The 141,011-nt window shown below is 37.1% G+C and overlaps 4 protein-coding genes across 5 annotated transcripts; 2 read left to right on the top strand and 2 right to left on the bottom strand.

Annotated features, from left to right (window-relative positions):
* Positions 1-39,997: 39,997 nt before the first annotated feature.
* Positions 39,998-49,080, bottom strand: LOC107770262 (uncharacterized). The gene is made up of 3 exons (XM_016589551.2): positions 48,727-49,080; positions 43,908-44,013; positions 39,998-40,239 (listed from the first exon to the last, which is right to left on the bottom strand). Exons 1-3 carry the CDS (start codon positions 48,940-48,942, stop codon positions 40,157-40,159), a joined length of 405 nt encoding a protein of 134 aa, XP_016445037.1. The 5' UTR covers positions 48,943-49,080; the 3' UTR covers positions 39,998-40,156.
* Positions 49,081-59,333: 10,253 nt separating this feature from the next.
* LOC107770264 (uncharacterized) lies at positions 59,334-60,047 on the top strand. The gene has a single exon (XM_016589555.1). The coding sequence runs from the start codon at positions 59,334-59,336 to the stop codon at positions 60,045-60,047; it is 714 nt and encodes a 237-aa protein (XP_016445041.1).
* A 4,460-nt stretch (positions 60,048-64,507) lies between these two features.
* LOC107770263 (uncharacterized) lies at positions 64,508-65,281 on the top strand. The gene has a single exon (XM_016589553.1). The coding sequence runs from the start codon at positions 64,508-64,510 to the stop codon at positions 65,279-65,281; it is 774 nt and encodes a 257-aa protein (XP_016445039.1).
* A 1,301-nt stretch (positions 65,282-66,582) lies between these two features.
* Positions 66,583-72,323, bottom strand: LOC107770261 (eukaryotic translation initiation factor 2 subunit gamma-like). 2 transcript variants are annotated; one of them, XM_016589550.2, is made up of 10 exons: positions 72,226-72,323; positions 70,892-71,008; positions 70,558-70,703; positions 70,374-70,435; positions 69,615-69,727; positions 69,436-69,538; positions 68,362-68,589; positions 68,045-68,263; positions 67,442-67,702; positions 66,583-67,180 (listed from the first exon to the last, which is right to left on the bottom strand). In XM_016589550.2, the coding sequence occupies exons 3-10, from the start codon at positions 70,661-70,663 to the stop codon at positions 66,878-66,880; spliced, it is 1,395 nt and encodes a 464-aa protein (XP_016445036.1). In that variant the 5' UTR covers positions 70,664-70,703; positions 70,892-71,008; positions 72,226-72,323; the 3' UTR covers positions 66,583-66,877. The 2 variants fall into 2 exon arrangements, with proteins under 2 accessions (XP_016445036.1, XP_016445035.1); XM_016589549.2 differs by lacking the exon at positions 70,892-71,008.
* Positions 72,324-141,011: the final 68,688 nt, after the last annotated feature.

Here is a 141,011-nt window from a genome sequence, read left to right on the forward strand (position 1 = left end):
GAAGAAGAAGACACCAGATGATAGCTGAAGCCAAAAACACCATATTTTCCTAAGTCCAAACCTCTCGTAGCCTGTCTGAAACTCACCTGAGCCCTCGAGGCTCCAAACCAACAATGCACACAAGTACTTAAACATCATACGAACTTGCTCGCGTGATCAAATCGCCAAAATAACACCTAGAACTACGAATTTAGCAAGAATTGAATGAAATTTCCAAGAAAGTTTTAAAACTTCTAACTTCACAACCGGACGTTTGAATCACGTCAAACCAACACCGTTTCTCACCAAATTTCACAGATAAGTCTTAAATATAATAATGAACCTGTATCAGGCTCCCGAATCAAAATACGGACTCAATACCAACAAAATCAAACATTAACCAAATTCTTAAAACCATTTAATTTTCAAACTTTCAATTTTCATCAAAAACTCATATCTTGATCTAGGGACCTCGGCATGCGATTTCGGGCATACGGCCAGGTCCCATATTTCAATACGGACCCACCGGAACTGCCAAAATACGAGTCCGGATCCGTTAGCCAAAAATATTGACCGATGTCAACCAAATTAACTTTTTAGGCAAAAATTATTATTTTCATCAACTTTCAATATAAAAGCTTTCCGGAAATACGTCTGGATTGTGCACACAAATTGAGGAGGGATAAAAATAAGATTTTGAAGGCCTCAAAACACAGAATTTAGTTTTAAATCATAAGATGGCCTTTTGGATCATCACACTATGCCTGCAACAATAACATCTCACTCTCAAATAAGCTGGAGTTGAGTGTATGAATCATCAAAGACCACTTTACTGAAATATTTAAAATAGGAACAACAGTTAAACACTTAAAAAGGACATCCGATAAAAATATTCTTCAGCAATCGTTCAAAAAGGAATGATATATTTTTGTTTCAAAATAATTTAGATTTAAACTTCTTACTTTATACTTAGTGATATATTTTTATGGCCACAAAAATTAGTTGCGTAGCCACCCTATACCAAGAGTGGTCAAATGTGCATCATTCGCCGAAAATTATATTGCCTACATAAGTTAAAACGCTACTTTATATGATTATATATTATATTTTGAACGCTCTTAACAAGTTGAGTGAAGCAGTCCAGCGATTTAGGGTGTTCAAAGTAACGTGTTGTTCACGAGTTCAAAGTTCTGCCTATTTTATTTGCCAAAACTAAATGGAGACCACCAGGTGATTTGTTTGATTCTTTTTCAATCTAAAATATTTTTGAATAAATTAACTCTTAAAACTTAAATTTCTATAGAAATAAACAATTAATCTTAAAAGTACTTTTTATCTAACAGTTATTTTTTAATAAATTCTATAATTTAAATTCAATCTCTTCAATTAAAGCTCTCTACAAACTACAAATCCTCTCGGCTCTCTTTTTTCTTTGGTTTTATGCTTGCTTTTATTAGTAAAATTTCTAATGTTGTCTTTTTGTAATTTTAATTTTGATTTATAAATTATAGTTCTATTAAAAAAAATTATTGCTTAGTTAAATGTAGAGTAGTTTGATCTAAAAAAATTGGTACACCATTTGTTGACAAAAAATAATTATTGACATGTTTAAAGTTTGAACACCCTTGACGAAATTTCTAGCAACGCCACTGACAAAAATCTTATGTCATGTTAATATTACAACTTCTAAAAAAATTTAAATTTTTCTGTATTCAGTCAAATTTACATCACATAAATTATATCGAAGGTAGTAGTTCTTACTCCTACTAACTTGATGAAATGACTAGCTTTAGTTACGTTTTCTCAAGGTCGAAAAAGTGCTTATCCTCATTAAAAACTGCAATAAAATTCATTAACTGATGGTGAAAGTATATCTACTAATCTACTAATTAATGAAAGATGTTGATAGTAAACACCTGGTCGTATTAATCTAATCATCAACTAAACTTGTTTTTGACATGATCTTTATCCTCTAGTTTTCTTGGACGGATTAAGATGAGCTGTCATTTCTTACATTAATTTGATTAACCTAACCTTTTTTTCAACATTAATTAACCTACCTAATATAGGAAACTCAAGTTTCGGATAATGCTTATCTTTTCCCTTTAGGGTGTGTTTGGTATGAAGGAAAATGTTTTCTATGAGTTTTCCTAGAAAATATTTTCATGGTAAATGAGTGGTTTAATCACTTCTTTTCTCTTGTTTGGGTGATAAGTGGAAAACTTTTTACGGAAAATATTTTTTAGTGTTTGGTTAGAGAGTAAAAAATATTTTTTAGGAAAATATATTTTTATGTTACTCTCTTCATCCCCCCCCCCCCCCCCAAAAAAAAATACCCAATGTTTTCAAGATTCTATTTTCTTCAAGAATTTAATCATTCTTTTAAAAAATTCACACAAGCCCAAAAGAACTAATGTGTTGCTTTACTTTTTTTACACAAAAACAACGTTGAAATTCGCTCCATAACTAAAAAGAAAATACTCTTTTTTGGTTGAAAAAGAAAGTACTCTCGCTACAACATGAAAATAAAGTACCCATTTTATTGAAATAAAAGAAAATATATTTTCTATTTCATAAAAATAAAATACTCATTTTGTTGAAATGAAAAAAAAAACTTTTTTTACATCATGAAAAAAAATACACATTTTGTTGAAATGAAAGAATATTTTTTCTACATCATGAAACGAAAAAACTCTTTTTGTTGAAACAAAAAAAAATATTTTTCTACGTCATGAAACGAAAGTACTTTTTTATTAAAATAAAAAAGAATACTTTTTTATCATAAAAAAAATACTCATTTGTTGAAATGAAAAAAAATCTATCTATAACATGAAAAGAAATGCTATTAATAATATTTTTATTTAGGATGGGGTGAGGGGGTGGGGCAAGGGTGAGGGATGGGGGTGGGGGTTGGGGTATGGGTAGGGTGGATGGGGTGGGTTGGTGGGGATGGAAAATAAGGTGGTGAATGTTGGAAAAGAGTTTTGAAAAATGTTTTTCCTTCTCTTAATAAGAAAAATATTTAAGCCAACCAAAAATAAAAAAATTAGAAAACATTTTCCTTCATACCAAACACACCCTTAATATCTATTTTCCTAAGGGGTAATTTTAGAAGGAACTTTTTTTTTTCTGTTTATCATGAGAACTTAACTTTTTTGTTTTCAAAATTTTAAAAAGCTAGTATTGAAATTCCAAATTTACAATTGTTATTGTTTGGATTCGTATCAAAATTGAAAAAATGATGAAGAAAAAATAACTCTTCCGTACTTTCTTATTAGAGTTGCTCGTAGGGGTGTACATAGGGTGGGTAGGTTCGGATTTTTCTATTACTAAACTAAATTAATGGTATCGAATTTTTAAATCTATAAACCAAATCAAACCAATAAAGTCGGGTTTTTCAATCTCGAATTTTTCGATTTTTTCGAGTTTTCGAATTTTTTTCCAGTAAAATCTTCATAGCACAAAATATGTAACTTGTGCTCCAAATATTTCTTTAGTCCTAGTAAGATACAAGTATATAATATATTTTCCAAGAAAATAACACAATAATATGTGATAAGTCATAGCATTATACTAACATATTCAATAACAAGGATAATAAAATCGCATAGAGTAAATATTGCTAATTAATAAGCCGTAAAAAAATTAACATAATCTAAAAATACTATATAGGTCATGCAAAATAAATATAATTAATAAGTACTATTAATTATATAACTAAGCATAAAAGAAAAAGATAAACTAAGTGATGCATTTTTATTATAAATCGATGTAAAACTAAAAGATAAATATCCAACACAATCATCAACTCATTGCCAGGAAAATCAAGTATCGGATTATGCTGATCTTTTCCCTTTAGTATCTATTTTCCTAAGGGTAATTTTAGAAGGAACATTTTTTTTTCTGTTTATCACGAGAACTTAAATTTTTTGTTTTCAAAATTTGAAAAAGCTAGTGTTGAAATTCCAAATTTACAATTGTTATATGTTCGGATTTGTATCAAAACTAGTAATTCAAAATTGAAAAATGATGATGAAAAAACAACTCTTGCGTACTTTCTTATTAGAGTTGCTTGCATGCTAGTGTCTAGAAAAAGGTGAAAGTTCGTTAGGCCTTAAATGCAAGTGGTTTTAATTAATAGGATCATCTATAGAAATTAAATGGATAGTTTACTCACTATTTATAGATTGTAGCTCATTCATTCTTTCAACTAGGATTGGATATGTATTCTCGGGCGGAACCACAGTGTCGGTTGCGGATTCGGTCGAACTCAGTTGCTTTTGTTTAAATTCTATATTCATATTAAAAATTTAATGAATATTGTACAAATTATTGAGTTACAACCCAATACCTTAAAAAGATTATAATTCCGAACCTATAAAATTCAAATCCTAGCTCCGCCTATATTTATTCTAATAATATAAGATTATATTGACTTATTTTATATAATAATACAATGCGTGTTTTAAGGGTCTATAATTATTTCATGTTGTAGGGGGAAAAAATAAAAAAGAACAGGGCAAACAGAGAACACAGGACGTTTTGACTTATCAAACGAATTAAATTTATCACCTAGTTATTTGTCCAGGTGAAATTGTGCCAAAAAAAATAAATAAATAAATAAATAAATAAATAATAATAATAATAATAATAATAATAATAATAATAATAATAATAATAATAATAATAATAATAATAATAATGACCCGGAATTCTCACCCTCGAAACCGTGTTGGCTTCTAACATCAAACTTGCTAGGCAAGCCAACGTTAGAGCATTATTAACCAATTTCCTTTACGTTTCACTGATAAAAAAATAAACAAGCTAAAACAAGTAGAAATTAATGAGGAAGTAAGTAAATAGCCTATTTATTTATATACTATTGCTACTACTACCCAGAATCTGGTGTCACAATCCACGAACACACTAAGATTTGCTACAAACATTTGTTCGAAAGAAGATACAACTGTTTGTGAAGAGAAGTAAAAATAATAAATGTAGGAGCATAGAAGGGGACGCTAGGGCATGCGGACGCCAACAAGACTATCTTGGGTCTCCTAGCTGAAAATATATGCACCCGACCTCTCGATCAGCCACTACCTGCTCCAAAATCTGCACAGAAAGTGCAGAGTGCAGTATCAGTACAACCGACCCCATATACTGGTAAGTGCCGAGCCTAACCTCGACGAGGTAGTGACGTGTCTACGGCGGGGCAATTATAATATAGCCTACATACAATGCATAATAAAAGCAGAAAGAAGGACATGACAAAATAAAGCAGTAACTTGCAAGAAATGAACACAGAACTCAAGTGTCTCATCAGTATCCAGCTATAACCAATCCTTAAGTGAAATGCAAAACTACAGAATAACTTACACAGTAAAAGAAAGATGCATAGGCACATAAACTAATGTGGCGCGCATCTCGATCCCACCATATACCAATATCAATATGAATATTCACCCTTATTACTCCATATCAATCCACCCTTATTCCTCCTATTGCGGCGTGCAACCCGATCCCGCTATATAATAGCATTCTACTCTTATTCTTGCTCAATATATCACCCTTATTCCTCCTGTTGCACAGCGCAAACCCGATCCCACCATATTAGCATCAAATACTCAATAAGTACAGAAATTTCACAATTTTAACTCAAAACTCTTCACAAAATTTAAACCTCAAACCAAAGCAAATGGAAAGTTTGTACATTATGAAACTTCACACAAAGAATACTACTCAGCGAAACCAATCCAAAATATACCATAAAACACCGATAAACCAGCTTAAGCCAATAACATGAGACAATGAAACTACGGGGTGGCTAATACCTTCAACAATGAAAAACAATATCTGACAGGTAGCAATTAAGCATGGAAATACCAGTAAGGCATGTAGCAGTTAAGGCAAGGAAGACAATACAATAAGGACGGGAAGAAAACAGATAAATTGGCGGTGCATAGGTACTCATGACCTCACCTATGCTCCACTCACATGGATTTTCACATAGTAAGTAAGTCAAGGAGCCTTAATTCCTTGAGTCAAAGTTAGATACAATACTTACCTCGATCCACAGGCCACTCACTGCTCAATTATCGCTTTTTCCTCTAGATTCCACCTCCAACCCATTTGTATCTAGCCATAATTAACTTAATAACATCAAATATTGCTAAAGAAATCTATTTCAATACATAAATTTAGGTTTCCAACATTTCCCCCTAAAAAGTCAAAAAGCGACCCCGGGCTCGCTTGGTCAAAACTCGAGGTTCGGACAAAAATTCATTCACCCCCGATCCCGAATATGTAATTAGTTTCGAAATCCGACCTCAAATCGAAGTCTAAATTCCAATTATACAAAAATTCTTAATTCTACCCAAACCCCCAATTTCCACCATGAAAACCCTAGATTTTAGGTCGAATATTCATGAAATGTAATGGGTAATTGAAAGAAAGTAGTTTAGAATTATTTACCAATACTTTGGGAAAGAAATTGTCGCTTGAAAATCGCCGCTAGGTCTTTTAGTTTTGAAAATTTTGAAATAATGGCCAATTCCCGTTTTTGCTTCTATTTTAAGTGTTGGGCGACAGTGTTCATCGCGATCGTGTGAACACTGTCGCATTCGCACAGAGCAGCCTCATAAGGACTTATGCGATTGCGGGAAACACTACGTGTTTGCAAAGGTTTAGCCCGCCCTACCTTCGCGTTTGTGATATAGGGCTCACGTTCGCATAGGGTTTTCCCAGATCCCCTAACCAGCCTTCCTAAAGCTACATGTTTGCGGTCGACCGGTCGCATTCGCGTAGAGCAACTCCCCCCAATGCTCCGCGTTCGCGATCCTGGTCTCGCATTCGCGTAGAGTGAAGTCCTTCCCCAGCCCAGTTTCCCCTTCGCAGTCGCAAGAATGGCTTCGCGATCGAAAAGTACAAAGCATCAGAATACCAGCTACAGCAAAACGCACCAGATTTCTAAGCCTAAAACATCCCGTAACCTATCTGAAACTCACCCGAGCTCTCGGGCTCTAAACCAAACATGCACACAAGTCTAACGCCATCATATAGACTTGGTCGTGTGATCAAATCACCAAAATAACACCTAGAACTACGAATTTAGCACAAAATCACATGAAATTCTTAAGAACACTTTAAAATTCCTATTTTTGCACAACCGGACGTCTGAATCATGTCAAATCAGTTCCGTTTCTCACCATATTTCTTAGATAAGATATAAATATTATTTTGGACCTATAACGGGCTCCGTAACTAAAATACGGTCCCAATACTAACAAGATCAAACATTAACCAAATTTTTAAAACCATTTAATTTTCACTCATTCAATTTTCATTAAAAACTCATATCTCGAGCTAGGGACCTCGGAATTTGATTTCGGGCATACGCCCAGGTCCCATATTTCGATACAGACCCGTCGGGACTATCAAAAATACAAGTCCGGATCCATTACCCAAAACATTGACCGAAGTCAACTAAATTAACTTTTAAAAGCAAAAATTATTATTTTTATTAACTTTCAACATAAAAGCTTTTCGAAAACACGCCCTGACTGTGCACGTAAATCGAAGAGGAATAAAATAAGATTTTGAAAGCCCTGAAATACAGAATCGAGTTCTAAAATATAAGATGACATTTTGGGCCATCACATTCTCCACCTCTAGAACAACCCTTTTGTCCTCGAATAGATATAGAAAAGTACCTGAGCTAGTGAAAAGGTGGGGATATCTACTCCGCATATTGGACTCGAACTCCCAGGCAGCTTCCTTAACAGGCTGACCTCTCCACTGCACTCGTACCGAAGGATAATTTTTCGATGTCAACTAACACGTGTCTAGAATAGCTACCGCTTCCTCCTCGTAGGTCAAATCCTTGGCCAACTGGACAGTGTTGAAATCTAACACGTGGGATGGATCACCGTGATACTTCCAAAGCATGGACACATGGAATACTTGATGTACCGCTGATAAGCCTGGTGGCAATGCAAGTCTGTAGGCCACCTCTCCCACTCGCTAAAGGATCTTCAAAGGCCCGATATACCTAGGGCTTAACTTTCCCTTCTTTCCAAACCTCATTACACCCTTCATGGGCGATACCCGAAGCAACACTCTTTCTCCGACCATGAATACCATATCACGAACCTTACGGTTGGTATAACTCTTCTGCCTAGACTGAGCTGTACGAATTCTATCCTGAATGATCTTAACCTTATCCAAGGCATCCTGTACCAAATCTGTACTCAATAACCGAGCCTCCCCCGGCTCAAACCATTCAACCGGCAATCGACACCGTCTACCATATAATGCCTCATAGGGAGCTATCTGGATGCTCGACTAATAGCTGTTGTTGTAGGCAAACTCCGCAAGCAGCAAGACATGATCCCAAGAACCTCCAAAGTCAATAACACAGGCACGGAGCATATCCTCCAAGACTTGAATAGTACGCTCGGATTGTCCGTCTGTCTGAGGATGAAATGTTGTTCTCAGCTCGACCACGTACCCAACTCACATTGTACTGTCGTCCAGAAGTGCGAGGTAAGCTGCGTACCTCGATCAAAAATGATAGACACGGTCATACCGTGAAGATGAACGATCTCACGGATATAAATCGCTGCCAACCACTCCGAAGAATATGAAATTGCCACAGGAATGCAATGTGTTGACTTGGTCAGTCTAGCCACAATAACCCAAACTGCAGCAATCTTCCTCTGAGTCTGTGGGAGTCTAACAACGAAATCCATAGTGATACTCTCCCACTTCCACTCAGGAATCTCTATCTTCTGAAGCAAACCACGAGGTCTCTGATGCTCGTACGTTACTTGCTGACAATTTAGACACCAAGCTACATATGTTATAATATCCTTCTTCATTCTCCTCCACCAATAATGCTGCCTCAAGTCCTGATACATCTTGGCGGTGCCTGGATGAATAGAATATCGGGAACTCTGATCCTCCTCTAGAGTCAACTCACGAAGTCCATCCACATTAGGCACACAAACACGACCCTACATCCTCCAAACTCCATCATCTCAAACTGTAACCTGCTTGGCATTACTGTGTCGCATTGTGTCCCTAAGAATAATCAAATGAGGGTCATCATACTGCCGCTCCCTGATACGCTCAAACAAAGAAGATCGAGCGACTGTGCAAGCTAAAACACGACTGGGCTCAGAAACATCCAACCTCACGAGCTGATTGGCTAAAGCCTGAACATCTAATTTAAGCGGTCTCTCATCGACTAGAATGTACGCAAGGCTGTCCATACTAGCTGACTTCCTACTCAAAGCTTCAACCACCACATTGGCCTTCCCGAGATGATACAAGATGGTGATATCATAGTCTTTCAATAGCTCCAAACACCTCATCTGCCTCAAATTGAGCTCCTTCTGCTTGAACAAATATTGCAAACTCTTATGATCCATGAACACTTCACATGACACACCATATAAATAGTGCCTCCAAATCTTCAGCACGTGAACAATGGTTGCCAGCTCCAAGTCATGAACATGATAATTTTTCTCATGAACCTTTAGCTGCCGTGAAGCATATGCATTAACTTTGCCACCCTGAACCAATACCGCACCAAGTCCAATACGAGATTTGTCACAATATATTATATAGGGCCCTGAACTTGTGGGCAATACCAACACTGGCGCCGTAGTCAAAGCTGTCTTGAGCTTCTGAAAGCTCGCCTCAAACTCGTCTGACCATCTGAACGGGGCACCTTTCTGGGTTAACCTGGTCAACGAGGTTGTTATAGATGAGAATCCCTCTACAAATCGATGGTAATAACTCGCCAATCCCAAGAAACTACGGATCTCTATGGCTGAAGTAGGTCTAGGCCAATTCTGAACGGCCTTATTCTTCTAAGGATCCACCTGAATACCCTTTGCTGATACAACGTGACCCAAGAAGGCAACTGAACTCAACCAAAACTCGCATTTTGAAAAATTAGCATATAACTGGATGTCTCTCACAGTCTGAAGAATAGTCCAAAGATGTTGCTCGTGATCCTATCGACTACGGCAGTAGATCAAGATATCATCAATAAAAACAATCACAATTGAATCCAGATAGGGTTTGAACACCCGGTTCATCAAATCCATAAATAATGCTGGGGTATTTGTCATCTCGAATGACATCACTAGAAACTTATAATGCCCATACCGAGTCCAAAAAGTTGTCATAGGGACATCGGATGCCCTAATCCTCAATTGATGGTAGTCAGATCTAAAATCGATCTTTGAAAACACCTTGGCACCCAGAAGCTGATCAAATAAGTCATCAATCATCGGCAATGGGTACTTGTTCTTGATGGTGACTTTGTTCAACTGCCGATAATCTATGCACACCCTCATCGATCCATCCTTCTTCTTTACAAACAATACGGGTGTACCCTAAGGCGAAATATTGGGTCTAATAAAGCCGTTATCAAGCAAATCTTGCAACTTCTCCTTTAATACTATCAATTTTGGCGGGGCCATGTGGTATGGCGGAATAAACATGGGCTGAGTACCCAGAAACAAATCAATACAGAAGTCAATATCCCTGTCGGGTGGCATTCCCGGCAGGTCTGCAGGAAATGCCTTTGGAAACTCCCGAACAACTGGAACAAAATCCATGGAAGGAACCTCCACACTAGAATCACGAATATAAGCCAAATAAGCCAAACACCTTTTCTCGGCCATACGTTGAGCCTTTATATAAGAGATAACCCTACTGGTAGAATGACTATGAGTCCCTCTCTACTCTAATTAAGGCAACCTCAGCAAGGCTAAGGTCATGATCTTGACGTGACAGTCCAATATAGCATGATAAGGTGATAGCCAATCCATCCCCAAAATGACATCAAACTCGACCATATCAAGAAGTAGGAGATCTACGCTAGGCTCAAGACCCCAAAGAATAATCACACACGAGCGATAGACATGATCTACAACAATAGAATCACCCACCGGCGTGGACACATATACGGGAGCACTCAAAGAATCACGAGGCACAACCAAGTATGAAGCAAAATAAGAAGACATGTAGGAATAAGTAGAACCCGGATCAAATAGAACTGAAGCATTTCTACTGCAAACTGAAACAGTACCTGTGATAACAGCGTCAGATGGCCTAGCCTCAGGCCTGGATGGGAAAGCATAACATCTGGGCTGGGACCCATCACTTTGAACCATATCTTAGGGATGACCTCTTACTAGCTGGTCTGCACCTCTAGCGGCCTGGCCTCTACCTCTAACGGCCTGACCTCCACCTTTAGCGACCTGACTTCTACCTCTGGATCCTTGATCCCTACCTCTAGCTTGCTAAGCAGGCGGTGACACACCGGGTGTCAGAATCATGGCACGAGAACCCTGCTGCTATGGCAGAATGCCCACTAAGCTCGAGTAGGTCCTCTGGATATGCCCATAATCACCACACTCGAAACATCCATCCTGATACTTTGGTTGTGAAAACTAAGAATGACCCGGACGAGCTGACTGACCGCAATAATAACTATGAAGAGGAGGTGCTCTGATAGGAACTGGTGGTGCACTATAAGTTGGTTGCCATAAAGAAGGTACATAAGGACCACAACTCCCTGAAGCTCCATGGGATGTCTGAAGTGCTGAATGAAATAGCCTGGGAGGATGGCTCCTACCAAAAGTACCTCGACCTCCATATGAGTCCCCGCTAAATCCACCGAAGTGACGCGGCCTTTTGTCATACCCCTGACAACTCCCCTAAGCTAGAACCATCTCAACTCGTCTGGTAACATTGGTTGCATCCTGGAAAGAAATCTCACTCCTAATCTCCTTAGCCATTTGCAATCTGATAGGCTAAGTAAGTCCCTCAATAAACCTCATCACCCTCTCTCTCTCTCTTGATAGGAAGTATAAGAAGAGCACGATGGGCTAAATCAATAAAGCGGGTCTCGTACTAAGTGACAGACATATTGCCCTGCTGGAGACGCTCGAACTGCCTGCGATAGTCCTCTCTTAGTGTAACAGGAAGGAACAAGAACTAGTCTAAGAGAACTGGTCCCAAGTCAAAGTAGGAGACCCAGCTGGTCTAGTCAACACAAAATCATTCCACTATCTCTTGGCGGACCCTATCATTTGAAACGCAGCAAAATCGACCCCATTGGTCTCTACTACCCCATGTTCCGCAACACCTTATGGCAACAGTCAAGACAATCCTATGGGTCCTCAGAAGCTTCCCCATTGTAATGAACTGGAAAGAGCTTGGTGAACTTGTCAATCTCAACAAGGCCTCAAACACATAGTTGATCTGTCACCGGTCTGTGCTGCAACAACCGATGGAACTACCCCAACTGGATGTGCTACTAGAGTCTGAAACTGGGGAGCCATTTGCTCCGGAGTGTGAGTTGCGGGAGTCTGAACTCCTCCCCCAGCCCGAGAGATGGCTGGTGCTACAGGAAGTATTGCCGGTCTGAGCAACACTCTCCATAAGGCCTACTAGACGGACCAAAGCATCCTAAAGTATCGTGGTAGCGATGAACCCCTCTGGAACCTGAGCTGGCCCTGCTGGAATGGTCTGGGTTGGAACCTCATCATCAAACTACACCTGAGGCTCAGCTACTGGTGCTTCAGCTCGAGCTCTCGGCTAATCCCGGCCTCTAGCACGGCCTCGGCCTCGTCCTTTACCCATCGTAGGAGCTGCCACTAATGGCTCTGGTTACTGCTCAACTGATGAAGCAGTATGTGTTCTCGCTATCTACGAAGAACAAGAGTAGAGAGTTCAATTAGCATTGAGAGATCAAATCGCACGACAAAGAAGAGTAGAAGTGAAATTTCTCCTAAACTCTGTAGCCTCTGGGGATAAGCACAAACGTCTTCGTACCGATCCCTCAGACTCTACTAAGCTTGTTCGTGAATTGTGATACCTAGGCAACCTAGTGCTCTGATACCAACTTGTCACGACCCGGAATTCCCACCATCAGGTTTGTGATGGCGCCTAACATCACACTTGCTAGGCAAGCCAACGTTAGAGCATTATTAGCCAATTTCCTTTACGTTTCAGTGATAAGAAATTAAACAAGCGAAAACAAGTAGAAATAAATATGGAAGTAAGTAAATACCCTCTTTGTTTATATACAATTACCAATACTATTGCTACTACTACCCAGAATCCGGTGTCACAATCCACGAACACACTAAGATTTGCTACAAACATTTATTCGAAAGAAGATACAACTGATTATGAAGAGAAGTAAAAACAGTAAATGTAGGAGCATAAAAGGGGACGCTAGGGCCTGCGGACACAAGCAGGACTACCTTGGGTCTCCTTGCTGAAAATATTTGCACCCGACCTCTCAATCAGCCACTACCTGCTCTAAAATCTGCACAGAAAGTTCAGATTGCAGTATCAATACAACCGACCCCATGTACTGGTAAGTGTCAAGCATAATCTTGACGAGGTAGTGATGAGGCTACGGTAGGGCATTTACAATATAACCTGCATATAGTGCTTAATAAAAGCAGAAAGAAGGACAAGACAAAATAAAGCAGTAACTTGCAAGGAATGAATACAGAACTCAAATGTCTCATCAGTATCCAACTATAACCGATCCTTAAGTGAAATTCAAAACTACAGAATAACTTACACAGTAAAAGAAAGATAGATAAACACATAAACTGATGCGGCGCAACCCGATCCCACCATATCCCAATATCAATATGAATATTCACCATTATTACTCCATATCAATCCACCCTTATTTCTCCTGTTATGGCGTGCATCACGATCTCACCGTATAATAGTATTTCACCCTTATTCCTCCTTAATATATCACCCTTATTTATCCTGTTGCGTTGTGCAACCCGATCCCACCATATCAGCATCAATTACTCAATAAGTACAGAAATTTCACAATTTTTAACTCAAAACTCTTCACAATATTTAAACCTCAAACCAAAGCAAACGGAAAGCTTGTACATTATGAAACTTCACACAAATAATACTACTCAGCGAAACCAATCCGAAATATACCATAAAACACTGATAAACCAGCTTACGATAATAATATGAGACAATGAAACTACGGGGTGGCTAATACCTTCAACAATGAAAAACAATGTCTGACAAGTAGCAACTAAGCATGGAAACCAGTAAGGCATGTAGCAGTTAAGGTAGGGAAGACAGTACAATAACGACGAGAAGAAAACAGATAAATTGGCGGTGCATATGTACTCGTCACCTCACATATGCGTCACTTACATAGATTTTCACATAGCAATTAAGTCAAGGATCCCTAATCCCTCAGGTCAAAGTTAGACACAACACTTACCTCGATCCACAAGCCACTCACTGCTCAATTACCGATATTCCTCTAGATTCTACCTCGAAACCCCTCGTATCTAGCCATAATTAACTTAATAACATCAAATATTGCTAAAGGGATGAATTTCAATACATAAATTTAGGTTTTCCAACATTTCCCCCAAAAGGTCAAAAACTGACCTCAGGCCCGCTTGGTCAAAACTCGAGGTTCTGATCAAAATCCACTCACCTCCGAGCCCGAATATGTAATAAGTTTTGAAATCTGACCTCAAATTGAGGTCTCAATTCCAATTATACAAAAATTCCTAATTCTACCCATACCCCTAATTTCCACTATGAAAACTCTAGATTTTAGGTTGAAAATTCATGAAATGTAATGGACAATTAAAAGAAAGTAGTTTAGAATCATTTACCAACACTTTGGGGAAGAAATTGTCTCTTGAAAATCGCCTCTAGGTCTTCTAGTTTTGAAATTTTTGAAATAATGGCCAATTCCCGTTTTTGCTTCTATTTTAAGTGCTAGGCGACAGTGTTCATCGCGATCGCATGAACATTGTCGCGTTCGCGAAGAGCAACCTCATAAGGACTTACACGATCGCGGGAAACATTATGCGTTCACGAAGGTTTAGCCTGCCCACCTTCGTGTTCACGATATAGGGCTCGCGTTCGCATAGGGTTTTTACCAGGTCCCCTGACTAGCCTTCCTAAAGTTATGCGTTTGTGGTCGACCGGTCGCGTTCGCGCAGAGCAACTCCCCTCAGTGCACCGCATTCGCGACCTTGGTCTCGCATTTGCGTAGAGTGAAGTCCTCCCCCAACCCAGTTTCCCCTTCGCGGTCGCGAGAATGGCTTCGCGATCGCGAGAATGGCTTCGCGATCGCGAAGCACAAAGCATTAGAATACCAGCCGCAGCAAAACACACCAGATTTATAAGCCTAAAACATCATGTAACCTATCCGAAACTCACCCGAGCTCCCGGGGCTCCAAACCAAACATGCACACAAGTCTAAAGCCATCATACGGACTTGGTCGTGCGATCTAATCGCCAAAATAACACCTAGAACTACGAATTTAGCACAAAATCACATGAAATTCTTGAGAACACTTTGAAACTCCTATTTTCACAACCGGACGTCTGAATCACGTCAAATCAGTTTTGTTTCTCACCAAATTTCACAGATAAGGTATAAATATTATTTTAGATCTGTATCGGGCTCCTAAACCAAAATACGGGTCTGATATTAACAAGATCAAACATTAACCAAATTCTTAAAACCTTTTAATTTTTAGTCTTTCAATTTCATCAAAAATTCATATCTCGAGATAGGGACCTCAGAATTCGATTTCAGGCATACGCCTAGGTCCCAAATTTTGATACGGCCCTGCTGGGACTGTTAAAATAAAAGTCCGGGTCTGTTTACCTAAAACGTTGACTGGAGTCAACTAAATCTACTTTTAAAAGTAAAATTCATTATTTTTATTAACTTTCAACATAAAAGCTTTCCGGAAACATGCCCATACTGCGCACGCAAATCGTGGAGGAATAAAATGACGTTTTGAAGGCGTCTGTAATATTTTTAAGTTCTGAAATATAAAAAGGTCACTTGGCCACAAATTATTATTATTATTATTATTGTTATTATTATTATTATTATTATTATTATTATTATTATTATTATTAAAATCATAAGCTCTGTGAAGCAAACGTTGCTAAGCCAATAATAGACTATTATTTTGAATTTAACCTAGCTTTCCATTCAACGTAGTTGCTGTCTTATACCCACCTAATTCAAAGTTTTCAACTTTTGAGCTTTGTGATTTTTGACTTTGAGGTTCCCAGATCTCCCTCTTTAGTCTCGGGTTCCCATATCTGTTTTTTCTTTTATTTTATTTTTAGTATTTTTTTTTCACCGGAGTTGTTCGATTTAGTCGCAGGGTTCATGAAATTAAGCTTTTCTCTATCTTAATTTTGTTGTTATCCCTTCATTCCCCTCGCCTTTTACTACTTATCGCTTTTTGCTATGCGTGGGGGCTCACCAGTGGTAGCGGTGACAACCCCTCCCTCCTTTGTTTGGATCTGTGGTGTTTTGTGTATATTTCAGGTTAGGACTTGTGGTTGTTAGCGGCGAACAGGACATGCGTGTGCAAACATTAAAGAACAACCCGAGCGCGGGACAGTAAGGGGCAGCAGGAGTTGGACGCGAACACGCTAGGTGGCAACATCATCGTCGTATATAACAAGACAATTCCCAGGTTCTACTCGCAGGAATTGGTACCTCCCATTTTCCTATTTCCCGTTGTTGTGTTAGTTAAATTACTGCTATCTTAGTTTGTATTAGTATATTCAACGTATTAGTGTGCCTACAGTTGCAACTTATATTCTTCTATTTTGGTCTGTTGCCTTGTGTCTATTAGTGGTTCCCCTTAGTCTGCCGTAGGTATTTGTGGTTGTGGTCTGGGATGGTCGACTGAGGTCATATCCTCGGGGGGAACGGGGGATGGGGCAGGAAGTAGGGCAGGGTTTAGGGGGTGGGTGGGGAAGCAAGGAAGATAAAGGGAACAAGGGTGTCTATAGGTTGAGAATTGGGTCATGGAACGTAGGTACATTGACGGGTAAGTCTATAGAACTGGCAAAGATCCTCCAAAAGAGGAGGTTCAATATAGTATGTCTCCAGGAGACAAGGTGGGTAGGGTCGAGGGCGAAGGACGCGGATGGGTATAAGCTTTGGTACTCAGGAGTCCAAAGAGGTAAGAATGGAGTGGGTATCTTGGTGGATAGGGAACTTAGAGAGTCTGTGGTTGAGGTTAGATGAGTGAATGATAGATTAATGAGTATTAAGTTGGTGGTCAGAGAGTGCACCATAAACATTGTTAGCGCCTATGCGCCTCATGCGGGCCTAGATGAGGAGGTTAAACGCCACTTTTGGGAGGGGTTAGATGAGATTGTGTGCCACATTTTGCCTGCTGAGCAGCTATTCATAGGAGGGGATTTCAATGGTCATATTGGGTCGACCGTAGGTGGTTATGGCATGGTTCATGGAGGCTTCAGTTATGGGGAGAGGAATGGATGAGGTACCTAATTTTGAACTTCGCTAAGGCTTTTAGGTTGGTGATTGCGAACTCTAGCTTCCCGAAGAGAGAGGCGCATTTGGTTACTTTTCAAAATACAGTGGCAAAGACTCAGATTGACTATCTCCTCCTCAGGAGGTGTGACAGAGGATTGTGCAAAGATTGCAAGGTGATTCCGGATGAGATACTCGTGACACCGCATAGGTTATTGGTGATGGACATTGGTATTATGTTAAAGAGGAGAAAAAGGTTTGCTCGAGGAAGACCGAGGATCAGGTGGGGAGCCTTAACTAAGGATAAAGCCCAAGAGTTGGAGAGGCAGTTGTCGGCTATGAGAGCTTGGGGGAGAAGTGGTGACGCAAGCACTATGTGGTCAAAGACATCCAAATGTATAAAGGAGGCTGCGAGAGAGGTGTTAGGGGTCTCGACGGGCATCTCTGGTGGGCACAAAGGAGACTGGTGGTGGAATGAAGTGGTTCAAGGTAAAGTGAAAGCGAAGAAGGTGGTGTACCTAAAGTTAGTGGGGAGCATAGGTGAGGAAGAAAGGCGAGCGTGCGTAGAAAGGTATAAGGTAGCTAGGAAGGAAGCTAAGCTGGAGGTTACGAAGGCTAAAACTGCAGCTTATGGTCGTATGTATGAGGAACTAGGGAAAAAAGGCAGGGAGAAAAAGTTATTCCGGTTGGCCAAGCTGAGAGAGAGGAAGGCTCGGGATTTGGACCAAGTGAGATGCATCAAGGATGAAGATGGTAGAGTTTTGACGGAGGATGTGCATATTAAGAGAAGATGGCAGACTTATTTTCATAAACTTCTAAATGAAGAAGGGGATCGGGATATTGTACTAGACGAATTGGAACGTTCCGAGAGTCCCCGTGACTCTGGGTACTGCGGGTGTATCAAGGTCGATAAGCTCGTAGAAGATATACGTAAGATGAGTAGGGATAGAGCGACCGGGACAGATGAGATTCCGATGGAATTTTGGAAGAGCGTGGGAATAGCAGGTTTGGAGTGGTTGACTGGGTTGTTCAATGTTATTTTTAAGGCAAAGAGGATGCCAGAGGAGTGAAGGTGGAGTACGGTAGTTCCATTGTATAAGAACAAAGGTGATATCGAGAGTTGTAACAACTATAGGGGTATCAAATTACTGAGTCATACCATGAAAGTGTGGGAGAGGGTGGTTAAAGCAAGGGTGAGGATGGCAATGTCTATATCCGACAACCAGTTTGGATTCATGCCAGGTCGTTCGACTATAGAAGCTATACACCTTGTTCGGAGGTTGGTGGAAATGTATAGAGAGAGGAAAAAGGATCTGCACATGGTTTTTATTGACCTGGAGAAAGCATATGACAATGTTCCTAGAGAAGTTCTCTGGAGATGCTTGGAGGCAAAAGGTGTGTCGGTACCGTCCATTATGGCAATCAAGGACATGTATGATGGGTCTAAAACTCGGGTTAGGACAGTAGGAGGAGACTCTGAACATTTTTCGGTTCTAATGGGGTTACACCAAGGTTCTGCACTTAGTCCATTCTTATTCGCCTTGGTTATGGACACGTTAACGCACCATATTCAAAGGGAGGTGCCATGTTGCATGCTATTCGCCGATGACATAGTTCTGATTGATGAGTCGCGAGCCGGTCTTAACGATAGGCTAGAGGTTTGGAGATATGCTCTTGAGTCTAAGGGTTTCAAGCTGAGCAGGACGAAGACGGAATACCTGGAGTGTAAGTTCAGCACTGAGCCGGGGGAAGTGGGCGTGGATGTGAGGCTTGAATCACAGATCATCCCAAGTAGAGGAAGCTTCAAGTACCTTGGGTCGATTATCCAGGGGGAGGGGAGATCGATGAGGATGTCACACATCGTATTGGGGTAGGATGGATAAAGTGGAGGTTAGCATCTAGAGTCTTGTGTGACAAGAGAGTGCCACCAATTTTCAAAGGTAAGTTCTATAAAGCGGTGGTTAGACCGGCAATGATGTATGGGGCTAAGTGTTGACCTGTTAAGAACTCATATACCCAGAATATGAGAGTAGCAGAAATAAGATTGTTGAGGTGGATGTGTGGGCACACTAGGATGGATAAGATTAGGAATGATGATATTCAGGAGAAGGTGCAAGTGGCTCCCATTGAGGACAAGATGCGAGAAGCGAGGCTCAGATGGTTCGGGCATGTTCAGAGGAGAAGTCCAGATGCTCTGATAAGGAGGTGCGAGCGGCTAGATGTGGAGGGAATGAGAAGAGGTACAGGGCGGCCTAAGAAGCATTGGGGTGAGGTGATCAGACAAGATATGGCAAGGCTTCAAATTTCCGAGGACATGACACTTGATAGGAAGTTGTGGAGGTCGAGTATTAAGGTTGTAGGTTAGGAGGTAGTTGAGTCTTGCCTTACTTATACCTTTGCGGGACTAGTCTAGTAGGGTTTTTACCTAAGATAGCTAGTGTCATTGTTGTGTCTTACTATTTCAGTGCATGACATATTTAATAGTTATCGCTTTACTTTGCATCTTTCTTCTTATGTTCATATTTTTTTTGTATTATTTCTGTGGTGATACTAATATTCTCTACTTTTGTCCTTTTGTTCTATTGAGACGAGGGTCATTCGGAAACAGCCTCTCTATCCCTTTGGGATAGGGGTAAGGTCTGTGTACACATTACCCTCCCCAGACCCCATATTTCACTGGGTTGTTGTTGTTGTTGTATTACTATTATTATTATTATTATTATTATTATCAATATTTTTTGAAAATACTAAGATATCATCAATGTAAACAATTATGAAATCCGTATAAGGAAGGAAAATATCATTCATAATTTTTTGAAATTCGGAAGGTGCATTTTTCAAACCAAAAGGCATAACATTCCATTCATATTGGCCCATTGGTACATTAAAAGCAGTTTTATACTTATCTGATTCAGATATCTGAATTTGCCAATAACCTGATTTTAAATCAAATTTTGAAAATATAATGGCATCATGAAGTCTATCTAATAAATCCTTTTTATTAGGAATAGGGTATTTGATCCATTTTACCACCTTATTAAGGGGCTTAGTATTCAAGGGTCTTTTATTAAGCATGTTTTTGTAGCTAAGAGTTTAATGTATCACCTCGATAAGGTTATAGGTTAAGAACTGTATAGACCAGGCAGTTACTGATCTCGACAGTAAACCTTGGTTAGGCCAACCTAACCGGTGGTGCTCAGTTGGACCCGTTTAGGCAGAGTGGTCGTTGAAAGGGTGTTAGGAGCACCGTGGTTTAAGGTTTACCTAGAGATTAGTAGCTAGCTAGGGCTGAAGTTCTTGTAATTCATTTCATGAGCCTCATTCGGAAGCGATCTCGTACCCCCCTTGTAATTCATTCCTTGCATCTAGATTTGTTTAGAAAAATTATTATTCAAAATGGTTTAGTCATATCCAAACCAAAAATGAAGATTTTTCAAAATACTATTAGATTTTTGGGTCATAATATTGAAAATGGTAGGATTATTCCTATTAATAGAAGCATAGAATTTGCTTCTAAATTTTTTGATGTTATCATTGATAAGACCCAGCTTTAACGATTTCTAGGAAGTTTGAATTATCACCCAAAATTTTTTAATAAAAATAACTCTTTCAATTGATTACAATTTCAAAAAAGAGTTTGTTGCTTTATTTGATAGTGGTGCAAATTTAAGCTGTGTAAAAGAAGGAGTTATACCTTCCAGATATTTTCATAAAACTACTCACCGTTTAAAGAATACTAGTGGTGGTCCAATGGGTATTTCATATAAATTACCTAAAACTTATATTTGTCAACAAAACATTTGTATACCAGAAAGTTTTGTTTTGGTAAAAGATATTGACCGTGATGTAATACTAGGTGTCCCATTTTTCCACAAATTGATGCCTTTTTCACATTAGGATACAAAAAGTTTTACTGGTATCTGTAATGGTAATAATATTACTTTTGAGTTTATAAATCAACCAATCCAAAGATTTCTAATTGAAATTATTTCTGATAAAATTTCTTCAAAAGTCAATCAAATTGAATTTTTGAAAAATGAGATTTGTTCCATTACTATTGAACAGAATTTAAAAAAATCCTAAATTGATAGAAAAAATTAACTTTCTTAAAAACCACTTTAGTGCTTCTATCTGTGGTGATCATCCAAATCAATTTTGGAGTAGGAAAAAGCATATCATAAGTCTTCCTTATCAGAACCATGTTTGTAAAAAATCCTAGAAGCTAAGTTTAATACTATTTTCTTAATGAATATCATTAGGAAGAAGACTACTATTAAAAACAATAGGAAAGAGAAATATGAATTGTCCCAACAATTAGACCTGCTTAATAAAATGGACTATACCATTAGTCAAGCCTAAGGTAATATACCAATTAGGTACCTTTGAAAGAATAGGTTTAAAACAAGTAGTTAAAACTATTGAAGAGACTATCACTGTAGACAGTGACCATGCTACGTTCAGATTATTATCTGAAAGTGATTTATCCCCATATAGGGATTCACATAGATTTATACATATAGGCTTAATACAAGTCTCCTTTAAGACACTTACTTTAAGAGGCTTACCTGAAAGCTTTATAGCAGCTCTCAGAGATGGCAGAAATCAGAACTGGAAAAAGTCTCTTATAGGGACTGTGCAAACCAGTTTGGCCTATGGCCCGGTTTATTTTAATGCCTATCCTAATCTGCAGATTTCTCTTAATGATAAGAACTCTTTAAATGCTTTGATACTTAGCATAAAATTACATGGTTATGATTATTTACCTGGTACAGAAGTCATATGTATCTGTTACAGGATTTATTACAAACCTTTATATACTCCGAATCCCATGTGTAAAATTATGGATTTAAAAAATGAAACCATTCTTATAGAAACCAACTTTGGTAAATCCAAAGTAACTACCAGAAGACCTATCAAATGGGATGAAATTGATTTCCCTAAAGAATGGGTCATAGAGGAAGTTGTTGCCCCTCGAAACACTGGTAATACTGAGGTTACAGAAATAGAACAAACATCAGATGGCACAGTTAGAATCAGGTTCAATGAACCCGTACAAACTGATAATATTAGTTTATCATCTAGATTAACCAGATCAAATTCTTCATATATTTCTCCAATTGATTATGTGGTAGATTTTCCATCTAGAGCCTCTACATCTCAAATTAGAGAAAGTAATAGAATTAATGACATCAGCATCAGTAGTGATTATATTGTCAAGGTCAGTTCAGATCTTGAACCTACTGCATTCGAAATGGCTTTCTCAAATGGTGTTAACAATGGTTAAAAACCAAATAGATTTTAGTCCGGGTTCACCGGCAAGAAAAATGATTTTAGAGGAATTTTTAAAACCCAGATAGGTTGTTTTTAGAAAATGGTTTCATGAAAACATGACTAGTGAATTAATACAATTTTTTAGAAAGGATTTTTATGAGGATATTATCAAGAAAAATAAAATTATTGCTTTTGTTCCTTGGTTTATGTCTAAACATGTTTATAACTATGTTTCTGTGCTAGAAAGAGACTATACGCTCACTAACGGAAATATTGTTAATTCTATTTTTCCACTTCAACAATCTTTTCACATAGGGAAAAAAGATAAAATTATTTACTGCACTGTTTTTCAAAAATATTTAAAAATAGTTTAACACTTACCTATTTAGCCTATCATTTAGGCTAACAGTACTACAAATATTAAAAAGGGAGGGAGTAGAACAGTACCAGAGACCACCTGATTTTGTGGCCAGTGACCTTTTGACTTTATTTCAGAATTCAAAATATTACAAGGGAGAGGGTTTTGTACAAGAGAGAGAAACTAGAGAGAAGTCAGAGCGTTGGCTAATGCCCCCTTCTCATAAACTAAAATGATCCTTATATAACGGATCAGCTAACAAACAAACAAAATTAAAACAGTAAGACGGCCGATAAAATAGTTACAAGTATGGCCGACAAGATAAAAAGAAAAACCTACATTATCAAAACCGGACAAACTACTTTATAAAAGTAGATTCCCTTCAATAATGGAGGGGCTCGTCACTTTATTAAAGTTGTCCTTATTTCCCCAATAATTCATCTTATGGGGCCTTCTCGTCCTTCATGCCTTATCTTTTCCTTTGTCGTTTTTCTTTGCAGAAGATTCTTCTGTAACTTCCTTCAACTTTGCAAGAAAGTCTTCAATTTCTTCCATATTTATTTCTGTGTTAGAAGTGCTTTGTGCTTCTCCTGCTACACAGACTTCTTCATCTGAAGTGGTTGCTAGGGAGGTCATAGATATATCATCTCCAATTCTTGCTTCAAAATTTTTCGCAAGATCTTTCTTTATTTTCTCGAAATATGAAGCGAGGATTTCTTTTTTGGATATAGCTCCATTTTTCATTTGGAGCTTTCTGGTAACCTGTTGGAAGGGGCTGATTTCTCCTTCATTAATATCTGTTTTTTCTTGTTTGACGTAGATATCAATTTTATCCTTAATTTGTTGAATTAATTCTTCGCCAAATAATTTTCCTTGCTGGTGTGTCTGAACTAATTTGGTCCAGAACTTGTTATAAACAATTCTTTGAAGGAAAGAAATTCCTTCACTGGTATAACCAATTTCTACGTCCCATTTCATTATCCAAGGGATAGAGAATTCTATGAAAAAATACATAGCAGCAATACCGTCGTAAAAGATATTATCTTTTTGTAAGGAAATAATTTTGGGAGATATGTCTACTCATTGAGTATATAAGCTCTTAAATAAAGGAGGAAGTATTTCTAATGATGGACCATATAATTTCCACCATTTGATAAATCAATTTGGAATTTGTTGACTGTTCATATTAGAACAGAGTTTAATAAACCATGAGTACCTCCTATTAGGATTCTCATAAAGAAAAGTTTTATTAAAACTTTCAACCTAGTCCCAATAATTAAATTTGACTGAGACCTTTTGTTCAGGATGAGTATATTCTCGATCCTTAAGGGTACTAATACCCCATTCATCCGAAGGTATTACCTTCTTAATAATAATTTTTGAAAAACTATAAGTTTTTCTAGTGTTCGCAGGATAAAAGTGTTGAATTTCATCTGACCCTGTTGTTGAGAGTATAATCTCATAGTACATCTTGTATTTATAAGTAGGAGTAGCGTATGATGCTGTATCAAAGTATCTAGCCATTAATTTTCATGGGTTAGACCGTAGCCATCCTTTTAGGCTGAGACTTATCTTTCACCATTTTTCTGATTTCAGACATGGTAAGGTCCTTTTTGAGATGGAATTTCTTCCACCTCTGTTCCTACTTCAGAATTCATAGGAAGTTTATCAATAATTTGGGACCTTAATTCAGCGTCCTTAATAACCCTTAATAGCTCTATCATGCTATCATTGGTTAAGACATTGATCTTTAAATCTGAAAATTGGGAGTAAATATCAAAAAGATCATCGTCAGTATTACAACAATGATTTGAGCATTATCCCTTATCACAGAACTCTTGCTCATCTTCAGAAGATGAAATATAATGCTCTTCTTGAAGGACTCGTAAGTCTTCACTTGTTGATGAATTTTCTTCATCAGTGTCAGATATATCTGGTGAAGAATTTAAAAGAATCTTATATAACGATTCTTTGATACTATCATCTAAATCAAGGTCTTTGATTTTATCTTTGACCTTGCAATCTTTTGCATAATGGCCTACTCTTCCACATTTATAACAGGCCTGAGGGTTCTTTGATTTAATATAACCCTTTTTGGATTTATGAAAAGCCTTTCTTTTCTGGGTTCGTTCATAACGTTTCAAACATTTTTCAGGCGAACCCTTTTTTCTCTTGAAATCCTGTTTCTTATGGGATTTCTTCTTATTAGAAGGTATGTCAATGGTGAATTGTTCACAGAATTCGCCCAATTGTTGTCTCTCAGTGAGACGATGTTTCTTAATTTGCTGGTTTAGTTTAATCTCATTACACAGAGCTAAACCTTCCTGAGTGCATACACTAAAAAAGTTTACCATATGAGTAAGTATCATAATTGATACTCATATCGGTGCCTCTAAGGACCTTTCGAATCCTTTTAGCAAATAAGGGAGGGAGTCCATCTATGAATTTAGACTTCCAATGAGTATTATTACTCTCTGGTAGTTCCATCACTCTGGATAAGAAAATATCTTTATACCATCTAAAAAATGTGAGGGTTTTACACCTCAGATTTTGGAGCATCGTTCTAATGGTCTCACTATTATCAGACCATCTTCTAGAGAAGTGCTCGATGATATTCATGACTAAGGAATAGATTAAGTTTTGAACAGTCCTATCTTCTTCAGTCTTGGTCGCATTCATTATTTGAAAGCGCTGGTCATGGGTGAGATAATTATCCCACCAGCCTTTTAGCTGACCAGTTAATCCAGCAATAATCATTTCTGCAATTGCCCTATCTGTATTTTTATTAACTTTAGAGATAGTACTGTACATAAGCATTCTATGTACTATTGTATAGATCTATCTTTCCGCAAGACCATCTATGTTCCATTCATAGATATCTGACCCACTATAACCCTGGTGGTAGTGGTCATTGTCCTGTTCTTCTATTAGGACATCTTGGGGGGTTGGTCTAGGATAGTAAAATATTCTTTAGTATGGTTTGCGAGCATATTTTTCAGAGATTTTATTAATCTCATCATCTACCTTTAGATCACTAGTAGACGTATGCTCTAGACTTAGAGGGTTAGCTCTAAATTCACCCAACTTCTGAACTAGAAGTTCCTCAATGTCATCAAGACTTCTCAATTTAAAGTCTTTTACCTCATGAGGTGGTTGGATACTTGTAGTAGCGATTTGTTCTTTACTTTTAGTATCCTTCTGTTGAATTTTTTGGACTTCAGCTATAAGCTTATCCAATTTTTCATAAATTTTAATAACTTGTTCACCCAAAATACTAACATATATATTGGTATAATTGTTTTGAGTGAGCATGGTATTCAAATTCTTGGTTGTTATGGCAGTAACATCCTTTGAGGTTTATAACCGAAAGGACACAAAAGAGTTAATAATTCTTTTGGAACAATCCGACCTTAAATGGAAGGATAACCCATGGCAATTAATGGCCAGATACTTGCCTTATTAAGGGGCTTGTAATTAATCACTAATCTAGGAACTCCTCGTTCCTGTTCAGCATGTTTATTAATATAAAAAGCAGTACAAGACCATTTGGACTTTGAGGGTCTAATTAAACACTTCTGCTGTAAGAAATCAATTTCCTTTTTGCATAACTCCAAATAGTCGGAGTTCATCTGACATTAAAGAAGAACCCAAAGACTTGGACTAACAGTCATACTGAATCAGTCAAGAGAATAAAGCAGAAGGTTAATAACCTTCCCTGTTTGACTTTCGCTAATCCCACTTGGGCAAAGGTTGTAGAAACTGATGCCTCTGATATGGTTATGGTGGGATATTAAAACAATGTTCTCCAATAGATAAACAAGAATATCTTGTTCAGTTTTATTCTGGAAAATGGAATGATTCCCAGAAAAACTATGCAACTGTAGCTAAAGAAATTCTTGATATTGTTAAATGTGTTATGAAATTTCAAACTGATTTATACAATCAAATTTTTTTAATTAAAACTGATTTTTAAGCTGCAAAGTTTATCTTTGATAAAGATTTTAAACATGATATTTCCAAACAAATGTTTGCAATGTGGCAAGATTTATTAGCCCTTTTTGATTTTGAAATAATATACAAAAAAGGGTCTAATAATACCCTTCCTGATTTTCTTACAAGAGAATATTTGAACTAATAGTTTTCTCTTTTGTTCTACAGATTATGAAGCCTACATACAGACCTCCTCGACAAAGAGGAAAAGGAAGGGCATCTACCGATGATAGAGGGAATAATATTCTCGCCCAAATGAAAAACCAAAAACTAGTTGTTGTTAATATAGCAGGAGGTAATACCGATCATTCCTTATATAAGGAATTCATGGATTTTATTATTTTATACAATCCAGGAAAGATGAAGGTACATCATCTAATGTACCAACCTATTCCTCAGTCATAACAGAGGATAGTAATAATAATAATAATAATAATAATAATAATAATAATAATAATAATAATAATAATAATAATAATAATAATAATAATAAGGAAAATTAAAGAAAACGACAAAACAAGAGATAAAAGAACAGGATAAATGGATAATTATTGATTTTACTGTACCGGTGCAGAGTAAAAGAAAATGGGGTAACGTGGCAACACCAAGTTTGATCCTGTTAGTGATAATCATGTTCGTAAAGACATGTATTATATACTAATTTAGTGATAATTATGTTCGTGAAGCAATATATTATATATTTATTTAACGTAAATATCCGAGATAAGATTTTACCCGACCTCCATTCTTCCCTTTCACTTCTAGTCATATTTAGGAGCTTTTTTCCATATATCATCAGTCACCATACCAGATCCCCTCTTCAACCATATATAGGGTTATTTCAGAAAATACATAAAAGGCCATGAGATGGTAGGACTAAGTGTAGTACTCGAAGGCAATGAAAATATAACTGGGACGAAAACAAATGTGGCTATTACTGCAACTGCAACTTGTGCTACATCTTCTTTTTCAAATATAGTCAACAAAGCCAGTACTGTGACAATCAAACCTTTTTCGCCTAACATTACAATATCCTCTCCTTTTTGCACTCAAAACTCTTTTGCAGCCATAGCCATGGCCACTACTAATTGTGGATTTCTTGATTCTTGTTTTCTTTGTAAGCAGAAGCTCTTACCTGGCCAAGACATCTACATGTACAAGTAAGCAGCTTTATATTTCCTTTTTTTTTCCTTCATTAGTTAAAAAAGATTTCCTTTTGGTGATTTGATTGGAGAAGATTGTTATTTTTTAACATTATTAACGTGATTTTAACTATTTATAATATGTTGTTAAACCCCTTCCTATGATTTTTATTGATGGTACTTACATATTATCTCTTTTCTTCGTCTTTTTTGTTTTCTTAAGCCGAGTGTCTTTCGGAAACAACCTCTCTACCCTCGGATAGAGATAAAGTCTGCATACATTGATAATAAATAAAAAATACACTATAAATTTATTTTAATTGATTATAACATGTCATTTAATTTATTATATTTTTGAGTTACTAAATTAGGATAACTCTAGATGGTTACAACTTACATGTAAAATTGTTGGCCTTCTTAATCTGATAGTGTGAAAAATTATATGCTGCCACAAAAGTAATCTCTTTAATTATTGTCAAAACCAGGTTTAGACGAATTCTCAAATAATTTGATTGTGTAAATATTTTTTATCAGGTTAATACATGCATTTAGTTAAAGTTTAACATGAAAAGGTTTCTTGTTCTGAATATACTTGCGCATGAACAGGGGTGATCGGGCATTTTGCAGCGTGGAGTGCAGGTGCAGCCATATTTTCAAGGATGAAGAAGAAACTACAAAGACAAAACCAAAAGATAACTGTTCATTAGCCTCCATTAAACCTCAAGCTTCTTCTTCGACATCTACGTGCTGAGATTTTCTTTTAACAATACCAGATTTAATTCTCACCACATTTTGTTTTGACTATAGACTATAGGTCACGAGTTTAAACCGTGGAGCAGTCATTAATACTTACATTAGGATAGACCGTCTACATCACACTCCTCAATGTACGGCCTTTTCCCGAGCTCTATGTGAATATGCGATATTTTGTGCATCGGGTTGCCCTTTATATTTTGTTTTGATTAGTGTGTCCTTTGTTCCCCCTTGAATATCTAGAAGTGGTATGAAAATTGAAAGCTTAACAAATAGTTTCCATTATCAGCCCATGGTTTTGGTTTTCTTTTGCTATAAACTGATGGCGTTAAATGGCAATCAATGAGCATGCATCTTTAATATTATATTATGCCTGGAAATTAATTCGAACATAAAGAAATTCTGGATTTAGTGGATTCAAAATGAGAGTGTTATTTTGTAATGTATACATTTTATATATTTTTTGTCTATGCATACAATTAAAGCGAGTTCAAGTGAACCTCACACCTTCCCAAAGATTTATGTACGTTCAGGCAAACGCGTATATATTGGATTGTAAAGATATGGGAAAACATTCTAAAATTTAGTACAATTTCTATTAAATTCTGAAGTTTACAATGATATTCGAAATCTGCTCTCTCCTTTTCTATCCTTTTTCTAGGAAAGGAGGCATTTTTGAGTATTTTTTATCACAAAGAGTGGTAAAATAACTAACCTTATTTACTTTCCTGGCCTCTAAGTGATAGGAGAGTCAATGTTGCTAGGGGCGGATTCTTAGGGTAAATTATGTGGCAAGTGAACCTATGATTTCTCCGTCAAAATAGGTATTTTATGTATGTATTTTTTTAGAATTAGTCTAATATTATCTGATAGCACTCATGTTCTACGATGGTTTGAATGATGCAATTGATTAAATAATGAATTAGCCAAAAAAAAATTAAACATAGATTATTTTCCACGTAATGATTACTTTTTTTTGTCCTTTCTTTAATGGTACATTCATGTTTAAAAATTTCTAGATCAGCCTCTCATTATTTATGTTGCTATCTGTTTTGGTAAAGATATATTCCATCCGTACACTTTTATTTGTCCAGTATTTTAAAAATAGATTTTCACTTTTATTTGTCTTTTTTAGCATATCAAGAGAAGACAATTTCTTTTTTTATTTTATTATACCCACAACATTAATTATTCATTTCAAATCATTTTCTCAAATCCGTTAAAAATATGCATCAATTAATATGGATATCATGATAAATTATGTACTTTATTTATTACTAGTATTAGTACCCGCGCGGATGCGCTGACATTAATCATGTCAAATATTTAAGTTATTTGGATTGTATTTTAGTAATCTTAAAATTTACACTTTCTCAGTAAATATAGATAATCATTGGATATTAACTACATAAAAAAATTAACCATTTTTTTATACCATTCTTGCTGGTGTCACTGGATCCTAAAAATAGTCAGGAAGCAAAATAATAACTCATATTTATGGCAAACAATCAAATGTTGAGACAATGAATGACTCTTTGGATAAGACTTAACTCTTTTACTACTACTTGAACTCTTATTTGGTGTGTTGTATCTCTTAAAAAATATTTCTTTCTTAAAATTTCTGTTACTAAAACATTATTTTTCAATCATAATTATTTTTATAATAATGTAATTGAAAATATTATTCTTAATTCAAAACTCATTTTAGTTGGTTATCTAAAAATATAAAACATTCTTTAGCTGCTGAATTTTTTTTACTCCATTTTGATAGTTGACATTAACCATGTTAAATATCTGAGTTATTTGAATTATATGTAAATAACCTTAACATTTAAACCTTCTAAATAATTATAGATAATCGTCATATATTAGTTAAGAAACACTACATGAAAAAAGACTAACATTTTTGTCAATTCTCGTAGTGATAATTTTATTTTTGCACTATTCTCATAGGTATCATTGGAACCTAAAAATAACCACAAAGTGAAATAATAACTCATGTTTATGGCAACGCACAAAGGTTGACACGATATAAACGATTCTTTGATTACGACGTGACTCTTATAATACGATTTGAACTCTTATTTGGTATGATTTTATCTTTCAAAAAATATTTCTATTTTGAATTTTCAATTTCTAAAACTTCATATATATTATAATAATGATTATCTTTATAATGATGCAAGTGAAGATATTATCATTAGTTTAAAATTTACTTTAATCAACTATCTAAAATTTAAATGATTCTTTGGCCGGATTTATTTCAATATGACTCCACTTTAAGTTTATCGTTATCTCTAGCCCCAGAATTTAAATTTTTAATACCCTATATATACAAAAAAAAATTGTTCTTTGAATCATTAGATGTTAAATTAGTTGATTATTATTATAAAACATTGCATATATTGTCTTAAAATTGTCAAGTAGGTTATTTTGCGATACCATACTTGCTTAACCTCAATGCAAACTACTCAAATTGCATTTCAATTCAAATTCGAATATCATATCAGTTTGTTAGTAATAGTGATTTTTAAAAACGATATATAATATAAATTAAAAAAATATTCTAAGATATCCTTATCTTATAATCTATGTATTTGAGTTGGAAAAAAAAATATTTGAAATCGATGAGATTAACTTTCAAATTTTTTATATTCAACAAAGATGAAACATAAGAAGAAATGTGTTGTCATCTTTTATTTCTCGTTTTTAGATCTTTCTAACATTTTTTTTCAATATTTATTGTCTTTTATCTTATTTTTTATGTCATTATATTTTTTGTTACAAAAAATTAATTTATTTCACTATAAAAGGATGAGTTTTAATAAAATATTATCTACATATGAACTTTAATTATATTTTTACTCTTTGGTTGAAATTGTTTCATATTTTTCTTTTGGCTTTATCTAATTAGCCTAAATAGGTGCTCACTCGACCACTTAAATTAAAAAATTGAATGATGTGTAATTTATATATAATCAATATATAATATGTGTATAATCGTGTGTTATCGGTATATATCTATTTATATTAGTTATAAAAAGTAAAGAATATATATGGCCGTATATTATGTAAATATTCCATAAGATTTCGGTTTTTTGAATTTATCCATGATATAACTTCTATTATAAATAATTATAAAACTATCTACTAATGTTCAAAAATATTTTTGTTATTTAGATAAACATAGATGTGTACCCTATATATTAAATTTATTTTAAAAGAATTTTGTTTTATTCAAATCTAGCTACAGTGTTTCAAAGAACTATACTTATAGGATTTTAAATGTGAAAGAGTTTTATAGTTATATGGAGTAGTTTTTTTTTTGCTAGAGGCGAAGTAGTATTTAAATAATTAGAAAAAATAACAAAAGTTCCTAACATGATTGCATATGATAACATGATAACAAAAGATAAATTTTATTTTTAATTTAAATTTGAATTTTAGAACTTTATATATAAATTCAAAATTATCTTTTAATTCAAATATATATATTTGTATTTAACTAAAATAGTCAAATATAGAATAAAGTCACCATATACTATTGACATTTATTAGCTTGCCACTTGGCTTAACCATAATGTCAATTATATATGGTAACTTTCTTGCTTTAATATATAGATAGATATAGATATATAGATTCTTCCATATTTTTCTTTTGGCCTTATCTAATCAACCTAAATAAGTGCTCGCCTTACCACTTAAATTAAAAAATTGAAGATTTTGTAATTTATATATAATCCACATATAATATATGTATAATCGTGTGTTGCCAGTATATCATCTATGGATATACAACAACAACAACAACAACAACAACAACAACAACAACAACAACAACAACAACAACAACAACAACAACAACAACAACAACAACAACAACAACAACAACAACAACAACAACAACAACAACCCAGTGTAATCCCACAAGTGGGGTATGGGGAGGGTAATATGTACGCAGACCTTACCTCTAGCCCGAGGGGCAGAGAGGCTGTTTCCAGGAGACCCTCGGCTCAAAGAGGCAACAAGAGACACTATATTAGCACTATCAATAGACTCATAATAAAACACCATAAAATACCATAAAATCCATAACATAACATAAATAGCATAAAAACTCAGTAACAGCAATATAAGAGATATAGGAAATACGAGAATATGTAGGGTATTAATACATAGAAGATAAAGCCCATCATCAGTAGTTGATCAATAACATCCTAAGACTAATTCCTAACTAGCTAGTCTCACTCTAGTGCGCTGTAAAAAAGACATCACAATTTTTCCTAACCTACAACCTTAATGCTCGATCTCCACAATTCCCTGTTTAGGGCCATGTCCTCAGTAACCCTAAGTCGCGCCATATCCTGCCTGATCACCTCTCCCCAATACTTCTTAGGTCTCCCTCTACCTCTCCTCGTACCCACCACCGCCAGTCATTCACACCTTCTCACCGGTGCATCAGTGTTCCTCCTTTGAATGTTCCCGAACCATCTGAGTCTTGCTTCCCGCATCTTGTCCTCCATGGGGGCTACACCCACCTTATCTCGAATATCTTCATTTCTAATCTTATCCTTCCTTGTATGCCCGCACATCCACCTCAACATCCTCATCTCTGCAACTTTCATCCTTTGGATGTGTGAGATCTTCACCGGCCAACACTCGGTCCCATACAACATAGCAGGCCTAACCACTGCCCTATAAAATTTACCTTTCAGTAACAGAGGCACTTTCTTGTCACACAGGACTCCCGTCGCTAACCTCCATTTCATCCACCCTACCCCTATACGGTGTGTGACATCCTCGTCGATCTCCCCGGACCCCTGAATAAACGACCCCAGGTACTTGAAACTACCCCTCTTAGGGATGACTTGAGAATCAAGCCTCACTTCCACTCCCGCTTCCGTCGGCTCTGCCCCAAATTTGCACTCAAGGTATTCTGTCTTCGTCCTGCTCAACCTGAAACCTTTGGACTCAAGGGTATGTCTCCAAACCTCTAACCTCTCGCTGATGCCGCGTCGTGTCTCGTCGATTAGGACTATGTTATCAGCAAATAGCATGCACCATGGCACCTCCTCCTGAATATGATGCGTCATAGCATCCATCACCAGGGCAAATAGGAAAGGGTTGAACGCAGACCTTGGTGCAACCCCGTAATAACCGGAAAATAATCTGAATCGCCTCCTGCTGTCCTAACCCGAGTCTTAGCTCCATCATACATGTCCTTAATCGCCCTAATGTAGGCAACCGGGACCCCTTTAGCCTCTAAGCATATCCATAAGACCTCCCTAGGAACCCTGTCGTACGCTTTCTCTATATCGATAAACACCATGTGGAGATCCTTCTTCTTATCCCTGTATTGTTCCACCATCCTCCTAATAAGGTGGATAGCTTCTGTGGTAGATCGCCCCGGCATGAACCCGAACTGGTTGTCTGAAATAGACACCGACCTTCGCACTCTCATTTCTACCACTCTCTCCCAGACTTTCATGGTATGACTTAGTAATTTAATACCCCTATAGTTATTACAGATCTGGATATCGCCTTTGTTCTTATACAACAGGACCATTGTACTCCACCTCCACTCTTCGGGCATCCTATTAGTCTTGGATATAACATTAAGCAACTTAGTAAGTCATTCCAAGCCTGCTCTACCCACACACCTCCAAAGCTCAACCGGAATTTCATCTGGTCCGGTAGCTCTGCCCCTTCTCATCTTACGCATTGCCTCCATGACCTCATCGACCTCAATGTCCCGACAATCACTTATTTCATGGGGGCTGTCGGCGTTCCTCAATTCACCTAGTACAATATCCTGATCCCCTTCCTCATTTAGAAGTTTATGAAAGTAGGTCTGCCATCTCCTCTTTATCTGGTCATCCCCCAACAAAACTTTGTCGTCCTCATCTTTTATGCACCTCACTTGGTCCAAATCCCGAGCCGTCCTCTCTCTCGCCTTAGCGAGTCGGAGTAACTTCTTCTCCCCGCCTTTGTTCCCTAGTTCCTATACAAACGAGCAAAAGTTGCCGTCTTTGCCTCCGTCACTGCCATCTTTGCCTCTTTCCTAGCTACCTTATATCTCGCAATGTTCGCTCTCTTCTCCTCCTCTCCAGTGCTCCCCACTAACCGCAGGTAAGCCACCTTCTTCGCTTCCACTTTACCTTATACAACTGCATTCCACCACCAGTCTCCTTTGTGGCCACCGGTGCGGCCTGAAAATACCCCTAACACCTCTCTCGCCGCCTTCCTTATATAGTCCGCCGTCGTCGACCACATAGTGTTTGCGTCCCCACTACTTCTCCAAGCTCCCATTGCCGACAACCTTCCTTCCAACTCCTGGGCTTTAACCTTAGTCAAGGCGTCCCACCTAATCCTCGGGCGGCCTCGTACTGACCTCTGTTTCCTTCTTATCCTAATACTAACGTCCATCACCAAGAGCCTATGTTGCGTTGCAAGGGTCTCACCTGGGATAACTTTGCAATCCTCGCACAACCTTCTGTCAAAAGTAAATAATAAATCTGGCCAGATATTTATGTAATATTCCATAAGATTTCGGTTTCTTGATTTTATCCATGACATGACTTCTATTATAATAATTTAAAAACTCTACAAAATTCAAAAATATCTTATCCATTTAATTTTAAAATTACATTATATTAAAATATAATCCTATTTTGAAATATTTGTTTACATTTTTAAAAAAAATATTTCATGTCATACCAGTTTTTTTTTTAAAATATATTTTTTGTTACACTTGAAAATTGCTATAGAAACTATCAATTAGAAACCAATGTCCCTCTTGTTGAATTCGAGAAAAATAATTTTTCACATAATCTAGTGATTCGAAACTAATATTCTTCAACAAAAAAATATTAAACCCTTGCAGTGATGGCTTGATTGCAGCTAAATGAAGAGGTTTCAGCTTATACCCATCAATTCCTAGTAGGTGCTAAATTAAAATTAATGATAGCAAATATATAGGCAAAATTTTGTTATTTATTTAATGTCCATTTATACCAATTGACTCTTCAAACAAATATTTTTTCAAAAAGGAAAAAAATAAGTTTTTTGAATATTGACTGATTTTTGTGATGTTTCTTTCTCCAGCATGTAGGTTTACTTCATTATATATGTAAGTAAACTTTTATTCGATTTTTAAGCTCTTTTTTGTTATCTGGATAACCATAGACGTGTACCCTATATGTTACATTTATTTTAAAAGAAATTTGATTTATTCAAATCTAGATATATTGTATTAAAGAACTTAATTATAGAGTTTTAAATGTGAAAGAGCTTTATAGTTATATGGAATAGTTTTTTTTACCACAGGCGCAATAGTATTTAAATAATCAGAAAAGATAATAAAAGTTCCTAGCATGATTGCATATGATCATTAACCAAATTAAGTATGATAACTTGACAAAAAAAAAAAGAAGATAAATTTCTTTTTTAATTTAATTCAAATTTAAAAACTTTATCTATAATTTCAAAATTATTCTATATATATATATATATATATATATATATATATATATATATATATATATATATATATATATATATATATATATAGAGAGAGAGAGAGAGAGAGAGAGAGAGAGAGAGAGAGAGAGAGAGAGAGAGAGTATTTGCATTTATTAGCTCGTCACTTGGCTTAATCACAATGCAATTATATATGATAACTTTCTTGCTTTAATATATATATATAGATTTCGTAAGAGGTGTGCAAAGTCCATAGTGGATAACTAAAGGTGAACGGAAGGAGTATGTTGCATTGTTATTGGTTGTGACGACCCAACTCGTCGTCTCATGAGAACCGCTTCGTTTTTTCCATTTTATGCTTCTTCATATTTCGTTATCGGTATTCGGTGTATTAGAGTTAAATCGGATTGGTTTTGATAGGAAATGAGACACTTAGTCTCTTTAAGGAAGGCTTATTTTGGAAAAGTCAACCGGATGTTGACTATTGAGTTAGAGGGCTCGGATGTGATTTCCGGTGATTCGGTTAGCTTCGGGGGATGATTTGTGACTTAGGAGTGTGACCGGAAGTAATTTTGGAGGTCCGGTGTAGAATTAGGCTTGAATTGGCGAAGTTAATATTTTGGCGACTTCCGGTTGATAGGTGAGATTTTGATCCGAGGGTCGGAATGGAATTCCGAGAGTTGTTGTAGCTCCATTAAGTGATTTGGGATATGTGTGCAAAATTTCAGGTCATTCGGACGTGATTTGGTTGGGGGTTTTATCGAATGCGTGTTTTGGAAGTTTTAGAAGAATTAGGCTCGAATTTGAGGTAATTTGATGGTTTTTGGCGTTGTTGAAGTGTTTTGATGATTGGAACGAGGTTGAAAAATATTTTAGGATGCGTTGGTGCTTTTGGTTGAGGTCCCGTGGGCCTCGGGTGTGTTTCGGGTGAGTTTTGAGCGAGTACGGACATCCCGGAACTTAGAAAATGGATGGGGCAGTCATTGGTGCGCGGGGCGCGGCCATTTTTGCGCTGGGCACGGGGGCGCGGTCAAGTGCGCGGTCCGCGCGAAATGAAGACCTACAGGTCGTCGGTCCAACTTCGGAAGCTCATATCTTTTGATTTACAAGGAATTTTGAGGTGATTCAAAAACGAAAGTTGTAGCCTTCATGTCGAGTTTCCAGAAAGGTAAAGATATCGTAATTTGGACATCCGTAGCGAAAGTTATGGCCAAAATACTAAAGCTTGTCCCTGCAGAGCAAGGCCTGCGCGGCCGCGGACGTTTCTGCGCGGACCCCGCTGATTTTGCGCGGACCGCGGTCATTTTTGTGCGGTCAGCGGTGTCGGAATCCGAGGGGTACTCTATAAATACGAGGTTTTAGGTTTTATTTGATATTTTGACCTAGAAAGCTCGAATTTTGGCGATTTTTCGAAGGTTTTTCAAGAAATTGGTCGGGATAAGTGATTCTAACTCAGATTTGGTTAGAGTACATGAATCTATCACTGAATTCATCATTTAATTCATGATTTGAGATGGAATTTGGGAAGAAAATTGTGGAGCCTTTCAAAAATGTAAAATGATGATTTGAAGGACCAAATGGTATCGCAATTGGATAATTTTGGTATGGTTAGACTCACGAGAGTACGAGGATTCTGAAAATGTAAATTTTACCCGATTTCGAGACGTGGGCCCGGGGCTCAGGTTTTGCTAATTTCGAGATTTTTGATATTTTTCGAATGTTTTCGCTTGGGCTTTGTTCCCTTAGCATATTGTGACGTATTCGTTCTGATTTTGGATAGATTCGACGCGTGTGGAGGCCAATTCAAGGGGCAAAGGCGTCGTGAGCGAGAGAATTAGCCAGTTCGAGGTGAGTAATGATTTTAAATGATGTCCTGAGGGTTTGAAACCCCGGATTTGCACAACGTAGTGCTATACTAAGTTGAGATACACGCTGTGTGACGAGCGTGAGGTTCAATGCTATGGGGATTGGGACTTGGTCCATCCCGAATGATATTTTACTACATTTTTGATTGAGACATATACTTTATTGTTGTGAATTGGGCTTGTTGCCATGCTTGGGGCCTTGTGCCGACCTGTAGATACCTTAGGGGATTTTTGACTAGTTTTCCTCACTTACTTTGTTAAAGAATTTATATCCTTAGTCATGTTTCCAATTGTTTAAAAATGATATGAACCAAATTTTTGAAATGTTAATCATAAATAGGAAGAGATATGAGGGCCGAGATCCCGACCGTACATTATGCCCGAGAGGTTGTGATTTTAAATGACTGAGAGGGGTCGAGGACTCACTAGTGAGGATATTTTATATGATATGGATCGGGCTGCGCGCCGCAGCAGATATATATATTATACATATTATGGATCGGGTTGCACGCCGCAGCAACTACTTATATGGATCGGGCTGCACGCCGCAACAATTATATAGCGCTTGGGCTGAAGGAGCCCCTCCGGAGTCTGCACACCCCCAGTGAGCGCAGTCGACTATTATTATTATGGATCGGGTTGTACGCCACAGCGATATGCGGATCGGGCTGCACGCCGCAGCGGTATATATATATATATATTGATTCGGTTATCGTGAGAAGTATATGAATTGACAACTGAGGATAAGAACGAATAAATGATCTGAACTGCTTGAGGAGCTGATTTATACTGATTATATCTGTTTTACCTGGTTTAAAGAATTTCACATGATTTCCTTATCCACAGAGGTTTAAATGATTTTACTGTTTTGATATAGAACTGCTTAGTGCCTTTACGTGATTTCATACTGTCAGCCATTATTTATTGTTATTATTCACTGAGTCGGAGTACTCACATTACTCCATGCACCATGTGTGCAGATTCAGGTATAGCAGAGTTCGCACCTGAGCGATGATTCCTTCCAGGCTAGGCAGTGATTTGGAGTTACGAGGTAGTTGTTGACGTCCGCAGCCCCTTGTCTCTCTTATCCTCTATCATTTATGTTTTCTTCAGATTGTTGTATCGGATTCCGTACTTTGTAGACCTATAGCAGATTCTGTAGTAACTCATGACTTGTGACACCCCAGTTTGGGCTGTGTCGGGATAGTTCCTGCTGTTATTATCGTTAAATTCCGCAATTTATGAGCATTATATTATATGCTACCACTGTTTATGATGGTTAACTGTTTAAAAGAGGTGTTCTGTTTTGGTCTGGCTGGCCTTGTCTTCACGAGAGGCGCCATCACGACCGGGTTCGGGGATTTGGGTCGTGACATTGGTCTTGTATTTATTCCAGTTCACAGATCACGATCAGCCTTTGAGCTTTAAATGAAGTACTAACATTCAAGTAAGCCTGAGCCAATTAGCTAGTTCATCTTATACATGAAATTAGAGTTAATTAACAAGTCCATGTATTTTGCTCAAATATTTGATCTTGCTTCGAGTTAGCATCCTTGAATTTTAACATATAAAATCAAATTTCATAACAAGTTTTTTCAACAAATTTTAGATAACTACAATGATTCTCAAAAAAAAAACGCTACCCAATTTGAGAAACCTAGAAATCCTCCGGGCTTAATTTCAACCCAACACCTCTCTTAACACTTTTTTTGTTTTCTTTTTATGATAAGGACGTTTTTCATATCATTATATGCATAGTTAAATGATTTTTTGTTACAAAAGAAATAAAGATGACTTTACTGGATAATTTCGAATAATTGAGTGACCATATCAATAATAATTCGGTTATACAGGTACATGAATTTCCCACTAGATCTTTGTAGCTGGGTATTTTCAATACATACATGGGCAGACTATAACATCACTGTCGTCGTCACCCTTTTCTCTATCATTGTCACCAGCGAGTTCAACCAGATTTGAATAGAAGTATAGCTTTTGAATCCAAATAGAAGTATACAAAGTGGTTCGTCTCATGAGTCACATAAGAACCTACGTGGGAAGAGGCAAAACACAAAAATGCCATGAGTTGTTGATGCATAATAAGTCTGTGGATCAAAGCAGTCAATCTTTCGTTTAAAACGAACAAATTATTCAAAAAAGCATCATAATGCAGACAAGACTTCCCATCCTCACCAAACTCTACAATCTGTTGGTATACGGAGGAAGAAAAAAGGAATAAAAACAAATGACCAACACAGCAGAATTGGTTCTCATCCGAATTGGGAATGACTTTAGCAGCCTTCATCACAGTTAAATTGAGCGACCATTTTCTTTGCTACACGTACCATCTATAATCCTCAACCAAGGCAAACAACCAACAAAACTGAAATTGATAATGGGGCAAACAAAATCTTGGCTATGCAGAAGTTCAGCAGAGCACAATTTGAGATTAGCAACCAAGATATTGTGGAAAACTAATTCCATCAACATCAAACTCAGGCAAAGGACAGCTATTCCAAATTACGAACTCCCCTAATATTTCACCGCACGAGGACAAATACTCTACCAGAGCCGAAGACGCTAAAATTATATTCACAAACCTCTTACACCTAAAGCAAAATGACAAATGTAGCCTCAAGCATGATATGTTAGAGGCATCAAGTAATTTCTTTTGATGTACACTTCAGACAAAATTCATGGTCAAACCAATTAATCTCTAAGAAACTTTTACCAAAGCAAAGAAATAAAAATACAATACTCTGGCACTGCAAATATTCCACCTCTAGTTTTATGGCGCTAGAGAAAGGAAAAAGAAAAGGATACTAGGGGAGCAACAAAAGAATTTAGTGACAGTAAAATATAACCATATTAAATTGTGTACTATATAACTCAGGCAAAGATATCTGAAAAGGTTTAACAATTTCCTGTCTGAACAAGAGAAAGTAAAAGTCCTACGTGGTTTCAAGAAGCACCAGATGAGATACGTCCACCAGATGAGATAATACTATCTACAGATGTTAACAGAGCTTCAGCTGTGAAAAGACCATTCAAGCTAAGTAATTGAAAAATCTATAGGTCTGCGTGAATCAATTTAATAAGTATCGACACTGGTGATCAAGTTTTCTGCTACCTTTCTACACAATATTAGCTAGTCTTTAGACATAAATTTGGTTGAAACTTAAAAAACGAGTTTTTGAAGTTATGTTGGAAAATAATTTTTGGAAGTTGAAGTTGTGTTTGGACATGCATTTTATTTGAAAAAAACTTGTTTTGTGAGTGCAAGAAAAAATTTCACCCAAAGACTACCTAAACTAGATTTTGGGAAATTGAAAAAAAACATCAAATGTTTTTCAAAAACTGATCATATTCTATGAACAAACAATGTTTTCAAAAAAAAATTAAAAAAAAGTTGCCAAAATCTGTGGTTAAACGAGAGCTTAGTTACTGTAGTCCTTTGTTACTTTTCTACACATATTACTTTTGTATTTTGTACTTATTTTTTTATTGTGGGTGGGGGTGGGGATAAAGCCCATTTATCATGGCGCCTCTAGGTTAATTTTCTCTTTTGAGTTCCAATGTATAGTCCAGGGGTGGGGATAAAATCCACTTTATCATGGTGCTTCTAGGCTAATTTTGCCTTTAAGTTCAAACATATACTCCAAAATTCTTCAAATTATCAAATGTAGTAGATGAGGTTGGCGTCCTCTAGCTTTTGGCTGAACGTCAGTCGCTACTTTCGAACTGCTGTTAAACCGAAACTAGCTATTGCAACTAGCGTCAGCCTTCAAATTATTTGACACCAAGGGTAAGTGGTCAGTATAGCTGTGTTCTTAACCGAAACTGGCTATTGCAACTAGCGTCAGCCTTCAAATTATTTGATACCAAGGGTAAGTGGTCAGTATAGCTGTATTAAAGAACAGTATAATCTCCATTGCGAACCAAGAAGGAAAACCTTTTCTTTCTATAGGTACCCAAAAATGTGATAATTCTATTACACTGCTCTGAACAAGTACCACAAGTTACACAATGAAAAGTACAGATGCTTCACTAAAGTAACGGAAAGAAGCTTAAGTATAGTTTGACAACTGAAGCCTTAGCACTTACAAAGAATGAATACCCTGTCAAACTATTACAGGATTCGTCCTACGTAAAGATAAATAAAGGACTATTGTTAGTAGCAAACTGCTGAAAGTTGGTAGATTTGATGTATTACACTTCTACTCTCAAATGGATCACTAAAACAGAGCGTTCTCGTTTAGTCATGATCAACCTCTAACCTATTTCATTTTAATCTAGACATGATCAACTTCTAACCCACTTCATCACTCATTGATTTTCTTCACAAGCACAGGAAAGTCATGTATGACCACTTGCGCATACAAATAATACTCTATGCATAATCCATTTATTCGCATCTCACAGGACCGGAGGTAATCACAAAAACCATTCATCACCTAAAAGACTAGACTAACACAAAGTAGAATTTCATAGCGAGAAACTTATGATTCATCTTTATAAATGACAATGCTGGCATTAGCATATAATAATTTTACCTACCAGATTATGACATTTAGGAGAAAGAGTTATAAAACAGACGAAAGAAAAATAAGTAAATTAACGTGGGACATCTGAAGAATTAAGTTTGCGATAACACCAAAAATGTAAAACTGTGTGCATGCATAAGCACAATATCTCTCAGCGATTGTGTATTAATAGAGAAAACATTGCCTTATTTACTACCACAATTTCTAATCTCACACAAACATGACAAATGGGTAAACATGCCACCAAGCTGAGAGTTTGGCCGCTCATGTGGGCGCATGACAACAATCTTAGCAATGAAAGTTTCACCATCCTACATGTGAACACAAGAGGAATCTCTGATGTCATCAATTGCGGTTTAATAACTGGGTGTATGTGTTTGTCAAGAAAACAAGCACATAACAAGGTAGACAATGTTGTAGAAACCCTAACAAGATTGAAGGACATGTTGATACCTTTAAGATCCTAAAGGATACCAAAGGTTCTTTTACCATAATGGGGCCGGCTAAGCCAGATGCTGGCCAACCAATAAATTATCTTTTGAGAAGTGTTAGAAATGATGATATCCATTACCCTTTGACCCGTTGTTAGAAAAAAGGGTCATTCTCACCAAGTTTTGTGATTACTGATATTTTGTTGCAGGAAAAACCAAAAGTGTAATGAGATTGTGTTCGAACACGATCTGCCAAATTATGTTACAAGTAGTTGCATAATTCTAATTAAGTAGTTACCGAACCACCTAATACTATTGAACCTAGATATATTCTACCAAGAGTGGTGAAAACCTCAACACAGAAATTTTAACCAAACCCCCTTCCCAGGTAAGCTTTTCCTTTGACCTTCAAAGATCAAAAAGTTAGACGAAAATAAGATCCTTTGACAAGTCATTTAAAATGCACAAATACTAATCCACCCTGACATTCAAGACAAAGCCTGAAGGAAGGCCAGATCCGCACATTTCCAACATATATTGCATGTCATTGCAATAGGCCGCAAGAAGAAAACAATTTAACATTAGCTTTGTTACCATGTTACCTTCCAAGCATAAACTTCTAATTAGATAAACGGAAATTTGATTTCTTGTAGAAATGTTTATCAATATAACCAATGCAGCACCTATGAACTTGAAAAAGGAAAAAACAAGCTGGAAGATAAGAAGAGCCAAGCATGTTTACCGAAGTTTTTTCCGACAATGCAATGCCAAGAAGGGCCATACTTCTTGTCGAACTCCTTCTTAATCTGTTCTGCTACATCCTTCTCAACATTACACTTCTCAAGTGCCTAAAATATACACAGAGACAAAATGTATAAACATTCAGAAGTTGTATAGTCATGTCATATTCTGATCAGCGTAGACACTTAAAATTCTGGACTCTTCCTGACAATCAAGCAGAGAGTCCGGAACCAAAGTGAATTTTTTTTTTTGGATTCAAAGCACAAAAATAGGTGAAAAAAACAACCTTTGACCATTTTATCTATAGCGCATGGATTGCATGCGCTATACCTTAACGGCACATTTGTCCGTTAAGGCATAACGCATGCAATCCATGCGCTATACCTGATTTTCAAATGTCTGTCAAAGTACAGGTATAGCGCAAATATTAGATGCGCTATACCTAAAGTTGAAAAGACAGATAGGTATAGCGCATCTAATATATGCGATATACCTGTATTAAAAAACGGTCAATCCTTCTTCGCGACAGACCCCCATCTAATATATTGGTATGCCGTGTAAAACATAAAAGTTAACAAACAAATCGTTACTAATGAAATAAATTGAATATTATTTAGTATTTTTTTATATGAATAATTATTAAATATATCGTGATTAGTTATGAAATTAAATTTTCTTATAACCCAAAAATATCTGAAAAAAGATGACACATCAAATAAAACCCTGCCGAATTATAATCAAAAAATGTAAGAAAATAACATATCAAATATATCAACCTAAGTAATAATATAGAAAATTTATCGATTAAATATTAATATAAAAATATCACAATATATTGAAAGATGTTAAACGATTAAAGAAAAAAATACGTTAATTAATATTATTCAATTTACAGACATCGTCATAGAGCTTCCCCCTATGCATCGTGGACCTGCTGTTCGAGAGCTACTGTTGCTCCAGGTGGCCATAGGTCTTCACACATCTGGGATGGATAGTTGTCACAGACCTTCCACCCAGACGTATAGACGATATTTGAGAGTTCATTAGGGATCACCCACTTCATCCCCGTATAGTTACACGCCTTGAGCAGACGGAACGGCTATGATAGAGCGGTGGCAACCGGAAACGCACACATTTCATCTACTTATCGGCGAGACTACCATCACGCTACAGGACATGGAGGTTCTATTCGGGTTGCCCGTTGATGGTATGGTTGTCAGCTACCCGCAGGCTCTTAGGGACTATACGAGAGAGGACTATCTACATATGTTGTAGAGGCTCACCGGTTTTCAGCCTGCGAACCAACTGCTTTGAGTGGTGCCAGTCGATAGCATTTGTCGCCCGTTAGGCAACATCAGGTGGCGCTGCACGCGGAGATTACTGATTACTCACCGGCAGAGGCTATCGAGCGACAGACGAAGCTATTGCTCTTGATGATGTTTGGTGGTATTCTGTTCCCGAACACTTCAGGAAACCTAGTTAGCTTGCGATTTCTGCATCATCTGGAGCGGCAAGATGAGTTACCTACTTACAGTTGGGGTGGAGCAGTTCTAGGCTACCTTTATAGGCAGTTGTGTCGGTCGTCCATGAGCACCGTAAGAGACGTCGCCGGTTTTATTCTGCTGCTGTAGGTGATAACATTATCAATTCTTTTTATGATTATAACATAGATAGTACAAAATCACTTAAATTTTACGTCCACAATCAATATTAGTTTTGGGCCTGGGAGCGGTTCGTGCCACCTCTCCCACCGATAGCTCCAGATGCACCACCTCCACCGTTTCTACCACGTGCTAGGAGGTGGGTAGATAGGCGAGGTCGCCCCCGCGAGGTCGAGGCTCGACATCATCTCCCTTATTACAGAGATCTATTGGATTTACTTGAAGACGCTCAGGTAAATATATGACAGTTTGTTTGATAATGCTTAATCTGTCTTGCGTTTACTCACGATTCTTTTGTTTTTAATAAATAGTTCATAGGGAGGCCATACAGTGATGAGCTCATCACTGGATTGCCAGACTATTGCTCGCACGATCGAGCTATGTGGATGTCTTCAGTCCCACTTATATGTCTCGATATAGTCGAGCATTATGCCACCGAGAGACATCAAGACATATATTTTTGGGTGGCATGATGCTCGACTATATCGAGACATATAAGTGGGACTGAAGACATCCACATAGCTCCACCGCGGGGGCAATAGTCTAGCAATCTAGCGATGAGCCCGTCGCTATATGGCCTCCATATGAACTATTTATTAATCAAAAGAATCGATAGTAAATGCAAGACAGATCAAGCATTACCAAACAAACTTAGTCATACATTTACCTGAGCGTCTTCAAGTAAATCCAACAGATCCCTGTAATAAGGGAGATGATGTTGAGCCTTGACCTCACGGACGCGCCCTCACCTATCTACCCACCTCCTAGCAAGTGGTAGAGACGGTAGAGGTGGTAAATCTGGAGCTATCGGTGGGAGAGGTGGCTGGATCTGCACAAACCACTCCCAGGCCCAAACTTAATATTGATTGGGGACGTAAAATTTAAGTCATTTTGTATTATCTCTGTTATAATCATAAAAAGAATTGATAATGTTATCACCGGCAGCAGCGGAATAAAACCGGCGACGTCTCTCAAGGTGCCCATGGACGACCAGCACAGCTGCCTATAAAGGTAGGCTAGAACAGCTCCACCCCAGATGTAAGCAGGTAACTCATCTAGCCATTCCAGATGATGAAGAAATCGCAAGCTAACTACGTTTCTCGAAGTGTTCGGGGAATAGAATATCACCAAACATCAGCAGCAACAACAACCTTGTCTGCCGCTTGATAGACTCTGTCGGGTGAGTCATCGTAATCTCCGCGTGCAGCGACACCAGATGCTGCCTAACGGGCGACAGCTGCAATCAACTGGCACCACTCAAAGCAGTCGGCTCCGCAGGCTGGAAACTTGTGAGCCTCTGCAACATATGTAGATAATCCTCTCTCGTATAGTCTCTAAGGACCTGCGGGTAGCTGACAGCCATACCATCAACAAGCAACTCGAATAGAACCTCCACGTCCTCTAGCATGATAGTAGCCTCGTCGATAGGTAGATAAAATGTGTGTGTCTCCGGTCGCCACCATCTATCATAGCCATGATCATAGACCAGTCGAAATGCAATCGGCCGATCTCTATAATCCGGTAAAAACCCCTCCACTCAAGGCGTGTAACTGTACGGGGATGAAGTGGTGGTCCCTAGTGAACCCCCAAAGATCGTCTACACGTATGGGGTGGAAGGTCTGGGACACCAATTGTCCATCTCATATGTGTAAAGATCTATGGCCACCCTGGAGCAACAGTAGCTCTCGAATAGCAGGTCCAAGATGCACATGGAAAAGTTCCATGACAATGTCTGTAAATTGAATAATATCAATTAAAGTATTTTTCTCTTTAATCGTTTAACATCTTCAAATATATTGCGATAGTTTTTATATTAATATTTAATCGATAAATTTTCTATATTATTACTTAAGCTGATAAATTTTCTATATTAATATTTTATATGTTAGTTTCTTATATTTTTTGACTAAAATTCGGCTGGGTTTTATTTTAACTGTCATCTTTTTTTCAAATACTTTTGGGCTATAAGAGAATTAAATATTTAATTTTCATAACTAATTACGATATATTTAATAATTATTCATATAAAAAATACTAAAAACTTAATTCTAAATAATATTCAACTTATTTCATTCATAATGATTTGTTTGTTAACTTTTATATTTTACACAAAAATCCGGCATAGCGCATATATTAGATGGGGTTCTGTCGCAAAGAAGGACTGGCCGTTTTTTAATACAGGTATAGCGCATATATTAGATGCGCTATACCTATCTGTCTTTTCAACTTCAGGTATAGCGCATCTAATATATGCGATATAGTTGTATAGCGCATGTAACAAATGCGCTATACCTTAACGGACAAATGTGCCGTTAAGGTATAGCGCATTGCATAAATGCGCTATAAATAAAATGGTCACAGGTTATTTTTTTCACCTATTTTTGTGTTTTGAGTCCAAAATAACCACAAGCAAAGATCCATCTCACTTTTTGTCTGAGAAATACACTTTTTGTCTCTTGAATCAAAGATAATAACTTAGAAAATAAATAGAGAAACATTCAATATTGGACTCAAAAATTTATTACGTAATTAAAGAGTTTAAATTCTACGCATTGACGGTGTAAAAGATATTGTATTTACACAATAAGGTCTTTATTAGGTAATTAGAGATGAATCTCTTGGTAAGTATTATAATAGGTAATCTGGTAAAAATGATATCGGACCAATATCACGGGTTAAAATATTTTTTACAGTATCAGTGTATATAACTTAAATCCTTAATTAAATTGTTTTACTCAAACAAAAGATCCTTTGTTCAGGAAATATACTCATTTGGCCTCTAATTAAAGAAAATAACTTAGACGCTATAATCACGAGATGTTCAAAGTCTACTCACACTTTATAAATTAAATAATTTAAACGATTTAAAGTCATATGCACAGACATTTTAACATGTGAAAGCTGGTCAGTTACCATATTTATCAGTACCAATTAATTTGTATCAAGAGATTTCCCCAGTAATTGCCAAATGACCTAATTGTGTACAAACTTTAATGACCTGATTGTGTAAATATTTTTTGCACCGGCAGTGAGTAGAACTGAAATTTATTCACGATTTCAGTTACTAGTAATTATTTTCTCACTCCGAAAATTTGTTCGTGAATAATTAACAAATTCGTGTGTGTATGTGTGTGTGAGAGAGAGAGAGAGAGTATATACAGCAATAGCAATGTCGACAGCCTCATTTTGGAGGTCAGGTTTCATATCGGCACTTTTTATGATTACTGTCTTCTTCCCAACAGTAGTAGAAGTAGCTGAACTCGAAGAGGATTTGCGATCATCGGAGGAGGCTGATAACGACTTGCGATCGTCCGACGAAGACTTCACCACCACAGCTCCGGCTCCGATACCATTTCTCTTCGTGTCTTCGCTCATTTCTTCTTCTTTTCTTCTTCTCTTTCCGTTTTGAAGTTGAAGGCTGACACGCCGGGGCCGGTGCAAAAAAGTGCAAGAAAGAGAGTTTGCGTTTGTGTGCGCGCGCGTGAGAGAGAGATGGTCTTTCTGATTTGTTTGCCGCTTCGGAATGGATTCGGGTGTAATTGAGTATAATTACATTTTGGCATGTTTGTTTATTTAGTCATGGAATTAAGTGTAATTGGAGGGTGTAATTACATTCGTGTAATTGGAGGGTGTAATTACATTCGTGTAATTGGAGGGTGTAATTACATTCTTTAATTCTGAGGGGTGAGAATTAGTTATAATTTCACTGTATAATTACAAGGTTGTCTTTTAGTTTCTTTCCTTTTTGTTTTATTTTAATTTATTCTCTTTATAACTTTTTATTTCTATTATTTTAATTTTTAACTTTATTTTACTTTTAATTTCTTTTAAAATTTTAAAATATATTTTTCTTTATACATTATTTATCTTTTGTTTCTCTATCTTTGCTTCTTGTGATTACATGTAATTACTTATATTTTATTTTTTATTTTTTATTTTTTGAAACTACACCTCCTAATATTAAAAATATTAATGAGTCATTAACAAACTTGGCATATAATGAGTGATGAAATTAAAGTGGAATTTTATTGTTGAATGTGGTTATAAACTTGTCATGTTTCCTAATCTTAAGTTGCAGCGGAACTTACTATATTATGTCGGAATTTGACATATATGTTAAACTATTTTATTTATTTTTTGAATTTTGAAATTGTGTTATATTCATGGTTCTAATTTACTTGTTTTAGTAGTATTGGCTCACATTGCATGTTGTTCATTTTTTAGTTAGAATTAATAGATGAGTTTTGTGAAATATTTGACTAATGCTATGACATATATTTATAAATTAATTTATTTTATCAAACATGAATTTCATGATGAACAAATAAAACGTATATTTTTAATTTTTGTAACTATCTAAACTAAATATTATTAATTTTAAAAATATATATATAAATTATTTTTACAATATTAGTTATAAATATATGATTACTAAATTAATGTATATTCACGAAAAAATATACATCTTAAATACCAAATATAATATTATTTATACTTATAAAAATTTATAGGCATATATTTATTATATTAACTTTTAAGTTTTGATAATTACTTAATTTAAAATTTAATTTAACTATGTAATTACACTTGTGCAACCAAACAGTAAACATATAATTACACTGTAATAACACTATGACAAACAAACAGGTCGTCGTAATTACACAACTGTGTAATTACTACCCTTGTAATTACACCAATTCCAATTACAGGGTGGCTTTCCAAACAGACTCTAAAGAAAATGTTTTTACGATTCTAAATTCTGCATATTTTGAAACTTAATTTTCTTTAAAAAAAACTTTGGAAAAATATTTTTAGTGAGAAGTAATTTATATTTAACTAATTAATTTAAACTGTACTTTTGATTAGTAATTAATAGAAAAATTATCAGTTATGCCAGACCATCAGTAAGTTAGTATGAAAATTAACCAATTCATAAAATATTATCAATATTAGCTAATTAGCTATTTGTGGTAAAAAAAAGTCAAATTTTTGAATTTTGTTTTCTTTTGAGTGAGTGTTATTGGAATAGATTGGATATATCTTAAGGAGTTTAAATCCAATTTTTGGATGATTTGGTAGAGTTTTGATATGGTTTGAATTGAAAATTCGAAGTAGAAGATGAACATAGAAAAAAGATGATATGTGTATCACACTCTGTATCATTTGTATATCACATCTATATCATATTTGTATCAAATGTGTATCGTATGGATATCTATGTACACCTGTGTGTGAGATATATGTGCGATACATGTTTGATACATGTGTCGCAAACGAATTTTTTGAACTCGATTTTAACTACGAATTTTGATGCCAAATCAGATCAAATCACCTCTAATCTTCCTAAATATTGTATTTGACTCATTTATATATTTTCAATAAATTTCAACCATATCTGTTGAAAAATAACCATTATTATATATATGTCACACCTCGGATTTTCCACCCTCGGGAGTCGTGATGGCGCATACTACTATGAGCTAGGCAAGCCAATTACGTGAACAATTTGTCTTTTTACCCATTTTATATCCATTAACAATTTCGAAGTAATAACATTTAGACAACGAAATTTAACATAAGCGGAAGAAAAACAATAAGCTATCTGAACATGAATATCTAATACAACTGTTTGAGTCTCGACTACCCAGAACTGGTGTCACAGTTTCACATACGATCTAAGAATACTACAAATAAAGAGTCTGAAAGAATTAAATACAACACTGTCTCTAGAAATTCATGAAAGAAATAGGAATAGTAGATAGAAGGAGACGGCAAGGCCTGCGGACGCCTGCAGGACTACCTCGGATCGCCTGATGAGCAAGAATCAGCAATCCCTCTGCGGTCCGAAGTCTACAACACTGGGGTCTACACAAAAGAGTGCAGAGTGTAGTATCAGCACAACCGACCTCATGTGTTGGTAAGTGCCTAGCCTAACCTCGGCGAAGTAGTGACGAGGCTAGGACCAGACTATCAAATAAACGTGTGCAATTTAACTATATATGGCGAGAAAAGAAGTACAAAAAGAAACAGTCATATACAGTCAAGTATGGGAGGGGGCAAACGTGCTGCGGGGAAATATCGAATAGTAACAGAAGGGCAACAAATAAGTATGAGGTTCACCACAGTTCAATTAAAAATAGGAAGGGAAAATCATGTTGCGGGGTACAACAAGTATCAACAGGAAACCAGCAATTTAGTGTAGAGAAACTGTAACACAATTATCAATAAAAATTAGGAAATCAAAGACAAGTGCACGACATTACCCTTCGTGCTTTACTCTCTCTCACCAAAACAATACGCGGCATTACCCTTCGTGTTTTAACACTCTCTCACCAAAACAATACACGGCATCACCCTTCGTGCTTTACGTTCTTCCTCACCCAAACAACAATCACAAGGCAAATAGGGTAAGGGAATCTATAACCTCGAAATAAAATCAAGTAACATCAGAAAATCAGTAAATAAATGTAAAGGACAACATAACTCAATTATCAGCAAGAATCAGGGAAAATCAAGGACAAGTGCACGACATCACCCTTCGTGCTTTTACTCTCGTCCTCACCATAAGAATCAATACAATAGGCACGGAATGGTACATCGTGTGGCACGGCATCACCCTTCGTGCTTTACACTCTTTCCTCACCATGAAATCAATATAATAGGCAAGGAATGGTACATCGTGCGGCACGACATCACCCTTCGTGCTTTACACTCTTTCTTCACAAAACAAACAATGCACGGCATCACCCTTCGTGCTTTAACTCTCTTCCTCACCCAAATAACAATCACAAACAATAGGGCAAGAAAATAAAGGAAATTGCAATAAGAATTCCAGCAAGGGAGCAACAAGTCAACAATTAAATCCCGGCAAGGGAACAACATCAACATCCCGGCAAGGGAGATAACAATTAAATCAACAATAGCCCGGCAAGGGTGACAACATAATAATCTCTTCTCTTTTTCATTTTTACTTCACGATTCACTTCACAACTCGAGCCAATGCTCTAGAGGTTCAATTATCACTTATACCTTCACAACTCATTTCACAACTCGAGCCAATGCTCTAAAAGTTCAATTGTCACTTATACTTTCACAATTTGTCATACAACTTGGGCCAACGCTCCTCAATGTTCATAGGTCACAATTCTTTCCACAAACTTTATACAACAAATAAAAACCATCGCCAAGGCATAAAAGATACAACGAAGTCATGATAATCACAATATAAAGACTTACGGGCATGTTAGACACCAACGTATAGATATTTGTCACCATGCCTATACGTCGTACTCAACAATTACTACATAGCAAATAGGACTCAATTCCTAATCTCTCAAGCTAAGGTTAGACCAAACACTTATCTCGAACTTCCACGGCCAACTCAAGCATCAATCACCGCCTTTCCTTTCGAATTCGGCTCCAAATCAATTGTATCTATACATAATCGACTTCATAACATCAATAAATGTTAAACAATCCAATTCCAATGCTTAATGATAGCTTTCTAATCATTCTCCCAAAAAGTCAAAGATTGACCCCGGGTCCACTTGGTCAAAACACAAGGTTCGAACCAAAACCCGATCACCCATTCACTCACGAGCCCGAATATGTAATTTATTTTCAAATCCGACCCCAAAACGAAGTCTAAATCAAATATATCAAAAAGCCCTAACTCTACCCAAATCCCTAATTTTCTACCCTTAATTACATTATTTAAGCCTAGAAATCTAATGGGTGTTAATGGAAATTTAAGAAAATGAGTCTAAGATTACATACCTATGAATTGGTGGTGGAATCCCCTTTCAAAAATCGCCTAATTTGGAGTTGAAATGAAGAAGTTATGAAATTTTGGTGTAATCCCGTAATGGCTACTGATTTGGTCTTTTAAAATAACTGGGCGAATTTACCCATCACGTTCGCGATAGGCTCATCGCATTCGCGATGGGTTAGGTCTGACAGACCTTCGCATTCGCAGGATAAGGCTCGTGTTCACGGAGCTTTGGCTCCTCAAGTTTACGCGTTCGCGGAGCTTTGGCTCCTCAAGCTTACGCGTTCGCGGGCTAGTGGCCGCATTCGCAATGAACAAATTGATGACCCCTCCCCAGGACCTTATGCGTTCGCGAGTGCAGGGACGCGTTCGCGAAGGGTTTCCCCCCTCAGCTTCGCGTTTGCATCTCGAGCTTCGCTTTCGCAAAGAAGAAATTGGGCACCTGAGAGATTTTTCTTAAACGTTCGCGAGTGGGACACGCGAAGGGTAAAATCCCTGGGTACTGAACAACAAAAACCTATAACCTTTCCTAAGTCCAAATCCTTCCGAAACACATCCGAAACACAGCCGAGCCCTCGTGGCTCCTAACCAAACATACGTACTAACTCAACAATATCATACGAACTTATCTGTGTGATCAAATCGCCTAAATAACATCATTAACAACGAATTAAACCTCAAATCAAAGAATTTTCTCAAACTTCTTAAAACATCAATTTTAGTAATTTAGGTCTGAATCACGTCAAATGACATCCGTTTTTCACCAAATTCCACAGAAACATCTTAAATCATATATAAGACCTGTACCGGGCTCCGGAATCAAAATACGGGCCCGATAGCATTATGTTCTAATCAAATTTTATTTCAAGTTCCTTTAAACAATTTCAGAAAATAATTTTCCTTAAAAAATTCATTTCTTGGGCTTGGGACCTCGGAATTCGATTTCGGGCATATGCCCAAGTCCCATATTTTCCTATGGACCCTCCGGGACCATCAAATTATAGGTCCGGATTTGTTTACCTAAAACGCTGACCGAAGTCAAATTAACTCACTTTATAGCCAAATTTTATCATTTTTCATAGATTTTCATATCTAAGCTTTCCAGCTACACGCCCGGACTGCGCACGTAAATCGAGGTGACTCTAAATGAGTTTTCAAGGCCTCGAAAACACAGAATTTAATTTAAAAGCAAGTGATGACCTTTTGGGTCATCACACCTACAAAGTTATATATATATATAATCACCTTTTTTCTACCTCATTCATGAAATTTTCTTTCCATCTTTTCATCACGTTTAAAAATATGGAAGGAGATATTTACGTGTGATTCTTGGATAGAATTTGGAATCCTTATTTATTTTGGTTAATTTTGGTAAGTTTATAATTAATGGTTAGAGGTTGGTAAGTTAGGACTTATTTGGGACATTTCATTTCCAATCTTAGTATTTGGTGAAGTTTTTAATAAATATTTCTGAGTATAGTTGTTAATATGCGTTTGGCCCACTAGGTTGGCCCAACTTAGCTCGCAATTTAGGCCCCGTTTGGCCATGAGTTTTGCCAAAATAAATTTGGGATTTATTTTCAAAACTCATGTTTGGCCATAAATTTTGCCCACATTTTGGCAAAATCCCAAATCCCAAATCTTAGAATCACCCCAATTAGGGGTGGGCATCAGTCGTTTCAGTTATAAATAGTATCGGTTTAGCATATCGGTTATTGGTTTACAAATATGAGAAACCGATAATCAAACCGATAAGATATTAGTTATCGGTTAATCAGTTAGATCATTATCAGTTCGGTTATCGGTTTACCCGATAAGATAACTCAATCTAGAGTTAAGCAAAAAAGAGAAGACAATTCACTCGAGTTAAGCAAAAAAGAGAAGAATTAACATATAGTATACTACCTAATTCTGCGTTCTAGCCACAACTAATATTTGAAGAATGTTTCATTTTGACAAATTCATGACATGTGCAATCTCAAAAATTGATACTACAACTCCACAAGCATTCCATATCCATTTCACTGGAAATATTAGTTAATAGGAACATAAATTACAATTTTTTGGGTTCCTACCAAACTATAATCAAGAGATCAATCATTTTCCAGAGTTCAATGGTATCAAGAGCAATACGAGTACTAGTAATTCAAAAGTTGTCCAAATACAACTGAAATAGTGTTAATTCTTCAACAATCCAACTACATTAATAACAATACAAAGTAGTAGCAATTTCACCTTAAAATTTAAAAGTACAAACATAGTACTAAACATGAGCACAAAATAAAGAATTGAAAACAATCAAAAATTCTATATTTTTATTATCGAACTTTACTGTAAAACTCAAAAGAAAGGAATGAAATTTGTTCTTAACAAAGAAGTAATTTTGGAATACAAATTTACGCTAAGATTCTAAGAATGTGGTTGTACATTGAAATTTGAAGAAGAACTATTCAAAAATTGAATTAGAGTCTGAAGAGTGAACATTGAAACTGCAATCTTGAATGTGGCTGGGAAAATTAGGAGAAAAAGAGAGAATGAAGCCCTAGAAATTGGGTAAAATCCTAATTTTATTAAATCTTATTAGGTTATCGGTTAACCCGTTAAGAAATTGGGCAACCCGTGGCCCGAACCGATAACCCAATAGTGAAAAAATACAAAATGTTACCGAACCATTAAACCGATTACCCGATATCGATACCCCAATAAGCTTTTATCGGTTCGGGCTATCGGTTATACCCGATATATGCCCAGCCCTAACCCCAATTGCTGATTTTGTGCCAAAATCCCAAAACTTGGGAATCATATACATGTTTTTCCTAAATGAAGTTAGGAAATATATTTTGAAAATGTATGTCCAAACACATTTTCATCTTCAAACCAAACTTCATCCAAATCAGATTTTTTAAAACAAATTTGGAATCTATGGCCAAATGCTAGCTTAGTAGCTTGGGCTAAGATTTTTGAAACCTATTAAAAAGAGAAATTTTCAGAAACCACTATGTTTTAGTGATTATTAGATTGCTATAGCCATCATTTACTAAATTGCTTCATATAGCTATGTTTTTCAATTGTTATAGACTGTATTTGATATATTTTTCCTACTGTATTCATGAATACAGTAGCAAAACTCGGTAGAAAATAGGGGAGTCCAGCTAAGCAGAGAATGTATTCGACTGTATTCACAAGCTATATTCGTGAATACAATAACAAAATTTGCGAAAAAAGGTCTTCAACTGTTTAAAAACGGTAAGTGAATCAATTAACGCGATAGACTCCTAATATAACTCAACAAACTCAATTATAACACACAAAATTTGTATTTTCGGTTATAAAAAGATTCTCAATGGAAAAACACCTAAAAAACAGAGCAATCTTAAGAGATTCAATCCATCCTTTCTTTTTTTAGTGGTATCTTTACTAAAATATTTTCTTGTGGTGTCTTTACAAATAGATTTATATATTGAAATTATACAATTCATTGAATACAATTAAATGCATAAAAATACATTGAATACATGAAGTATAACAGGTTATCTATAGTGCAAAAACATATGAATATATACTCCAAATACATTTGAATACATATATACATCTGCATACATCAATTATATTAACTAAAAAAAATATATGAATACATTCGTGGAATATAGCGAGACAGTGAATACAATGAAATACATGGAATACAGCGAGATACATTGAAATGCAATGAAAAAAAGACAATGAATACAATGAAATACATAGAATACAGCGAGATACATTGAAATACAATTGAAAAAAAGGTAACAGACTCTTCAAGTTGCTCAGCCCCAAACTTTGTCGTCTTTATTCAAGAACAACCCTAATGCCGTATCGTCGATAGGGCCACGATTCTGACTCGAAACTCTCAAAATTTGGTGCAAAAACGAAAGAAATTCCCCAAATATTTCACTATAATTTCATTTGCAAATCCCTCCAATTCATATTTCAAATATACAACCCCTCAAAAATTTCCATCAATTCACCTTTCAATGGCAGATTTCGAACCTCCATCTTTCTCTCTATGGCTTGATTTCGACATTGATTTAGAACCCCAACCTACTGACAATGAAAATTTGGCGAGACAATGGAGATGAATCAATGGAGAATCGTGATTGTATTCATGGAGAAAGATTGGCGTTGAGAGAGAGAGAGTGGTGGAGAAAAATCTAAAAAAATAAGAAAGAAAAATAATACAAAACGTATTTTATGGATTAAGGGTAGGAGGTGACCATAAATAGATATTTGGCTATAAAAATCAAAAAGTAGCTATGGAATATAATTTTTTAAAAAGGTGTTTATTTAAAATAAATAAGGTATCAACCTTTAATACATGAGGTAAAAACTTCATTTAAAAATGAGGTTTTTAAGTTCGGTCCAAGTAAATTCGTTGCCCGTGAGGTTTGATTGAGATTAGGTTGAGTTTGCTCGTGGACTTAATAAATATATTTAATTATAAATTGCTGACAAAAATATTTTTCAAATTAATTAATCAAACATAAATTATTTTTTATTATAAGTATTTAAACAAAATACTTTTAAAATAATATTTTTTAAAATAAACTAATTTTAGAAGCTTGACTAATAAAGAAGCTATGAGTGAAGACTGAAGACTCTCGACAAAGAAGTGAAAGCTGTAGGTACATATAGCAGGGCTAAAAGATGAAAGTTGTGAAGAATACTTGCTTACATCTACTGCTATCAGAAACTTTTCCCACATTCTTTATGGAAAACAACCCCATAAAAAGTAAACCCATATCTCCGTTGTCTTCTTCCCTTTGCTGCAGCAGTGTCACCTTGGACTTTGCACAAATCCTTTGCAAATACAGAGATTCCTTTCTTTTCTTTCTGTAAAGGCTGGCTGTTTCACGGATAAATAGGTCTGCATTGAAAATTGTACTACTTATATTGACATTGATTTACTGGTTAATTACGCTAATTCCTCTTTAATTTATCTAAATTATGCAAATACCCCTTATGCATACTCCATTGTTTCAATTCAGTATTTCTTTCCATTTTAACAAGAATGATAGCTTTTTAAAAATAATTTAAATGTGAAGTTTTTATTTCATTACCACATAATTATTATATATGTTTAAGATTATAATTTTTAAATCTTTCTTTTCTTTTAAATTTTGTACATAATTAAATTATATCACATAAATTAAAATGGAGGGAATATACATCTGCTACATACATATAGTGCATTTATATTTACAATAATATACAAACATATAAGTACTCGCTTCGTCCCATTTTAAATGTCATTTTAGCTTAAAAATATTGTCCCAAAATAATTATCATTTTAGGAATATAAAACTACATTTATTACTCCCTTTGTTTCAAATTAGATGAGATACTTTTAGTTTGTTCCAAAATAAATGACACATTTCTAAATTTTGAAATAATTCAACTTTAAACTCCTCATTTTACCCTTAATGAGAAGCTTTTATAACCACACAAATATCATGGTTGTAGAGGAGTTTGTAACATGCACTATTGTGCCTTAGTGCCTTAGTTGACAGCTGTCCGTTAACTTAAATATAGCAGCTAGAGTTAGTATATAATATAGTAATATACTTGTATAGCTTACTGATTAGGCATTCTATTCATTTTGATAATGAGAGAAAACAGTTTGGCACTCTCTCCTTCTTCCTTGTTTGCTTATTCTCTTATCAATTTCAACTGATTGGGATGAATTTGAACATGGTATCAGAGCGGGAGCGAAAACTGAGTGAATCTAGGGTTCTTTCATCGATTATTTGACTGAAATTTCGAGAGATTCATCGGCAATTCATAGCTGAGTGAATCTAGGGTTTTTTTCGTCGATTACTTGACTGAAATTTCGAGAGATTCGTCGGCAATTCCTGTTTTTGTTTTGTATTTCGCTTTTTGAGCTTCGATTATGGGGAGTCCTGGCGGTACTACTTCTTTGACTACGGGAAATTCTTCTCCTATAATTGATCATCATCATCCATTATAAATGTATCCGTCCAATACACCTGGTTCACTATCAGTTGGGATTGAGCTTGTCGGTATGGAAAATTACATGATTTGGAGCCGAGCTATGAAGGTAGCTCTTCTAGGACGCAACAAATTATGTTTTATTGATGGCTCTATTGTTCGAGCTGATTATTCTGGCGATCTCGCAAAGGATTGGGACCGTTGCAATGCTATTGTGCTTTCATGGCTAATGGGGAACGTGCATCGAAATCTACTGTCTGGGATCTTATTTCGTTCCAGTACAGCACTCGTTTGGAAGGACCTGGAGGAACGCTTTGATAAGGTGAATGATTCGCGAGCTTACTACTTGCATAGGGAAATTGCTACATTAACTCAGGGGCTCTCATCTATCTCAGAGTATTTTTCCAGAATGAAAGATTTATGGGATGAGTATGACTCGCTGGTACCTCCTTCTTGTGATTGTGCAAAGTCTAGGGACTCTCTTGTAAATTTTGAGAGGCAGCGTCTTTATCAATTTCTAATGGGATTGAATGACCATTATGGTCATGCTCGCAGTCAAATTTTAATGATGAAACCTATGCCAAACATCAACCAAGTCTATGTTATATTAATGCAAGATGAAAGCCAAAAACAACTTGCAGGAGGCACTTATATTTTGATGGACAAAGTCGATCCCACAACATTGCTTGCTGCTAGAAATGGAGGACAGAATCAGAAAAAACCTATATTGTGACCAGTGCAATATGAAAGGTCACATAAGAACAAGCTGCTTTAAGTTGATGGTTTGTGAGCACTGTCGCATGAAAAGGCACTTGAAAGAAAAATGTTACAAAATTATGAGGTATCCAGCTGATTTCAAAGGGAAGAAGAAGGAGAATTTAGTGACTACATGTCTCACTCCATTAGAAGGAGGTGACAATGTGCTGAGAGGTCTTAATGTGCAACAAAGACTTAACTTGAATGCAACTCCAGTCATCACACAAGAGCAATACAATCAAATTTTGAGCATGTTGGGTAAATCTTCCATTAGCGAGGCTATTGCTAACATGGCAGGTAAACCACTTTCTTCCTCTGTAGATGTTTCTAAATGGATAGTTGATTCCGGAGCGACAAATCACATGATACATGATGCATCTTTATTGAATAGTGATGGATTAGTAGGGAATTCAGGAAAGGTATAACTTCCAAATGGAGATTCAACTGAGATAACACAAGTTGGTAATTGTGAGTTGCTTGGAGGTGATCTGATAAGTCGTGTGTTATATGTACCGAACTTTAGATTTAATCTTTTGTCAGTATCAAAGCTGACTAAGGAACTGAGTTGTTATGCCACATTTTTCCTCATTTCTTTCTCTTTCAGGATCTCTTCACTGGGAAGGTGAAGGGGATTGGTAGAGAGGAGGATGGCTTGTACGTGTTGAAGTCACAAAGGAAACGACAAGATGCCAGGAGCCTTATGAAGTCTTTGGCTGCAACAACTGAAGTATCTGCAGAACTATGGCATAAGAGATTAGGTCATGTACATATGCCAGTTCTTAGGAAGATTTCCATGCTTGGGAATAAGTCTAGCTTTATATCACACCATTGTGCTATTTGCCCACTAGCTAGACAAACTAGAGCACCATTTCCGGTTAGTCGTAGTCGAACAACTGACTCTTTTCAATTGTTGCACATGGATGTTTGGGGTCCTTACAAGCTCCCACTTATAATGGAATGCGATATTTTCTTATGGTAGTAGATGATTTTTCCAGATAAACTTGGGTTTTCTTGTTGAATCTAAAATCTGATGTTGTTACTGTGCTTAAGAATTTTATTGTCATGGTTTTCACTCAATTTGGCAAAGCTGTTAAGTCATTTATATCGGACAATGGGACAGAGTTTTTTAATAGCCATTGCACTAAGTTGTTCAACAGATTTGGTATCGTACATCAGAGTTCTTATCCATATACTCTACAATAAAATAGAGCAGTGGAGAGGAGGCATAGACATATTTTAGAAACTGCCAGGGCTGTTAGGTTTCAGAGTCATTTACCTATCAGGTTTTGGGGTATTTGTACCGAAGCTGCCTTTATGTGATTAACAGGATACCTTCCACAGTTCTGGGAAATATTTCACCATATGAGGCCTTATTCAGGAAGCCACCTAATCTTTCGCATATGAGGGTTATTGGTTGTCTATGTTATGCTACTAGCTTGACTAGAAGAGACAAATTTGCTCCAAGGGCCATTAAGGCTGTTATGCTGGGTTATGTGGCTGCTCAAAAGGGGTACACGTTGTTAGATTTGGTGAACAAAACTATATCTGTAAGTAGGGATGTTGTGTTTTATGAAGATATGTATCCTTTTCAAATGATGCCGGGTATTCAACAAATGCAATGTCCTGTTTAGAAGATGCAATATTCTGTTCAGAAGCATTTATCTGATGTTCAACCACTTAACTTACTTCCAGTTCAGAACACCCAAGATGTTCAGGAAGTGCTGCCGGCTATAGTTACAACAGCAGAAGAACCTCCACAGTCTCGAGAGGTGATGTCAGATACAATCTTGATAGCAGGTGAACCACCACCATCTTCTAATGCCGATCAGGGAGCTATTGTACCAGCTTACGAAGACATACCATTTCCTGGTTTGAGAAGATCAGACAGAACTAGTAGAACCCCTATTTGGCTCAAGGATTTCGTCAGACCAGATAATGGTCGTCCTACTGCTAATACTTGTCTCTACCCTATTTCCTCTGTGCTATACTACACTGGTTTGTCTACCTCTTATCAAAGCTATATTGCCAAATCTTACATTGAAGTGGAACCCTGAAATTATCATAAAGCTGCTAAAGATAGTAGATGGAAAGATTTCATGAAAGCTGAAATAGGGTATAAAAGGGTGCCTCTTCCCAAAGGTAAGAAGGCCATAGGGTGTAAAAGGGTGTATACAATTAAGTATCAAGCCTCTAGTGAAATTGAGAGGTTCAAGGCACGATTAGTGGCAAAGGGATACAACCAAAAGGAGGGTATTGATTATCAAGAGACATTCTCACCCGTGGCGAAGATGGTTACTGTGAGATCCGTGATTTCCTTGGCTGCCTCTAAGGGATGGATCATACATCATATGGATGTTTTAATGCTTTCTTACAGTGCGACCTACATGAAGAAGTTTATATGGAGCTCCTTCAAGGTTTTGTTCCCTTAGGGAAACACTCTGTTTGTAGGCTGCATAGGTCGCTATATGGCCTTAAGCAAGCCTCTAGACAATGGAACATTAAGTTGACTACTACATTGATTTCTTCAGGGTTTTCTCAAAGTCATTTGGATTATTCCTTGCTTACTAAGAAGGTTGCTGGCAAGATGGTGGTTGTTTTGATCTATGTCGATGATCTCCTTATAACTGGAGATGATGCTCAGCTAATTCAAGAGACCAAGGATGCTTTGCAGCAACATTTCAAGATTAAAGATCTAGGGGAACTCAAATACTTCTTAGGTATTGAGTTCGCTAGAAACAAGACTGGTATTGTGATACATCAGAGGAAATATGCTTTAGAGCTTATTTCAGACATGGGGCTGGCTGGTTCTAAGCCTCTTGGTGCACCCATAGAATTAAATCTCAAGCTTACTTCTGCTGAATACGATCAACACTTTGGTCAATCAGCTGACTGTCTCCTGACCGATCCTTCCAGTTATTAGAGGTTAATTGGCAGGCTTCTCTACTTGACCATTACTCGACCAAACATTGCTTTTGCTGTGCAATGTCTGAGTCAATTCATGCAGGCTCCTAAGGTGTCTCACATGGAGGCAACTCGTAGAGTTGTGAGATATGTCAAACAAGAGCCTGGTCTTGGTATTTTCTTGTCTGCGACTGGTTCTAATAAGTTGGCTGCATATTGCGATGCTGATTGGGCCTCTTGTCCCAACACAAGGAGGTCTGTCACTGGTTACCTTGTGAAGTTTGGTGACTCCCTGATTTCCTGGAAGTCCAAGAAATAGACAACTATTTCTCGAAGCTCTGCTGAAGTAGAGTATAAGAGTCTCGCTTCTACGGTGGCTGAGATTGTTTGGATCATTGGCTTGTTCAAGGAACTGTCGGTTTATTTTCAACTCTCTGTGTCTCTATTTTGTGACAACAAATCTGCCATTCAAATAACTGCTAATCCTGTCTTCCATGAGCGTACTAAGCATATCGACATTGATTGTCACTTTATTCGGGAGAAGGTGCAGCAAGGTTTGGTGGCTACTCTTTACCTTTCCTCTGCTGAGCAACAAACCGATGTGCTTACTAAAGGTCTTACTAAGGCGCAACATTCTTACTTGGTGTCCAAGCTAGGAATGGAAAACATCTTCATTTCACCTAGCTTGAGGGAGGGTGTAGATGAGTTAGTAACATGCACTACTGTGCCTTAGTGCCTTAGTTGACAACTGGTATTAGTTAGTTGACAGCTGTCCGTTAACTTAAATATAGCAGCTAGAGTTAGTATATAATATACTTGTATAGCTTACTGATTAGGCATTCTATTCATTTTGATAATGAGAGAAAACAGTTCGACACTTTCTCCTTCCTTATTCTCTTATCAATTTCAACTGATTGGGATGAATTTGAACAATGCCCCACAAATCTTTTACCCCTTAAGCTTTTAAGATCACAAATTTCAAAAGTATTTTTTTCCTTAAACTTCTTGCCGAATCAAACTATCAATATCTAAATTGAAACGGATGAAATAATAAGAATGCATAGCGTTTAAGAGGAAAAAATCAATCTACTTTCATTAAATAAGGAAAACTTAATAAACAATATATTGTATTTATTATTTTTTTTAATAAATTAAAAAAAGCGCTAAAACAACAGTTAAAATGAGACCTAATATGCATATTAGTAGCTCCTAGGGGTTTATTGTCTTGTTTATCAGCTCCTTTAATTACTACTACTCCATCTAAGTTAGTCAGGATTCCACATGCTCCTCGGGAATACCATCTCTCCTACTTCAATGCCATAATATTTTTTCCTTTATTTCCATTCCTTCATTTTTACTCCCCATTCTCGCCATTTTCCCTTCTTCTTCTTCTCCTCCCTTTTCTCTCCATCTTTCCATTTCATAACTATCTTAATTTTCTTTCTTTTTCATCAGCTCTTTAAGTTAAGCTCTAGTTAGCTGTTCTCAAGAAGAAGAGAAGCTATTACTAGTTACTATATAGTAGTGAAAATAGTGATGGAAGGGGTTCAAGAAAACATAGGTGAAGGTATTTTCCAATGTACAAATCATCCTTACAAAAATAATACAACCCCAGGTGGGATTTGTCCTTTTTGCCTTCAAGAAAAACTTGGAAACCTTGTTTCTTCCTCTGCTGTTTTTCCTTCTTATTCTTCTTCCTCTTCAACTTCTTCTTTTAAATCTGATTTTGGTAACACTTCCATTACTTCTTCATCTCTTTCACTCCAAACCAACATCAAGAATACCACTAACTTTACAAAATCAAGAAAGTCTGAAGGTGAAAATTTTGTCCATCAGAAAAAAGGGTTATGGTCATTTCTTTACAACTCATCTTCTAAACATTTTTCCACAGTTAAGAAATCTGAAAACCCTACAAAAGACATTAACTTTCCTTCATCTTCAGCTTTGAGTGGTGGTTCTATAGTGGTAGAGGAAAATGAGATCAGTCCTATTCAGGTTTATTCAAGATCCAGATCTATTGGCTGTGGAAGCAGAAACGTTTCAGGTGATTGTATTTTGCGCAGAGTTGAGTCTCAAAGAGAAGGTAAACATAGAGTTTCCTCAAGAAAAGAATGCATTAAAGAAAGAGTAAGATGTAGAGGGATTTTTAGTGGTTTTATGATTACTAATTCTTCTTCATCTTATTGGGGATGGGTATTAGCAAGTCCAATGAGAGCTTTTAGTAAACCATTATCAAGTAAGAAAAGAGAAGCCTCAAACAAGAATGCTACTCCAAATTTGGCTGCCATTCCTTCTTTATTGACAAATTAGAGGCTAGGAAGGTTTTTCTAGTTCACAAAGTAAATGACACTATACAAATTTACATTTTTATTGTTTAGACTATGTTCATTTATGAGGTTTTGTTCATCTTTGTTTTATGTATCATCACTGTTTAGGAGAATCAAAGAGAGCCTTAGAGCGACGATTATAAAGTTGTTTTCCTATGATATATAAGTCACACGCTTGTACTGATTAATGTTTGTATTATGGAAGACTTTGCACGTCATACTTCTTGGGTGAACAACTCTTAAAGTTATCTTCCTATTATCTATAGGTTACAGAGTTTGTTGCGTGAAAGTACTACTAATGCTTGCATAGGCTGTCTATTTCATAATTCTTGGGTTGAGGACTTCCTCCGAATCCTGTTTGTGCATGAGACGGCCTTTTTTATTGTTTAATTTCCTCTTTTGGTTGTAGGGGTTATAGTGTGTCAGAAGCACAGTTTTGGTTGGTAAAAGATCTTTTGTTGGAATCTGATTTGTGATTGAACACATAATATTACTTATCTTACTCACTCTTTGACACATTTAAGTGTACTATACTTTATTTCTCTGCTATTTTGAGTATTTCACACAATATCTCGTCCAGCATTTGAAATGTACATAATATTACATCATCTTTCTATTGCTCTGACAATTTATGCCTAATTACAACTCTTGATTGAGGAAATTAGGATGAGTACTAAATGGGTGATAATCAGGGGCAGAAGCTCGGTGGTAGGTTCAGCCGAATCTAATAGCTTTTGCTCCGACAATATACTTGTATTAAAATTTAAATTCAATTATTAGCACTTGAGATCGTTGTTGAAATCGTAGCTCTATCTTCGGTGATAACTACTAATCATCGACACGATTGCAATGACGACCCCATGTCATAATAACACTTAAGTCTGTTTCGGCTAAGTAGTAATGAGTGAAATCTTATGAACTTTACTATTAAAGGACATACTACTATTTTAGCACCCACCAGAAATATATACAAATACAATCAATCACTTGGTTAGGTATTTAGGTCCCTAATTAAGTTCTAGGGGTTGGTAGGGTAGGGAAACTTCTTAAAAAGCATTAAAAGGAAAAATCTTTCTACCTTCTTTCCCTTAACAGTAGTGCAAATGGTATTAACTTTTTAAATCCTAGTCCCAATAACTATACCTGCGATAGTTTCTTGATTTGCTTAGTATGATCCACTCTATACCCTAAGGTTTTGACTTGTAAAATCACGCACATTTGTTGGGATTTTGACAACAAGCATTAGTTTTAGGTTTGTGCAACTTCAGTAGAAAGCATACAAAATTGAGTAGATAATATTACATCAATGGTTGGTTCGTAAATCTGCTGCAAGATGAATGGAACTCATTCTAGTAACCACCTAAACTAATGAAATACAAGATGCAACCACTTGGACAAAGAAACAAGTGGAAAATAAATGTAGGACTATAGAATATCTGGAATTTCAAATAATCTTTTCTACTCTACCTGGAAAAAATAGTTACCCGCAACTACTCGCCTTTCCACATCTAAATCCAACTTTTTGTGTTGTTTTTAACAGTTTTTCTAGCTGTTCAGTAACTAGTCGTGTAAAATTTACTCAGATGGGGCAGGGTGGAATATCAATAGTAATACCAGCTTGGATTTGGCCCCAACCAATAAGTCGCCAGTGCTTCTCAATTCTCCGGCTAAGAGCAATTTTCTCACCTTTACTGGTACACACAGGTGATGTCAATTGCAATTTCGCGAATACATTCTTCACAGCGACAACACGAGCCCCTGTTGACATAGACCCTATATTTAACATGAGGATTTCTCCCTTTGCCAACTTTGAGACTTTACCCTGCCTCTCCGAGTCCTTTGTCCTCACACCCAAAAGACGTCGGAGCAAAAAGAAATTCACCTGCATTTCAAAGGTAAAGAAATAAGGAAAGGATACATAAGAGCACTCTAGAAGAACTCAGTGGGAAGGAGGATAAAGAGTGAGCCTATTAATTTGATAACACAGTCCATCAAAAACAGTAGACTCATAGAAAAGTAGTTCCTTCACAACAGACTTAACTATTTCAAAGCTTAAAAGAGAAAAGGGTTATTTAAGAAGAGACATATAGTCTTGTTTTAGCTGGTTAAAAAGTTCCTGAAATGTTTCAAGGAAGTCATTTACCTCTAGTTCGACGAAAACTTCAGGAAGTGACCCAACCTCCCCAAGAACCTGTCCCACCAATCGATCAGCACGTGTTAATGTTGGATCCATAGTGGTTCCAACTCCAATGAGTCCTCCAGGCACAGCAAATTGTAATTCATTTTGCTCGGCAAACAATGATACTATTCTTGAATATATTGGAGTACATTTGATGTTTCCACTCTCATCTTTGACAACAATTCCAGGGCGAACCTCAATAAGTTGATTTACCTTCAATACACCCTGCGCAAAGAATCTAATTAATCATTATGAAGGTCTTCCTTTTGCTATAAAGGTGCAAGTCAATTAATTGAAAAGGTCGTTTTTATATAAATTCAATAATATGTGGATAATTCAATGATGCATTTAAAATTGTAGGACTTCCATGAGGGTAATATTTCTTCCTTTGTTGAGTTATTTAAATATCATTAACCTTCATCATTTCCAGGGCATGAATTTTTTTCTTTGCTTGTTATTCTACGATTCAAATACATTATTTAATAAAATTTATGTGATTAAAAAATAAATAAATTAAACCCACTGTCAAAGACTAGTATCATTAATTGCTGGAAAAGAGAAAGATACCTTCAAAATACTGCCACCAGCAACACCACCTCTGATATCATCAACTTCAAAACCAGGTTTATTGACATCAAATGACCGGATAACAATCATATTTGGTGGTGAAATGAAATTCCTTTCGGGAATGGGAATTTTTTTCACAATATATTCAGCAACGACATCAATATTGTACTTCAGTTGTGCAGATATTGGTACAACTGGGGCACCATCTGCAACAGTTCCCTGAATAAGATTTTGAAATTATGGTATGATAAGACTGACTATCCTCACAAATGAAGCACAGAATGTGAGTGGTGAAAGAAAAGCAGTATTCCACTAACTTGAATAAATTTCTGAATTGCCTCGTGCTGGTTGATGGCAACATTTTCCTGGACTAGATCAACCTTATTTTGAAGAATTATGATATGTTGGAGGCGCATAATTTCAACCGCTGCTAAATGTTCGGAAGTTTGAGGTTGGGGACAGCTCTCATTGGCAGCAATCAGAAGTAAGGCTCCATCCATAATTGCAGCTCCATTAAGCATCGTAGCCATGAGAATATCATGACCCTGCAGAAAACAATGTTATAGGCAGCATTGGTATAATAGAAAGTTATGCGGCAGAGATCACAAGGATGCAAAGTACAGCATGAATTAGTTTGTCAGTGTTATGACTGCAATTTATTAAACAAACTAATCTCCCCCAGTAAGGAGAATTATCTACTGACAGAGTAACATAAGTGTACGTTAATGACAACACAACTAAAGAGAAAAATCTCTTAAAATTATGTATTCCAAAGTGCATGCCGCAAGTTCAAATATCCAATATCCAAAACCGTTAAAAAAGGTGCAGTAATTTTCAGCAAAAGGGACAATTACATAGTAGTTTATTATAATAAACGGTTCAAAGATGCAAAGTTGAGGGTCACCAGCGATTGTTTAGATAACGATACTAAAGCTGGATATATCTTTCTAAAATAGGCCTATACTTCTGAAACAAAAATAAATAAATAAAATAGAAACACACATAAAACACGGGGAAGAAAAATACTTATCTTCCAAGACTTCTTTCAATCTTATAGAAAGCTAATAGGTACTGCAAATTAAATGGGTACACTAAAGCTTAAATATAATGTTGAGCATTCAGTACAAAGAAAGCAGAAATAATTCATTTTTTTTTTGATAAGGAAAAGGTGTATCAATTTGGATTCGAATTCAGCAGAAATAATTTATTGGAACCTTTTCTTTAACACTTTTCTATTGCTTCAATACCAAAGCAACAATCCTTAATATTTCTCTGGTATGGTAATATCTAAGCACAGTCAAACTAAAGGTTAATCATCTCGTACAGAAACAGAATGCACAGGCAAAATGGCAGTAATACATACTGTAGAGAGTGGCATGCGAGGAACTTACTGGGCAATCAACAAAAGATACATGCCTCAGTAATTTCATCCTGCAGTTCTCAAAACCAGGGACATCACACATGGGACTGTCTTCTTTTCCACTACCATATGCCCTGGAAATGATTGTTGTTACAGCACAGGCTACCAAATGAAGCACAACAATGTTTCTGTTTCAAATCAAGGACTCACTTGTAGCACATGGGTCTAGGACAGCGCTCTTCTTCACATTTGTATATCTTAGCATTTGCATATCCAAGCTTAATTGTAATATTACGTTCTAGCTCATTTTTAAAACGAACAGTCTGCACAATAAGTGGGTATAATTATTCGCAGTCTGAGTACTTGCAGTGAACACAGTACGAGTAAAATAAGTAAGAGTAAACAAAGATCAGATCAAAACAAGGACTTAATAATCAACATCTAAGAAATATCAATTGATATAGCCCACAACAGATTAAAAAACATTAATTTCCGTAAAAGCTGATTAATCCAGCATAAGTTTCCCAAACAACTAACATAGGCTCCATATCTTGTTGGTTAATATAATAGTGATAACTTTGTTCATTATCACCAAACTAAATAGGAGTGCGTGACATTACTTTATCTTTTCTCCAAAACAAAAGGAAAAAGATAGAACTCAGAAATGCTTTCTAGTAAATGAACTACACACAGAAAAAAGAATAATAGCAACTAAGCCTTAGATATCAATAATTCACTCTAAGAATAGTTGTTAAATAAAAAGGTAAATAAGAACCTGTATTTACTGTTTACTAGAATCAAAATATCACTCGATAGTAACTAAACAACAGGACTGACACGTCAGACCAGAGTTTTATGAACTAGCGGGATAAAATATCAAGACTCAGAAATTTAACTCCATTGATAAAGGTACAGATTTCTTTTTCTCAGAAATGGATAATATTGATAAAGGTATTAAACACGACATACCTGCACACCAGATATAGCTTTTACAACTGTTGACTTCCCATGAGCCACATGGCCAATAGTACCTAGATGATGAAATTACATTTCAGTAGTTCAGTGTGACTAATGTAAAGTGTAAAAGCGCTTGTATGGAGAGAGAAGGAAAAGAAAGAGAAAAAAAATATAGAGTTATAAGTAACTAATTTACCAATGTTTATAGTAGCCTGACGAGAAATAACTTCAGGCGAAAGTGGATGTAACTTTGTCACATCCAATTTGCTTAGGTCCTGCTCCATCAATCCTTTCCGAGACATTTTTGGCTGCTGTTGAATACTTCAGTAGCAAGTTTCAACGCTGAAATTAGGAACAAATACAAAAAGCCCATGCTCAGAACTATAGATGACTTATCATAGAAAGTCGAGCAACACATCAAAAATCCCAATGCATAGGCTTACAGACAACACAGCTTAATCACCAAGGTTGTTACCATAAGCAACGAACAAATTCAGAAAACCTCATTAACTTTCTTTTACTGTCCTTACCCTCCCAAAGCAATGGAACATTGCTGATCAAAGACCAATCTCCACCTGGCCCACCACCGACGACCAGTGTTGTCACGAGCGAAAAGCGTTAAAAAGCACTCCACATCTCTCAAAGCTCTAAGCGCAAAGCGCAATTAAAGTGCGGGCTTTAGTTTAAAAAGGCGCAACGAAGAAAATATATATATAATGCAAGAAAAAAGTGACAATTTAATACATAATGATTTCCATAACAATTAATATATCTTTTTGCTAATTATATTTATTGTTTTTTATTGCTCTATTAACATAGAACTTATGGGCAATGAAGCGCGCGCCTTAGTGTTTTGCCTCCATTGAAGCGCAACATAAGTGAAGCGAAGCGCATACCCTGAGCTCTTTTGAGCTTCAGGGCTTAAGCGCGCAAATGAGCCTTTGAAACACTGCCGATGACAGAGGGATTCATCAAATACATTCTAACATCCTAGCGTCTCGAATTGCCAATCATTCTTTTTTTCACAAAAAGAAAAAAAACAACTTTGCCTCAGTCCAAAATAAGTTAGGGTAGGCTATGAATCCTCACTGACCGCGTTACTACATTTAAAGCATCTATGACAGTATTCTGCAAATTGAAATAAATAAATAAAAATGCACCACCAATTCACATTATTAGTGACTATTTTTTTAAATAGCAGTAATATCCCTGTTAGCTTGCATGCATAGTTGATATATCCAACCAACACAGGTACTGGGTAACTCTATCCACCAAAACTTATGTCATAAAGCCAATGAAGTTCTAGAATTCGGGTTTTGACAAATATGCTCAATCTTATAGGTTATATATAGCAATGGCAAACACAGCCATCTTGCAATTGCAATTGGTAAGTCTTCACCAAAATATTTCCAAAAAAAAGGCACCGTGAACATCAATATGTACTTATTTTATGGAAATGCAATACTATTAACATTTGAGTTTAAGTTCTATGCACGGTGTAAATAGTATTTATGCCATCAAGTCACTTAAAAAGCTACTAACCTACTATAACAGGTTAAATTACACTAATAGTATTACTTGCATCAATATAATGATTCTCAAATGCAAGTAACTTACTATAACAGGTTAAATTATGCTAATGGTGTAAAATTCTTTTGTAATGTCATTGCATATAACTTAAATCCTATTTTATGAAAATGCAATACTATTGATATATTACACAGGAATTTGAAGCTTTATTCAAATGGAAGCAAACACGTCATTTTAATCCAATTCACTAAGCATTTGCATTTTGCCACTAATAATCACTGCAAAAAAAAAAAGAAGGTTAAAGAGTCTGGTCTAATTAAAGATACAAACATACAATATCAGCCGTCGGAGAAGGAGAACGCTTGAGTTGGCAGCTGAGAGAGAGGGTTCGGCGAGAATTAACGCAGAAAGCTGTTAGAATTTGGGCTCCATTTGTATCGTTTTAGTCCACATCCCACTTCGAACAAGTGGGCCTCAAGTATTAGAATTTTGGGCTTTAAGACTGGCCCATTTTAAGCCCGCTATAGTGGGGATTGGGCTGGTTTCCGGCATCAACTCACGGGCCAATTTGTGGATTAAGTGGGTTAACCCGATCCACTTGCTAGGTCAGAGACTGCTTTATCTATATGTAACACAATAAATTAGACGTAATTTAAGGCTTTCTGATTTTGCTACCCTATTATGTATAGGAGAGCAAAGATTTAAAGTTTATGGGTTTTAAACTGTCATGTTTTTCATAGTTCGTTTTAGTTACTGAGTTTGAAATTAAATATTTACACATATTTAATAGATTCATTATTAATACCCCGCAAGTAACACTCCGCCACCGCCCTGTATACAATATGTATTATTACGAATCAGCCCCAACCCGATATCGAGCTGAGAAGAGTTATTGGGTCGAGAAGAAGCCAGAGGACAAAGCCTTTAAAAAGGTTAATTTACGATTCAGGCCCAATAACTGCAGTAAGGAATCAGATAAAAGGGACTAGCGGTTGGCAAGGAGGTTATGCGAATTGTTATTTGGAAATACCCCTCTCGTGGTCTCTCTCTTCCTAGTCTTTTTCTCTCATCTCCTTTCTTTCTGTACTATCCTTAGATATTGTTACTTTTCAGTGTAATTTCTTTGTTCTCAGTATTAATATATCAATATGTGGTTTCTGTATTTGGTTTTAGATATTGGATCCATTACACATATATACATTTAATAAAAATGAAATGGATTTACCTTGTCGCATCTGTTGTGATTACTTCCTTTAATTCTTCTAATTAACTATCCCGTTGTCTCCATATGAGTACTAGAAAAGACATCGCTTCAAGGTGACAGACGCACATTAATTGCTTCAAGATATATTATCCGACATATCTTTGCAATTTTTTATTTATTAAATACATATATGTACATAATATTTTTCTAAAAATTATATACACTTGCCTTTGAGTATATTTAAACTTGAAAGTGCTTAATTATACCACTTGAAAGCTCCACATATATTGTCAACAAACAAACCTGCAATAACATGCCTTAATCTTCAATAGAATGTAAAAAAGGCACATAAAATGGGACTGAGGGACTAAATATTTCATTAACGATCACTCAAAACAAATTTCATATCATCTTATCTTCACGTGGAGAAAGGACAGGGAGTGATAAACTCATTTTCAACCCGCTCATATTCGATCCCATCCCCCATTTACCTATACTGGTTAGATCCGACCCCACATTTACCTATACTGGTTATAATGGTATTAATAGTGTTAGGATCAGTTGGGTCACACTTCAACTATTGTTGTTGAAGAGGAAACTCTAATTTTTTCCCGTTTTCAGCTCTTAGCTGGCCTTAATATAGGACAAACAACTTCCAGTGATGATGCACCTATGTTAACCTGTTAAGCAGATGAAATGTACAAAATCTATAGAGGGAAATTGAGAGTTGATGTGACATGTCTCATTGACAAGAATCTCTATTTATCTATTTTCTCAAAATTTTGAACTTTTTCAGTACTCCAAGTCTAAAAAGTTACCGAGAATTAAATATATCTTACTTATTCATTCCTCATTATTACCATTATTATTTCTTTCCTAAAATTTGTCTTCCGTTTCTTACTTTGTGGGGCGTGAACATTCAATTTTATTAATTGTATTTCCTTATTTCATGTCTACAAAATCTGCAAGATCATATGTACCCTACTTATTCTTTCCTTATTGTGGTCAATTATTTCTTTTCATAAAATCTCTCTTTTTTTCGTTTTTTTCCTTTTTCTTCGTTTTCTTCCTTTTTGTATTTTTTGTTGCTGTTTCTACTTAGACAAATTTGTTTTGTGTACTTGCAGACTGATTTTTGGATATGCTTATCTTGATTTTGATTTTGAGTATTTCAACACTATTGAGAATTAAGCACAAGCAGAATTGAAGAGCTCGGCTTATGATACAAAAATTATTTGGTCATGTATTTAACAAAACTACAAAAATGGTTGCTCCTTGCAAGTTTTCATCGGAGAGTAATTCTACTCTTAAGAGTCAACAAAGTTGTTTGCAGAATATTTTCATATGTAAGTGGTGCATGAAGTATGTATATTTTCTTCTCTGAATTTTTAGATTGTTTTTTAAATATTATCTTTGTTTTGATAGGTAATTAATACTTGAAAAGGGTAAGCCATAATATCGTCACTTGCAAATTGTGGTAAAATTGATATGTAAATATTATAAAAAATGAACCAAATGTTACTCAAATAAAAGTTTAGATCTCCGGCTTGTGTATGTTCGTAATTGATTTTAGAAAAAACTTCATATCAATTAAGTTCTTGAAAACGTGAATGTGAAGTAACTTGAATAATAATATTTTTGTTTTATAGGGTGATTTAAAGTTTAAAAAAATATAATATTATCACTTGAAAACTTAAGTACTGAATTGTAGATATTCTCAAAAAATGAGTCACAAGTTTAGATCATCTCCACCCTTTATGTATACTCATCATTGATCTTAATTGAAATTGATTTTGGGAAAACTTCTTATCAGTAAAGTTCTTGAGAAAGTGAATATGATGTACATCACACGTGAATTTGAAGGTTTTATAATTTTAATGGAAAAATAGAATAACCTACTACTTGATTTATACAAAATAAATCAACATTAAAAAGGCAATTATATTTAAGAATTAATGTTATTGATGAAGAATAATAAAATAGAGCAAAGACAAAAAAATCGAAAAGTAATACTTCTACGATCATTCAATCGAGTTCCTTAAGGTATGTGCGTAACATTCACGCCACGAGATGTTTTACGTTTTAGAAGGAATTTCTTTAATTAGATAAATATATTTGAGAAGGAATTTCTTTAATTAGATAAATATATTTCCATCTTATCCCATTTTTATTTTAAATGTTACGGTCCTTTTATTTAATTTACCATATGGAATGCTGTCAATACTTGAAGTTTTTACGGGAACTTATTTCTTTCTTATTATTAATATATTCGAAAAGTAGGAAAAAAGTATTTTGTAAGTTCAATAAAGTTTTTTACGACCGCGTGAAGCGCGGATAAATGTTCTAGTAATAGGATTACATAGGTGCAAGGTAGACTTAATAAAAATATGGAATATATATACTGACTGAATATTGAATAACTTAGCTAACCGATCGTGCTATTCAAATATTTGAAGGCCATGGCACATTCAGCCATTAGATGGTTTTTGTTTCATTGTTGCGACCTCTTTCAGGAAAGGGCCTTACACACGAGACACCGACTGATCCCATCAACTGTCACATCCCCTTTTACCCCTTCAAGAGATAAGTATAAAATATTATGAATTGAGGGTTAAAGAGCTTTTCCAATTAAAGTGACAAATTTGAAATAGGGATTATTTTATTTACAGAGTCGCCACTTGGAATTAATTTTTGCCGGTGTTCCAAGTCACCTTTTATTTGAATCCCTATTCAAAGGAAGGTTTGACTCTATTATTATTGATCTGCGAAAACAAAGTCCGGGTAAGGAATTCTGTTGACTGGGGAGAAGGTGTAAGGCATTCTCCGAGTCCCGTGGTTCTAGCACGGTCGCTTTATTGACTACATTTGGCTTGAATTAAACTTGGATAAACTGTGATTTATTTGATTTTTATGCTTTTCTTATGTCCGTTTTTATTTATTTTAAAAAAAATAAAGAAAAGATTTGAATAATAATCTACAACTTAACTAATGAGAGAAAATTATTGTTATGAGTACTAATTTAAAAGATGAGACTAATGAGAGAAAATTATTAATTGACATTGCTTAAAACTAGTAAGATGTGGGCTTGTCTTGACATTGAATGAGGCAGCCCACTATTGGGTTGATGGAGTCAAATGGGCTCATGTCCAAGACAAAATCCAAAAGCTCATATGCTTTTGGACTTTAAATCTGCAGATATGGCCTTTTAAAGCTATGTTACAGATTTGGCCATATCTTGCTATTTGCAATCCGTAGCCAACTATTTACAAAAATAAGTTTACAGGTTGTCTTTCTAATCTACAACTTAACTACCTTACTAAATAAGTATTTTTTAAGAGATAAAAAAAGATTATTGGGACTCTAAAATATAATAATAATAATAATAATAATAATAATAATAATAATAATAATAATAATAATAATAATAATAATAATAATAATAATAATAATAATAATAATAATAATAACAACAAGGGTTCAAATTTTAATATATATGCTCTTTTCAGACTACCAAATGCCTACTGGAATTATATCTAATGCTTTGCAAAAATAAAAATAATTAAAGATGCTTAACACAATTTAATTAACTAACATATCGTTATAACATTATCAAACATTCAAGAGCATATAAAAATGAATTACAATAGAAAGATGAAGTTACTAATATTTCCCAACGTCATTATCTTTCATTCCAACTCGATTTTATGAGTTTACATGGTCCGAAAATTACCTGGCCAGCAGAAAGAAGAACAAATACAGGAGAGTCAGCTCTTTCCAAAATCAACAGAAAAACAATTAAACGGGCAGCAACAATAGCAAAAGACAACGACAACCAGCAGATTCAAACCCAAGAAAATAAACTAGAAATACCCCAGCAAAACAGTACAATTATGTAACTCCAGAAAAATCTTTCAAAACTATTCTATTTTCCTTAAACAAGTTTTTCACTTAAGAATCAACTCACAAAAGCTGCTAAGGGATATTATAGCTACTGATTTTTTTTTCTTTTTTGTGTGTAGAGCTCTCTCAGTAAGATGGAGTGTCCTCCTTCTTTTTCTTTTCCTCAGAAACAACCAGCTATTTCAAGATTAAAAATCAATCTTTCTGACAGATTTTTCTACAAAATCTGCTCTTAAATTCAAAAGGCCAGACTTTCTGGTTCAATCTTGTCAAGTATTTCAAATAAAATATGCTCTCCACTATTCAAAGACAAACTTTTATTCAAACACTGTCCAAATGTCTACATTTTCTTACCAAACAATTTGACTTTTGAGTGTTGTACTCAAAGAGTCTTGAAGTAGTAAATAAACAACCAAACAAGTACCATATACTCTTAAGTATTTTTCACTACCTCACTTTTATCAACACAAAACTATTTTACTACTTCGACAAGAGCAAAAACAGAAAATTTAACATTTCAAACTTCAAAAACTAATGCTAAAATAATTAATAATAAACAAAAATAAAATCTGAAAAAATAAAAATAAAATAAAAAAAATCATCCATGAAAAAGAATAGGATTTTTACCATTTTACAATTCAAGTGGCCGAAAAAATGGTGGTATACCAAAAGAGGTGTTCGGGGAGGTTGCCAGAATTTGGCCGGATTTTGGCCGCCAGATTTTTGGAGTAGAAATTGGAATCAATAGGTAGGTCTTGAGGAGTTCTATCCATTGATGTAGGTATTGTGGGATGGTAGTGGCCGGAGCTTCAAGAATTTGAGGCAAAAAGTGGCAGTTAAAATTTCCTAGATCTAAGATTCAAGGAGTTTTAGGGGATTTTGAAGGATTTGGTTTGGAGATATGGAAAGAGAAGGTGTTGGAGATTATATGGTGAAATTTTGGGGCGGATTGGAGGTCGGACGCCATCGGTGGGGGATTTCCGGCGGCGGCAATGGGGCGGCGGCGGCGGCTTGGGGGGAGAGAGAAGAGAGAGTGATGAGAGGGAAAGAAGAGAGGGGAAATAAGGGGAAATGGGGCAATTTTTTGGGGATTTTAGGCTTTATATACCTAGGATGAAGATCAAACTAGGACCGTTGGATTAAATCAAGATGGGTGAATGAGATTGAATCTTGTCACGTAACCAAAACGACGTAGTTTCAAGACAAAACTATGTCGTTTTAAGCTCTTCTTGGCAGCCCCCTTTTGGGCCGGATTTGGGCTTTTTGGGCTCAAAATTTGGGCCAATTTTGGCACAATTTTAATTAAATTATACTAGCCCAATCCCTACCTCATTTATCAAACCATTACTCAACTCTTAAAACCTATACATACACAAATAAGAACAAACACACACACACACACACACACACATATATATATACAAGGCAAAAATTAGGCATTTATAGTTGCCCCTCTTTGCTCGAGAACATGAAGAGTTTTCGTGCAAAGACAAATAAATGCCATGGATAATTTTTGCTCATATTCACTCTAGTGGAAGCATTTTGAAAAAGTTGGTGATCGAACCTTGCTTCTGAGGTTGCCTACATATCCTTGGCTATAAAGGAATCAGGTCAGTGTAGTTCTGGGAAAATTTGGTAGGTGGGACTACCAGACACTAGAGTTAAGACTGCTGTTGCTGTTGCTGTTGCTGTTACTCTTACCGTTACTGCTCTTACATCAAAAGAAAAAGAGAAGATCACTACATATGTCTGCAAACTAAGAGTACAAAAATTTCTATCCACGTGTCTTCCGGAGTCAAATCTTGATTCTTGACCTGCTCGCTTGTGTTGACCTTAGATTGGATCTTAATTCTTTTGAAGAAAATATTATGACTCAATCTCGATGGCTTGCTTTCTGGATCAGAATTTGGGAAGATGAATCTCGAGAAGCTGGGCTGCTGACACATTATCAAAGCTAAACTCTGACTATCTTGTGGTCGAAGGATCTGATGAGAAACTGAAACTGCAAGCTTTAATCGTCACTTGTGCTATACGGCAGAGCCTGCAAAGCAATCAAAGACAAACAAAAACGAACAAAAATTTTCTACCCCAGTCTAGCACTAGAAATTTTTTGTGAGTTATTAGGGAAATCTGTAAATTATCTAATTTATTGAAAAGGCAGACAAAAACAGTAGTAAAAACTAGCTAAAAGGGATAAAATTTGGTAATGAATGATTGTGTAACCAGGGATCGGTACCCAGTACTACTGAAAGGAAATGTAATCAGGGGTTGGTACCTTCTCTTACTAGAAGAAAATAGAATCGGGTGTTAGCACCATGTATTATTGATAAAGTGTTGAATCCTTCTAGGTGAAAAAAGGTTTGATCTGAGTTAAACTGTATTAAACAAACTGAGCGAAGATTACTTCTACCCGGTACTACGAACTGGATCCCCCTAGGCGAAACGGTTCTACCTGGGTTAAGCTACGTAAAATACCCCGAGCGAAGATTATTTCCACCCGGAAACTATGAGCTGCATCCCCCTAGGCGAAAGGATTCTACCTGAGTTAAGCTACGTAAAACACCCTAAGAGAAGAGTACTTCTACCCGGAACTATGAGCTAGATCCCCCTAGGCGAAAAAGGTTCTACCTAGGTTAAGCTACGTAAAACACCCTGAGAAAAGAGTACTTCTACCCGAAACTATGAGCTGGATCCCCCTAAGCGAAAAAGGTTCTACCTGGGTTAAGCTACGTAAAACACCTTGAGCAAAGAGTACTTCTACCTAGAAACTATGAGCTAAATCCCCCTAGGCGAAAGGATTCTACCTGAGTTAAGCTGCGTAAAAACAACCTGAGCGAAGAGTACTTCTACCCAGAACTATGAGCTGGATCCCTCTAGGAGAAACGGTTCTACCTGAGTTAAGCTATGTAAAACACCCTGAGCGAAGAGTACTTCTACCCAAAACTATGAGCTGGATCCCTCTAGGCGAAATAGTTCTACCTGAGTTAAGCTACGTAAAACACCCTGAGAGAAGAGTACTTCTACCTGGAACTATGAGCTGGATCCCCCTAGGCAAAAAAGGTTCTACCTGGGTTAAGCTACGTAAAAACAACCTGAGTGAAGAGTACTTCTACCCGGAGCTATGAGTTGGATCCCCTAGGCGAAAAAAGTTTTACCTGGGTTAATCTAATGTAAAATACCGTGAGCGAAGAGTACTTCTACCCGTAACTATGAGCTGGATCCCTCTAGGCGAAATGGTTCTACCTGATTTAAGCTACGTAAAACACCCTGAGCGAAGAGTACTTCTACCCAAAAACTATAAGCTGGATCCCCCTAGGCGAAAGGATTCTACCTGAGTTAAGCTACGTAAAACACCATGAGCGAAGGGTACTTCTACCCGGAAACTATGAGCTGCATCCCCCTAGGCGAAAGGATTCTACCTGAGTTAAGCTGCGTAAAAACAACCTGAGTGAAGAGTACTTCTACCCGGAACTATGAGCTGGATCCCTCTAGGCGAAACGGTTCTACCTAAGTTAAGCTACGTAAAACACCCTAAGCGAAGAGTACTTCTACCCAGAACTATGAGCTAGATCCCTCTAGGCGAAATGATTCTACCTGAGTTAAGCTACGCAAAACACCCTGAGAAAAAAGTACTTCTACCTGGAACTATGAGCTGGATCCCCCTAGGCGAAAAAGGTTTTACCTGGGTTAAGCTACGTAAAAATAACCTGAGTGAAGAGTACTTCTACCCGGAGCTATGAGCTGGATCCCCCTAGGCAAAAAAGGTTCTACCTGGGTTAAGCTAATGTAAAAATTGGAGGTGTGAACAATAGTGATGTATGCCGAAAGTAAAAGAAATAATGGAGATTTTAAGGAGCTTACGTTTGGTGACATTCGTTCTTTTATAATCACCATTCTGCATGTTTTGTTCCTGCTTCAAACAAAGAAAAATTCATGAGTTTTCAAAGTGGTGGTTGGTTTGTGGCCTTGATGCCTTGAGTAACTTGATTCACGGCCACTACTGTCGAAGAACCGATTCTGTCAGTATGGTACCGAGATGCTTTGCCGCTCTGTATCATTTTCTAGAGACCTTGGCTTTATAATATTGCCCCCAACTATTTCATACCCAGATGTCCATAGTACCGCTACCCTTGTCTCTAAGGCAAGGCTATTTTTCTTTAAAATCAAGCCCAGTTGTCTTGCACCCAATATCAGTTTGTGTCTGTAGTGCTTTATCGACTTTTCTTATGAAGCAGGTCTTGCTTAGGCGACCTTTTCAGTTTCTTTGAGACACTTTGTTTGCCTTATCAAATAAGATCACAGATGGATTCATGCCTTTGTCAATGCCATATATGCCACAAATTGTGCTCGACATTACGGGGAAACTATAGCTAGTTTTGCAACCCTTTCTTTGCTTCAATTTTGATGCGAGATTAGACCAAAAGGGACTCAAAGAAAAATTATGGGTAAAAATAGAATAATAATTGGAAGCAAAAAAGAACTGTGCTTAAACAAAAGGTGTCCCTTTCAGGGGAAGGAATAGGGAGACTTATCTGGAGGTATGTGCCGACTTTAATGAACCATGGCATGCATTTTGGACTGGACGCCTGATCCGTCTGAGTTGTCTAATTCTCAAAATCCGCCGCAAATGTTCATCTTGAATTTGTCTTGGTTGTGCTCATGCCGGAGAATCAAAGACCCTTATTCGGCTAGTAGCGCCCTTTGCAGGTTTTCGCTAACTAACCTCTCTCATTTCTCTACTAACCGTCGCCTTATGGTGCCCATATGAGTTTTCACCAATAATACATTCTCATTTCTCTACTCACTGTCGCCTTATAGTGCCCCTACGGGTTTTCACAGATAAGACTCTCTCATTTTATTTCTCTCATTTTTATTGCATCGGATCCAAGTAGCCGTATTCTTTGATCCTTGAATATTCTCACCGATTGATCAGAAGGACTTGAAAGGATTTGGGTAAAAATGATTTGGATAGAATTACAACTTTGGAACCATTCAGGCGAGATCATCACCGGACCATTACAACATCTGCCCCAGTTTCACTTTTAGGGGAATTTGGATTTTTATTTTGGTGTGACTAAACCCCAGAGAGAGGCTGCGTACATATCCTTTTGGAATCAAGTTGAACGTAGTTTAGGACGACTTGAACTTGTTTTGATTTTTTTCTTTTCATTTTTGATTTCATTTTTTTACAATAAAACTTTAGGTTCCAAAGAGAGTAATCAAGGAAAGGTAACCGGCTCAAAGGGTTGGTGTCACACCTCCTTTTTCCGCCCCCGCGAGGGGTGAATGGAGTTTTTTCCAATTAAAGGACAATCGAAACGGGATTTGTTTATTTATTTCAGAGTCGCCACTTGGGAGATTTAGGGTGTCCCAAGTCACCAATTTTAATCCCGAATCGAGGAAAAGAATGACTCTGTATTACAGTCTGCGCACCAGAAATCCGGATAAGGAATTCTGTTAACCCGGGAGAAGGTGTTAGGCATTCCCGAGTTCCGTGGTTCTAGCACGGTCGCTCAACTGTCATATTTGGCTTAAATATCTGATTTTTATACAATTATGAGCTCATGTGCAAATTTTATCTTTTTACCGCTTTTATCATTATTTTTTTTTTAAAAATGTGAACATCGTTTAAAAAACATGTCTTTGGATTGCGTCACATAAAATGCACCCGCGATCCGGAACGTATTTTTATTCAATGTTTTGGGATTTGAATTTGGGTCGCATGAAATGCACACCCGAATTTAAGAAAGTAAGCTTATTAAAATGCGCGCCTAAAGCAATTAGCGTGTTATTATTTATGGGTAAGACTGTGAAATTCACTAAACAGTCCATTCCGAATTCTAAATACTCAATTAAACATTTATTGAGGGCCCCGCAATTAGTGCATTTTATTGGGCGAGGCTCATCTCATTTTATTTTTAAAAGGACAGTCCTAAAATGCCTACATTTTTTATTGAAATTTGTCTCTACAAAATAAAGGAGAAATATCTTAATTTATTTACATGTTATTACCTAGTTACATTATACTAGGCATGTTCTCAGTTTGTCAAATTAAAAAAAAACATAGCAATTCTAATTTTAATCCTAGACCATTTACATGCTGAAATTAACCAATATTATTTAACTAAACAATATTTCTACCAACTTCCTACTAGATGGCCTATTCGTTTGATTTTTGACTCGACGGAATTACTACACCATTTATTTATTTTTAGGCAATAGATGTAGATAGTTCATTTGTTAAGCTATCGTCAAATGTTCCACTATATGTATTAAATATCTACATGATTCTGATTTTTTGCAAGCTAAATAATTTATACAAACAAAATTCAGAATATAATTGAATATAATTCAGAATTTCAACTCTTCATTTTTTCGTATTCACGCTTCATATTTCGGATTACAATAACCAGCTTTTCAGTTGTGTACCTGATATTGGAAGCAAAAGAAAATGAAGATGAGAATCAGCAGCAGTAATAACAGTACAACACAGCAACAACAGCCCAGCAACAGTAACAACCCAGGAACAAAGTTTGCAAACCAGTGGAGCAGTAATCCCCAAAAAAACAAAAGCTTCAAGCTTTGATGAAACAACAATTAATTCTGATTTCAAACAATGAAAGAAAGCAGAAGATTTTTTTTTAGTTTTTTTTTATTTTGAAAGTTTAAATATTTTTCGGAATTTTCTCTCTCTTAAATGTTCAGCCTTTTTTCTTTCTCTTATTTTCTTTTTTTGTTCTCTCTCTCGTTCTTATTCTTTTCTTGTTATTCCCCTCTTGTTATTCAAGACCTTCCTATATATAATCCCAACCCTTTAATCAATTAAAATCAATCCCTTTCCCCTACCAAACCCATTATCTTCCCACTCATCCCCATTACATTAAATAAATATATCACACCACCCCATTATATTTTGTCCCCATGCCTAACATAAACAAATACAAGATTCCCCCACACTAAAGTTTGTCTTGTCCCCCCTTTATATTAAACAACTATATCACAACTCACCCCATTATATTTTGTCCCCCATGCTTCACATAAAAAAATTGCAAACATGTACAATTCCTAAACTACCCCTCCGACCTTATTACAATTACTATTTTACCCCCAAACGTACTGCGATTTACCACATTACCCCCATCAGCTATAACAAATCAATTAATCACACTCAACCAAAATATAGCCCATATGACCAATTTTTACATAAATTCAAACAACAATATGAACACGGATGAACATCATAACAACAATATCACATGAATACAAATTGAACAACAAAGAACAACTAAAATTTGATTGAACGATATTTTTAGCAACAAACAAACCTATTTTCAGATTCAACAACAACAACAACAAACAAGTATATTCAGATTTCTAAATTCAATAATATTGAACTTAAAATCAACTCTAACAACATTACAACAAACAATTCCTATATTAAACTTAAACAAGATTATGAGACAAATTCAAGAAATAATCATAAATGATAAACAAGAAATCAAACTATACAAATTTCGGATTCAAGATCAACCAAACAAAGTATGAACATGAATGAAAATATTCAATAACAATAACAAATAAACTTTGTTCAAACTTCGAATTAAACTTAAACAAAACAAATAAATATATTCAAATTACTAATCTTCAAATAATCAATTAATCTTTCTTAATTAAATCCAACAAAAATTATAACAAAGATACATGATCCAAAAATTAAAACCAAAACATAACTTCACATTAAATCACTGAATTAAAACCAACTTCAAAAAATGAATACGAATTAAATCTATATTAACAACAAACAACGGATTTAAACGATTTAAACTAACACCTTTCTACATTAAAACTAAATCCTCTTAAAATTAATAAAACAAACTGAAAATAATTAAATTGAATCTTCAACTTAAATCTAACAACAATATAATTAAACTAACAATTTTTATCTAAAAAAATAAGAAAAATAAAGCAAACTTATGCTAATTCAAAATCTGAAAACTCGACGATGACGAAGGAGCAGACCATGCAGTAGGGGAAGTCATGGATGAGCTCAAACTCGACGATGACGAAGCTCGATGGAGGAGGGCAGCTATGGAGTTGTTGGTGCGTGTGTGTGAGTATGACAGGGTGAGGAGGAAGGGCTGGAGGGGGTGGTCGTTGGGTGAGGGGGTAGGGCAGCCATGGATGGAGCTTGAAGATGGTGAAGGAGAAGAGAGAAAGAGAGAGAGGGGGGGGGTGGCGGATGGGTTAGTATTTTTTAGGGTTTTCTTCTCTTCTTTTTTTTGTTTTTTTTTTCGTTTTGTGTTGTTTGTAAGATAATAGGGGTGTTGGGTTATGGGCTGGGTCGACCCAGTTCGAAATGGACTGGGTCGTTTGGGAAGATTGGGCCATTTTTTGGGCATGTGGCTTGAAATCGAAGAAGAGGCCCAATTCCGACTTTCTTTATATTTTCGCTCTTTTTTCTTCTTTTATTTCTCTAAAACTAAATTATAAAAATACTTAATTTATTATTAAGAACTAAATTATGTTATAAAATCACAAATTAACTCCAAATAACAATTAACGCACAATTAAGTAGTAATTAAGCATAAAATTGTATATTTGGACATTAAATGCTAAAAATGCAAACGATGCCTATTTTTGTAAATTTTTATTTTTTTGTAAACAAACTTAATTACTAAAAAATTGTAGAATTAAATCCTACATGCAAAATGCGACATATTTTTGTATTTTTTATTAATTTAGCAAATAAACATGCACAGACAAATACAAATAATTATTCAAAATATCACAAAATTTCACAAAATTGCACACCAAGAAAATTATTTTATTTTTTGAATTTTTTGGGAGTAATTCTCATATAGGGCAAAAATCACGTGCTTACAGCTGCCCCTCTTTGCCCGAAGACACGAAGGGTTTTCGTGCAAAGATAAAGCGAGCGATTTTTGCCCATCTGAGTACTCCGTGTGAAGCATTTTTTTAAAAAAGATTTGACCGAACCTTTGCTTCAAAGGTTTCCTACATATCCTGGGCTAAACAGGAATCAGGTCAATGTAGTTCGGGAAGTTTTGGTAGCTGGGACTACCGTGAGACTGCAATGTTACTGTTGTTGCATGCTATTACCACTGCTTACCGATCTCCTTGTTACACCATGCTTAAAAGAAAACAAGAAGCTAGGCTAGACTGCAATTTGTTCTTGTTGCCTTGCTTTCTTGTCTGCTTGCGTTTCTTCCGGTGCTTTTCTTCCGATGCTTTTCTTCCTTTTGACACATGCACTTGAGTTTGTGCTGGGACCTCTTGTTGCAACCTTCTGCTTCCCGGTGCTGAGGAATTTTATTGTTTCCTGCTGGGGATTCCTATTGTAACCCTCTATTTTATTGTCCTCTGACTTGATCCTGAAATGTATGCCTCTGTTGTATGGGCGGGCTCCCAACTTCAATACTTGAAAATTAAAGACTGAAATGTATGCCTCTGTTATCTGGGCGGGCTCCCAACTTCAATGCTTGAAATGTAAAGACTGAAATGTATGCCTCTGTTCTATGGGCGGGCTCCCAACTTCAACACTTGGAATAAAAAGACTGAAATGTATGCCTCTGTTCTATGGGCGGGCTCCCAACTTCAACACTTGAAATGAAAAGACTGATGTCGCACCTCCTTTTTCCGCCCCCGCGAGGGTGCGTAGGGAGTTTTCTCCAATTAAAGGACAGTCGAAACGGGATTTGTTTGTTTATTTCAGAGTCGCCACTTGGGAGATTTAGGGTGTCCCAAGTCACCAATTTTAATCCCGAATCGAGGAAAAGAATGACTCTGTATTATAGTCTGCGAACCAGAAATCCGGATAAGGAATTCTGTTAACCCGGGAGAAGGTGTTAGGCATTCCCGAATTCCGTGGTTCTAGCACGGTCGCTCAACTGTTATGTTTGGCTTGATTATCTCGATTTTACATTTTTATTGCATGATTTTGTTACAGCTTCTATTTAGATTGTTTACAATTAAAGACCCTTCTTCGAATCGAATCACGCATACGTGTATTCGTTTTATATATTATTTATTTTTTTTAACGTGAAAAATCGTGTCACGCGTACGTGTACACAATGATATTGATAATATATTTATTATAAAATAATTTTTTTTCGAAATTGTATTTTTAAATAAAATCAAGAACATTCGCACTTTTTATATGATTAAGTAGTGAACCGTACATCTCGGGTTTTATGAAATTAATTTAAGATCCTCCGACGAATCTCTTTTTAATAAAAATTTGCTTGAAGTTGCGCGAACGCATAATCCGAATTGCCTTTAGAAGTATAATCAAGTCACGCGAACGCATCCTTAATTATGCAAATATTCTTGACGGTAATATAAATTCTCTACAAATGTTTATTGCATCCATCTATTTTTAAATGTAAGAGTCATGGAGAATCACCGATTGGGATGCCACCAAATTTCTTGACAAAGAATTCAAAATTTATTAGGCGTTGCTACAAGTCTTATTTTACGCGTATGAATTATATACCTCAAAACTATTCAAATTTTAAAGAATTAATGATATGAAAAAGAAACAAACAACATGTAACTAAAAATACTACCATTTTTATCGTGGATACAACATTAATATATCCAAAAATCGAATCGCATATAAAACTGGAAAAAGAATTAATTTGATAGACAAATTAATAGTTTCTGAAGAATTTTCATTGTTATATTTAATGCGAACTCTATTTCTACATATTCTTGACATAAAATGTTGCGATTCGTGCTTATAAATCCCATATCCTTCTCATATACTTGTTTTTAGTCCAAAGTTATAATTATTTGGTTAATTTTGCTTACGAAGATTGAGTTTGAGATAAATAAACCAATTCTTATTCTCTGCCTATGCGAATATTTGCAAACACTTAACTCTATATTTTGTAAAAAAAATCATTGACATTATTTCATATATTAAAAGAAATGAGTTGATCGCGTTCCTAAAATAACTAAGCCATTAGTTATTAAGAAAGAGAACTAATCTACCAATTGATTTAATACTATATTAACCAACTAAAACAAAACTGAAATTTAAATTAATAAAATTTAAATGAGTAGAAGACATCCTTATAATTCCAAACTTCATTTACTTGCCATGTTGAAGCTCTTCACAACATGAGTTTAAAAGATATGTACCTGATATTGGAAGCAAAAGAAAATGAAGATGAAAATCAACAACAGTAATAACAGTGCAACAGCAACAACTGCCCAGCAACAGTAACAAACTGGTAACAGACCGGTGGAGTAGTAATCCCAAAAACAAAAGCTTTAAGCTTTAAATGAAACAACAACCATTAATACTAATTTCAAACAAAGAAAGAAAGCAGTAGATTTTTTAGCTTTTATTTTTATTTTGAAAGCTTAAATATTTTTTCGGAATTTTTCTCTCTTTTATTCTCTGTCCGTTTTTCTCTCTATCTGTGTGTGTATTTTTTCTCGTCTCTCTTCTCTATGTCTTGTTTTGTGTTCAAGACTTCACATATATATAATCCCATCCCATAAATCTTTTAATCAATTAAATCAATACTTTTTCTCTACCCAACCCATTATCTTTCCACTCATCCCCATTACATTAAATAAACATATCACACCACCCCATTATATTTTGTCCCCCATGCTTCATTTAAAATAATGCAAGATTCCCCTTTAAATTAAATCTTGTCCCCCCTTTATATTAAATAATCATATCACAACCCACCCCATTTCATTTTGTCCCCCATGCTTCAAATAAATAATTACAAAATGTACAATTCCTAAACTACCCCTCACGACCTTACTACAAATTTACCAAACTATCCATCAGCTATAACACATCAATTAATCAAACTTAACCAAAATATAGACAATATGATCAATTTCTAACAATGTTCAAACAACAATATGAACACGGATGAACATCATAACAACAATATCACATGAACACGATTTTAACAACATTTCAACAACAAATCACATGAACACAAATTGAACAATAAAGAACAACTAAAATTTGATTGAACAATATTTTAGCAACAAACAATTCTATTTTCGGATTCAACAACTACAACAAACAAGTATATTTAGATTTCTAACTTCAATCATATTGAACTTAAAATCCACTCTAACAACATTACAACAAACAATTCTTATATTAAACTTTAAACAAGATTATGAGACCAATTCAAGAAATAATCACAAATGGTAAACAAGAAATCAAACTATACACATTTCGGATTCAAAATCAAACAAACATAATATGAACATGAATTAAATCTAAAAATAAAAACGACGAATTCAAATGACTAAAACCAACATACTTCCCTTATTACAACTAAATTCTTTTAGGCAAATGACAAAACAAAACTAAAAAGAAACAATTATGAATTTAAACTTGAACTTAACAATATTAACAATTTCCGGAAAATACATCAAATATATGAAACAAATTGAAGAAACAATTAATTAAATTTCAATTTGAATCTAACAAACATTAAACCAACAAATATTCACTTTAACAACAGTACAAACATGAAATAAACATGAAAAATAACTAATTAGTCTTCTATTTTGAAATCTGAAAATTAATTTAACAAAGCCCATGAACATGAACAAAACCAAAAAAATCAAATATCTAAACATGAACAAAACAAACATTTGACGATTTTAGATTCGAACATATCAAAACAAAATACGGACAAAATAAAACTCAAAATCTACTAACCGGATCGACACGAATATGTACGGACTGTTTTGACGAGCCTCGACCAAAACTCGACCAAACGACGACGAACACATCTAAGAAGCAAACTGAAGCAACGCCGACTTAAGGGTGCGGGCAGCAGCGAGCAGAACAAAAGCAGCTGGGTGCGTTTGGTTTGTTTGCATGAAAAAGATGAAGTGAGGCAGCAGCTCGGAGAAGATGAAGCTTCGACCAAACGACGACGAACTCGACGGAACGGAGCAGCAGTCCGCAGCTTCAACCCAGCTGAAACCAGCTCGAGCTGGACGGGAATGGTAATGACGAAGAAGCTGCAGTGAAGCAGCAGCGGCAGGGAGCTGGACAGAGGAAGAGAAGCAGCAGTGACACTGTTTGGCGCAACCATGTTAACTCCGGTTCGAGCTCGATGAAACAGTAGCAGCTATGGTAGAAAGAAAAGAAGTATCAACATCGATGTTGAGAAGAAGACACAGCAGCAACGCAGCTCGACGAAACAGTAGCAGCTAGTGGTCTCGTTATCGGAGAAGAAACACGAAGCATCGGCAGCAGTTATGGGAGCTGGAGGCTTGAGGATTTGTCTGGACGATGAGGAGGGGGAAGTTCGTGTGAGGGTGGTGACAATGGAGGCTGGGCAGCCATGGGGGGGGGGGGGAGCATCCATGGCTGCTTGAGGTTGGGGGTCGTTTGGGGAGAAGACGAGAGAGAGAGGAGGGGGGGGGAGGCGGATGACTTAGTTTTTAGGTTTTAGGGTTTTTTGTCTTTTTAATTTTTGTTTTGTTTTGTAAAATGTAAGACAAAGGGGTTTGGGTCTTTTGGGTTATGGACTGGGTCGACCCAGTTCTAAATGGACTGGGTCGTAGGGAAGATTGGGCCATTTTTTGGGCCTGTGGCTTGAAATCGAAGAAGAGGCCCAATTCTGACTTTCTTTATATTTTCGCTCTCTTTTCTTCTTTTATTTCTCTAAAACTAAATTATAAAAATACTTAAACTATTATTAAGAACTAAATTAAGTTATAAAAGCGCAAATTAACTCCCAATAACAATTAACGCACAATTAAGTATTAATTAAGCATAAAATTGTATATTTGGACATTAAATGCTAAAAATGCAAACGATCCCTTTTTTTGTAATTTTTAATTTTTGTAAAACAAATTTAATTACTAACAATTGTAGAATTAAATCCTACATGCAAAATGCGACATATTTTTGTATTTTTTATTAATTTAGCAAATAAACATGCACAGGCAAATACAAACAATTATTCAAAATATCACAAAATTGCACACCAAATTGCACACCAAAGAAAAATCATTTTATTTTTTGAATTTTTGGGAGTAATTCTCATATAGGGCAAAAATCACGTGCATACAGCTGAAATGTATGCCTCTGTTCTATGGGCGGGCTCCCAACTTCAACGCTTGAAATGAAAAGACTAAATGTATTCCTCTGTTCTATGGGCGGGCTCCCAACTTCAACGCTTGAAATGTAAAGACTGAAATGTATGCCTCTGTTATCTGGGCGGGCTCCCAACTTTAATGCTCGAAATATAAAGACTGAAATGTATGCCTCTGTTATATGGGCGGGCTCCCAACTTCAACACTTGAAATGAAAAGACTGAAATGTATGCCTCTGTTCTATGGGCGGGCTCCCAACTTCAACACTTGAAATGAAAAGACTGAAATGTATGCCTCTGTTCTATGGGCGGGCTCCCAACTTCAACACTTGAAATGTAAAGACTGAAATGTATGCCTCTGTTCTATGGGCGGGCTCCCAACTTCAACGCTTGAAATGTAAAATAATCGTCATTCCTCTCTTCAGGCGGGCTCCTGACTTCAACCAATAAATCACCATTCTGTTATTCAGGGGGGCTCCTGACTTCAACCAATACTTGAACTGTGTGTCTCCGTTCTTCAGGCAGACTCCTGACATCAGACTTGAAAAGTATGTCTCTATTCTCCAAGCAGACTCCTGATTGCTAAATTTAAAATTGAATGTCTCTATTCTCCAGGCGGACTCCTGACTTTTGAAATTTAAACTGTATGGGCGGGCTCCTGACGTCAAACTTGAAAAGTATGTCTCTGTTCTCCAGGCGGACTCCTGATTGCTAAATTGAAAATTGAATGTCTCTATTCTCCAGGCGGACTCCTGATTTCAACAACAACTTAGGAGGAAATGCCTCTCCTATGGGTAAAATAAACTTAGGAGGAAATGCATCTCCTATGGGTAAAAAAACAAACTTAGGAGGAAATGCCTCTCCTATGGGTGAAACAAACTTAGGAGGAAATCTATCTCCTATGGGTGAAACTAAACTTAGGAGGAAATGCATCTCCTATAAATGAAACTAAACTTAGGAGGAAATGCCTCTCCAATGGGTGAAACAAACTTAGGAGGAAATCTCCTATGGGTAAAAACAAACTTAGGAGGAAATGCCTCTCCTATGGGTAAAAACAAACTTAGGAGGAAGTGCGTCTCCTAGGGGTAAAACTAAACTTAGGAAGAAATGCATCTCCTATGAATGAAACTAAACTTAGGAGGAAATGCCTCTCCTATGGGTGAAACTAACAAACTTAGGAGGAAATGCCTCTCCTATGGGTAAAAACAAACTTAGGAGGAAATGCATCTCCTATGGGTAAAACTAAACTTAGGAGGAAATGCGTCTCCTATTGGTTAAACAACAACTTAGGAGGACATGCCTCTCCTATGGGTAAGACTAAACTTAGGAGGAAATGCATCTCCTATGGGGTAAAAGTAAACTTAGGAGGAAATGCATCTCCTATGGGTGAAACTAGACTTAGGAGGAAATGCCTCTCCTATACGCGAACCATTTCCTTCTTCCTGAATTATTTACTTACCTGTGTTGTCTTCCCTCGAAACTGCTGGGGATTATTTTGATGGGGATGACTTTTCCTTTTCTTCCTTACCCACTTTGGGTTGTCGGACCCTCTGTCGAGGATGCTTCTACATCTCGATGATCCACTGGGGATAATACTGCTGTGGATAACTCTGCTGAGTAAATATGTTATTTTACTCCTTCCAAAATTACTTCCTTTTGAGTAGGATGTTTCATTCCTCTGCAAACTGCTTCCCCCTTTTTTTTTATTCTTTTCTTTGTTTTGTTTTTTGCATAGCTTCTTCCTTCGAAGACTACCTCCCTTAAGACTCGTTTTGCCTTTCCCCGAAAGGAACCGCTGAGGATACCGATTTTCACCAAACTTGTGTTGGACTCCTTGAAACTGCTGGGGATAACACTATTGGGGAATTATTTACTTACCTGTTGGGTGGTAAAATGTTATCAGCTGGGGATAACGCTGTCGAAGATAACACTGCTGGGGGATTCTGATTCCTTCTGAACTAGTGCTTCACTCTTCGGAAGGCTGTTGGGAATGATGCTGGACTCTTGCTTTTTCTGAGCTCAAGTTTCATCCCTTTGCTGGGGAACAACTTCCTCCATTGAAACTTATTATGTTGGGGGCAACACTGGTTCTAAGACCACTTCCCTTGAGACTGGCGTTATCTTTATTCTTCCCCGAATGGGTACCTGACTTCCAGAAAATTTTCTAAATGGAAGGAAAGTTTTCTGCCCCAGTTTGATAATATCCCTTGTGCATGCATTTCTGGCATCAATGCCATTTCCTTTACCTGTTTCAAATCAAACAGAATTTGTTAGTTTAAAATGCGATGGTTGGTTGTGATACTCCTACTGGGATGGTTTTCCCTTTCTCCTTCCTTGCTCTGCGCTCCACAACTTGTTGGGGATGATATTATTTGCTGGGGATAATCCCTTTCTGCTGGGGATATCCCTCTTCTTTTGTGACATAGCCTGGAAACTGGCATTTCCCTGACCTTTTAGTCTCGCATGAATTTCCCAAATCATGCTCATTGCTCTCTCTGATTTGTCCACGGGCCTCGGCCTTGAGGTTTATAACCTTTGATTTCGGCAAGGATATCCCTCTTGACACTCGTCAATCCTTTTGTCAATTCCCTTTTGCCGGGGATATCTTTTTTGACACTGGCCTCGCGCTTGTTCCTTGCTGACTATACCACTTGGATGTACTAGTCAGATCTTATCTTGCATGATTGGAGAGTTGATGGCCCATTTTGAAGTCATTTCCCACTGGTTTTGACCAAACAAGCTCTACTGGGGAATTTTCTATGAAAGGAAAAGATAAAAGGGAACAGAATAAAAGACAAATGAAAAAGATGACTCTTTAACAAAAGAAACTATAAATAAAAACCTATCAAATGCAGATACCGACTCTAATGGTCATGACATGCACATGTGGTCTATCCTCTGCCGTCAATCGTCTTTCAAGACCTTCAATTGGCAATTCCCCATCTGATTCCCAATCTTATTCGACTTGTAGTGCCCGAAGGGTTTTCACTATCAAGCCTCTCTCATTTTGGTTTTTCTCTCAACTTTCATCGTCTTATGGTGTCCGTGAAGATTTTCACCATAAGACTCTCTCATTTATCACTTTCCAGCTGGGGATTTGGAGTGTTGCCGGTATGACTCTCTCTGCTGGAGATTAGAGTTCTTTCTGCTGTGGAACAGAATGTTATGTTTGCCGGTAAGACTTTCATTTGTCTGACTTGGCATCTTTTGCAGACTGGTCAGAAGGTCTTTCTTTGGACCGTAATGTGGGTTTTTGGACAAGCTAGAAATAAAGGGTATTAAAGGCTCAAAAACAAAATAAATTTGGGGTTTTAAAATTATAACCTTCAGAACCAATTTTGCTTACCACAAGCGCAACCCTTGCCCCAGTTTCTTGCTTGGGGATTATTTACTTATTTTTTATTATTTTTATTACACCATGCACACTATGGACATTATGACCATTATGCACCCTATGACCGAGCCGTGAAGCGCCTACGTATCCTCTTTGAGGAATCCGGTCAAACGTAGTTCCCAATTCCTCTGTTTTCATTTGACTTTACTTTGTTTTTTTTGTTATCATTTTTCTTTTCTTTTCCTTTTTTTTTCGTTTTTTTATTTGTTTTTCTTTTACCTTCCAGGCTCGTATTTCCTAGTCGTTGCTATTGATTCCGAACGAGGGGTATGAAAGAAAATAAATAAGGCTCAAAAGGGGTAACGAAGGATAAAATGTTTAGGTAGCAGAACAAAATGCTTTCGTTATTCCAGTCTTCAAAACATGCCAAGTGCAAACAACACAATTGATCATAGATTTATAGTCTCTTCCGATGGTGCTGGACTTGACAATTGTGTTAAACACTTGCTTTTTCATTTGTCATTTCTAAAGCACTGCTGGGCGACACTCTCATTCTCATGAACGACCCTCATGCCAATTTGGCGAATCTTGCATTTAACGGTTTTCTTTATGTTTTACTTTCCCCAGTTCCACATGACTCGGGCTTCAAATAATCTCAAACCGTTCTTATTTCCTTTAAATGCTTTGATCACCTTCCGAGGGTTTTATGATTAACTTTTAAGATTAGGCCCAAACTGTGTGCGCATGTCATGTCACGAGAATCGGCGCTGAACAAAATGATGAAAGGACTAAACAAAAAGATGACTGGAAACAATAAAAGACCGGCTTTTGTATTAGACTACCGGCGAAATGGTTTGAATAATAAAACAAACAAAAAAACCATAATAAAATCCTAACACAGCCTTGACAAAACTTAAACAAACTGATATGACAAACTGGAAAGATAAGAAGGTTTGACACAAGACAATATTCGGATTACAACCCTAAGAATAATCCGGACAACAGATTTGACAACAAAATAAGCCACCAAAAACTTCTCTCCTGCTAACCAAGGAACGGAGCGTCCTCCCATTTTATCAAAACTGGCATTTCAGCCACTGAGCTTCGCATCAGTATTGCCCAGACCATTGCCAACTTCAATATCATCAACTTTAGTCAACAAGTCCCAATATGATTTGAGTGCTTCTGTTATCAGGCCTGATCCCCGCAAAGTATGCTTCTGAGCCTTGTATTTCCGGCTTACCACAAACCAACCACCTTCTTTCTTTGTGATTCAAAATAAAACAGGTTAGAATGGACTCTAAAGGTCCTCATTATTAACAACATCTTTTTTCTTTTTTTTTCTTTTTTTTTCTCGATTTTTTCATCATTTTTTTTTTCATTTTTTCTTTTTCTTTTTCATTTTTCGATTTTTTTCATTTTTTCTCATTTTTTGTTGTGGTCGAATCTTATGGAGATTGCCTACGTATCATGACCCCGCATGAATCAGACCTTGCGTAGTTCGGACCAATAAAAGATAAACAATAATAAACTTTTTTTCAATTTTCATATTAAAACAAACTGGGTTTTAAAGGTTTGAAGATGACCTACAAACTCGAAAATCAAACAACCCACATATTCTAATCAAAAGATTTACAAACGGCCAGTTTCTTTCCCCGTTTGACAAATGCAACCAAACAACTATTTTTGCAAATGTGGCCCCTTCCAAATCTCACATGAATTTTGAGGCCGGGGAGGATTATTTTGACACTTTACAAACTTTTCCATTCTTTTACGAAAATAACCTTTCGACAACTGAAAGATACTCTAAGGCTATTTCGGCAAGAACGGTTTAAGACGCGGCCGAAGCTGGCTCGGCTTATTTTTGACAAAACCCAAAGGTATTCACCTGACCGCTGACTGTTTTTTTTCAAATTACAATAAAAACCTGGTGTTGCAAACACGGCCCTTCAGCGCCTCGGGGACGAAGATTTTTAAGGCTTTGTGGGTCAACTGGACCAAATCTTAAGAAATGACCCAAAGGTGGCTGTTTATGCAAAGTCAGCCTTCCGGCGTCTCTTTCGGGAACATTCAACTATGTCTTGTCAAAACAGCGTCACCCGACTTCTTTATGACAAAATTAAAATTTGACATATTTTTTGGCTATTTTTTAGCAAAAGGGAAGGCTGTACACCGTCCGACTTCTTTATGAAAAAATTAAAATTTTGACACGTTATTTATTTATTTATTGGTTTTTGGCTATTTAGCAAAAAAAAGGGGGGTTGGACCCGATGAGGGTTGCCTACGTATCTCACATCCGGTGAGAATCAAACCCGCGTAGTTCGGGCAAATTAACCGAACTATTTTAAAACATGATTCTTTTCCATTTTTATTTTTTCCTGGCAAGACAATCTATTTTCCTTTTCTATTTTTGAAAAAGACAAAATAACGATTTTTTTTTCATTTTCAACAAACAATAAAACAATTTATTTTTCCAAAAATAAAAGACTCTTTTTTTCTATATTTTTTAGTAAAATAAAATATTTTCCTCTTTTTTTTTCAAAATTTCGGCAGAGTTTTGCCAGTAATTGGTCATTGATTTTTTCTAAAATAATCAATTAACTCCCTAACTAATATATTCTTTTTCCCTTTTTTTTTCCTTCAATTTTCCCAACATTCCCGAGATTCAGAAACCGGTCAACATAAGTTCGAAGCAAATATATGTACAGAGCAAGTAGGATGCATCAGAATGGTCTTTTCATTTCAGGTTGCTAGTCCTAGACGGACCCAACCCCTGTGTTGAGTCCCCTAAGTCAAATGCAACGTGATACAAATAAGCGTTCCTACTAGGGATCCGGCATGAAGTCACGTTATTCTAGGTTTATAACCTGGGTATATGTTCTAGACCGTGTACCCGAGCGGACAACTCGAGTCGAGGAGGGGGCAACTTACCGGGAACCAAAAGGCCATCCGGCTTCGTAACTTATCCGTCCTCTTTCTTATTTCAGGTATTGACACTAACAGAATAGGGAGTCTCGTCCAGCGAGCTTCTCCCCGGAGGTAAGAAGAGAAAGGTTTTGGCACAGTTTATATGTACAGTTCAAATAATATCAAAGCGGTAAAAGCAGTATTTAGCATATTAGGCTCAAATATGTAAAAATCAGATAAAACCAAATATAACAATTTATCTAAGCTCGAATTCTGACCCTGAACCAGTGGTTCTGGAGCAGTGTTGTCCCCAGCAGAGTCGCCAGAGCTGTCACACCTCCTTTTTCCGCCCCCGTGAGGGGTGAAGGGAGTTTTTTCCAATTAAAGGACAATCGAAACGGGATTTGTTTATTTATTTCAGAGTCGCCACTTGGGAGATTTAGGGTGTCCCAAGTCACCAATTTTAATCCCGAATCGAGGAAAAGAATGACTCTGTATTACAGTCTGCGCACCAGAAATCCGGATAAGGAATTCTGTTAATCCGGGAGAAGGTGTTAGGCATTCCCGAGTTCCGTGGTTCTAGCACGGTCGCTCAACTGTCATATTTGGCTTAAATATCTGATTTTTATACAATTATGAGCTCATGTGCAAATTTTATCTTTTTACCGCTTATATCATTATTTTTTTTTAAAAAAAATGTGAACATCGTTTAAAAAACATGTCTTTGGATTGTGTCACATAAAATGCACCCGCGATCCGGAACGTATTTTTATTCAATGTTTTGGGATTTGAATTTGGGTCGCATGAAATGCACACCCGAATTTAAGAAAGTAAGCTTATTAAAATGCGCGCCTAAAGCAATTAGCGTGTTATTATTTATGGGTAAGACTGTGGAATTCACTAAACAGTCCATTCCGAATGTTATTACCTAGTTACATTATACTAGGCATGTTCTCAGTTTGTCAAATTAAAAAAAAACATAGCAATTCTAATTTTAATCCTAGACCATTTACATGCTGAAATTAACCAATATTATTTAACTAAACAATATTTCTACCAACTTCCTACTAGATGGCCTATTCGTTTGATTTTTGACTCGACGGAATTACTACACCATTTATTTATTTTTAGGCAATAGATGTAGATAGTTCATTTGTTAAGCTATCGTCGAATGTTCCACTATATGTATTAAATATCTACATGATTCTGATTTTTTGCAAGCTAAATAATTTATACAAACAAAATTCAGAATATAATTGAATATAATTCAGAATTTCAACTCTTCATATTTTCGTATTCATGCTTCATATTTCGGATTACAATAACCAGCTTTTCAGTTGTGTACCTGATATTGGAAGCAAAAGAAAATGAAGATGAGAATCAGCAGCAGTAATAACAGTACAACACAGCAACAACAGCCCAGCAACAGTAACAACCCAGGAACAAAGTTTGCAAACCAGTGGAGCAGTAATCCCAAAAAAAACAAAAGCTTCAAGCTTTGATGAAACAACAATTAATTCTGATTTCAAACAATGAAAGAAAGCAGAAGATTTTTTTTTAGTTTTTTTTTTTATTTTGAAAGTTTAAATATTTTTCGGAATTTTCTCTCTCTTAAATGTTCAGCCCTTTTTCTTTCTCTTATTTTCTTTTTTTGTTCTCTCTCTCGTTCTTATTCTTTTCTTGTTATTCCCCTCTTGTTATTCAAGACCTTCCTATATATAATCCCAACCCTTTAATCAATTAAAATCAATCCCTTTCCCCTACCAAACCCATTATCTTCCCACTCATCCCCATTACATTAAATAAATATATCACACCACCCCATTATATTTTGTCCCCATGCCTAACATAAACAAATACAAGATTCCCCCACACTAAAATTTGTCTTGTCCCCCCTTTATATTAAACAACTATATCACAACCCACCCCATTATATTTTGTCCCCCATGCTTCACATAAAAAAATTGCAAACATGTACAATTCCTAAACTACCCCTCCAACCTTATTACAATTACTATTTTACCCCCAAACGTACTGCGATTTACCACATTACCCCCATCAGCTATAACAAATCAATTAATCACACTCAACCAAAATATAGCCCATATGACCAATTTTTACATAAATTCAAACAACAATATGAACACGGATGAACATCATAACAACAATATCACATGAACACAAATTGAACAACAAAGAACAACTAAAATTTGATTGAACGATATTTTTAGCAACAAACAAACCTATTTTCAGATTCAACAACAACAACAACAAACAAGTATATTCAGATTTCTAAATTCAATAATATTGAACTTAAAATCAACTCTAACAACATTACAACAAACAATTCCTATATTAAACTTAAACAAGATTATGAGACAAATTCAAGAAATAATCATAAATGATAAACAAGAAATCAAACTATACAAATTTCGGATTCAAGATCAACCAAACAAAGTATGAACATGAATGAAAATATTCAATAACAATAACAAACAAACTTTGTTCAAACTTCGAATTAAACTTAAACAAAACAAATAAATATATTCAAATTACTAATCTTCAAATAATCAATTAATCTTTCTTAATTAAATCCAACAAAAATTATAACAAAGATACATGATCCAAAAATTAAAACCAAAACATAACTTCACATTAAATCACTGAATTAAAACCAACTTCAAAAAATGAATACGAATTAAATCTATATTAACAACAAACAACGGATTTAAACGATTTAAACTAACACCTTTCTACATTAAAACTAAATCCTCTTAAAATTAATAAAACAAACTGAAAATAATTAAATTGAATCTTCAACTTAAATCTAACAACAATATAATTAAACTAACAATTTTTATCGAAAAACAAATAAGAAAAATAAAGCAAACTTATGCTAATTCAAAATCTGAAAATATCAAACAAATTATGGACGAAATAGAACTTAGAACAACTAACCGTGAATGACCAACGACGAACATCGAACGAACTCTAAACGAAACCAACGAAACTTGGACATAAACGGACTTGAAGACGACAAAGCAACAAGCATCAATAGCAGCGAAGAGGACGATGAAGTGAAGCAGCAAATAGCTAGAAAAAACGCAGCAGCAGTGGCGACGCGGGCAGCAGTAGCAATGCTACTCAACTAGTGGCAGCGATGGAGACGACGATGCTCGTTTGGACGAAACTTTTGCTTAAGCAGTAGCGGTCGCGAGCAGCAGCAGCACGAAGAGAAGAGACGCAGCAACAGCTGCTCGGAAACGCTGTAATGCAGCAGCAAACGCAGCAACGAGGACAATGAAGTGAAGCAGCAGACAACTGGAAGAAAAACGCAGCAGCAGTGGCGACGCGGGCAGCCATGGGAGCTCGAGTTTGAGCTCGATGAAGCTCGTCCATGGCTGGACGTAGCAGAAAGAGCAGAAGCAGGCAGCAGCGAGAAGGAGAAGCAGCTGGAATGCAGCAGCAGTGAGAAGCAGCTGAATGCAGCAAGAAGGAGCAGACCATGCAGTAGGGGAAGTCATGGATGAGCTCAAACTCGACGATGACGAAGCTCGATGGAGGAGGGCAGCTATGGAGTTGTTGGTGCGTGTGTGTGAGTATGACGGGGTGTGGGGGAAGGGCTGGAGGGGGTGGTCGTTGGATGAGGGGGTAGGGCAGCCATGGATAGAGCTTGAAGATGGTGAAGGAGAAGAGAGAAAGAGAGAGGGGGGGGGGGGTGGCGGATGGGTTAGTATTTTTTAGGGTTTTCTTCTTCTTTTTTTTTGTTTTTTTTTTGTTTTGTGTTATTTGTAAGATAATAGGGGTGTTGGGTTATGGGCTGGGTTGACCCAGTTCGAAATGGACTGGGTCGTTTGGGAAGATTGGGCCATTTTTTGGGCCTGTGGCTTGAAATCGAAAAAAGGCCCAATTCCGACTTTCTTTATATTTTCGCTCTTTTTTCTTCTTTTATTTCTCTAAAACTAAATTATAAAAATACTTAAATTATTATTAAGAACTAAATTATGTTATAAAAGCGCAAATTAACTCCAAATAACAATTAACGCACAATTATGTAGTAATTAAGCATAAAATTGTATATTTGGACATTAAATGCTAAAAATGCAAACGATGCCTATTTTTGTAAATTTTTATTTTTTTGTAAACAAACTTAATTACTAACAAATTGTAGAATTAAATCCTACATGCAAAATGCGACATATTTTTGTATTTTTTATTAATTTAGCAAATAAACATGCACAGACAAATACAAATAATTATTCAAAATATCACAAAATTGCACACCAAGGAAAATTATTTTATTTTTTGAATTTTTTGGGAGTAATTCTCATATAGGGCAAAAATCACGTGCTTACAGTTGGCAAAAAGGGTTGATGGTGTTTGGGTAGCGAGAATGAAAGCCTTCGTCATCCCAATCAGAGAATATTAATGTCGCACAGGGAGTTAAACATAATACCTTTTGATTGCATCCGCATTGACTGTCACACCTCCTTTTTGCGCCCGCCCCGAAGGGTTAAATGCGCGAGAGGAGTTTTTCCAATTTAAGTGACAATATTCGAAATGAGATTATTTATTTAATTCAGAGTCGCCACTTGGGAAAGGTTTGGTTTTTGGTGTCCCAAGTCACCGGTTTATCTTGAATCCCAAATCGAGGAAATTTTCGACTTTTCCAAATGAAGTCTGCGAACCAGAAATTCTAAGTAAGGAATTCTGTTGACCCGAGGGAAGGTGTTAGGCACCCTCGAATCCCGTGGTTCTGGCACGGTCGCTTAAATTGTTATAATGGCTAAATATCTGATTTAAATACATGTTGTGACTTATGTGCTTTTATTAAGTTTAAACCGCTTTATTATTATTATTATTATTATTATTATGTGCTTTTATTAAGTTTAACCGCTTTTATTATTATTATTATTTATTTTTATAGAATTGCAACGTCGTGAAAATGCATCTCGAACCACGTCACAATCAATGCACCCGTAATCGTCAACACATTTTTGACTTCGTTGAGATTTGGATTTGGGTCACATCAATGTGCACCCGTGTTTAAGAAGGTTAGATTATTAAAGGTGCGCCTAAAGCAAACTAGCGTATCGTTATTTTGGGAAGGCCGTAAAATTCGCTAAACGACCTGTCCCGAATTCTAAGTATATTAATATATACATTTAGAGGGCCCCGCAGCTTGTGCATTTTTGTTTGTCGAGGCTCGTCTCGTTAAAAAGGGATGTCCTAAAGTGGCTACATTTCTATTATGTTTGTTTCTAAAAATAGAGAGGAAAAGGTACGTGCTAATTCAATTGCATGCTTTTAGCCAAATCCGGATTTTCCTGTGAATCATCTGATTAGTTGTTTATAAGATGAATAATGCCATACCTCGTGGATCCTGCTTTAAATTTGATAAAAATTACATACAAGCTGATGAAATGCTATACTTACATCCAAACATTTCTTGAATTGAATTTAACTAAACTTATTTAGGCTAGATTAAGGGAATTAACTACTAGGCATTATTACTAATGGGGATTCGAACGTGATCCTATATACTGCCTAACGGGACCCAATAAAAGAACTAAAATAAAACAGAACAGCATTGTGTAAAGTGGAAGTATTCTATCCTATGCATATCATTATAGCTAAATAGGAATCTGGTCAGTCACTATGTCAATTATCCGTACATTCTGTGTACTGTACAATTACATACCTCATACCAACAAACAAATATAAACTAAGATGCAAGAGACTAAAACTCAGTTAAGTATCAATTAACTAATCTTTTCCTGCTATTGAATTACAAACTAATCAATTATACAAAAAGAAATCAATATACCATGAGTATTACAACAGATATTTAAACTTCTTCAACTTCTTTCATTTCATGCTTTCAAACTGTTACAGTTACACCAATATGTGACTCGAAATGTGTACCTGGATACTGAAATGCAAAGAAGAAGTGGAAGCAGAAGAGTCAGCAGCAGCAGCAACAAGAATGGCAGTAACAACAAAGTGACACAGCAGCAATGACAATCCTAGACAAACAGACCAAAGCAGTAAACCAATGGTACAGTACTCAATGTCGATCTTTTCAAATACTCAAGGGGAAAATCCTAAAACCTGATAGAAGCAAAAACAAACTGGGTGCTGGATTTCAGACACGAAAGGATAAGGAAAGGTAGTGTTTTTGGTTCCAGACGGACAAGAATTTCTTTTCTAGTCTCCCTTCCTGATTTCTGAAGAACTCTCCTTCTAACTCAGAAGCTGTTTCTGTCTGGTTTCAGCTTCTCTTTTGTATGTGTGTGTGTATTTGTGTCTGTGTGTGTATGTTTGTGTCTATGTTTTCTCAAAAATCCCCTCCTCTTTTCAAAAATTCCCCCCTAACTAATGGAAGTTCTTCTTCCTCTTATAGCCTAACATCAGGCTCTTCATAGCCTGTTTAAACAACTCAGAATCTATTCTTTTCAGCTGTTTTTCCACCCAAACATTTAAAATTTAGAAACCCCCCCATCATATTCCCTGACAGTCCTCCTTATCCTCTTATTAAACTAAAAGTAAACATGGGCAGCAGGAATATAACCTGACAGCATATGCTGTCAAACTATTTTAAACTTTAAAAAGGGCCTTAATGCACATGTTGTGCACCAATGCACATGCCCTCCAATTTAGATTGCAGCTAACAATCCAATCTTTTCATTTTCAGATTCAAATACAGCAACTATAAGTAGCCATACTTGATTCTTACTTTGATTCAAACAAAGTTCCAGCAGGCAACAGATCCAATTGTTACCATTTGAACAACTGAAATTAATTGACGACATATGTCGACTCGACTATACTAATCATAACATGTACAATCGAAAGCCATGATCAGAGCATTTAACAGTATTAAACACATGATTCGAATTGTACTGACTAAACAAACAATTGTACTGGGGAATCGATTAATCAGTCAAATTTAAAGTTCAATTGATCGCACAGCACATACACATATACACACTATCAGTGAATAGAGGAAAGATTTGACCAATACAGAGGTCCGGGCAAGGTGGGAAGAAACAGTTGGTAGAATTCAAAACACAAATTAAAACAAGACGTTTGACCATACAAACAGGCCTTTAACAAATACATGAATTGAATAAAGAAAATAGAAACAGACTTACCTTAAAATCCTTGGAAAAATCAGAAAACCAAAACTCGTATTTGACGAAAACCTTCTTGGGGTTGAACGAACTTTAATCGAAGTGTTCTCAACTGAGAACACTTCGATTAAGGTCCATTAGACCCTAATCACTTGGCTCAAACGGACACAGACCAGGCCCTGGGGTTTTCTATGGTTCCTAGATGACAGATTTGGGTTTTGAGTCTCCACAGTTAGATTCGGACCAAACCAAGCATGGTTTGGTCACGAGGGAGGTCCGGGGACTGTCTGGTATGAATCTAGGGCAGATCGGTGTAGATCGAGTTTTGACTCGAATCTTCAAATGAAGATTCGAGTAGGTGGGATGAGATTCGAGCTAAACGGTTGGTGGATTCATGTTCAGGGTGTCAAGGTGGTCCTAGGGTGTTAAGGTGAGGGCCACCGGCGTTCAGGCCGCCAGGATTAATGGTGAAGGGAAAGGGGGCGGCTAGGGTTTTGTGGGGAAAGGGATGAGGACGAAGGCGGGGGTGTTGGATAGGGGGCAGGGTATGGTAGGAAAGGTTTATATATGGAATGGGTGGATTGATCTCAGCCGTTGGATGAGGCGAGATGAAAGGCCAGGATCTTTCAACTGATGGGGAAACGGTGTCGTTTCAAATGCCCGGGTTTGGGTTGGTTTGGGGGTTGAACGGGTCGGGTTTGTTCGTGGGTATGGGGGATGCGATCTTGACCGTTGATCATTCTGAGATCAATGGCCCAGATCAGACCAGATCAAACGGTGTCGTTTGGAAGCTCTTGAAGTAAGCTGGTCTGGACCGGGGCAAGCACAGGTTTTGGGCTTTGATTTGGTTCAGTCTTGGGCCTGTTTTGTTTTAACTTGGACTGGCCTGGTCCGAAAATCCTTCTCCTTTTTTTTTTTTTAATTTCTTAAATTAATTTTCCAAATAATACTATATAAAACATTGAACAACAATTATCACACAATTAACATTTAATTATACTAAACACTTAATGACAAAATACAATGAAAGATGCACACATTTTATTTTTCTTTTAATAAACGGATTACGGTTCACACGACATATATATATTTTTTATTTTTGTTTGAATAAAATAACCACGGGCAAGATCACAAATAACTAGCAAAAAAAATGCCACGTAAAAATCCAAAAATATACAGCAAGACCAATTGCTATTATTTTGTTTCTTTTGGAGTAATTGTCGCGTAAAACAAAAATCACGTGCTCACAGCTGCCCCTCTTTGTTCGGAAATACGAAGAGTTTTCGCGCAAAGATAAAGTGAGCGGATATGAGCGATTTTTTGCCTATTGGCCTACTCCGTGTGAATCATGTTTTGAAAGATCTGACCGGATCTTTGCTTCAAAGATTTCCTACATATCCTGGGCTAAACAGGAATCAGGTCAATGTAGTTCGGGAAATTTTTGGCAGCTGGGACTACCATGGGATTGCAATGCTTGCTGTTACTGTTGTTGCTGTTGTCACCGTTGCTTTACTGACCGCCTTATTACAACCAAAGAAAAATTGAAACTGAACTAAATACTTATATGCATGTCAACTGCTAGTTACAAGATTCTTATCTATGATTCTTTTGCGACTTGATCTTGGGTCTTAGCTGATTTGCTTGGAGACTTCGATCTGAATCTTGATGCTCGCGAGTTGTAGGTGCTTGTTTAATCTCTGGGATACTGAGTGAGACGCGACTGGAAGAGTTCGGTACCTTAATCAAATCTTGGAGCGATCCGCCTTCCATTTTCTCCGATATCTCGGGACATCTTCTTTTTGTCTTTTTCTTCTTTAATTCTGAGTTGAGACTCATCTCGTGGGTCATTTCGATCCGTGTGGCTCAAGGTTAGACCTGCGGGGAAGAAAAACGAATGAAATTTTCTGCCCCAGTTTCACTAGGAAAAATTTCGTGAGTTATTTGCCAGGAAGTTCATAGGATTGATGAAGGAATTTGGACAATTTTAGTTTCCAAAAATGCCCATTTCCGGGATTGGATCCACGGTACGGCCACAGGATATGAGTGCTCAGTTTAGGGTTGGAGCCCTAAGGCTGGCGGGATGGAAATAGTTCAATTTAGGGTTGGAGCCCTAATGCCGACTAGCTGGGGAGAAGTTCAGTTTAGAGTTGAAACTCTAATGCTGACCAACTGGGGAAAAGTTCAGCTTAGGGTCGGGGCCCTAATGCTGACTGAAGGAAAAGAGTTTAGTTTAGGGTTTAAATCCTTAACGCTGACTGGATAGAAAAGTTAAGTTTATGGTTTAAAACCCTAATGCTGATTAAAGGAAAAAGTTCAGTTTAGGGTTTAAAACCCTAATGCTGATTAAAGGAAAAAGTTCAGTTTAGGGTTTAAAACCCTAATGCTGATTAAAGGAAAAAGTTCAGTTTAGGGTTTTAAAACCCTAATGCTGATTAAAGGAAAAAGTTCAGTTTAGGGTTTAAAACCCTAATGCTGATTAAAGGAAAAAGTTCAGTTTAGGGTTTAAAACCCTAATGCTGACTGAAGGAAAGAGTTCAGTTTAGGGTTTAAAACCCTAATGCTGACTGGATGGAAAAAGTTCAGTTTAGGGTTTAAAACCCTAATGCTGACTGAAAGGAAAAAGTTTAGTTTAGGGTTTTAAAACTCTAATGCTGACTGAAAGGAAAAAGTTTAGTTTAGGGTTTAAAACCCTAATGCTGACTAAAGGAAAGAGTTTAGTTTAGGGTTTAAAACCCTAATGCTGGCTGGATGGAAAGAGTTCAGTTTAGGGTTTTAAAACCCTAATGCTGACTGAAAGGAAAAAGTTCAGTTTAGGGTTTAAAACCCTAATGCTGACTACAGGAAAGAGTTCAATTTAGGGTTTAAAACCCTAATGCTCAGCAAAAAGTTCAGTTTAGGGTTTAAAACCCTAATACTGACTACAGGAAAGAGTTCAATTTAGGGTTTAAAACCCTAATGCTGACTGAAAGGAAAGAGTTCAGTTTAGGGTTTTAAAATCCTAATGCTGACTGAAAGGAAAAAGTTTAGTTTAGGGTTTAAAACCCTAATGCTGACTAAAGGAAAGAGTTCAGTTTAGGGTTTAAAACCCTAATGCTGACTGGAAGGAAAAAGTTCAGTTTAGGGTTTAAAACCCTAATGCTGACTGAATGGAAAAGTTCAGTTTAGGGTTTAAAACCCTAATGCTGACTAAAGGAAAGAATTCAATTTAGGGTTTAAAACACTAATGCTGGCTGGATGGAAAAAGTTCAGTTTAGGGTTTAAAACCCTAATGCTGACTAAAGGAAAGAGTTCAGTTTAGGGTTTAAAACCCTAATGCTGACTGAAAGGAAAGAGTTCAGTTTAGGGTTTAAAACCCTAATGTTGACTGAAAGGAAAAAGTTCAGTTTAGGGTTTAAAACCCTAATACTGACTAGATGGAAAAAGTTCAGTTTATGGTTTAAAACCCTAATGCTGACTAAAGGAGAAGTTCAGTTTAGGGTTTAAAACCCTAATGCTGACTAAAGGGAATGAGTTCAGTTTAGGGTTTAAAACCCTAATGCTGACTGAATGGAAAAGTTCAGTTTAGGGTTTAAAACCCTAATGCTAACTGAAAGGAAAAAGTTCAGTTTAGGGTTTAAAACCCTAATGCTGACTGAAAGGAAAAAGTTCAGTTTAGGGTTTAAAACCCTAATGCTGACTGAAAGGAAAAAGTTCAGTTTAGGGTTTAAAACCCTAATGCTGACTAAAGGAAAGAGTTCAGTTTAGGGTTTAAAACCCTAATGCTGACTGAAAGGAAAAAGTTCAGTTTAGGGTTTAAAACCCTAATGCTGACTGAATGGAAAAGTTCAGTTTAGGATTTAAAACCCTAATGCTGATTAAAGGAAAGAGTTCAGTTTAGGGTTTAAAACCCTAATGCTGACTAAAGGAAAGAGTTCAGTTTAGGGTTTAAAACCCTAATATTGACTGAAAGGAAAAAGTTCAGTTTAGGGTTTAAAACCCTAATGCTGACTGAATGGAAAAGTTCAGTTTAGGGTTTAAAACCCTAATGATGATTAAAGGAAAAAGTTCAGTTTAGGGTTTAAAACCCTAATGCTGACTAAAGGAAAGAGTTCAGTTTAGGGTTTAAAACCCTAATGCTGACTGAAAGGAAAAAATTCAGTTTAGGGTTTAAAACCCTAATGCTGATTAAAGGAAAAAGTTCAGTTTAGGGTTTAAAACCCTAATGCTGACTGACTGGAAAAGTTCAGTTCAGGGTTTAACACCCTAATGCTGACTGAATGGAAAATTTCAGTTTATGGTTTAAAACCCTAATGCTGACTGAAAGGAAAAGTTCATTTTAGGGTTTAAAACCCTAATGCTGATTAAAGGAAAGAGTTCAGTTTAGGGTTTAAAACCCTAATGCTGACTGAAAGGAAAGAGTTCAGTTTAAGGTTTAAAACCCTAATGCTGACTGAAAGGAAAAAGTTCAGTTTAGGGTTTAAAACCCTAATGCTGATTAAAGGAAAAAGTTCAGTTTAGGGTTTAAAACCCTAATGCTGACTGACTGGAAAAGTTCAGTTTAGGGTTTAAAACCTTAATGCTGACTGAATCGAAAAGTTCAGTTTAGGGTTTAAAACCCTAATGTTGATTAAAGGAAAGAGTTCAGTTTAGGGTTTAAAACCCTAATGCTGACTGAAAGGAAAAAGTTTAGTTTAGGGTTTAAAACCCTAATGCTGACTGAATGGAAAAGTTCAGTTTAGGGTTTAAAACCCTAATGCTGATTAAAGGAAAGAGTTCAGTTTAGGGTTTAAAACCCTAATGCTGACTAAAGGAAAGAGTTCAGTTTAGGGTTTAAAACCCTAATGCTGACTGAATGGAAAAAGTTCAGTTTAGGGTTTAAAACCCTAATGCTGACTGAATGGAAAAAGTTCAGTTTAGGGTTTAAAACCCTAATGCTGACTAAAGGAAAGAGTTCAGTTTAGGGTTTAAAACCCTAATGTTGACTGAATGGAAAAAGTTCAGTTTAGGGTTTAAAACCCTAATGCTGACTAAAGGAAAGAGTTCAGTTTAGGGTTTAAAACCCTAATGCTGACTAAAGGGAAAAAGTTCAGTTTAGGGTTTAAAACCCTAATGCTGACTAAAAAAAAGTTCAGTTTAGGGTTTAAAACCCTAATGTTGACTGAATGGAAAAAGTTCAGTTTAGGGTTTAAAACCCTAATGCTGACTGGCTGGGGACAAAGTTCGAGGATACTAACTGACCTCTTCTTTTTTGAATTTTCTTGTTTTAGTAGAAGATAAAAGGGAATGTCGTAGAAACTTACCTTTCGAGTGAATTCCTTATTGCCAAACTGTTTCTTGTACCTATGTACCTTCTTCTTTGGGTGACACTTGCTTCTTGCACGGTTGTCTTGGATTATTCCTGTTTCAACTTTTCAAACCAAGAACAATTGTTAATTCGAAAATGGCGGTTGGTTCGGTGACCTTGATTGTTCCCATTGCTTTGTTGCGTCCTTATTTCTGTTGAGAAATCCTGCCATTGATTGGATTCAAATGGCGAAACCCTTTTGGACTGCTCAGGCTTGTATATCCAAATTCGGTGATGATTTGCGTTGTAAGGCTCTTTTTTTTTGTGTCCCGTTTTGCTTGGAGATTCTCAACGGGGATTTTATTGGGGATACTCTGTGGGAATTTGTACAAAGGGAAGCTCTGTGGGGGAATATTTACAAAGTGTATTCCTTGCGTGGATTTTTGTACAACAGGAAGATGCTGGGGATTTGTTTCAAAGCGAACTTCCCAGGATTTGTTGGGGTAAGCTTGCTGGGGAATTTTTACAAAGGGACTCGCTGGGGATTTACTGGGAAAATCCCTTTTTTTTTTATTATTATTAACAAAGGGAAGACCTTGTGGAGATCTGTACAAGAGAGAAAATCTGTGTGGATTTTGTTGGGGCGGACTCTTTGGGGAATATTTACGTAGTGGATTCTTTGTGCGGATTTGTACAAAGGGAAATTCTGCGGGGATTTGTACGAGGCGGACTTGCTGGGGAAATTTCTCTCTTTCCTCTTTACTTCGAACGCAGTCAAACATCATGATTCATCAGGTTTGGACAAACGTACCAACGAAACGAGGTGTTTTCCTTCATGAAACGGAATTCCGTGAAACCAAACCTGCCACCTGTCCTTTCCGGTATATCTGGAACTTGGGGTTAAACATGAAAGGGGTTCGAAGAAAAACAAAGAAAGGAGAAAGCAAATTTCAGAAAAGGAGTGTCCCTTTCGGGACGCGAAAGACTTATCTGAGGAAGACAATGCCGGCTTTAAATGGACATGACATGCTCTTTGGACTGGATGTCTGACCTACAATGAACTTACGTTTCCCTGAACCAAAACGGATCTGTGATTCCAAACCGGTGGACTTTTGCCGAGACCTCCTTGGGGTGGAGTCATTCTTTCGGCCAACAGCGCCCTTTGCGGGTTTTCGCTGGCTGACCTCTCTCATTTCTCTTCCTGTCATCGCTTGATAGCACTCTTTGCGAGTTTTTACTAAACAAGCTCTCTCATTTTGGTTTCTCTACTCCCGTCGCCTCGCGGTGCCCGAAGGTTTTCACCGACGAGACTCTCTCATTTTATCTCTCTCAATTTAGAGTGTGCCGGCCTCCATTCGTGACGCTTCTTGGCTTCCCGCTATCTTTGGTAATTGATCTGAAGGCTTGTGCTTGGTAAAGAGAGGTAGATGATACTAACTTCTAAACCGCTTGACGTGCCCCGGTTTCAATTTTAGGGTAAATGGGATTTTATTGTTGGTGTGACTGAACCTCAGGGAGAGGCTGCCTACGTATCCTTCCGGAATCAAGTCAAACGTAGTTCAAGCCTCAATCAATGTTTTTTTTGTAACCGGCTCAAAAGCTTGTAGAGAGAGTTGATAGTGAGAATAAAACTTTCAGCATTTCAAATGTGTCAGGACCGCTGGGGTGCCATTCAGACATAGTATCTTTTGACCGCGTCTGCATTTACTGCTGTTTCGGGATCATTTCCTTCAATGTCACCTAGGTACAATGCTCCTCCCGGAAATATTTTCCTGATGATGTATGGGCCTTTCCAATTTGGAGCAAATTTCCCTTTTGCTTCCTGGTGATGTGGCAGAATACGCCTCAGTACCAGCCGACCTACTTCGAAATTCCTGGGTCGGACTTTCTTGTTGTAAGCGCGGGCCATTCTTCGTTGGTACAACTGTCCGTGACAAACCCCGGCCATTCGTTTTTCATCAATCAAAGTCAACTGCTCCAACCGAGTCTTAACCCATTCGTTGTCCTCGATTTCTGCTTCGACAATGGTTCGAAGCGAAGGGATTTCTACTTCTGCTGGTATCACAACCTCGGTCCCATAACAAAAGATAAGGAGTTGCTCCTACTGACGTGCGTACCGTAGTGCAATATCCCAACAATGCAAATGGTAACTGCTCATGCCACTGTCGGGAACTTTGGATCGTTTTCCTCAAAATTTTCTTGATGTTTTTGTTTGCCGCTTCTACAGCGCCATTGGCCTTTGGCCGATAAGGAGTAGAATTCCTATGCGTTATTTTGAATTGCTCGCATACATCTCCCATCAAGTGACTGTTCAGGTTTGCTGCATTATCTGTGATGATAGTCGCAGGAATACCGAAACGACAGATAAGATTTGAGTGTACAAAATCCACTATAGCTTTTTTAGTGACCGACTTGAGAGTGACAGCCTCTACCCATTTTATGAAGTAGTTGATGGCAACCAGTATAAATCTGTGTCCATTTGAAGCCTTTGGTTCGATTGGTCCAATGACGTCCATGCCCCAGGCGACAAATGGCCAAGGTGCAGACATGGGATGCAGTTCCGTGGGAGGTGCATGAATCAAATCACCGTGCACCTGACACTGATGACACTTCCGAACGAAGCTAAAACAGTCCTTTTCCATGGTCATCCAGTAATAACCTGCTCGAAGGATTTTCTTTGCTAAGACATACCCGTTCATGTGAGGTCCGCACACACCTACGTGTACTTCGTGCATGATCTTTCTCGCTTCCTCGATGTCGACACATCTTAGTAGGTTGAGGTCCGGAGTCCTCTTGTACAACAATTCACCACTCAGAAAGAAACCACTTGCATGCCACCTAATGGTTCTCTTTTGATCTCCAGTAGCATGCTCGGGGTATTCTTGCGTCTTCAAGAACCTTTTGATGTCATAGTACCAAGGCTGCGTATTTGATCCCGCCTCGATTACATTGCAGTAACCGTGTCTTTCCCTGATTTGGATTTCCAAAGGATCGACGTGGGCGTTGCCCGGGTAGGTTAGCATTGAAGCCAGAGTAGCAAGTGCATCCGCCAGTTCATTGTGACACCTCGGGATATACCTGAACTCTATTGATTTAAAACGCTTGCCGAGGTCCTCTACGTGATGTCGGTAAGGGATAAGTTTGACATCCCGAGTTTCCCATTCACCTTGGGCTTGCCGGATAATCAGGTCAGAATCTCCCATAATCAGTAAGTCTTCGACATCCTGATCGATCGTCATATGCATGCCCATAATGCAGGCTTCATACTCAGCCGTATTGTTTGTGCAAAAGAAACGTAGTCTAGCTGTGGCGGGATAATGCTGACCAGAAGGCGAAATCAAAATTGCCCTGATCCCTACACCTTTGGCATTCACGGCTCCATCAAAGAACATCTTCCAAACATGAGCGTCCTCCGAGACCACTTCTACGGTGTTTACTTCTTCATCTGGAAAGTAGGTACTCAATGGCTGGTATTCCTCATCGACCGGATTTTCGGCCAAGTGATCCGCTAGCGCCTGGGTTTTCATTGCCGTGCGAGTAACATAAACTATGTCGAATTCAGTAAGCAAGATTTGCCACTTGGCCAGTCTCCCAGTAGGCATCGGTTTCTGAAATATATACTTCAAAGGATCCAACCTACTTATGAGGAAAGTAGTGTGGGCTTGGAGATAATGTCTCAGCTTTTGAGCAACCCACGTCAGAGCGCAACATATTCTTTCCAGCAGAGTGTACTTGGCCTCGTAGCCGGTGAATTTCTTGCTCAAGTAGTAGATTGCTTGTTCTTTCTTTCCGGTTATGTCATGTTGCCCGAAGACGCAACCGAAAGAGTTTTCCAGGACCGTTAGATACAAAAACAGCGGTCTCCCTAGCTCTGGCAGGACCAAAACTGGGGGGTTTGAAAGATATTCCTTGACTTTGTCAAAAGCTTCCTGACATTCAGTCGTCCATTTGATCGCTGCATCTTTCCTCAACAGCTTAAATATGGGCTCACACGTGCTTGTCAGCTGGGCAATAAACCGACTGATGTAGTTCAACCTGCCCAACAAACTCATCACGTCTTTCTTCGTTCTCGGGGGAGGTAGATCTCTGATAGATTTTATCTTAGTTGGATCTAGTTCGATACCTCTCCTGCTTACGATGAAGACCAAAAGTTTGCCCGACGGAACTCCGAAAGCACATTTGACTGGGTTCAGCTTCAAGTCATACTTCCTTAGTCTCTCGAAGAACTTCCTCAAGTCTTGGATGTGATTATCCTGCGTCCTGGACTTGACTATCACGTCGTCCACGTACACCTCTATTTCCTGATGCATCATGTCATGAAAAATGGCAGTCATGGCCCTCATGTAAGTAGCCCCAGCATTCTTCAGACCAAATGGCATGACCCGATAACAGTAGGTGCCCCAAGGCATGGTGAAAGCAGTTTTCTTGGCGTCTTCTTCATCCATCAATACCTGATGATATCCAGCGTAACAATCTACGAAAGACTGTATCTCGTGTTTGGCGCAATTATCAACGAGGATGTGGATGTTGGGCAGTGGGAAATTATCTTTGGGACTCGCTCTGTTCAAATCTCGGTAATCTACACATACCCGAGTTTTCCCGTCTTTTTTCGGTACTGGAACCACATTTTCCAACCATGTTGTATACTGGACTACCCGAATTACTCCCGTTTTCAGTTGTTTGGTGATCTCCTCTTTAATCTTGTCACTGACCTCAGTTTTGAACTTTCGTTGCTTTTGTTGAACTGGAGGACAATCAGGATGAATTGGCAATTTATGAACCACTAGATCAACACCTAGTCCCGACATGTCATCGTATGACCAAGCAAACACGTCTTTAAATTCAAAAAGAAGTTGAATTATCGCATCTCGTGTTTTCTTGTCCGTGTGAATGCTTATTTTGGTCTCCCGGATTTCTTCAGAAGTTCCTAAATTAACCGGTTCAGTGTCATTCAGATTTGGCTTAGGTTTATTCTCAAAATGTTCCAACTCTCGGTTTATTTCCCTAAAAGCTTCTTCTTCATCATATTCTGGTTCTGGGTTCATTAATTCACAGTTAAATAGCTCGTTGTGATCTGGGCGTGAAGTCCGCAAGCATGTCATATTTAAAGCCGCATTATTATAACTGAAAGGAAAGATAAAAGGAAAAATGACAAAAAATCAGAACAAAAGAAAAAATGGGAAAGCAATGATGATTTTTTTTTCATTTTCTTTGGGAAGTTGGAAGACAACAATGTTTACAACTTAGGAATTCAAAACAACAATTGAAAGGAAGAAAACGTTCAAGTTATGTCCTGGAGATAACTTGTGACACATGAAAGGTGGCAGGATAGGTCTACTCGGACTTCCGTCTAGTTGGGAATGGCGTGGCCTCCCAGTTTCGAAGTTTGGCGTTCGGCCCCACATACAGCATCTCAGCAGTGCTTGTGCCTTCACCTGGTTGAACCATGTGAGTTTCGTAGAGCATTTCTCTCATTGCCCCACATATCTCCTCGATTTCCTCAGTTGTGAAGACCTCATCGTCTTCTTCTTCGGTGTATCTTGGCCTGATGAAGGTTTCATATAAATCCGGCAATGGTCGAGGTAACTTCCAACCCTCATTTTTCCTTTTCTTTGCCCACTCTTCATCTCCTGGAGTGGGTTTGAAACCTAGTCCAAAAGGTTTCTTGGTGGCTGACAAGGTAAGGGGTTCTGTTATTCCCTAAAGGGTTCGTCCAAGACCTTTCCCTGGCCTAAATCCGTGCCGGATCATTTCTTTGTCCATCATAACCGAGGCGTTAGACAAGAAAGGCTGGGGGCAAGGTATTCCCTCTTCATGCTACTCTGCTAGTACAATCTCGAAAGCTTGATAGATCGTATGTTCGCTCCTTTCTCTTGGTTCAAGATATGGGATGGATGGGTCCCAATAAATAGCATGCTCGTCTTCTCCATGGACCACGATCTCTCGGTCTTCGTACTCAAACTTTACCATCTGGTGAAGAGTGGAAGGCACAGCTCCTGCCGCATGGATCCAAGGTTTGCCGATGAGAAAATTGTAGGATGTATCCATGTCGAGCACCTGGAAGGTTACTTCAAACTCGACTGGTCCTATGACCAACAACAGGTCTATCTCCCCCATGGTATCTCTCTTGATGCCGTCGAAAGCCCTTACGCAGACATTATTGGGTCGGATTCTTCCGGTCCCAATTTCCATTCTTTGTAGCGTGGAGAGCGGGCAAATGTCAACACCTGAACCCCCATCCAACATTACCCGCTTGACATAGTAGTCCTCGCATTTAACTGTTAGATGCAAGGCCTTGTTGTGTGCCGCTCCTTCTGGGGGTAAATCGTTCTTGCTGAAAGAGATTTGGTTGACGGCGAAGAACCTTTCTGTCATTCGCTCCAGTTGTTCAACCGAGGTTTCAACTGGCACGTATGCTTCATTCAGGGTCTTCAGTAAGATCTTTTGATGCTCGGCCGACCTCATCAACAATGATAGCATAGATACTTGCTCGGGGCACTTGCGCAATTGATCTATCACTTCGTAATCCGGCATTTTCATTTGTTGGAAAACACTTCCGCTTCTTCAACGCTTACAGGCTTCTTTGGTGGGAAGCGCCTTCGTGTGGCGTTGTTCAGCTCTTGGGTGTTTGAATGCCTTCCAATGAAAGTATTTTCTGGAAGTTCTCCCGTGACTTCTTTACCTTTGTACATTACCAACGTCCTTTGATAATTCCACGGCACTGTGGACGGGTTGGTCATCGGCTTTTGTGGCACGCGTCCGATAACCACTGGCTCATTCAGCCGAGGTGGTTGAATCGTCCCCCGGACCACATAGGCCCCTTTTGGCACGTACATAGGTTTTGCCTTTTTGACCCCGAAGCTCCGCGGCTTCTCTGCTCGACCTCGTGGTATGTAAAGAACCCCATCCTTTACCGGTACCGCTTTCTTCTCCACTTTCTTTGTGGGCTCGCACTTTGCAGTATTGGCCTTTTCCCTTTTTTTCTGGTTTCTGGGCTGTTTCAGGCTTTTTCCCTGCGTCGACAATGGCGATTATAGCTTTCAAAGTAGGGTCAAATTCTTTGTCTTCGCAAATCATCCCGATCAGCGGCCCGTTATTGTGAGCAGGTAATGGATTGTTAGTCACATTTGGGACCTCCTCGTCCCTTAGCACTATTTTCCCTTGCTCTATCAAATTCTCGACCACTCTTTTCAACGACCAGCAGTCATTTGTATCGTGCCCCTCAGCTCCTGAATGATAGGCGCATCTGACCCCAGCTTTGTAAGAAGGCGACGTCGGGTTTTGCCTTATTTGAGGGACTAGTTGCAGGAAGCCCAACTGGACTAGCTTCGGGAACAAAGTAGAGTATGGTTCACCGATGGGCGTGAAAGTCCGCCTTCTAGGTGGCTCCTGAGGGCGGAAGTTATTCTACGAAGGTTGTGGGTTATAGTGGTTGCGGTAAGAAGGCTGATTTCTGGGAGGTGGAGCTTGGCCTCGGTTGGCTTGTTGCGGCGGATGGACATAAGGTTGGGCATTCATGACCATATAGGGTTGATGAGCATATGCCAGATTTGAGTGGGGATAGTAGTGTTGTGGGGTTCTTTCTGGAAAACGGGGCCTGGGATTATGATATTCCCTTGCTTCTGAGGCTGTCATGGCCATTTCTTCCTTTTTCTTCCCTCTTGCCATTCCTCCGGACCCGCTTTGGATGGCTTGGGAGGTCGCCCTTATAGCTGCTTGACTCAGAATCCTACCTGTTTTCAGACCATTCTCCACCATCTCTCCAATCTTAATCGCTTCCGCGAATGGCTTTCCCATGGCTGACATCATGTTTTGGAAATAATCAGACTCTTGAGCCTGGAGAAAGGTAGTGACCATTTCTACTTCATCCATGGGAGGCTTCACCCTCGACGCCTGCTCGCGCCATTTAATAGCATACTCTCTGAAGCTTTCTGAAGGTTTCTTTTTCAAATTCGACAGAGAATTTCGGTCTGGTGCGATGTCGATGTTATACTGGAATTGTCTCACAAAATCTCTAGCGAGATCATCCCAGACATGCCATCGGGACATGTCCTGGTCCATGTACCATTCCGAGGCTATTCCTACCAGACTTTCCCCGAAATATGCCATTAGCAATTCCTCTTTTCCGCCGGCTCCCCTTAATTGGTTGCAATATTTCTTTAGGTGAGCAATGGGGTCACCGTGCCCGTCGTACTTCTCAAACTTTGGGGTCTTGAAACCCACTGGTAGGTGTACGTGAGGGAACATGCATAGGTCGGCGTAAGAGACGCTTTTCTGTCCGCTCAAACCTTGCATATTCTTCAAACTCTGTTCAAGGCTTCTCATTCTTTTGGCCATCTCATTTTGTTCAGCAATTCTGGGGTTTTGATCTTGCCCGGGTGCAAGCTCGCACTGAGGCGGTGGAGGATTAGTGCTGGTAGCGAACCTAGTTGGTTCCATTGAGAAGGAGGGTGCTTGGAATGTAAAGGAGGATGAGTCAAATCTTGGCTTGTACGTAGCAGGTTGTGCTGTAATCGGGCAGGGCAGTGCAGTAAAGATGTTTGTGCTTGCATAGGTGGCTGACATTTGGGGATGAGGCTCAGAAGGCGATCCAGCAGAGAAGGCTGAAGTGGCTGGGTACCCGAATGGGGTAGCAGGATAATTTATGGGGACATTAAAAGTCCCGCTTGACCTGGAGAATAACTCAGGGAATCCGGGGACGACACTTGGCGGCTCTTTCCCATTATTCCAGTCGTCCAGCATTTCCAACATTCGGAGCCGTAGGATTTTATTTTCCTCCGCAGTTGCGGACTCGGGTGTGAGGACAGCCGAGATCGAACTTTCCTCGGAAATAGGGATTGTTGGCAACGGAATCTCTGAAGACATTTCTACACTTCCTTTTGACCTTGTGAAGTAAGTGTGAGCACTGCCTCCTGTCTTAACAATAGGTAATTGAACACTCCCTTTCGACCTCGTGAAGTATGAGTGCGAGGCCAGACTTTCACCAAACCCACCGCCTTTTCCAAAACCTGGAAGGAACTCAATGACAAACGAACGGTTAATTCGAATCAAATAATATATAGGCAATCTCACGTTGGGGCATGATGCACCTATACAGTTAAATGGATTTCTACATGTTTGCGATGAAAGCATGCGTCATTACGGTATTCTTTTTAGGCTTTTTATTATTTTCCCCCCTTTTTCAATTTTTCTCTTTGGTTAAACCGCGACCGGATCCGATGAGGATTGCCTACGTATCACGATGCCATGTGAATCAGATCATTATGTAGTTCAAAAACACAAATGAGCGTAAAAGAAGCAACCTTTTTATTGTTGAAACGGTCTATTACAAACTACATTTTGCAAAAGAAAGAGCAAACTTTGAAAATAAACCTAGACTCAAAAATAGACTAAAAATCACCCTGATGGGAAAAACAGGCAGAAGATGCTAAGATACAGACTTGACTTATGAGTACATTATGGTTTTGAAAATTGGTGCCCGCGTGGAATCGTTCGGCCTCGCCGCGGTCCTAGGTGTGAGATCCCTCTCAAGTTGCTCCAGCTCATGCATGGTCTGCTTGACATAACTCATCACTGCTGAGAGGACGGTAACGCTGGTCATGTTCTCACATCGTAGACATCGTCTGGTGATGGCATGGGCAATGGCCTTGATCCTATCTCTGGTTTGCTTCTTCTCTATGAGTAGGCGTTTTATCTGATCGCTACACATCTTGAATACCTGAGCATCCTGTATATGCTGATGCTTCAGTTGCCGTACTTCTAACTTCATCTAGGCCAACAAGTCGTACCAGTATCTGCTTTCAATTTGGAAATCCTTGGCCTGATTAGCTGCTTTGATCTCAAGTGTAGCCATCTCTCTCTTCATTTTAGCAACAGTTTTCTCGTGGTCGCCTTTCAATTGATTCAAGTATTGGCGATGCTTATCTGCTCTTGTATCCCACTGTGCCCTGAGCTCTGCTATGACGTTTTTAGATTTCTCTAAACCCTCTTGCCATTCCCTGACTTCACTTTTTAGCCTTTTTATCAACTGCTCGTCTGATCGACGCCTCGGCTATTTATCCGCATCCATCCTTATCTGTTTGATCTGGACTCTGAGCATTTCGTTTTCCTAAATTAACCTGTTCCGCTCTCCCAGATCGGTAGCAACTTGCACGTTGTGTTCATATTTCAAGCTTTCCACTTGTTGCTTTAACCTGCTGATTTCGGCGCAATAGACTCTTTCTTTTGTTAACCAATCCCACTGTCTTTGCGACGATTCGGCGAAATTCAGGATGTGGGGTCTCTTAGCCGGCCTTTCATGCTCAAGTTCCCTTCTATACCATGCAAGGTAACCTGGCGCCGTCTCACCTTTGGCTCGATCCCGCACGCAAGTATCTGATTTCAAATATTGACACTCACTCCAGATTTGGCGAATTTTCGCTTCTGGAAACTGTCCGTCAGGACTTATCTCAATTGTTTGAGCACTAAGATCTTCGTCATGCGGTACTGTCTGGCATCTTCCGAGCTGTCTCAAAACTCGGCAGGGCGCGTAAGGTTGAATGCTCTTAAGCCCCATCAGTAAGAAATGAGTTCTAGCTGCTGGAATATATATGACCTCATCAACAGGCAACCATCCTAGTGTCCACTGTATTTGGCTGGCAGTAAGAGCTTGAAAGAACGAGGTCCATGCCATGACTCCTTTGGGCAAACTGATCTCTTTGGTTCTCGTGTAAAATTCTTCTATGCAAGTCTTTTCCGGGGAACCATGGCTCAAAATCTCGGAACGATGGCAGAGGTGCTCGGTCATCCACATTTGTAGGAGCAAGTTACAACCTTCGAAGAAATTTCCCCCAGCTTTACAAGCTGTGAGAGCTCGAAAAATGTCAGATACCACCATAGGCGCGATAGTACTGTCACTTTGCGTGAGTAAGGTGCTGACGACCCCGGATATCTTCAAATCAATGTTTCCGTCTTTCCTTGGAAATACCAGAAGGCCTAGGAACATCATCATGAAGGCTACCCGTCTGTGTTTGTCCCACTTCTGACGAATACCTTTGCTGCACAGTTTGTTGATTGGATTATTGAATCCCTCTTCATGACCGTACCTATCATATATGAAGCATAGAGTACAAAAACCGGCAGCCAGATCCGGGTTGTGGACCGTTCTGGGTATCTTCAGTGAATCTAGGAACCGATGTACCGTGACAGCTCTTGGGGCGACCAAGTATTTTTGCCTTAACGGAAGTTCAGCATTTCCGATGTACCCAGCCATTTCTTCCAAAGTCGGGGTGAGTTCAAAATCAGAGAAATGGAAAACATTGTGCGCCGGGTCCCAGTAGGTAACCAAAGCTCTTATGATATCTCCCCGAGGCTGGATTTCCAACAAACCCATGAGACCTTTCAGATATTTCTTGACCTCATCTTGTCCTTCAGCACCTAGATCATTCCACCATAGCCGTAACTTGACAGGGATTTTGGTCATTATTGAAAAATGTTCATTTTGCATTGTGCTCATCCTGCACATTTATTAAGGTGTTCTTAACAAAAATAACTTGACTCAAAATATTTTACAAGGAGGATCAAGTTTTCGAACACGGCCTTTCAGCACTTCGGGGATGAAGATTTTGAGGCTGTGTGGGTCAATTGGATGAAAATCCTAAAAAATGACCCGAAGGTGGTTATTTATGCAAAATCAGCCTTTCGGCGTCCCTTTCGGGAACATTCGGCTATTTATGACAAAGCAACATCACCTGATTTATTCGTGACAGAATTAAAATTTTGACACATTTTTTTTTTATTATTATTACTATTTGTTCGTTTTTTATAGTAAAAGGTGGGGTTGAACCCGATGGGGGTTGCCTACGTATCTCACATCCGGTGAGAATCAAACCGGCGTAGTTCGGTAACATCGTGAATAGAGAAAATCAATTAAACCCAGAAAGCAAGAATTTTTTTTTTATTATTTTCTTTAGAAAAGAGATAAAGACTAAAGAAAATATTTATTTTTTAAGGAAATATTTGGACTATTAGTCTGAATTTATAAAGGAGGTACTACGAAAGACACAGTTTTTTTTTTGAATTATGAATTTTCCGATTGATTTTGAAAGTGATAAAAAAGAAAAAAAATTTATATGTTTTTTTTAATAAATCAAACTAGAAGACAAATTTTGTTTTTATTCTTTTTTTTAGAAAAATTCCGGCGAGGTTTTGACACTACTTGGACATTGGTTTTATTTTTCCAAAATAAGTAATTATCTCCCTACGCTGCTATTTTTCCCCTTTTTAGAAACCGGTCAGCATGCGGAACCGAAGCAAATAAATGCGCAAAACAAATAGGATGCAGCAGGATTGTCTTTTCATTTCAGGTTGCCTGTCCTAGACAGACCCAACCCCTGTGTTGAGTCCCCTAAGTCAAATGCAACATGATGCAAATAAGCGTTCCTACTAGGGATCCGGCATGAAGTTTCGTTATACTAGGTTTATAACCTGGGTATTTGTTCTAGACTGTGTACCCGAGCGGACAACTCGAGTCGAGGAGGGGGCTACGTACCGGGGACCCGCGAGATCGTCCGGCTTTGTAACTTGTCCGACCTCTTTCTTATTTCAGGTATCGACACTAACAGAATAGGGAGTCTCGACCAGCGAGCTTCTCCCCGGAGGTAAGAATGGAAAGGTTTCGGCACAGTTTATATACAGTTCAGATAATATCAAAGCGGTAAAAGACAACATTTAGCACGTTTTGTCAAAACATGTAATAAATATCAGATAATAAAGCCAAATATAACAATTATTCTAAGCTCGAATTCTTTAACCCTGAACCGGAGGTTCTGGGTTTATATCCCCAGCAGAGTCGCCAGAGCTCTCACACCTCCTTTTTGCACCCGCCCCGAAGGGTTAAATGCGAACTAGGAGTTTTTCCAATTTAAGTGACAATATTCGAAATGGGATTATTTATTTAATTCAGAGTCGCCACTTGGGAAAGGTTTGGTTTTTGGTGTCCCAAGTCACCGGTTTATCTTGAATCCCAAATCGAGGAAATTTTCGACTTTTCCAAATGAAGTCTGCGAACCAGAAATTCTAAGTAAGGAATTCTGTTGACCCGAGGGAAGGTGTTAGGCACCCTCGAATCCCGTGGTTCTGGCACGGTCGCTTAAATTGTTATAATGGCTAAATATCTGATTTAAATACATGTTGTGACTTATGTGCTTTTATTAAGTTTAAACCGCTTTATTATTATCATTTATTTTTATAGAATTGCAACGTCGTGAAAATGCATCTCGAACCACGTCACAATCAATGCACCCGTAATCGTCAACACATTTTTGACTTCGTTGAGATTTGGATTTGGGTCACATCAATGTGCACCCGTGTTTAAGAAGGTTAGATTATTAAAGGTGCGCCTAAAGCAAACTAGCTTATCGTTATTTTGGGAAGGCCGTAAAATTCGCTAAACGGCCTGTCCCGAATTCTAAGTATTTTAATATATACATTTAGAGGGCCCCGCAGCTTGTGCATTTTTGTTTGTCGAGGCTCGTCTCGTTAAAAAGAGATGTCCTAAAATGGCTACATTTCTATTATGTTTGTTTCTAAAAATAGAAAGGAAAAGGTACGTGCTAATTCAATTGCATGCTTTTAGCCAAATCCGAATTTTCCTGTGAATCATCTGATTAGTTGTTTATAAGATGAATAATGCCATACCTCATGGAACCTACTTTAAATTTGATAAAAATTACATACAAGCTGATGAAATGCTATACTTACATCCAAACATTTCTTGAATTGAATTTAACTAAACTTATTTAGGCTAGATTAAGGGAATTAACTACTAGGCATTATTACTAATGGGGATTCGAACGTGATCCTATATACTGCCTAACGGGACCCGATAAAAGAACTAAAATAAAACAGAACAGCATTGTGTAAAGTGGAAGTATTCTATCCTATGCATATCATTATAGCTAAACAGGAATCTGGTCAGTCACTATGTCAATTATCCGTACATTTTGTGTACTGTACAATTACATACCTCATACCAACAAACAACTATAAACTAAGACGCAAGAGACTAAAACTCAGTTAAGTATCAATTAACTAATCTTTTCCTGCTATTGAATTACAAACTAATCAATTATACAAAACGAAATCAATATACCATGAGTATTACAACAAATATTTAAACTTCTTCAACTTCTTTCATTTCATGCTTTCAAACTGTTACAGTTACACCAATATGGGACTCGAAATGTGTACCTGGATACTGAAATGCAAAGAAGAAGTGGAAGCAGAAGAGTCAGCAGCAGCAACAACAAGAATGGCAGTAACAACAAAGCGACACAGCAGCAATGACAATCCCAGACAAACAGACCAAAGCAGTAAACCAATGGTACAGTACTCAATGTCGATCTTTTCAAATACTCAAAGGGAAAATCCTAAAACCTGATAGAAGCAAAAACAAACTGGGTGCTGGATTTCAGACACGAAAGGATAAGGAAAGGTAGTGTTTTTGGTTCCAGACGAACAAGAATTTCTTTTCTAGTCTCCCTTCCTGATTTCTGAAGAACTCTCCTTCTAACTCAGAAGCTGTTTCTGTCTGGTTTCAGCTTCTCTTTTGTATGTGTGTGTGTATCTGTGTCTGTGTGTGTATGTTTGTGTCTATGTTTTCTCAAAAATCCCCTCCTCTTTTCAAAAATTCCCCCCTAACTAATGGAAGTTCTTCTTCCTCTTATAGCCTAACATCAGGCTCTTCATAGCCTGTTTAAACAACTCAGAATCTATTCTTTTCAGCTGTTTTTCCACCCAAACATTTAAAATTAAGAACCCCCCATCATATTCCCTGACAGTCCTCCTTATCCTCTTATTAAACTAAAAGTAGTCATGGGCAGCAGGAATATAACCTAACAGCATATGCTGTCAAACTATTTTAAACTTTAAAAAGGGCCTTAATGCACATGTTGTGCACCAATGCACATGCCCTCCAATTTTGCAGCTAACAATCCAATCTTTTCATTTTCAGATTCAAATACAGCAACTATAAGTAGCCATACTTGATTCTTACTTTGATTCAAACAAAGTTCCAGCAGGCAACAGATCCAATTGTTACCATTTGAACAACTGAAATTAATTGACGACATATGTCGACTCGACTATACTAATCATAAAATGTACAATCGAAAGCCATGATCAGAGCATTTAACAGTATTAAACATATGATTCGAATTGTACTGACTAAACAAACAATTGTACTAGGGAATCGATTAATCAGTCAAATTTAAAGTTCAATTGATCGCACAGCACATACACACATACACACTATCAGTGAATAGAGGAAAGATTTGACCAATACAGAGGTCCGGGCAAGGTGGGAAGAAACAGTTGGTAGAATTCAAAACACAAATTAAAACAAGACGTTTGACCATACAAACAGGCCTTTAACAAATACATGAATTGAATAAAGAAAATAGAAACAGACTTACCTTAAAATCCTTGGAAAAATCAGAAAACCAAAACTCGTATTTGACGAAAACCTTCTTGGGGTTGAACGGACTTTAATCGAAGTGTTCTCAACTGAGAACACTTCGATTAAGGTCCATTAGACCCTAATCACTTGGCTCAAACGGACACAGACCAGGCCCTGGGGTTTTCTATGGTTCCTAGATGACAGATTTGGGTTTTGAGTCTCCACGGTTAGATTCGGACCAAACCAAGCATGGTTTGGTCCCGAGGGAGGTCCGGGGACTGTCTGGTATGAATCTAGGGCAGATCGGTGTAGATCGAGTTTTGACTCGAATCTTCAAATGAAGATTCGAGAAGGTGGGATGAGATTCGAGCTAAACGGTTGGTGGATTCATGTTCAGGGTGTCAAGGTGGACCTATGGTGTTAAGGTGAGGGCCACCGGCGTTCAGGCCGCCGGGATTAATGGTGAAGGGAAAGGGGGCGGCTAGGGTTTCGTGGGGAAAGGGATGAGGACGAAGGCGGGGGTCTTGGATAGGGGGCAGGGTATGGTAGGAAAGGTTTATATATGGAATGGGTGGACTGATCTCAGTCGTTGGATGAGGCGAGATGAAAGGCCAGGATCTTTCAACTGATGGGGAAACGGTGTCGTTTCAAATGCCCGGGTTTGGGTTGGTTTGGGGGTTGAACGGGTCGGGTTTGTTCGTGGGTATGGGGGATGCGATCTTGACCATTGATCATTCTGAGATCAACGGCCCAGATCAGACCAGATCAAACGGTGTCGTTTGGAAGCTCTTGAAGTAAGCTGGTCTGGACCGGGGCAAGCACAGGTTTTGGGCTTGATTTGGTTCAGTTTTGGGCCTATTTTGTTTTAACTTGGACTGGCCTGGTCCGAAAATCCTTCTCCTTTTTTTTTAATTTCTTAAATTAATTTGCCAAATAATACTATATAAAACATTGAACAACAATTATCACACAATTAACATTTAATTATACTAAACACTTAATGAAAAAATACAATGAAAGATGCACACATTTTATTTTTCTTTTAATAAACGGATTACGGTTCACACGACATATATATATTTTTTATTTTTGTTTGAATAAAATAACCACGGGCAAGATCACAAATAACTAGCAAAAAAATGCCCCGTAAAAATCCAAAAATATACAACAAGACCAATTGCTATTATTTTGTTTCTTTTGGAGTGATTGTCGCGTAAAACAAAAATCACATGCTCACATTGACAGTTGTATCGAGGACATTTTCTTCGATGTATCCTAAATACAACGCTCATTTTGTCAAGACTCTTGTTATAATAAATGGACCTTTTCCAATTTTAGAGCAAACATTTATTCAGCTTCTTCATGATGCGGGGGGATACATCTCAGCATGAGTTGCCCTACTTTAAATTTTCTAAAACCCACTTTCTTGTTATAGGCATGAGCCATTCTTTGTTGGTACAACTGCTTGTGGCAGATCGCAACTAACCATTTTTCAGCCATTCAAATCAACCACTTTAATTGGATTTTGACACAATCTTGATCCTTGATCTCGGTTTCAACAAAGATCTGAAGAGGAAATTTCAACTCCTGCTAGTATCATGGCTTCAATGCCATAAACCAATCACATAAGGGCGGTTTCATTTGGACTTTGTTTAGGCTTAATATTCTAATTCTCTGTATATTTCATTACAAGCCTTATCTTCAATACATTCTGCTTCGTGATTCATTATTTCGAGGCCTGACAGTATTTTAGGATCTGGGCATGAAGTCTGCAAGCATGTCATGTCATTAAAATCTGCATTAAGAGAACTCAAAAGAGAATAAGAAAAGTGACAAGATTAAGAAAAGAGACATTCCTAGACAATGAAATATTAATTTCATTTGATTTTTTTAAAGATAAAAGGGTTTACGTCAGAAAGTAAGACAATAAAGTAAAACATCCGTATTACACCCTGAAATAATCCGAAAGCAGAAAGGATAGCAAGACTGGCTACCGAGACTCCCGTCTGATGGGGAACTTTCAGGCTTGGTGACCATTTTTTGGCTTTTCTTCTGTCTCGGCAATGGCTGCAACGGTCTTCAGTGCCGGGTCAAATTCCTCATATTCACAAATCATTTCGGCTATTGGCCCGCTGTTGTGTGCAGGCGACAGATTGTTCATCACATCAAGAGCTTCTTCATTCTGAAAAACAATTCTTTCAACTTCAATCAAATCTTCAACTGCCCTTTTGAGGATCCAACAGTCCTCTGTACTGTGTCCCACTGCTCCAGAGTGGTATTCACATCTAACATCAGCTCGGTGCGAGGGGGACTTGGGGTTCGGCCTGTTCGGGGCCACTGACTACAATAGATCTAGCCTGATTAGTTTTTGGAACAAGCTTGAATACGGTTCACCAATAGGGGTGAACTGATTCTTTCTGAAAGGCTCTCTTTGGGCGAGGATTGTGTTGGGGATCATTTGGTTGAGGATTATATGGAGCTTGGTAAGGATGGGCATTTCTGGGAGGTGGAGCTCGATAATATTATGGTTGAGTACAAGGTTGCGCGTTCATCACCGCATAGGGAGGTAGTGCCACGACATAAGCAACATCTTGATGGGGATACTGGTGTTGTGGGACCTTAGGAAGCATGTATGATTGGTTGAATGACCTGTGGCACCCCCTCGAGCTACAAGCTATCATGACTCCCTCTTCTCTCCTTTTTCTCTCACTTTTTTTTTCAATCTTTTTTTTTCTTTTTTTTTCCAATATTTTTCTTCTTTTCTTCTTCTTTTTGTTTATTTTTTCACTCAATGTGTTTATGGATGTGATCGTATCCGATATGGATTGCCTACATATCATGACGCCGCATGAATCAGATCATTACGTAGTTCAGGAAAAAATCAGGAATAAAGTACACAAACTAACTCTCGTTCTTTTTTTACTCATATATAAAATAACTCCATGAAAGCTCCTAACAAGGAAAATATTTTTGGACTTTTTTTTTTGTAGAAAGAAAGACTTCAAAAAAAATTGGATTTCAATTTTTTTTATTGAATTGTGGAAAGGTCTTCTAAAGAAGAGCAAAAGAAAATTCGATTTTTTTTTCATTTTGTTTTTGGAATTGTTAAAAGAAAGACTTCTAAAAAAGATTTTATTTTGATTTTAATTTTTTTTACGAATTTTGGTTTTGTTTTTTGGAATTTTTGAAAAAAAAAGAACTTCTAAAGAAGAAATAAAATATTTTTGGATTTTGAAATTTTTCCTTTCAATTTTCGAAAGAAAAACTTCTGAAGCAGAAAAAAGTATTTTGGAAATCAACCCTTTTTTGGAATTTTTGAAAGAATCATTTTTTGGATTTTTCATTTTTTTGTAAATTTCAAAAGAAAGAAGATATTTTTTTTGAAAGGAATTTTTTTTTTGAATTTTATTATTTAAAAAATTGGGGTCTCTAAGAAATTCTTTTCTAAAGGAAGGAAGTAAAGGAAAATATTTTTGGATTTTTTTTTTGTTTTGAAAATTGGGGGCCGGAACCGATGAGGTTTGCCTACGTATCTCACATCCGGTGAGAATCAGACCCGCGTAGTTCGGTTAACTAACTATTTTATTCTTTTTGATTTTTTTTAAAAAAATTAATCTTTACGCCAGACCACTGCAAGATTTCAGTAAAAAGGGGTTATTTGTACCAAACTAGGAGATCATTCCACTCAAATAATTTTCTAAAGCCGATCAACAATGCAAGTAAGCCTTCCAAATGAGGTAGCAAGTAGCACAAAAGTGAACATAATGATCTCAAAGAGGATACCTGTCTTATTCGGACGCGACACCTGTGCCGAGCTTTACTAAGTCGAATGATGCAAAACAAAAACGATCCTACTAAGGATAATCAGGTATGTGGCTTGTTCTTCTAGGTTTTTTAAATCCTACAAGAGAAAGTATCTAGACTGGCTTACTCGAGCGGACAACTCGAGCCGAGGAGCATCAGTGTGCCAGCCGTAGAACGGTTTCGACTTTACTGGCGGTTCTCCCCGCCTAAACATGTGTGACTAAATCTTTCACCAGGAGCAGGTCTGCACACTGGCTTTATCTCAGACATAAAATTTTGTGGAGCTGGTCAGCACACACAACACTATTACTTATCAGAAGACTCAAATGGGCTGCGCGATAAGACAATTTATATATATACAGTTAATACAATATCAAAGCAGTAAAAAGCAGACAAGTAGCACATTAGGCCCAAATAAATCACAATATATACAAAAATTAATAAATCCAAATAAAGTTAAGGTACAAGCTCAAATTCTTGAAAAAGTCCCCAGCAGAGTCGCCAGAGCTGTCACACCCCTTTTTATCCCTCCAAGAGATAAGTGTAAAATGTTATGGATTGTGGGTTAAAGAGCTTTTCCAATTAAAGTGACAAATTTGAAATATGGATTATTTTATTTACAGAGTCGTCAGTTGAAATTGATTTTTGCCGGTGTTCCAAGTCACCTTTTATTTGAATTCCTATTCAAAGGAAGGTTTGACTCTATTATTATTGGTCTGCGAAAACAAAATCCGGGTAAGGAATTCTGTTGACCGGGGAGAAGGTGTAAGGCATTCCCTGAGTCCCGTGGTTCTAGCACGGTCGCTTTATTGACTATATTTGGCTTGAATTAAACTTGGATAAATTGTGATTTATTTGATTTTTATGTTTTTCTTATGTCCGTTTTTATTTATTTATTTAAAAAAAATTAAAGAAAAGATTTGAATAATAATCTACAACTTAACTAATGAGAGAAAATTATTGTTATGAGTACTAATTTAAAAGATGAGACTAATGAGAGAAAATTATTAATTGACATTGCTTAAAACTAGTAAGATGTGGGCTTGTCTTGACATTGAATGAGGCAGCCCACTATTGGATTGATGGAGTTAAATGGGCTCATGTCCAAGACAAAATCCAAAAGCTCATATGCTTTTGGACTTTAAATCTGCAGATATGGCCTTTTAAAGCTATGTTACAGATTTGGCCTATCTTGCTATTTGCAATCCGTAGCCAACTATTTACAAAAATAAGTTTACATATTGTCTTTCTAATCTACAACTCAACTACCTTACTAAATAAGTATTTTTTAAGAGATAAAAAAAAGATTATTGGGACTCTAAAATATAATAATAATAATAATAATAATAATAATAATAATAATAATAATAATAATAAAAACTTAGCTTGGTGACAACAAAGGGACAAACATAGCTACAAGGGTTTAAATTTTAATATATATGCTCCTTTCAGACAACCAAATGCCCAGAGGAATTATATCTAGTGCTTTGCAAAAATAAAAATAATTAAAGATGCTTAACAAAATTTAATTAACTAACATATCGTTATAACATTATCAAACATTCAAGAGCATATAAAAATGAATTACAATAGAAGGATGAAGCTACTAATATTTCCCAGCGTCATTATCTTTTATTCCAACTCGATTTTGTGAGTTTACATGGTCCGAAAATTACCTGGACAGCAGAAAGAATAACAAATACAACAAAGTTAGCTCTTTCCAAAATCAACAGCAAAATAATTAAACGGGCAACAACAATAGCAAAAGACAACGACAACCGGCAGATTCAAACCCAAGAAAATAAACTAAAAATACCCCAGCAAAAGAGTACAATTATGTAACTCCAGAAAAATCTTTCAAGACTACTCTATTTTCCTTAAACAAGTTTTTCGCTTAAGAATCAACTCACAAAAGCTGCTAAGGGATATTATAGTTACTGATTTTTTTCTCTTTTTTGTGTGTAGAGTTCTCTCAGTAAGATGGAGTGTCCTCCTTCTTTTTCTTTTCCTCAGAAACAACCAGCTATTTCAAGATTAAAAATCAATCTTTCTGACAGATTTTTCTACAAAATCTGCTCTTAAATTCAAAAGGCCAGACTTTCTGGTATATATATATATATATATATATATATATATATATATATATATATATATATATATATATATATATGTGTGTGTGTGTGTGTGTGTGTGTGTGTGTGTGTGTGTGTGTGTGTGTGTGTGTGTGTGTGTGTGTGTGTGTGTGTGTGTGTGTGTGTGTGTGTGTGTGTGTGTGTGTGTGTGTGTTTTAATTAAAATTGCGCCAAAATTGGCCCAAATTTTGAGCCCAAAAAGCCCAAATCCGGTCCAAAAGGGGGTTGCCAAGAAGAGCTTAAAACGACGTAGTTTTGTCTTGAAACTACGTCGTTTTGGTTAAGTGACAAGATTCAATCTCATCCACCCATCTTGATTTAATCCAACGGTCCTAATTTGATCTTCATCCTAGGTATATAAAGCCTAAAATCCCCACAAATTTGCCACATTTCCCCTTATTTCCTCTCTCTTCTTTCCCTCTCATCACTCTCTCTTCTCTCTCCCCCCAAGCCGCCGCCCCATCGCCGCCACCAGAAATCCCCCACCGGCGGCGGCCGACCTCCAATCTGCCCTAAAATTTCACCATGTAATCTCCAACACCTCCTCTTTCCATATCTCCAAACCAAATCCTTCAAAACCTCCTCAAACTCCTTGAATCTTAGATCTAGGAAATTTTAACCGCCACTTTTTTGCCTCAAATTCTTGAAGCTCCAGCCACTACCATCCCACAATACCTACATCAATGGATAGAACTCCTCAAGACCTACCTATTGATGCCAATTTCTACCCCAAAAATCCGGCGACCAAAATCCGGCCATATTCCGGCAACCTCCCCGAACACCCTCTTTTGGTATATCACCATTCTTTCGGCCACTTGAATTGTAAAAATCCTATTCTTTTTCATGGCTAATTTTTTTTTTCAGATTTTATTTTTGTCTATTATTAATTATTTTAGCATTAGTTTTTGAAGTTTGAAATGTTAAATTTTCTGTTTTTGCTCTTGTTGAAGTAGTAAAATAATTTTGTGTTGATAAAAGTGAGGTAGTGAAAAATACTTAAGAGTATATGATACTTGTTTGGTTGTTTATTTACTGCTTCAAGACTCTTTGAGTACAACACTCAAAAGTCAAATTGTTTGGTAAGAAAATGTAGACCTTTGGACAGTGTTTGAATAAAAGTTTATCTTTGAATAGTGGAGAGCAGATTTTGTTTGAAATACTTGACATGATTTGAACTAGAAAATCAGGGGCGGCCCATCCATAAAGCAAGTAAAACAACTGCTTTAGGCCCCACTTTTGTGGAGGTCCCATTTTTTTTTTTACATCTAATAGGCTATATATAAATTTTTAAGATTTTTTTATGTGAAATGAATTTTTTTTAATTTCTTTATTTAAGAAATAAAGAGATGAAAGATTTGCAACTGCTTTGATTTCTGCTAAGAAAATTGCATTTGAAATTAATATCGAACCCGAATTTCATAAGAAACGTGTAATATATAGGAAGAAACAATTTGAGAAGAATATTAATAGTGAAATCTCAAAATCTCTGGAAGAGTTCTTTATAGTTCATTACTTTTTATACATACTCCCTCTGGTCCATAATAAATGACTTTTTAATCTTTGTTGTGCCCCTTAAGAAAATACTGACTCCTAGAACAAAAATGTATTTTGACTAAATTATCCTTAATTAAAATTTATATGTTGTTAACTTGACATATTGAGATATGTAAATAAGGGAAAATTTAAAAAAAATAAAGTTAATTCCTTCTCGATTATATAAAAGGACACTTATTTTGGAACAAAATAAAAGCCAAAAATGTCATTTATTATGGACCGGAGAGAGTAGTAGACAAGGTTATTTTTTCACTTTAAAATAGATTTGAACAATTTGAAATAGAAAATATTTTTGATTTTCTATTTAGCGGTAAAAACTGAGATCACGTTGAAAAAAGATTGCTTCATCTTGAATGCTCCTTAAATCATAATAATCAACCCGATATTGATAGTTTAGACTTATTTTTTGAATTAAAAATATTTTAAAAATAGTACAATTAGAAGATAACAATTTAATTGATATACTCAATAAAATAAAAAGATTTGATTATTTTCCAAATGTCTATATTACTTATAGAATAATGTTAATAACTTCTATTACCGTTGCTTTAGCGGAAAAAAGTGTTTCAAAATTAAAATTAATAAAACCTTACCTAAGATCAAAATTGTCTCAAAGATATTAAATGAATTAGCTATATTGTCAATTGAGAAAGATTTATTAAGAGAAATTGATTATAAAAATTTAATAATAACTTTGTATCTAAAAAAAAGTTAGAAAAATAAGCCCCTCATACAGTTTGACTTTAGGCCACGAAATTGGTCGGGCCTCCCCTGGACAAGATCAAAGTAATATCTCTTTCGCCAATGAGCATTTGTACGGAGAAAGGGTCTCGTACAAAGAGGTGAAAAGAAGGCTTTTACCTTATTTCAGGTGGGTTACGTGTATCGGCTTAGGATGAGTTGGACAATTTTTGGGACGAAGAAATCTCTTAGATGGGAGGATGTGAGTTTGGATCTATCAACAAAACAATTCTATTCCAGTTGTAGTCTCAATCCCATATTAATCAAAGTCTGTAGCCGTGTTATATCGAGTAGGGCTATCAAAAGGACACTTCTGATCAAAATTCAGGTGATTTATAAAAAATTCTATTCCATGTTTATCTATGATCATCTTACAAAGAATTCCCGGCCTCCGAAAAAGGACGATATGCAAGTAGAATAATAAGCAAAAACAATAACAATTGAAGGAGAAGAACTAATTTACGCACAACATGAGTTAACTCCACTCTCAGCTGAGCATCAACAGTTCTTGTCCTGTAAATATAACACGTCTTTTTCACCAAAACATGACCTGAAAATCTCATCAGGATCAAAATCATCATCAAAATAGTCATGCACAGTTCTTCTCCTTATGTCTCTTAACATTACGCTGCTGATTATACACTAATTCGTCAACAAAACCTAAGTGATTATTAACATTAATTGACCTTCTAGGATTTTAATCTTGTGTCCAATTCTTTTATTATGACTAATTTTTTATCAACTAAAAATTTGAATTGTGTGAAAATATATGTGATGTTCCTCTGTAACTAATTAGAATAAGGTAAAAACTTCTTCATACGTTGGTTATAAATCATATACTTAGCTCGAAGAGATTTAAGATCGCGCATAAAACCAGCACTATTAGTGCACAAAAACTTACAAAGTTCGTGCACAATACTCATATTGTTAGTGCACACGACTTATACACTTTGAAAAATGTAACTAATTAACAACCGTAATATATTGGAGTAGTTAGTAAAATCTTATTAAAAGATTAGCCTCCACTTATCTTGTTCCTGCGAGGTCTGGCCTTGCATTTGCGATATGGAAGAAAACCTATCAGTTTTGCATTTGCGATCATGTTCTTTGCATTTGCGAAGAGACCTAATTGCGCAATTGCGACCAGGGCTTTGCATTTGCAATGGGGACATGGGGAGATTCGTTGCATTTGCGATCAAGGGGTCGCATTTACGATCAGTCCAGCTCGCATTTGCGAATAATTCATCGCATTTGTGATGAAAGTAGAGATGTGATGATATCTGCATTTGCGATTTATTCTTCGCATTTGCGGGGTTCGCACAGGTCGCAAATGCGATATCTACAACTGATTAAAATGGGAGTTAGACGAGATTTTTGGTTCATTCTTCAGATTTCCAAACATAAAAACCCTAGAGGCGATTTTTCAAAGAACTTTTCTTCCCCAAATCATTGGAAAGTGATTCTAAACTAGTTTCTTTCAATCTTTCACTACTTTTCCTAAGATTTCAACCTAAAATCTTGTGTTTTCATGGTGAAAATTGGGAGTTTGGGTAGAAATACGAATTTTTGTAAAACAGAGATTTAGACCTCAAATTGAGGTCAGATTCCAAAATAAATTACATAACCGGGCTCAGGGGTGAATGGGTAATTGGAGTTTCATTCGAATTTTGGGTTGGGACCAGGCGGGCTCGGGTGTTGACTTTTGTTGACTTTTTCAATAATGACTTAAATTGAATTCTTTGCAATCGTGGGTAGTTGCTAAAGCTTAATTTGAATCGTTTGTTGGTAATTTGCTAGATTCTATTGGTTCGAAGGCTTGTTTGAAAGACAATGTTGTGGTTGAGCTTTGAGTTTAGTCTTTGGAGCGAGGTAAGTGATGTGGTTAACCTTGACTTGAGGGATTACGACTTATTTATCTATTTGTTACATGTTTAGATGTTGGGTACAACGTATATGTGAGGTAACGGGTACTTATGCGTTGTTGTCGGGTTAAATCATACGGGTGGAACTTGTTTCTTGCAATTTTTGCTTCCTTTGATCATGTTATCCATGCTTAGAGTAGTTATTTGTTAAATTGATCGTTCTTATAGTGTTTATGGGCTTTGTGATAATTGAGTATTGATTTCAAGTTGAGATTGGTATTGTGGAACCGTTGTTGAAGTAAGGCTTGTACTTGTTGATCCTATCTCTCTATTATTACTTCTTCATTGTTATTTGGTAAGGGAGAGTGTTAATGCACAAAGGATGATGCCGTGTCATATGTGATTGTTAATGCACGAAGGGTGATGTCGTGCCATATTATGAGTGTTAATGCACGGAGGGTGATGTCGTGCCATATGCGAGTGTTAATGCACGAAGGGTGATGTCGTGCCATGTTGTGAGTGTTAATGCATGAAGGGTAATGTCGTTCCATGTTATGAGAGTTAATGCAAGAAGGGTGATGTCGTGCCATTTCTATTGATTTATACTGTGAGTGAGAGTAAAAGCACGAAGGGTGATGTCGTGCATTATCATTGTTTAATTGTGAGGCTGAGAGTAAAAGCACGAAGGGTGATGCCGTGCAATTTTCTTTATTGTGCTTAATTGTTCTTATTGGTTAAAGGCATATTGACTGTTCTGGTTATCATTTCCGTTGTATCGCTCGTATCATCTATCCCCCTTAGCATGTCCCCCTCCCTATATTACCTGTTTAGCTTTTATCTGTTGTTATCTTGTACATGTATTGTTATCTGTACATGTTTATCATAGTAGGTGTCTTGTCATAGCCTCATCACTACTTCATTGAGGTTAGGCTTGACACTTACGAGTACATGGGTCGGTTGTACTCATACTTTACTCTGTACTTCATGTGGAGATTTTGGTACCGGCCCTAGCTGTCGTGAGAGCAGTTTGGACTAGCTTTGGAGACTCGAGATAGATCTGCTAGCATCCGCATACCTTGAAGTCCCCTTCTATTTTACTTATTTCACTGTTTATTTTCTTTAAAAACAGTTGTATTTCTTTCGGACTCTATTTGTAGTAAATTCTAGAATCTCGTGAGTTGTGACTCCAGATGCGTATTGTAGTAGCTAACATGTATTTATGTTTATTGATCATGATCGGCCTTTGACAGTTCGAAGTCAGAGGGAGTTACGAAACAAATGTAAAGAAAAATTCTTTTTTTAATAAAACTTGTGAGTACAACTCTGTGTATCCCCTGATTTTTCTTTAATTTGTTTTCCTTGATTCGAGGGCTGAAGCAGCGTATTTTTCAAGCACAGGATGATGTGGACCTCCTTGTGATTTACTTGATCGTCAAGAAGAGTTAGTAGCGCTTCAGATTGATCACGAGGGACAACTTCTCTTGATCACTCCTTCTTGTTTTCTTCAATTCGAAGAACAATGTAGTGTATTTCTCGAACGAAACGAGTTCCTTGTGATGTGTTGAATCTTCAATGAACTTCCATCAGCACTTCAGATTGATCTTGAGGAAGAACATCTCGTGGATCTCTCCTTGCTTGTTAGAGAACCTTGGAGTCTTGTGATCCCTTCTTGTGATCGATTTTAGCACTAGCATGGTTCGTTTCGACCATGTCATTAGCGTCAATGATGATCTTTCCATCGTTACTACGTATGTATTAGTAAAAGATATTAATACTAATCCAGTAAATACATCCTATATGGCTACAGATTGTTCAAATAAGATAACAAACGCCCTTGACACAAACACACATGCAGTTTGCACAGTTTCATGAGTTTACCAGCATAAGAATAACCAATGGGAACAGGTCAATTTTTACCTTTTTTAGCGATGGGGCCACCACAAATTATCATTACAAACTTCAAAATTTTTAGTCGTTGATACACAAAATTTAGTCACAATTAACACAGATCATATCCTCACTTCATCAAAATATATATGAGAATCTAACACAAGATTACAATCTTGGTAGGTCAATAAAATTATCTTCTTTCTTGGATATTATCAGTTATGAACCTTGGTCAAGACAACCGATCTGTAATAAATAAACATATTACCATAATCTAGATCAATATATTTTCCCCCTGTCCTTAGTACTATATGCATTTCTAATTTACAACGTATCTTGTTTTTCATATCTGTCTATTCAAATTTGATCATTATCCTGAAAGTTTATTATTTATTGCCTCACCTTAGTCTTCACTTCTCTTTTGATTTATGTATTGGGAAAAAACTGAGTTTATATTAAAGATGATGTGGCATGACACGTGGATTATTTAAATGGTCAAAGCGCAGCAATTGACTAAGAGGCACGGATGGAGACAACCACAGGAAGAAGAATTTAAATAGGTACGGGACGACGTATAGATACGAGTCTCGTACCAATTTAAATTATTTACAGCCAACGGATTAGAAGACATTGAAGGCAAAGATCTGATGACAGAAAGGAGTCCAAATTCATTAATAAATACTTGATACGTTACAAAATTGGTATTTAATAGGAATGATTGTATAACGACTTATTTAATGTCATTTATTACTCATGATTATATCATTAAAGCTGATGCTTCATTCCTTTACCTAGAATTATCTATAAAAGAAAGAAGTATCATCATTTGTAAGGATACGAAATACTATTGAGAATTTATTGAAATACACATCTATTTGCTTTTTTACCATCGTTCTCAAAAGTATTTTATTTTTGTCTCCTGATTATCAGTAACCCGAATTTCTTTTTAGCTTTGACCAAAGACTCAGATTTTTGGTTAAACAAATTGGTTCCGTTACCGGGAATCTGATAATCTTTCCTTTTAAGCTATATCTTATCTATTGTCGTCACCATGTCAAACAACAACGCCGACAACAATAGTAATAACACATTGGGAAACCATGAGAATCAAATACATCAAAATCAAGATGACGTGGTTCCCTCTCCTCTAAATTCACCACGTCAATCTCGTGAAGGCACTCCTGTTACTGAATCTCGTGCTGATCAACAAGAGCAATCTGAACATTTTGAAGGAGTTACAACTGAAGCTTTGCAAAAGCTAATTGATGCACAGGTCGGCAAAGCTCTTCAGGCACTTGTTAGTCGATTGCCTGCTGCGCCACCTACACCAACTCCTAATAATAATACATTGGAGAACCCCCGTTCTGGTCTTGATAATTCTGGAAACTGAGCAACCCCCAGTGAACCACAAGAAGGGGGACCAAGTAATTTAAATAATTCGTATTTGCAAAATTTAGTACTAACCTTGCAGAAACAGCTTAAGGAACAAAATGAGCGTATTGAACAAATCCCTGAAGTTCCGCCTGTAATAAAAAGAGTAGACATGGACAAATACTCACAACAACCATGGAAGCCTAGTGCTGCTCCCCTTCCAATTCCGAAAAAGTTCAAAATGCCTGACATCCCGAAATATGATGGTACTACAGACCCACGTGACCACGTGACTGCATTTACAACCGGCGTAAAAGGCAACGACTTGACCAAACAAGAAATTGAATCAGTATTGGTCAAGAAATTTGGAGAAACACTCACCAAGGGTGCATTAACCTGGTATTCTCTTTTATCTAAAAATTCTATTAATTCTTTTGCTGAGCTTGCAGATTCTTTTATTAAAGCACATTCGGGAGCACAAAAGGTTGAGAAAAGAATGGAAGATATTTTCAAAATCAAACAAGGAGATTCGGAGTTGCTTAGAAACTTCATTGATAGATTCCAGCGTGAAAGAATGACTCTACCTCGTGTGCCTGACAATTGGGTTGCTATAGCTTTTGCAAGTAATTTAAATGACAAAAGTTTTGAAGCCACGAGACGACTCAAAGAAAGTCTTCGAGAATTTCCTGCAACCACATGGAATGATGTTTACAACAGGTATAGCACGAAGTTGCGAATCGAAGAAGATACCGTACCTAAGCTTCATCATGAAGAAAGGGGCGGTACCCGAAGGTTAGAAACCGAAAAAAGATCAGGTAAAACCAGGTACGATCCATATATGGGACCCGCAGGAAAGGACCCACGGTCGAAACAAGATAGCCAGCAATATGATTAAAAATTGAGGAACCGGGATTCTGGCTCTTCTTTAAAGTTCAGGAATGATCGGAACAGACAAGAATCACGAGATGATGACAGAAGTTTAAAGACACGATTCGGTGGATATAATTTTAATATCTCTACCTCTGAGCTCGTAGCTGTTTTAAGAAGCATGGTAGATAAGGTACGATGGCCAAAAGAGATGCGGTCAAATCCAAGTAGACGCAATCCGGATCATTGGTGCGAATTTCACAACGATCACGGGCACAAAACTTCAGAATTAGATTCCTGCAGAGTGAAGTGGATCATTTATTGAAGCAAGGGTACCTCACTGAGTTATTTAGTGAGAAAGGAAAACAAGCTTATATGAAAAACAGACAAGAGCCACCACAACCTCCTTCACCCAAGAGGACAGTGAATGTCATAAGCGGGGGAGAAGATATTCACGGCGTAACCTACACAGCCTCCAACAAGGTTTCTAAGGTAACGATTACACACGGGAAACGGGTGCGGCAGGTCCTTGAAAATGAAAGTATTTCGTTCGATGACGCAGATACCGAAGGAGTGACAACTCCACATAATGACGCACTGGTAATATCTTTACTTGTACATGATACTAATGTAAAACGAGTTTTGATTGATCCAGGGAGTTCTGTAAATATTATATTACTAAGGGTACTACGAGAAATGCAAGCTGAAGACAAAATGATACCCAAGGCGCACACCTTGTCAGGCTTCGACAATTCAAGTGTAGTAACAAAAGGTGAGGTATTTCTAATAACTTTTGCTATGGGTGTTGTGAAGGAAACTAAATTTCAGGTAGTTGATATGGAAATGGCCTACAATATGATCATGGGGAGACCATGGATACACGATATGGACGTTGTCCCATCAACTCTACATCAGGTTATTAAATTCCCATCACCATGGGGAATTTGCCAAATTCGTGGGGATCAGCAGATGGCTAAAAGTGTCAACGCTGTAACAAGTATTAGCGCCGAAAATAAAGAAAAGTAGCAATTACAGGAAACAGTTGAAGGTAAAAAAGATCAAACTTCAACTGAACAGGAAAAGACGGATTTGGACTCAAGACCTGACACAATTCAAGAACCTGAAGAAAATGAAAGCATCAAAACGACAATTGAAGAGCTTGAGGCAGTAATGTTATTTGATCAATGGCCAGAACGGAAGGTTTATGTCGGGGCCAATTTAAGCACGAACATACGAGGTATGATAATCGAATTTTTAAAAGCTAACTTAGACTGCTTTGCTTGGTCCCACGCTGATATGACAGGGATACCATCAAATGTGATGACTCACAAACTCAATGAGGACCCTTCTTTCACACCAATAAAGCAAAAGAAACGGAAACAAGGTGCTTTCAAGAACCAAGTGATTCAGGATGAAGTCCAAAAATTATTAAAAATCGGATCAATCTGTGAGGTAAAATATCCTACTTGGTTAGCTAACACGGTGGTTGTACCCAAGAAAAATGGTAAGTGGCGTGTTTGTGTAGATTATACCGATTTAAATAAAGCCTGTCCAAAAGATTCCTTTCCCTTACCGCATATAGACCAACTAATTGATGCAACCGCATGT

Source organism: Nicotiana tabacum, chromosome 11, assembly GCF_000715075.1.
Source record: "Nicotiana tabacum cultivar K326 chromosome 11, ASM71507v2, whole genome shotgun sequence".
NCBI lineage: Eukaryota > Viridiplantae > Streptophyta > Magnoliopsida > Solanales > Solanaceae > Nicotiana > Nicotiana tabacum.

What these genes read in the sequence shown, in the direction of transcription:
- LOC107770261 (XM_016589549.2), bottom strand. Translation starts at nt 70,663, where the DNA reads ATGTCTCGGAAAGGATTGATGGAGCAGGACCTAAGCAAATTGGATGTG. An exon ending in AAGCTATATCTGGTGTGCAG is followed by an intron (nt 69,728 to 70,373) that starts GTATGTCGTGTT and finishes CTTATTGTGCAG; the next exon opens with ACTGTTCGTTTTAAAAATGA. An exon ending in AAGTTTTCGTCGAACTAGAG is followed by an intron (nt 67,181 to 67,441) that starts GTAAATGACTTC and finishes TTTGAAATGCAG; the next exon opens with GTGAATTTCTTTTTGCTCCG.
- LOC107770264 (XM_016589555.1), top strand. Translation starts at nt 59,334, where the DNA reads ATGTATCCGTCCAATACACCTGGTTCACTATCAGTTGGGATTGAGCTT.
- LOC107770262 (XM_016589551.2), bottom strand. Translation starts at nt 48,942, where the DNA reads ATGAGCGAAGACACGAAGAGAAATGGTATCGGAGCCGGAGCTGTGGTG. An exon ending in CTGTCGACATTGCTATTGCT is followed by an intron (nt 44,014 to 48,726) that starts GTATATACTCTC and finishes TGTATATTTTAG; the next exon opens with GCACTTGAGAAGTGTAATGT. An exon ending in CATTGTCGGAAAAAACTTCG is followed by an intron (nt 40,240 to 43,907) that starts GTAAACATGCTT and finishes CTTCCCACGTAG; the next exon opens with GTTCTTATGTGACTCATGAG.
- LOC107770263 (XM_016589553.1), top strand. Translation starts at nt 64,508, where the DNA reads ATGGAAGGGGTTCAAGAAAACATAGGTGAAGGTATTTTCCAATGTACA.